This window comes from Orcinus orca, chromosome 13, assembly GCF_937001465.1.
Source record: "Orcinus orca chromosome 13, mOrcOrc1.1, whole genome shotgun sequence".
Lineage (NCBI taxonomy): Eukaryota > Metazoa > Chordata > Mammalia > Artiodactyla > Delphinidae > Orcinus > Orcinus orca.
In genome coordinates this window covers 8,882,946-9,001,867 of record NC_064571.1, presented here as the reverse complement: position 1 = coordinate 9,001,867, position 118,922 = coordinate 8,882,946, and the positions used below count along the sequence as shown (strand labels likewise).

The 118,922-nt window shown below is 52.2% G+C and overlaps 2 protein-coding genes and 1 long non-coding RNA gene across 14 annotated transcripts; 2 read left to right on the top strand and 1 right to left on the bottom strand.

The window, feature by feature from the left end:
• Positions 1–500: 500 nt before the first annotated feature.
• FAM178B (family with sequence similarity 178 member B) lies at positions 501–73,064 on the bottom strand. 8 transcript variants are annotated; one of them, XM_049696264.1, is made up of 11 exons: positions 73,041–73,064; positions 66,656–66,761; positions 63,035–63,119; positions 39,941–40,034; positions 39,492–39,668; positions 39,145–39,242; positions 24,158–24,245; positions 16,317–16,442; positions 2,702–2,779; positions 2,243–2,395; positions 501–894 (listed from the first exon to the last, which is right to left on the bottom strand). In XM_049696264.1, exons 3-11 carry the CDS (start codon positions 63,109–63,111, stop codon positions 862–864), a joined length of 924 nt encoding a protein of 307 aa, XP_049552221.1. In that variant the 5' UTR covers positions 63,112–63,119; positions 66,656–66,761; positions 73,041–73,064; the 3' UTR covers positions 501–861. The 8 variants fall into 8 exon arrangements, with proteins under 8 accessions (XP_049552221.1, XP_049552220.1, XP_049552224.1 ...); XM_049696263.1 differs by lacking the exons at positions 66,656–66,761; positions 73,041–73,064 and having other exon boundaries at positions 63,035–63,156; XM_049696267.1 differs by lacking the exons at positions 24,158–24,245; positions 39,145–39,242; positions 39,492–39,668; ... (2 more) ...; positions 66,656–66,761; positions 73,041–73,064 and adding exons at positions 17,122–17,222; positions 17,354–17,532.
• LOC125960889 (uncharacterized) lies at positions 21,356–26,763 on the top strand. 5 transcript variants are annotated; one of them, XR_007471009.1, is made up of 4 exons: positions 21,360–22,035; positions 22,660–22,928; positions 23,017–24,889; positions 25,388–26,763. It is a non-coding gene; the product is annotated as an uncharacterized LOC125960889 (long non-coding RNA). The 5 variants fall into 5 exon arrangements; XR_007471007.1 differs by having other exon boundaries at positions 21,361–22,035; positions 25,391–26,763; XR_007471010.1 differs by having other exon boundaries at positions 21,362–22,035; positions 23,017–24,247; positions 24,555–26,763.
• A 35,682-nt stretch (positions 73,065–108,746) lies between the features above and the next one.
• On the top strand, positions 108,747–110,607 carry LOC101287413 (cytochrome c oxidase subunit 5B, mitochondrial). Its single transcript, XM_004277775.4, has 4 exons — positions 108,747–108,933; positions 109,503–109,576; positions 109,745–109,844; positions 110,413–110,607. Exons 1-4 carry the CDS (start codon positions 108,831–108,833, stop codon positions 110,523–110,525), a joined length of 390 nt encoding a protein of 129 aa, XP_004277823.1. The 5' UTR covers positions 108,747–108,830; the 3' UTR covers positions 110,526–110,607.
• Positions 110,608–118,922: the final 8,315 nt, after the last annotated feature.

The window sequence follows — 118,922 nt, the reverse complement described above, 5'->3', positions numbered from 1 at the left end:
CGCTCACTTCTCAAGGGGAGCAGGTCAAAGACGTCCAGCACCCGTTTAGGGATCAGGGCCCACAAAACTGATCTTGGGTAAGGCAGAGGGGAAACAAAAGGTCTTGGGAACGATCTTTCGGCACTGCCCCCCATGCCCAACTCCTAAGTCTGGGAGTGGATTTCAGAGCTCAACAACAAGCTGAATTAAGTGCAATTACAGCCCTGAGCTACCATCTCACTCCGGATCTTCCCCAGTGGCAGCGGGGAGTGGGGAGTCCCGGTCCCAGACCGGTCCAAACAAACGTTCCCCATCCTTGCTCCCTGGGTGTCTGACAGCTCTCAGCCCACAGCCAGAACGGCTCCTCCCTGAAGGTTTGCAAACAGCCCTCAGCTGCAGGGGGTGGGGCGGGGCACATGACTCCCTGGGGTGAGAATTCTGCAAAGTATAAGCGAGAAGTCAGGGAACTGGGCGCTGAGCACGGGCCCTCAGTAAGGGACTGAAGGAACTCTTGTAACCAATGATGCTGAAATGAGACTTTAGCGTGCACAGGGAACCCTCACATTAGGGACACACAGAGATGGGAAGGAGGGTGGGGAGGATGGTGGCCGGAGGACCCAGGAAGCCCAGGAAAACCAGAGCTTTGGAGACAAAGGTCTCGGGGAGAGGAGACGGTGGGGAAGGGAAGGAGAGCTGAGAGGTGAGCCAGGCAGCGAGAGGCAGGATCCTCGCCCGGAGGGGGCTCAGGGCAGCGGGGGAGGCAGGTGCTTGGTTCAGCTGGCTGGTCCTCCTCTGGTCTCCATTCTTCATGCCTCCAGTTAGCTGGGCCATGTTCACTTCCTGCCAGGGCCAGGAGCACTGGGCCACCCCTGCCCTGCTCCATTAGATGTCTTCCCAGGGGCTGAAGTACTGGGTCTGTGGCAAAGAGAAAGCAGGGTGTGACGGTCTGGGCCCAGGTAGGGCCTACCGATGTGACGCTCCCTGGCGCTCCAGCATCCCTTGAATTTCCACTAAGGCCTCCTCCGTGCCAGATGCTGAGCCACAAGGCTCCTGGGGCTGCCAGTCCAGGTGAGGACATGGCAGGTCAACGGGCCACTCGACCACAGCTCTGCCTCCGCTCTCTCTACTCCCTGTTCACAGGCGCAGGGTGCTGTGAGAGGAAGGTGGGACCTGCCCCCTGGCTCGGCCAGGCCACGGATCACTTTTCCCTCTTTTCATGACAAACACCCTGCTTCTCACCAGAGACCAGTGTGATCTAGTTCCTTAGGGGTTGAGGATGAGGTCTGCTCTCCAGTTTTCTCAGAGACTTGTGAAATCTGAGACCCAAGCCACAGCCTGTGGCTGATGTGTCAGTCCCAGGTCAGAGGTTACGGGGGAAGGACAAGCGGAGGGGAGTCAGAGGAAAGGCAAGTTGGGAGCCCGGGAGCATTGGGAGGGGGGTTGGAGAAAGAGTTTTTACGAGACCCGGCTCATCTGCATCCAGGGCTGGGGGCGAAGGGGTGGGAGGGCTGCCTGCTGGAGGAAGGGACAGAGGCCAGAAGGGAGGTTGCCAGAGCGGGGGCTGCACTGTGCTAAGTGTGCAGGCTCGCGAGTCAGGCTGGTTCTGTGCCCTGGTTCTGATATTTGCACGACCCGGCCTGCATGATGGGGCAAGCTGTTTAACCTCTCAGTGACTCTGGCTAGCTTGTTCATCTGTGAAATGGGATCATAACAATACCTGCCTCATGGAGATTACGTGGATTCACGTAGAAGAGGATCTTTATTCAATAAACATTAGCTATGAGTATTTATTACCCAGGGAGTCTGAGGGAGTCAGGAGCGTGAGTGCTGCTGCTACAAAAACTGGAGGGACCAGGGCAGCCTGGGCGCATCCCCCCAGCAGAGTGGGAGGCCAGCCTCAGGCCCACAGGACAACTGGGCAGAGGGTGGACAGCTGGTGCCTCTGCTGCCCCTTCCTGGCACAGCTCACGACAGACCGGCCCTGTGGCCCAGGCTCTTCCCTCTCCGGGGTGAAGCTTTTCTTTGCCTTCACCCTGGAGTCGCCTGCGCTGTGCCTCCCTCCCCGCACTCCCACACGGGGCCTCTGACTCTCGATAAGAATGGCGATGGCCCACCGAGGACATGTCTCCCCGCACTGCCCTCTGCCCCCATCTTCCAGCCAGGAACCCGGCAGCTGCAGAGGGGGCGGACACACTGAGGGCTCCGGTCAGCCGCCTGACCACATCCCTCCCTTCCCAAGCCTGGGGGCTGGTGTGGGCACCACCTGGGGCTGGCAGTGGACCAGCAGCTCCTGCCAGCGGATGTAGGTCTGGGCAGCCAGGTCCTTGAGTGTGGTCCAGTGCATGGCCTGGGGGCTCTCCCGGATGTGGGTGCTGATGCAGCGGTCCAACTGCATGCACAGCAGCTGCAGCTCTCCCTGCAGAGGCCGTGGGGGGCGGGGCACAGCCCGGCAGCCACAGTCGGGGAGGGGAGCACAAAATTGGAGAAAGAGGAGGATGGGTCTGAGCGACTGCCCAAAAGTCAGGCAGGAAAGGGAGGGGAGGCACGGGTAACCGGGGGCACGGGTCAGTATCCCTTGGGAAGGCCTGGTGGGTCGCTGGGAGGAGGACGAGGCCGGCTCCCCTAGGCCTGCTTCTTTTTCAGCCTCCCACTCTTCCCAGTTCCTGGCAGCGGGCTGGGCTCCTCCCCCAGGGGCCCCAGCCCAGCCTCCTGGGAGACTCACCCATTGGTCTGGAGTAATGTCCTGGCCGCTGACCACCAGCCCAGCCAGCGTCAGGAGGCTGTGACACAGGTAGCAGACCTGGGGAGAGACAGGCTTCCCTGAGTGCAGCTCCGGCCCAGCCCTGGGCTTCTGCGACAGTGTCTGGGGAGGGGTCTTCAAGGAGGGCCCCGCTCACTCAGAGCTCTGCCCCTGAGGAATGACCGTGCTCCCCCGCCTCAGAAAAAGAAGAAATCTCTGCCTTCCAGAAACCCACACTGTCACCCAGCCCCATCCTGGGGCTCCAGAGGACAAAGCCCGTGGGCGAGAGGGGCCTGTCCACTCTGAGCTCCGCCTGGTGTCTGTGGTCCCCGAGGCCTCTGCTCTGCTCCCTGTGGCACCCACGCCTGTGAGCACTGTGACCAGATGCCACTGTCCACTATATGCGTACACGGGTCCCCCATGGGTGCCCAGCTCAGCCCGGGGGGACACCCCTGCACAGACAGATGTGCAGCTCAGTCCAGACACTCCCACCGTGCTGACCGGAGGAGGCTGGCGAGGGGAGGGGGGCAAAGGGCAGGAGGTCTGGTTGAGCATTCGCCCACCTTACCCACCTACTCATACCCTCGCTCTTGCCCCCTGGACACCAAGGGGTGAAAACAGGACGAAGGCCGATTCTATGTGATCAGAGGCTACGTTAGATCCCGGGGTGCCCTTGGACTCTGCTGGTGCCCATTCATTTATGAGACATTCACCTGCTGTGCAGAGAAAACGAAGTACGGGGAGCACCCACCCCAAAGGCAGGCGAGGCCCCTTCTGTGAAGACAGCCTGCTCCTGGCACTCAGTGGGCATACCCCTCCCCCACTCGGAGGTGCCTGCTGCTCTGTCCCCTTCAGACTCCTCCTAAGATAGGAAGGGTGGCAGGAAGCACCCCACCACCATGCCTGTGGCAGATAACCAGCCCTGAGGCTGAGCTGGGAGGGGAGAGGCAGGCTCTAGAGATGGCCAGCAGGGCTCCAGCTTGGTGATAATGGGGTTGGAGCTCAGAGCCAGCCAAGGCTCCCCTGTCCCCCCACTTCCCCTGCCCTTATCATCCTCCCCCTTTAGAGCACCTGGTGGTGCCCCAGAAACGGTCACAGCCTCTTTGCACAGACCCAGCAGCCTCCTTAGGGCAGAAGCTAGAACTGTTTTTGAGGGCATCAGACACTGGAGTGTAGTCTTCTCCAGCTCAAACGCCACGTGCAAAATCCTGAGGCCACAGGCCACCGGCCCCCCTCCTCCAGCAGCACCTGCCCTGCCCAGGACCCAGCCTGTCCTTCAGCACAGCAGCTGAGGCCCACAGGTGGCTGATACCACAGGCTGGCCGGGTTGGGTGGCATGCCACCTGGCAGTGGGGAAAAGCAGGGGGCCCACTGGGTGTGCCTCCAGGCGGCGCTGCCCCGGGCTGGGGAAGATCCAGCCTCCGTGAGCAGGGTCCACCTGCTGGGTCCCCCTTCGCCAGCCTGGCCTTGCCCTCGGGAGGCTCACGGCATTCGGAACTCCTGAACTCTGCAGTCGTGGCAAACGGCTCTTTCCCGCCGTCCCAACCCCCTAAAGCAGGCTCAAGCCTGTGCGCTAGACAGTGTACCTTGACTAAGACTCAGCCACACACACTCAGACGTCAGACGGGAAAAGATGCTTCAGGAAGGCGATCATTTGGTTACTGACACTGAATACTGAGCCCCAGCGTTCCCGTGGACCAGGAGGACAAAGGGTCCTTCTGGCTTTTCTGGGGAGGGCGGGGGAGCGGTGGTGGTGTGCAGCTGAGAGGGCTTCAGGGAGGAAGTGACTAAACCAGGTCTCAAAGGAGCCGTAGGATTTGAGGTGAAGGTGGCCCTGTGCGGGTGGGGCACAGCCAAGATTACACCACCAGACAGATCCCGAGCTGATGCAAGAAGCAGACGCAGGACTCGCCGGGGGACTGACCGCCGCTGGGGCATGAGCCGGGCTGGAGCGGGGAGAGAGGGGTGCCCTGGGGACCGGGCTGGCAGCAGAGGGACCAGACAGTGGACAGTGGAGGCCACTCCACGCTGCTCTGGAGCAGGGAGCCTGGGTTGTGGAGGACAGACTGGGGGCACTTGGGGGAAGCAGGGGATGGAATCCGTTGGGATGGAATCCACCGAAGTGAAAATGCGGCTCTCAGAAGGATTACACTTCCTCCTTCGTCTTTTTTTTTTTTTTCTCTTTAAGATAATTTCTTTACAATGTGTGTGCTTTACTCATATAATCAGACTATAATGACAAAATTTTAAATTAATTTTAAACCAGACAATGCCAATGATAAATGACTGAGCCCAGGTGGGTCTGGGGTAGGTGCGGGGCAGGGGAGAGGGACGTGACCTTGGGAAGCACCCTCTTCGAGAGAGGGGCATTGAGCAAGCTGATGGTGAGAGGTGGTGGAAGCCAAAGAAAATATCCCAGGGCGATGGAGCCGTCGGTTGGCGGCCTGAAGGGGGGGCCTGTCTGCGGGGTGGGTGCGAAAGCCCGGGAGGGCTGTGGCAGAGGGGAGAGAAGGACCTTTCACCTGTAAACATTCCCCCAACCGAAGGGGGCGTGGAGGCGCTGGGCCGCGGGCTCAGGTGGAGGCCCTGGCCAGGCCCCCAGCCCCCTGATCTCCCCTCCCCTGCAGAATGTATCTTCCTGGGAGGGGGGCGTGGTGAGGGTGGGCCTGGGATCTGAGGAGTGCCCTGGAGGAAAGCCTGTGCAGCAGGGATTTACGGAGAGCAAAGAGCGGCTACGTGTGTACGGGTTTCACAACTTCATTCTTAATGCCGATTCCCATAACTGAATCTGGAGGGAAAATCCCAGGGAAACTATTCTGAATACGTTTGTTTTTTTTGGGGGTGCTGGGGTGGGGACGAGAATAGCAAGAAGGAGGAGGTAGTTCTGAAGAAGAGCCCTGTTAACCACACTGTACAAGCCGATCGTCCAAAGGGCGGGTGAGGGTGCATGGGAACCGTGCCCACTACCTGGAAGGAGGGCTGGGAGCATTCTCCCCTCTTTGGGGAATAGGGCTTCGCTATCAGCAGAGTCGCCCAGACCATTCCTCCCCGTGGTCTCTGCACTGAGAGGAGAGGTGAGAGAGGGTCCTTCCGCTCTCATCCAGACAAAGGGACAGACCGCGGCGCCGGGGAAACGCCAGGCTTCTCGTGCACCTCAACCCTCCCCTCCCAGGCCCTGTTTCTGTGAAGGTCAGAGAAGCAAACCATGAGCAGAAACTGGGGCTCTAGCAGGCTGGGGGAGGCTGAACCTGGGTCTCCGTCCTCTGGAAACTTCCTCCGGTGGGGAGGGCAGGGGCTGGCCCAGGAGCCCGGCAGGGCCGGGCGGGAGACAGGGTAGGACGCTCAGTCAACAGCCAGGTGTGAGAGCTGCGTTTCCTGCTCCAGTTGTGCTGTGACCAGTTCCTGAACTCAGCAAGCCCGCTCCTGTCCTGCCGGCACCACAGAAACGTGGGGCTCTGTCTTCTCTTTCAAGATACTGGAAAGGGAGGCTGGGCAGAGGCCAGGCATTGGCGGGGCCAGTGCAAGGTGGCCCCTCCTCCTGTCTGAGGCCCCTTCCAAGTCCCTATGGGCGGGTGGGGGTATGTATGGGTGTAGGGGAGGGTGCCGGGTGGCTTCAGGGTTAGTGAGCAGTGCAGGGGCACACCTTGAGCGGGGGCTATATCCATCTAAGCTTGGGCATCTCGTCTGTAGAACGGGTGCTCCCCAGCTCAGGCCACCCACCCAGCACCTCCCGACTGGGGCGTGAGTGGAGGCTGGGAAGCCCCCAAGGGAAATGGGGCCAGGAAACCTCAGTCCACGACTTGGGGAGAGGCAGAGTCTGAGGCATGGGACGTGCCCGAACCCAATGCCGACAGGAAAGGACGGTCCCCTCCCGCTGCTGCCAGCGGGGCCTGCAGCTCCACCTTCCGGGTCTCTCCCTGGAGTCTGGCAGACAGACTTTTCTGAGAAGTTCTGTGCAGGATGCCTCCCTCCTGGCTCTAGAGCCTGGAGACGGGGCCCCGTCCTCTCCCTGGGGAAGGATGACACGGCAGAGAGATAAGGGACAGCCCACTGGGCTTGTCACCCGCGAAGGGGCCAGGGGAGGGGAAGGCCAGTGTCTCCTTTTCTGGTCCAGCTAGTTCTGACCCGGGAACCGCCAGCCAAGTCTTGGTGTACAGAGCCTTCGTCATGAGACGAAAGGGAAAAAGGGTGGACGGTTCCCAGGAACTTCATCCTTTAGAAAAATTCCCCTCTAGCTAATGCCAAGGGAGCTGGCGGTGGGTTATTTATGCTAAGAAACGGCAGAGAGGGGGAGGGAGAGGATCTCCCAGGAAGCCACTCGCTCTGGCCAGAACGTAATAGTTTCTCCCACCGCAGTTCCGACCAAGAGCGCAGGCTCACCCGAGGCAACCCTTCGAACCCAGCCCCCTCCCTGGAGGCTGCCAGCCCGGTGGGGGGCAGAGGGGGTGCAAGGAAGGCGGGGGATGGTGGGTCTTGCTCTTGGCTGGAGGGTCCTGGGGGAGCAGGTCCAGCCAGGCTCTGGGGCAGCTGCTGTGGGGCATGGGGGTGGTGGTGGGGGGAGAACTAAGGCTGACCCAGGAACACCTGCTGGGGAGGACACACTGACTCAGAGGACACAGCCTTCCAGCCAGGCTGCTGGGGCCCAGGGGCTCACACTGCAGATGTCGCCGGCTCCCGCTCGGCAAGCTGGCCCTCAAGGCCAGCTGCTGTCCGGTTCCTTGCCCGGGATGCCAGGACCCCAGGGCAGCCTCCCTTGGTCTCACCTCTCCAGGCTCACAGGCTCTGGGGTTGGGAGGGGTCCTGTCCTGGGAGACCTGCATTCAGCCGCAGCCTGGCTGGGCTGCTCTCGGCCCCGTTTGGAAGGCCTGGAGGTCCAGGAGGAGAATTCTGCCATAGGTCCTGTCATTGCCACGTGTGGGTCTTCTCAGGGGTTCTGTTCCCTCAGAGACACTTCGCTGCAAACACACGTGCTGAAGGTCAGTTCTAGAACCAATGAAGCCTGGGAAAGAGTGAAGCCGTGCTGGTCCGCCTTGGGCCATTTCAAACCCAAGGCTAGAGCTGGGCCCTGATGAATTCTTTTCCTTCCTTCCTTCCTTCCTTTCTTTCTCCTTTTATCAAATTGAACCCTACAGCAGTACTGCGCAGTGCCCTGACCCAGCGGGTTCTCACAGAGGTCCTGCTGACCTTCACTTTCAGTAGATGTGGAAGCTGAGCCTGGAGAGGTCCCCTGACTGCATGACCATCTCCACTAAGTGTTAGGCCCGATGCAAATGTCTGTACGTGCTCCCTTAAGGTGAACAAGCTGTGCGTGCGTGTGTGCGCGTGTGTGTGTGTGTATGTGTGTGTGTGCGTGCGTGCGTGTGTGTGTGTGTGTGCGCTTGCACGCGCGCTCATGCTCCCTAAAGGGGATTTAACCCTGGAGAGAGATCAAGGCCCTTCTGCATTGCACAGCCAGGGCCCCAGGGCCTGCTAGAGGCAGGACAGGGAGAGGCTGAGGCTCCCCCCTGGGGAGGAGAGTCGGGGCAGCAGGCCTGAGCCCCAGGGCATGGTCTAGGTACTCCATCACACACCGGCTGGGCAAATAACAACAGAAATAGTCAGTCATGAGTAATCCTGAGGTAGGGCTACTTGCAGGCCCCAGGCCAAAAGTCTCAGACTGGGGACAGACTGAAGCTCATCTGGCTAGTGTGTCCACCAGGGCTCAGGGGGAGAGGGGACGCGTTTTTTAGGGGAACCCCGTCTGGACCTGTCCTGGAGCGTGACACCTGCCACCATCTCTAGGTGCTATTTCTTCCTAACTTCTTCCGCCCCACAAGTTAAGTGCAAGATTTATCCCCCTTGCCCAGGCCGTTCCTGCTCCAAGCTACACTCTCTGATCTTGGCTTGGGCAAGCACCAAAGCAGCAAGCAGAGGGTTGTGCCCACAGGAAAGCTGAGTATGGAAGTGGCTCTGACCAGGACAGGTCATCCGTCATAAGTCCTAGAGAGGAGGAAGTGACAAGGACGCATGACCCACATCCCTAGGAAATGACATGGTGACACGGCCCCTCTTCCTAGCCCAGGTCCCTGGAAGCACAGGGCACAGAGGCCAGAGAACAGACATCGCAGGCAGGACTTGCCAGACTCACCCCGGGGGCTTGCAAGGCCAGACACTCAGTTCTGTAAATGAAAGTGCCTGTTTAGGCGTGGGGGTGCGTGGAGCCCTAAACATGGAGCAGGCTGATGGGAGACGGGCTGGCAGCATCTGGACAGGACCAGCGCTTCCGGCTTAGCTTTTGGGAATGGCCACTGCCTAGAAAGTTTGTCTCAAGGGCCCAGCGGGGTGGAGAGATGGGATGTCTCTGCTGAGGCTGCTAGAGGACCTCGGGGCCCCGCATGGGTCCCCCTCCACAGGTAGCTCAGAAGATGAGCCCCTCACCTGCTCTTCTAGCTGCCCAGAGGAGGTGGGTTCAGAGACCTGAGACCCTGAACTCACCTGAAAGGGACAGAGATATTCTTTTTTTAAGCTCTATCCTGAACTTGGAGTTGGACCCTGAGCAGCCCGGGCCCCTGCTCTTGGTAGTGAGGAGGGGAGGGAACTAGGAGGCCGTGGCACAGCGGGGCCAGGTGGGGAAGAGATGCAGTTCAGACAAAAGCAGGAAGGCCGAGGGCTTTTTGTTCCTGTGGACCTGCTGCAGGGGGTTATCTCAGCGCATCTGCCCCCCTCCTATGTCTGCGGTGGGAGGAACCGAGGGGCTGCAGGCAAACCCCTGCTGGAGCGCTCTCACCCAGCCCACCCTTCCTTTCTGGCTTCCTGCTGGCCATGGCGGGGGTGGGGGGGGGATTTGACAGGCGGGGGGATTGGCTGGCCCTTCCTGCTCCTCCAGCTGGGACTAGAGACCCTGACCCCAGGGGGATCTGGAACGGAAACCCAGCTCTGCCTGCCGCCCAGAGAGGGGCAACATTCTCGGTGCCTGTGTTTGAGAATCTACGCCTGGGTGTGCACGTGTACATCAGTACGCGGATTCCAGAGCCGGAGGGAGCCCCTGAAACCAGCCAGGGTGTTGGCGGGGGCTGGAGGGGCCCCATGGAGCGGTGGCTTCCTCAAAAGCCATTTCCTCAAAAGCAATGGCTTCCTCCCTTCTCTTTCTTATCTTTCTCACTCTCTGTATTGTCTCCTGGCGCGTTGGCATGGCCAGTGCCCAGGGAAGCACTGCCCTCCTAATACGTCCCATGGGTGTTAGAGAACAAGGCCTCTGCCCACGGCTGAAGACCAGAGGGATGCCACGGACACTAAGGCTTCCTGGTGCCCAGGGTCCTGCCCCCTCCTTTGTCGAGTCCCAGCCTCCCGTCCCCTACACCCAAGCCAAGGTGCCGCACAGTGGGGACTTCAGCCCGGATTCCAGGGAAAGATGTGTGACCTGGGCTGGCCACTCACTTCACACCCGGCTATGTGATTAGCTTAGAGGTGAGCACATGACCCAAGCCAGGCCAACGAGACTCAACTTTGGGACTCTGTTAGATCCAGGACAGAAGCTCTTTCTTTCCCCCTGGCTAGGGTTGCAGAGGGAAGGAAATAAGCCCGGGGTGTCTGAGAAGCAGCGGGAAAGCTGCCTGCGAACGCACCAAAAGGCAGAGCCTAGACATGCAGACAGCGACACTGCAGTTTCACGACACTGCTCAGCCCTGGTCCAGCTGAGCCTGATGAGCCGTCCCAGGACCTCTTGGGACGTGTGTTTGTGTTTCTGTCACTACAGGGTCCTGGCAAAGACGGGGTGAGAAGGGACAGGACTGGCGGTGAGCAGAAGAGCAGTTGAGGGGGCCATGGTCTGTCTGGCAACTGCCCCTCCAGGCTGAGGACAGCTAGTGAGGGGGCCTCACACACCCTTCCCGCTCCCCGCTCAGGTGTGTGACAGTGGGAGCTGAGCCCAAGCTGCTTACACAGGGCTCCTAGAAGGCACTGCTGAACTCCCTGGTGGTCCAGTGGTTGGGACTCGGCCCTCTTACTGCTGGGGCCTGGGTTCGATCCCTGGTCGGGAAACTAAGACCCCGCAAGCGGGCACTGCTCCCCCAACCCACACTCCCGAGGCTGCTGGGCGGGGCTGGGTGCAGCTCTGGGGCAGGGGGAGAAGGTCCCTCACCAGACTGTATCTGCTCAGGGCAGGCATTTTAATGGAAGCATGTGGTTGAGATAGACCCTGGACCCAACCCTCAAAGGCGACTCTGTTCAGGTGTGTGAAGCAACGTGTGGCCAAGCCACTGGCTGAGTGAACAGACTGTAATGACCACCGTAATCCAAGGACAGGAGAGACAGGCCTGGCATCGCCAGGAAGGAGGACCAGCAGGGCAAAGACACGGGCCTGAGAATGGAGGGTTTCTGGGAAAGACACCCCCCGCTTGGAATCAAATGCAGTGGTTTGATGCACAGGAGAAAAACCGCACGGATGAAGCAGGGCCAGCTGACACAGGCCTTGGATGGGGGGGTTTGAATATGATGTGACAGGCACTCAGGTTCGCTTATTCCTACGAAAGAATGGGAGAAAGACGATCGCAGAGTTGTCCAGGGGGACCTGAAGGATGGAGAGACAGAGGCAGGGGGGTCCTGGGGCAGAAGCAGGTGAGTCACCCGCACGGGGTAAGGACGGTGTCTACGGGAGGGACCCTTGAAGGGTCCTTAGGAGGACTGAGCCTGGGGTGGGGCAGGCCAGAGGGCAGGCCAGAGCTGCCGAGGACTCGGGCTGGCTGGGCTTCAACAACAGCCGCCTGCAGAATCTAAGCCTCCCCTCCCCAGCTCAGCAACATCACCGTAAGCCCTGCTCGTACACCTGCAAAGAAGCCAGAATTCCTGGGCGTCAATCAAAGCTGGCCTGGGCCCCCGGCCCCACGCGCCTGCAGACGCTCAGAGGTACCCACTGTGGAGGGGCTCAGCGGCCACTCAGGTGGCTGTAATGTGTATCTGGGGCACGGATCTCCCTTTAGCGTCAGCTACCCAGAGGTCACCTCCCCAGGGGTCACCTCTTCGAAGTTTATTTCCAAAGGTGTCAGCTGTTCCTCATTTTGGAGGAAGTGAGGAGGAACCCGACGCAGCCTAGCCAGAGGAGGAACTCAGGGGTCCTCAATAGCCACTGTCCATTCTTCAAAACCAGTTCCCCTAATCTTGGCCTGACCAAGGCCCCCAGCCCTGTGGGCGTGGCTCTCCCTAAGGTGTGGGGCAAGGGGCAGGCAGCTCAGGGGAGAAGGCAGAGAGTGGAGGGAGAGGGAGGGCTTCCTGCTCCACCTGTCCTGCTGGGTGCCACGAGGGCCAGGAGCCTGTGCCCCAGACAAGCCTGAGGGAGTCCACGTCCCCCTGCTGGTGTCGAGTGGCAGCGGGAGAGTGCAGGGCGCAGAGAGCCGGAGGGCAGCCCCCAACTCCCCAACCACACCCAGTCACGTAAGGCAGCTCTCGGCAGGGTCACCCGACACAGGGACAGGCCAGCGCAGGAGTAAAAGCAGTAAAACTTGTTTGTCAACTCTGTTAACACACGGGCACACCATAAAGATACACAACATACAACACGCACGCACAGGACACGTGCACACACACACATGCGCGGCAGTCCCGTGCCCTCTGCAGATGTGCAGAGACGCCAGGCGTGAGTTCAGAGGAATCTGTGAGGCAGGGCGGGGTTCACCCGAGCTTCAGCCAAGCCCAGAGCACAGCCCGCCCCTCCCCTGTTCACACACGCACTTCTCCTATAAACAAGCCTCACGAGCACGGAGACGCGAGCACAGGCCACGTGCGTGGGGAGGCGTGCGCAGGGTGAGGAAGCCGATGGGAGCCCCTTGCAGCTGCCAGGCTCAGTCTGGGTGGGGTGGCCTCTTGCGGCTGGGCCCTGGGGGGGCAGGGCCCATCACAGAGGCAGAACCCTCCGTGGGTCCCCGGCTGTCTGTCCCGTGAGGGCACTGTCGGGCTCTGAGGAGAGCGTGCCCAAGGGGCAGAGGAGACAGAACCGGCGGGTGCCTCTGTGCAGCCCCAATGCTGGGACATCCCCCTCCGTGGCCTTAGTTTTCTTTCCACACAATGGAAAGAGAGATGGTTAACTTCCTCAAACTTCTCAAATTTAACCAAACTGGGGGAAAAGTTCCACCCTACCATAAAGATCCTGGTTCTACAGACCTTCCAAATCCCTAGGGGTAATACAGAGCCCCAAATTCCTTCCCTGTAGCATCCATGTGGCAGAAGGCCAGGGAGAAGTCAGGAAGGGTAGGGAAGTGTGGTCAACAGGAACGTCACACGCGACGGAGGTTTAACAAGACAGTCATCTCGATAAAAATGAGTTAAGTCTGGGCAAATATGGTTGAGGCAAGACAGCTAAAAGAAAACAGAAAGTCCCCAGGAAACCCCTGGTTCTGGGCTGTACGGCAGAGCTCATCGCTTTGAGGAGACAGTGAAATACAGAGTCCAGTTACAAGATGTTTGCACAGAGGCGGAAAGGACAGCCTCACACACACACGGAGGCCTGGGAAGGAGCTGGCCTCTTGCAGAATTGGTACCCATGGGCCAGAGGGAAGCATCTGGAGGCCAACTCTCAGAGTACAAGCCTGCATTAAGACATCCTCGCCCACCTCTCTCAAACATGCGGGGCGCAAACTCCTCGCAGGGCAGCCCCAGACCCCCCGGCGTCACTCTCACCTCGATGCTCCTTCTCCTCGGGGAGAACCCCTCTCAAACCAGGCAAGCACAGGGCTGCCGAAAATCACCCAGGGGCTGAGCAACTTCTTTAGCCAAAAGCACTTTAAAATGCTCAAAGTACTCTCATCACCCCGTTCAGAAGCAGGATTCCTATTTTCCACACAAGCTCTGCCCTGATTTGCTAGGACACTTTGTGACTCTTGAGCTAGGACAGAACCCGCCCCCCCCAGCTCCCTCCCGCCTCCCATCCCACCCCTGCAGTGTTGCAGAAGGAGCAAGTTGCTTCTTTTGTTGAACTTGGTGGTTAGCTTTCTCAGGCAGGAATCTCACTAGCTTATAATTACAAACAATGGCTGTGACTGGTTCTCTCATAAGCAGGTGACACTTCCGAAGTCAAGGGCCTCCAACAGGAGAAGCCCAGGCCATCAACCCTTGTAGCCTTAATGAAATAAGGACATCAAGAGACAAGGGGGCCTATACACAGAGGCTGGTCTGAGGGTGGAGGGCGTGCAGAGGGAGGGTGCTTTCCAGCAGAGGGGTGGGAGGGCCAGAATGGGGTGGAAGGAGAGAGTTCAGAGCGGGAGAATTACAACTGCATTCATTCATTTGTGCCCTCATTCAACCATCTAGCGCCCAACACAGCACGCGATGCTGAGACACCAGCTGTGCCCACAGTCTAGCTGGGGAGACAGACAAGTCAAGGGACAACTGCAAAGCCACGGGATCAGTGAGGAGAGTCACACCCCGGGCAGGGAGCACCCAGCCTCCGGGGAAGGCAGGACCAGGAGAAGAAGGCTGGGAGCTTCCTGGGGGCGGGAGGAGCCTGGGCCAAGGCCCCAGGCAGAGACAGGAGGGGGGGCGGGGAGCGGAGGCTGGCAGAAGTGTTTATCTGCAGAGCTGGAGGAGGGCTGCGACCCAGCAGTCTTGGCAGGAAATCTCCCAGACAGGAGTGAGGGGCCTGGGGGCGGGGCCCAGCAGGGCTGCCCCAAACGCTGGGAAGGGCCTGTCCCCATTTCCTCCAGGCTGGGTTGCCTCAGGCCAACCTCACTCCGGCCTTAATTTCCCCGCTGCACCCCAAGCAGAAAGAAGGCAAAGACTTCGAGCTCTAGGGATAAAAGGCTTGGCCAGCCCAGACCACCACTCCCTGTAAAGCAGGGCAGATGACGCCCCCGCTCTTTTTGGCCAGTGAGTAGCCCGATCATCTTTGAAGATGAAACACGCCTGGGCCCTAACGAGGAGTCCGTGGGCTCAGCGGGGAGTGGGGCTGGGCTGCGGAAGTCCAGTCGTCTGCCCCACCCGGCCCTCCCGGTCTGGAGAGTACCTGGCCCAGGGGGACAGGATGCTCCGCGTCGCTGTGCAGACTGCTGCCCTGTGCCCGCACCAGCCCCACCCCTCCACATCCCTTCTCTGCTCTTGGCTACCTCGGAGCAGGATCAATCCCAGCGGGCTCGAGCTGCAGCAAAGGCATCCAAGAGCTGCCCGGGCCTCACTTGCCTCTTTTGCTGCCCTGGACCAGCACCCGGCCAAGACACGCCGGCCCCTCGTGTTTCCAGGCCAAATGGGTCATTTCCAATATGCAGCCGACCGGGGTTGACACTTCACAGCCTCCTTTACATGCACGAGAACAGTCCTCAAATATAAAAGGATACCCTCAGCCCGCTTACTCCCCTCTCTTCCCAGGCTGTTGAAGGCACATCTGCTACCAGACTGTGAGGCGAGGTCCAGAGGCGGCCCCAGGGGCCTGGAGGGCAGCTTTTCCTTGGTCAGACCAGACACAAGCCTCCTCTTCTCTCTCGCCCCTCCCCTTCTCTCTTTTTCCCTTTCCCCAGCCCAGACCTGGGGCCTGCACACCTGTGTCCTGCTCAGACGGACCACCCCGAGGGGCTGACCCCACCTCTGTTGCAGAGCCCCCGGAACACCCAGACTTAGCCTCCGTAACGAGCTCCAGTTTCACGGGAAACAGCCGGCAAAGGGGAACAGGGCCCGGGGACAGCTCACGTAAGCTCACCGACATTAGGCACAACTGAGAGATAACCTTTCCTGCGAGTTCCAGGAGAGCAGCGTACACCTGGGGGTTGTCATATCTTCTTAACAGTTCATTTGTATTCATTGTAATTAATTCACTTATATCTGATTTGCAGAATGATGCCCAAAGGCTGGCCTTCTGGATGTCAACATCCAACCCCCGGGTGAGCTTTCTGGAACTACCGCCTTCCTAAATTAGCAAGATGCCTACCTGCATCCTTCATCCCTGAGTCCCCAGGGATGGGGGAGCTCACTGAGCTCTATCCCCCAACTCCCCAGGGAGCCAGGCTTGGGACTCCCAGGCTGAAGCCCCTACACCATCCCCCCGCTTGACATTCACCCCCGGCGGCCACAGGCCTGACCACTCCAAGCCCCACAACCGGCAGGCTCTGGGGTACCTTGTCGCCCCTGACTGCCGCCGAAGCATGGCTTTCAGGAAAGCTGGGCGACGTCTGGAAAGTCAATTAGGAAGAACTGGGGGAAGGCCAAGGACTCAGCCTCAGTGAGGACCACAGGAAATAGGAACAGGGAGCTGCACCCAGCTCCACTCGCAGGAAACATGGGGCCTCGTGCATCTGAACATTCCCTGGGCTTCTCCTTTAGGGCACTCCCTTCCCACCCCACTCCCCTCGTCAGCGCTTCAGCTCCTGCGTCCTCTCTAACGCGGCTGGCAAAGCCACACCAGGCCGCAAAGGCCACAGCGAAACTCACAAGCCTGCACGCCTGTGCCCACTGCGCCTCCGTGAGGGGCACAGGCTCTGGGGAGATGGGCGGGAGTAGCTGGCTGGGCCCTGCCCCGCGGCCCCGGGCTTTCGGGACGGGCAGACTTCAGGCCCCCAGGCTGTGCCTTGTGGACAGCCCAGCCTTCCCTGCGACCCTGGGGTGGTGCCTTGGCAGAGGCGGGCAGGGGCTGGGTGCTCACCTTGTGGTCTAGCTGGGCACTGGCCTTTGGCTGCTTCTCCTGGCCGGGCGGCATGGTCTCAGGGCCCAGGTACTGCCCCAGGGTTGATGGCCTCATGAGGCTCAGGAGATGCCTGAGCAAGGACAGCTGGGGAGAGAAGGGCGGCCATAACTCACGAGTGCTTGGGGCACTTCGGGGACGCATGGCCGGGACACGCCGGCTGGCAGGCATGGGTCAGAGCCTAGGCTCTGGAGCCAGACCATTGGCTCCACGACCTGGGGGCACCTTTTCCCTTGGGAGCCATGTGGCCTCTCAGAGCCTGTCCCCATCTGTGAAATGGAGACAAGCACACCCCTTCTTCCCGGGAGAAGAGGCTCTCATGCTCGCAGGGCATGCGTCCTTTAGACAAGTGAATGAGGAGGACTTAACCCACATCCCGGGACTGAGCAGACACTCAGGGCTTAGAAGAACCAAGACCAGAAGAGGGTCTCCTCTGCCACAGGACAAGACCTTCCCACCCTGAGCTGCTGCTCAGGCCTGCTGGCCCTCTATTGTCATTTAACTTCTCATCACGGGCGTTTTCAACACTCCTGAAAGAAGAGAGGTTGAGAACTACCTCCCTACTCATCTCTGTGAACGTGAACGATGACTGCACTCATCGCCCCCAGCCCCCCTCCACCTTTTTCCTTCCAGAGAATTTCAAAGCAAATCCGAACACCGTATCATTTTACCCACAAAGAGCTTCAAACAGAAAAGGATAAGGATTTTTTTCCCCAACATAATCACATCATTCTCTTGCCCAACAAAATTACCAAGAATTCCTTACACGATCAAACACCTGTGTTCAGTTTTCTCTGACTGTCTCAAAAATGTCCTTAGGCAGTTGCTTTGTTGGAATGGGATTCCCCGCGAGGTGCACACACTGCCCTTTGGTTAATGTATTATATCACCCAATCTGCTAGCTGCCCTACCCCCCATCTCTGAACAAATGGGGGCACGTGGCCTGCATAAGTCCAGGTGTCTGCATCCAGCCACTCCTTCCCACCCAGCCCCTGCACCTGGTTTGGGCAGCCTCGGGTGGGCCCCAGCAAGGACCACCAGCTGCCCCAGAGCTAACTCACGGCCGGGGTTTCAGGAGGCAGGCAGTCTCTGAGCCCTGGGCCCCTCTGAGGCCACCTGTAACCCTGGGGAGGGAGGATGCAGAAGGAAAGAGCTGGGCTAGGGGAGTTCACAGAGGCACCGTGTCTTTAGATGTAGCAGGTGGAGGCTGGCCCAAAGGGCGAGGGTTAAGCCTCTGGGCCAGCTCCCTGCCTGAGCCCAGCCCTGCCTGGCACACCTGGCTTCTTCCCCCTGACTCACCCGCAGACACCTGCTCAGCACCTCGGCCAGCCACGGGCTTAGAAAGCCCACAAGAGCAGCTGGGCTGAGTGAGGGCGAGGAGTCAGGCCCCGGGCCTCGGCTCCTGGAAGGGGGCCAGGGCTTCTTGGCCTAGCGTCTGATCCCTTCAGAGACGGAGGGCAGGAGGCAGGGAGAGAGAGAGGGGGAAGGTTCTGGGCGAAGAGAGGCACCATCTAGAGCTCCACCGACACCAGAGCTGTGCCGCCTTGCTCAGGCCTTCTAAGTCTGGCGATAGTTTCCAAAACAGCCCTGCCTGCTCCGGGCTCACAGCTGTGCAAGCACAGGAGCGGGCTCTGCAGCCCACGCCCCCAGAAGCAGCCCTTCGGCAGGCAGCCCCGCCCCAGCTGGGACCCTCCCTGCTAGGAGCCCTGGGCGGGCCAGGCTGGGCCGGGGAGCACACAGCAGTGGCTGGCTGCTCCCACGGTTTTCCTCTCACTCTGTGAAAACAGCTTCACTCTGCTCAGCACGGCAAGCTGCTGCCTTCTGATTGCTTATTCTCCTTTGTTCCCAGCTCTGGCAGCCGCAGTCATCCCCTCCCTGGGAGACACACCCTTCTCCGCGCGGTCAGGACTTATTTGGGCTGCGTGGGTCCCAGCAGGGCCAGGCTCTGACCAGCACGCCTCCCCACTTTACCCCCACCGCTGGGAGCTGTCTCTGCAAACACTCAGCCTGTTAGGACAGACGTCCCCAGGCAAGAAGCAAATGATCACCCAAAAAGGCAGGCCTCCGCTGGCCTTGTAGGTTTGTCCGGCAAGAGGCGGCAGACAGTTCCGGCGAGGCAACTGTCCACAAGGCAGTCCCTCCTGTGCTCAGACTCCAGCAGCTGCTTCTATCGGCCCAGCGGAGAAGGCCAGCATCTTAAATGTCTGCGAGGCCCCGGGTGGCCCCTGTTGTTCCCTGGAGCCTGTGCCCTGCCTGGGCCTTCTGACCGGACACTGCACGGCTGCCCCCTCCGCCTTCCAGCCTTCCTCCGGGCCCACCTTCCCAGTGAGCCCCCTCCCCCACACACCTGCCCGCCCATCTACCCGGCAGCAAGCACCCCTTCTGACATGCTATGTAATTTTCTTGTTTGTTATGTTTATTATTACTTGTCGCCTGCCCCTCACTAGAACGTAAGCTCTGTGAGGACAGTTTTGGGTCACTGCAGTGTCCCCAGAGCCTTGCACAGCACCTGGCACATGGCACAGTTGTTCCGCCTTATCCGAAGTTTCACTTTCTACGGTTTCAGATACCCGTGGTCAACTGAGATCCGAAAATATGAAATGGAAAATTCCAGAAATAAACAGTTTCTAAGTTTTCAATCGCGCGCGCCCTTCTGAGTAGCGTGATGAAATCTCGCGCAGTCCTGCTCCGTTCCTCCCTGGATGTGAACGTCCCTGTGCCCAGCGGATCCTACCCCGTTAGTCACTGGGTGGTCGTCTCACTTATCAGATCCACTGTCGCAGTACTGCAGTGCTTGTGTTCTTGCGCTCAAGTAACCCTTATTTTACTTAATAACGGTCCCAACGCACAAGGGTAGTGATGCTGGCAATTCAGATATGTCAAAGAGAAGCCGTAAAGTGCTTCCTTTAAGTGACAAGGTGAAAGTTCTGGACTTTAGAAGGAAGGGAAAAAAATCACATGCTGAGGTTGCTAAGATCTACAGTAAGAACAAATCTCCGATCCGTGAAATTGCGAAGAAGGAAAAAGAAACCCATGGCTGGTTTTGCTACTGCATCTCAAAATGTAAAAGTTATGGCCACAGTGCACGATAAGGGCTTAGTTATGATGAAAAAGGCATCCAGTTTATACAATAAGATATTTTGATGGGCAGAGACCACACTCACGTAGCTTTTATTGCAGTATATTGTTATAATTGTTCTGTTTCATTATTAGTTATTGTTATTAATCTTTTACTGTGCCTAATTTATAAATTAAACTTTATCATTGGTAGGTATGTATAGGAAAAAAACATAGCATGTATAGGTTTCAGTACTATCCATCATTTCAGGCACTCACTAGACATCTTGGACTGTATCCCCCGCGGATAGCAGGGACTATTATATATGCTTAATAAGCATTTGTTAAATGAGCAAATGAACGAATAGCAGGTCAGGTCTGCAGCTGGCCTTTCCATAGTAGATGCAGAACTCTGTCTCTCTTGATTTTGGCCATTCGAAGCCTGTGTTTTCCAATCTCCAAACTGGAAGGCGTGGCTTGACAAAGCAGGCTTGCTGTGTTGTAAGAGGTGGCCTGGAATAAGAAACGAACTCCCGATTTCTCTCCAAACCTGTTCCACCTGTGTCTTGCCTGTCTCGGTAAAGGGCTTCTCCATTCTGCCAGCTGCATAGGTCTTGGAGGCCTCCTCGCCTCCTTTCTCTCCCATTCCACATCCCGCTGGCTGTACTTGGGAAATACACCTAGAATCTCACCACTGCTCGCCACCTGCATGCGCCGCCATCTCCCCAGGCCAAACCACCATCAGCTGTTGCCAGGATTACTGCAATTGTCTCCTTCCACCCGCAACAGTCTAGTCTCAACACAGCAGCCAGTGTAATTGTAAAAAATTTTATAAATCAGATTATGTCCCTCCTCTTAATCAAAACCTTCCAGTGGCTCTCCACTTTGGCATGAAAGTCAAGCCCCCACCTGAGTCCCCACTTACCTCTGACCTCAGCTCCTCCTACCCACCCTCAGCCCTCTGCTCCAGCCACACCAGCCTCTCCTTTTGCCTCCAACCTGAGAGGCCTTTGCCTGCCCCAGTGCCTTTGCACCGGCTGTTCCCTCTGCCCGGAATGCTTTTCCCCAAGAAACCTGCGTGGCTCCTTTAGGTCGGTGCTCAAATGTCCCCTTCTCTGTTCACCCCTATAAAACAGCATCCCCCCAACACTCCCCCTCCTCTTTATCTGGCATTATTTTTCTCCATAGCACTTATCACCATCTGGAATGCCAAAGATTTACTTCTCTCTTGGTGCCTGTGTCTGTCTCCGCTGAGTTTCATGAGGGGAGGAGACTGAATGAACGCTGTTCAGGGTTGTATCTTCAGTGCCCTGAGCCGTGTCTGGAGCACACTAGTGCCTTGGGGCCAAAACCCTGCTGTTTCTGGGATATTCCCATGATCTGCAGGAACAACACGAAGGAAGCAGTTTGAACCTGAGGCTCTCCTGGAAGATGCAAGCCTTGGGGCTGCTGCATCCCAACCACCTACAGAAGTCCTGTCCCTCAAATTCAGTTCTTCAGCACCTGCTCCTGGGGCCTCCGGCCGCAGTCTGAGATGGAGAACCAAGCGATCCAGGCATCAGGGACTCCTCCTGCCCAGCGGTGCCCTGAGAACCCGCTACCTGGGCACTCACCCCAGATCCTCTCCTTCGACGAGCCAATTCTCAACCACTGAAGTCCCCTTCACGGTAAATCAATTGCTAATGTTTACCAAGCACTTATGCATGGATGAAGGAAGGGCCGGCCCTTGTCCTCCTATCTGCCAGCCAGGACCAAAGCTCAAGGGACCAGCCGGGCACCTCAGCTGAAGCAGCAGGTGTGGTCCAGGCCGTCACCACAACAGGATCCAAGGAAGGGGCTGGAGAAGCAGAGACGGCACACTGCAAGGGTCCCAGGCACCTGGGTTTGCATCCTGGCTCCACGGCTTTCCCACTATGTGACCCTGAGAAGTCTCCCAACCATGCCTGCCTCCATTTCCCCATCTGTCCCGCACCGGGGCTCAGTCATGCTCTGCAGCACGTTAGAGCCACCACTTCGGGTGGGATGTAACGGGTGGAAAGGAAAAAGTGCTCCAGGCACAGAGCCACGTGCAGAGGGTGGCTGGGCTGGCCCGCGAGGAGGGCCCAGGCAGCCACGTGGTCGAGGAGGTGTGGGGAAAGCGGGGCGTGGGGCCTTGACGTGGGCGGCTGCAGGGCCAAGGTGGCCCTCTGAAGGCGTGTCTCATAAGGAGCCGCCCGGCAGGCCTGACTGGAAAGGGGAGCGCCTGCGGCCCAGAGACCTGGCAGGAGGCCGTGCAGCGGCCGCGGGCTTGCAGTGGGGACGGGGAAGCACATCAGGAGGACAGCGGGCAGGCTCGAGCTGCCCGTCTGCCTCTCCAGCTGCCGCGGGTCTGGCGCAGCTTTGCCTGGCCCGCCTGCCGCCTCTCTCCTTCCTGCGGCACGAGCACTGACGCGCCCTTCGAGACCTGGCTCGGGACGGCTCTGGAAGCCACTTCGCTGCCCTCGGGCAGAGTCAGTCACGGGGCCCTCGGCCTGCCTCTCTCACGCTCACACCCTCTCCTCCGAGGTCGTCTCCCGGTGCAGAGCCTGGCACACAGGAGGCGCTAGGCTGGGGTCTCACGAACGCACGGCAGGCACGAGGGCAGGTGGGTGACAGGTGTGGTGGGACGGCCCTGGAGCTGGGACCCACAAGGGCAGGGCTGGACTCCGCGCCAGACGGGCTGGGAGCTCCCAGGCCAGCTCTCCCTGGGGGAGGCATCCTCCCGCCCCGCCCCCACCAGCCCCGCTCACTCGCCTCCCCTCCAGGTCCCCGGCAGGCCAGACCACCCAGCTCTTCCCCAGCACCACTCCCCTCGCCACTCTCTGGCCCTCATCACGCTCCCCGCACTCTCCCCTGCGTAGGCTCTGGCTAATAAAAAACAAATCAAAACAAAACCCCAAGCCTTGAACTGACCCTCATGCTCGAGCCAGCCTGTGTTTTCCTGATCACTGACAAGCGCTGCCGGATGGACAGCGGCTACCCCCACCCACCACGTGCAGCCAGTCCTGCCTTTCCTGATCTCGACACTCTGGCCTCTCACCTCCTCTCTGCTGACATGTGTTGGGTTCTCCGAGGAGCTCGGTGGCCGCACTTGGGTCAACACCAAAGCCTGTCTACCAGGCTGCCCCCACCCCGGGAGCCTCCTGGGATCACTCTGTCTTGTCCTCGCTGGTGCATCTCTGCCTGCCCCGCCCCTAACCGTTTGGCCCCTCTGTTCTCTTTCTCGCAGAGATGTTCTGTCATCAGGCTCTCACCTTTGTGAAGTGACCCCTGAGCAGGCCACCCTCCCCTCCTGCCCTCCCGAGGTCTCTGCCTGGGGAACCTTCCTTTGCACACTCGGGAACTCAACCTTGGGTTCCTTCAGCCCATAGGTGTGCTGAGGTCCTGTGTGTGTCAGGTACTGTGCTAGGAGCTGACGGGCAGTAGTGAGCAGAAACCATTTGGTCCCTGCACTCAAGGAGCTGCTGATGCTGTGTGTGTGTGTGTGTGTGTGTGTGTGTGCATGTGCGTGTGTGTGTGTGTGTGTACACAGACCCTGAACAAATAAAAATATATCAGGAGGTGAGCACCACGAATACTTCCACAGTGTGCTGGTGCCAGGGCACTTTTTGGATTGGGTGGTCAGCAAAGCCCTCCTGTGGAAGGTGACACTTCAGCTGGAACTGGGGTGAGAAGACACTCACGCCGTCCTAAGTCTTGGGGAAAGCATGGAAGGCCGAGGGGGCAGCCGGGGCAAAGCCAGGCCGGGCCTGCTTAGATGAGCCAACCCAAGCGGTCACCTTTCTGAGCTCCCGCCCTGCGATCGTGGCCTCTCAGACTCAGCCCACCAGCCCCAGGAGCGCCCAGAACATCCTCTCAGCGCTCTGGCCGCGGGCCTGCCCCGTGTACCTCCAGTGACTAGAGATGCAGCCTTTCGCCGGGACTGCCTTGCCTGTCTCGTGCTGTAGAACTAGACGGCTCAGCTGCACCCAGCAGCTCCTCTGGGGTTCCAGGGAGACCCTTGGGGTGGGGGGAGGCCGGTGAGAGCATTCTCAAGCCCCCTGCCACCCGCCCTTGGGCTGGCTGTGACCCATGCTGCCCCCAGGGCCCCTGAACTACTGCTCTCTGAGCTGCAAGGAGGTTGCAGTCGGAGCTTTTTGGAGAGCAGAGGGTGGAGGAAAGAAGGTACTTCCTCCCCTGCTGCCCCAAGAATGCCTGACGTGGGGCAGAAGGGTCACTGGGGGCGAGCAGTGTTAATTTAGTAGTGTTCGTTTTCACCTTTGTTGTTTTTCCACCTATAAAAAATTATATAAGCAGGGGCTGGGGAGGAGGGAATGGGAGTTGTGTTCAGCGGATTCAGACTTTCTGTCCGGGAGGATGAAAAAGTTCTGGAGGTGGATGGTGGCAGTGGTTGCACAAGACTGTGGAACTGCACACTTCAAAACGGTTAGAACTCTGCCCTCAGAATTGTTAAGATGGTAAAAAAAAAAAAAGTTAAAATGGTAAATTTTATGTTATGTATATTTTACCGCAATATTTTGAAAAAGTAATACCTGCTCCCAGCTGACTGCTCTATCCTCAGGGCCGAGCACAGAGTAGGCGTGCAAAAGGTAACCGTCGAATGCAAGGATGTGAGCAGAAAATGCAGACCCACCTGGGCTCCGCCGGCCTGAGGCTCCCAACCTTCGGGAAGAGAAGCGGGAGGAGCCGGCCGGGCTTCCCCAGCGGATGCTGAGGCAGAGACTCACCTGGGCCTTCTCTTGCCAGAGAGGGAGCGTCCCTTGCTGGTCCAGCAGCCGGGCAATGATCACGAGGCTGAGCTGGCGTCGAAGCTGCCTGTGAGAGAAGGGGCGAGAGAGACTGAGCGGGTGTACCACCCTGGGGGGGGGATTGAAGTCCCCAGGGTGGGTGCAAGGAGGGGCAGGACACACACCGAGACGTGAACAGGGGAGAGCCACGTAGGGAACTTTGGCTTTCTCCTTTGGTTTATAATTTATTTTAGAAGTAATAAAACATGCAAGCTGGGAAAGTTTAAAAATAAGCAAAAAGAAAAAAGTTATTTTGTAAAAGAAGCGGTAACTTCAGAGGCTCGCATAGTGGTATTTACCGGCTTAGTGTTTTCCTCTATGTATTTGTGCTACACAGAGATCGGGACCGTTCAGCCTCCTTCGCACAGACCGTCGCCTTTCCTTTCCCTTGCAGCATCATGAGCTTTCAGCCCATGCAGGGTGGTGGAAGGGGGGTGACCGGGGCTTGGTGAGGTCAGGTTTTGTTCTTGTGTTTCTCAGCCAGCATCCAGTGACTTTCTTTTGGAGAAACCCTCACCCACCACACCCGGCCCAAATCCCAGCTCCCAGGGTGGGCACGTGAGCCAGGCCTGGCCCATCAGTCCCTGTGTTTGAGCCACTGAGAGGTGGCCTCGGGGTCTTGGCTGGAGCTACCAGTAGAGCGTGTGCCTTTCCAGCAGGACCACTGATCAGGTGGGAGGTGACCCCGCTGTCGCTGGTGGCCATCCTGCCTCTTTGTGGGGCAGTCTGGAGAATGCAACAAGCAGAGATAGAGCCCTGACAACACCCAGAGCCTGCCCTGCCTGAAGCCTCCGGCCCCCGGACCCGTGCGGTCAGTGGGTTGGTTGGCTCAGCTGATGAAGTCCCTTTGGCTTCTTCAGTCAGTCTGAGCTGGGCTCCTAAGTCTAGCGCCAAACAGTCCTAACTGATTCACTCAGGATGGAGCTGGTGTCTCCACTCTTCAGGAGTAAAGACCTCTAATGGGGATTTTAGACGCTAACGTTTGTGGCTCTGATTTTCATGGGTCCTTGAGGGCTGGAGCGAGTAAAAAGAAGAGAGGAGGGAAGTAGAGACTAGAGGACAGGGCTAGGGGTGGCAGTGGCCAGGAGAGGCTGGAGAGGGGCGATGGGAGAAGGGGTGGAGGGTTACATCCTCCTCGAGGCTTCACACACTTGTTGCCCCCATGGACAGCAGAAGGCAGCCCCTGGCACGGACTCTGATGTGGCCCACAGTCGCTGATTCCCGCGGAAAGCCACCACCAGGGGAAGCAAAGGAGAGGTTCTGAAGCCGGCGGAAACTGAAGGAACACGAAGGACACCAGGTGGGCTGGAAGCGGCTCCGTAGAGGAGAAATGCTCTCTGGTAACAACACTGCTGGAGGGTCCCCATGGGCGCCCCTACCCCCATCCTTGGGACGACCCCACGGGGAAACGAAGGACAGGACATCGGGGACAGGCAGCCCTCGGAAATGATGTTTCCCTAAGGAAGTACCTGGGGGAAGCAGGACTGAGCCCCGCCTGAGCGGTGCTGAAGGCGCCCCTGCAACTTCCCCAGGGCCTGTGGCTGCCATGGCCTCACGTGGGTGCAGGAGGGGCTCCCAGTTGGTGGGGAACGGAGGTGGGAATGGCCTTCTCCAAGCCAGGAGGGTAGGTGGTACCTGAAGCAGGGGCCTTGTTGATCTTATTCAAGAAAATCAGAGAAATCAACAAGGCAAGAGGCTCTTGATTAAAAAAAAAAAGGGAAAAACGCAGCATCAGACAGCAGCATCACATACTAGAAGGGTAAACACGAGAAAGAGGGGAGACGCTCCCACACAGCCGGCAGGGACACGGATGCATACACCTACCTCGGCCAACTGCCTGGCGAGACCTACTAAAGATAAAGATGTTCGTGTGCCCGCCCCACGGCCCGGCAGTCCTAATCCCGGGCACACACGTACGGTGTACGAGAAAAGAGAGGGGCACGAGCAGCACCAATCCGCCACTAGAATGGAGAGAGGGACTGGGCTCCACTCACGCATCTCAAGCCCACGCGGAACGATTACGGATGAGCCACGACTCCATCCGGCAGCACGGGGGAGCCTCACAGGGCTGTGTGAGAGAAGCCAGTTCCAACAGAACACACGTGTATGATTTCACTTACACTAAGTACAGAAACGGGGATACGTGGCAGGGGTGGGGTGGCGGGCAGGCTCTGCTCACGTCTCATTTCTTCTTCTTCTTTTTCTTTTCATTCGGCCGCACCATGTGGCTCGTGGGAACCTTAGTTCCCCAACCAGGGACTGAACCTGGGCCCTGGCAGTGGAAGCGCCGCGTCCTAACCACTGGGCCGCCAGGGAATTCCCTCATTTCTTGATCTGGGTGCTGGTTTTACATGTGTTCGACTTGTGGAAACCCACTGAGCACACACTTACGGTCTGTGTTCTGTTTGTATGTTGCAGTCCAATAAAACTATTACTTAAAGAAGAAGTTCAGCTGGGGGGTGGTAAGGACTGCCTGACTTAGCCAATAAAAATACAGGATGCCAGTTAAATTTGAACTTCCTATAGATAAAGAACAATTTTTTTTAGCCTGAGTTTCTCCCATGTGATCTTTGTATTTTATCTGGCCACCCTGGGAGGGGCCGGCCATCCCCTTCCATTCTGGACCGGTGACCTCGGTTCCCTTTCTGCAGAGCGCCCCAGCTTTCCCACCCACCCTCCGAGTCCTGGGGAGAGGCAGCCCCATCTGGACTGCGTCACGGGACAGAACACGGGAGCCCTCATCCGGCGCCCCACCCGCGTATCTCCCTGGGCTCCCACCGCCAGAACCTGCTCTCCAGCTGTTCCCCGGGAGCCCCAGCAGCAGCTGGGCCAGGAGCAAGGGGAGGGGGCGGGCGGGGGGAGGTAGACGGCCCCTCCAAGCCGAGCTGCTGCTCCAACGCGAGAACTTGCAGCCAGAGTCCCCAGTCCAGCATCTGGGCTTCATTAATCCAAACCCGGGCCTTGGGGAGCGCTGTTACCCGCAGCGGGTGCGGAGTGGCCGACCCGGGGGTGGGGTGCTGGCAGGCCGGCAAAGCAGAGCCGGGGGTGGTTCCAGAAGGGAAGAGGTGGGCCGGGTGGGTCAGGACAGAGCTGCTGTCCAGAAAGAAATAGAAGACAAGCATCAGAAGGAGCGCCGAGGGGGCGAATGGATGAAAAGAAACCACATCTGAGGGCGGCGCGCTCCCCGCCTGCCCATTGCCTTTCATCCTGACCGCCCTCCCTGCCTTCTACACACAGTCCCCTGCCCTCTCAGCTCCCACTGGGACACAGGGAGAGGCAACAGGACCACTTTTTCATTCCACACTGAGAACTTACTCTACAGAGGGGAAGGAGCAAAGACTCACCCCAAACACCACCCACACTGTGCAGGGGGCAAGCAGGGGGGCCCGTGGCCCGGCTGAGGTTGGCCCCGGGCCGTCCTCCCCCAGAAGCTGCCCAAGCCCACCCGGCGAGGCCCCCCCGGAACTCAAACCAGGCGAACACAGGAGGATGCAGAAGCCACTGGAGCCATGCCAGCCAGTGTCATATAAGGCAACAGGCTCCAGCCCTCTGAAATCACACCAGGCCAGGCCTCTGCCTCAGTCCTGCCCCGCCACCCTGACGGGCCGCTGTAAGACCAGGACACCGGATCAGCTCTCAGAGGGCCTCAGGCGCTGGGAAATGGGGAAATGACTTTTCCAAACCAACAGCAGAGCCGGGAAGTGGAGCGCAGGCGCTCTGCTCCCCAGCCTCCAGCCTCCAGCTCCTGCAAGGGGCAGCCTGTGGGTGCTCTGAGGACCGCAAAGGCACCTGCCAGCTCCGGCCATCAGGGTGTCAGGACAACCACACAGGTCACCGCAGTCCCTCTGGAGGGGAACTGGGCTCTGCTGAGGTTGAACTACTCTAAGAGGCCACCAGGCATCTGGCCAAAGGCGTGAACGGCCTTTTCCATGTCTCTAGGGCAGCTCAGGAAGCAACGGCAGCGGCCTGTTCCGCCATGGAAATGCCGCCCAACACCCTGCCCCAGGGCGTCTGCCCGGCTTGCCGCTCCCGGGCTGTCCACGCCGCCTCTCAGGCATCACGACCGCCTCTCATGCCACCCGCCCCTCAGTCCTTCCCTGGAGTCTCCTATCTTGCACGTGAGCATGTGCCACCTGGGCAGGAAGAACAAGGAGCTGGGCTCAGAGGTCAGGGTAAACTCTCCGGCCGTCTGCCCAGTCATCCCCACACCCGCTGGGACACTCACAAGTGTGGGCACACACAGTGCAGACAGGAAGAGACGGTGGGATTCAGACAGCCTCAGATCCACACGGTGGGGTCCCACCAGGCAACGTGAAGGAGCCATCTACCGGTCCCACCGGTACCCATGTTCAAAGCCCGGCACAACACACCTACGGGACAGAAGTTGGGGAAGCGGTTTTCTTTGCAGAGGGAATGCCTGGGAGGGGCCCAGGGTCCTTCTGGGGAGCAGGTGACATTCTGGCCTGTGATACAGTGGTGGTTGCACAGACGCCTGGCAAAGTGTACAGTGTCCACCTCTAATGTGTCCTCTCCTGCATGCATAGTATAACCAAATAAAAAGGTTACTACTGCTCAGTAAATAAAGTTCATGTAGACAATCACAACCCAACTTCCCTCCTCCCATCTCCCTTCCTCCCTCCCTCTCTCTCTCTCTGGTATTATGAGGAAACCCACAGACCACTACGCTTAAGATACCTTAAACGTCACCCTGTCTCATGTCCTGGAACCCACATATCCGTCCGTTTAATTAGGGCCTTCGTGTACTTGAAGGAAGTCGCCGAACTTCCCATGGCTACCCCTCCCCCAGTGCAACAGCTACTCTTTTCTATCTTTTGGAATCTTTTTGCCATTCTGGTTGGTTCTTATGAAGTTCCTCAGGGTTGCTGACATACCCGTCAAGTGACGCGCTCAGAGCTGAGGCTGACACTCATTTTAGGGGCAGCCTCGAGATGCTACGCCGTTGACAGATTGGGCCCAAAGTTAGTTCACACGTCTGGCCGTCAAATCCCATTTCCCAGATCCTGTTCTTAATTGTGCAGCTGGGCCTCTCTTTCCCACTCAGCCCATCATTATGGTCTGCTGAGATGTTCCGGCATCTTCAATTTGCTGTCAGTTACATTTATGTTATGTGTGAACTTGACCATTGTTCTATTAATGGCCTCGTCCAAGACCCAGGGTCTGCGCTGGCCAACCTGTCAGCGAAGACGGAACTCTGGGTGGCCGCCTGGGCCTGCCCTCCAGGCCAATTCTGATGGCTAGCAGCACTTCTGGGTGACGAGCCCATCTAAGTTGACATCGCTCAGCCCACGTTTCTTTATGTTGTCACAAGATACGACGATCGTTTCCATCAAAGGCCCTACAAAACCCAGACAGCCCTCTCCAGAGTACCCTTCTGGTTAGCCTGTCAAAAACGAAATGAGGCTAGTCTGGTATGATTTATTCTTAGGAATCCTAGAAAGCAGCGTTTCCTTTTCTATGTATGTGCTCACAAGCTATCCCCTGGGGAGTTCTGTTGAGGGACACATCAAGCCCGGAGCACTGAGTGAAGAAAGCACCTTCTGCACCCTCCCTCCCCATGCCCCGGGAGCTCCCGCACCCCACCCACCCCCCCCCCCCCCCCCCCGCAGGTCTCTGCAGAGTGAGGGCACTCCACCTGCACGTCGCCCAGGACAGACTTGAGACATCCTTTTGCGGGAGGGGACCTCAACTCATTTCACACAGCTGGATGCTGTCCTACTGTCTCCCCCCCCATATCTTAGGTTGCAATCCCCTTTGATCAATATTTGAGTCCAGATGAAAAATTATGCTCCTCGACAAGGAAGACAGAAGCAAAACAGGAATTACGTAGTGTTGTTCTCTCTTCATCAGTGTTAACGTTTCCCCACCAGCCCAGAACAGCACTCCTCACTTCAAAAATAACTACACAGGGGACTTCCCTGGCAGTCCAGTGGTTAGGACTCCGCGCTTCCACTGCAGGGAACATAGGTTCCACCCCTGGTCGGGGAACTAAGATCCCACATACCTCGTGGTGTGGCCAAAAGAAAAAAAAAAAAAAAAAAGGAAAAATTACACAGAAGCCCCTTCTACGGGCCTTAGCTTTTCCCACCAATACTGTCACTGGTCTGTGCTATTTCTCCATTTGCCTTGCTCATGTCCCTTTCTTTCCCTCTTCCATATCTTTCAAGATCAGAGATCATGCATGAGCTCTGAGTGCAGCCCCTGCACCTCTAGATACTTCCTGCATTTTTCCTCATTGGGTCCATTTGCAAACCACATTCAAAGTTTTATTGCAGGATCTCTCTAGCCCCCCCTGAGCCATTTTTCTTTTTGGAATCTGCTACTAAAAAGCTCTCTCTCTCTCTACTCTTTTTGAAATCTGCCCTCCAGAAGCAAGCACTCCACAAGCATGCTCTCCAAGCCCCTCCTCCGTGCCAGGGTCCAAGGACCCAGCGAGCAAAGTCACAGCTCTTGTCCTCACGGCGCTCATAGCCCAAGGGGTCAGCAAGGGGCAACAACAACCAGGGCTCTGCATCTGGAGGTCTCTCCGAAGAGGAGATGCCTCATCTGAGCCTAGTCTTGGGGGTGAGGAAATGTCAACCAGGCAAAGAGGAGGAAGAAGATAGGGGAAGAGGCTTCTCTAGGAAGAGGGAACAGACGTTGAAAAGTTCAAGACAAATGCTCATCACGGGTTTGGGTAGCCGCACAGTTTCGGGATATGGCTGGAGTGCGGAAGCCTGTGCGGGGACGTGGCGGGGAGAAGGCAGGCTTGGGAAAGTAGGCACGAAAGCCCTCCTACACCAGGCTGTGCTGTTTGAATTTCATCCTGAGCATAGAAGCCTGAAGGATTTTAAACAGAGGAGTGACAGGGCCAGATGTGCATTAGAAGGAAGAGGCCACCGCTGGACACAGTGGGGATGGGTCACACGGGAGAGAGCCTGGAAGGAGCCAGCTCCGGCTCCCTGGCAGACGTCCAGGGGTGCTGTCCTGAGAGCCTGAGCCGCCGTGGCACCGGAGGGTGATGTGGAGAGGTAACTGTCGTGGGAGATGGGGACGCCTGAAGGGACAGAAGATGCCCACAGACCACCCCAACCCCAGGCTTCAGGCCATGGGCAGATGCCATCACAGGGCCATGGAAGACAGGAGGAGGTGGTCCCCCTTGGAAGACAGTGACTTCTGTTTCACATGTGCTGAATTTGAAATACTTCCCACTCGGATCTGGTGCTGAGCAGAAAAGTCTGGCCAGAGGTATTGACTCGGGAGCCCCTGGCGAAGTTGGGGTTGAAGCCATGGAAGTGGCTGAGATGGGGTCCTGGGTGGAGTCCCAAGGAGCTGGACTCTGAAACGGAGATGAGTGTGCACGGAATTTATGGCAGGAGTGGGGTATAAGGGTGCTCTTGGCATCACTCCTATCAGGGGCGTGGAGGAAGTAGGTCTGGGCCGGGGGCAAGCCAGGCTGCGATGCAGTCACCGCAAAGACCTCAGCCGACCCCGCAAGGGGCTCTGGAGCCGGCAGGGTCCCCGTCTCTCAGAGACATGCAGGGTTGAGGCAGCGGCAGCCCTTTGTACCCCCAGCCCTGGGCTGCTCCCAAGGAAGGGGCCCAGCCAACCTCCCGCAGAGGCAAGCTCGAAGCTCCCAGCAGCTGGGGAGAGGCACCCGAGTCCTGCAAGGGGGCAGTGTGGACAGAGCCCCGCCCAGAAAGCCCCCCGAGGCTGTGCCAAGGGACCAGAGAGGAGGGGCTGGGGCAGGACCCTGAGGCCAACCAAAGCTCGGGGAGAAGCGGCGGGGCCACCGAGGGTGGCGTCTGAGGGGGAGGGGCCTGAGGAGGGGAGGGTACCAGGAAAACCACACCGTGCAGCCAGCCAAGGCGAAAATGGGAAGCTTGCGCACGAGGACAGGCCATTAGGTCACTGGTGACAGAGCGCTTTAGGAGGACTGGGCTGGCGCCTCTACTCCCACAGCCCCCGCCCCCCACAGCCACTCATAAAGGGAGCGAGCGTCTGCTCAGCCACCAGCCCGGTCACGAGGGAGGAGCAGGGGGACCCTCGGCCGTCCTCCCAGCTCGAGCCGTGGTCCCTTGACCCCTGGACATGACTTTCGTCTTGCCTCTTGTTCCTCCAGATTTGGAACCCTTCTGAAATCTTGAGGGTCTGGGGCCTTGGTGGACACCTTCTAGAATGTTCTGGACTTGTCTGTCTCCAGAGGCCCGATTGTCTCTTTTCTCAGGTGAGAACTCCCTCTGAGACACTCTGAGCTCTGAAGAACCCCTGTGTCCAGGGTGGGCAGGGTTTGGACAAGGAGAAGGAGAGAGCTGGGGGTGGAGAGCCTGGACAGCAGCAGGAGCTGCAGGAAGGGGTGGGTGGAGATGGAACTGCCGTTTGAAAGTAGGAGACACACAGAGCACATTTCTTTGCTGACAGAAAGAGCCAGTAGAGAATAAAAAGCTGAAGGTATAAGGACGAGCAAGGATGATGCAGAAGGAAGGTTCTGGAAGAGGCAGGACTGTTGAGATCCTGAATGTGGAGGAGGGATCAGGAGGAAAGGCGGGGGTGAGAGCTGTGGGTCCACGGGGCGTGTGTGCGGGGGCAGCAGTCATCCTGTGGAGAGAGAAGGGGCCCCGCTCTTTCCTGGGAGGGCAGAAGTGTCTCCAGCAGGAAGCCTGGTGGAGCCTGGAATCTGCTGAGGGCCCCCAGGAGGCTGGCTGGCAACTCAGGGCGGCTCCTGGGCAGCCTGAAGGGGTCAGGGGCCGAGAGGGGGGAACCAGGGAATGTGGTAGCACCACGCCACGTGGCCATGCAGTTTTCAGGGTGGGCAGATCTGAAGAACACGCAGGAAGGGAGGTAACAGTGGAGCGAGGGACCCAGGAAACGAAGCCGGAAGAGGCTGATGGGCTGGGAGAAGATGAACCGGTCCGGGGCCTTGCACGGACCCTCTGCCCACCCAGGGCGGCAGCGTGGAACCCAGAGGGAAGCGAGGAGGGCTCCGGGGAGCTCTGGTGTGCCCGCACCTGTCACTACTCTCATCCCTCGGGCAAACACCTGGTGACTTTGAAGGCTGCTTTCTCCCAGGGCTGCCTGCTCCTCCCTCGTGACCAGGAATCCGCTTAAGCTGGTGTCACTTCCCCTCTACTTCCAGGGCCACGGTGAGGCAGCACCCGTGGGACATTTAATAAACTTTCGCAGGCGGTGAAGGAGGGTCCCGAGCCTGGGAACATCAGCTTTCAGTGGCAGCTCCCTCCCGAAAGGGCCCGTGGGAGCTGCCGCAGGGGCTTGCGCGGACATGCGCTCTCCCCAGCAGCTCCTGGAGCCACCCCAGAGGGGCAGAGTCCCAAGACAGACTTTCCTCCAAGAGCCTCCTCTTCCCATTGGCCCCATGTCAGGTGCTTTGCTCTAGTCTGTACTTTGATTTTTCACGGTTACGCTCAACTTCGCCTTACAGTGCATCCCTTGAAGTCTTGGTCAACCAGGTGGGGAGGGGGGCGGGCATCACACCCGTGTTGGCGGGGGTTCTCGCTCTGTGCTTAACCAGTCGGCAGGCAGGCAGACGAAGAAAGTGGCGGCCCATCGTACAACAACACGCCCTCCTTCCTGGGGTCAGTCCGGGCACTGAGCCCAGTGGGGCAGCCACCAGCAAGGGGAGAACAAGGCCACCACCACGGGGACGCTGTGGAGGGGGCGGCTAACTAAAGAGCACAGTGAATACAGTGCAGCTGTGAAAAAGCATTAGAAGCTCTTTCCGGTCCAGTTTGGAACAGCTGCCAAAGCCTACGCTGAAGTGGAAAGACGGGCGGCGAGGACAAGCCAGAAGCACAGATGAGAACTGGGGACAAGGCTAGACAAGCCATAAGCACAGATGGGAACTGGGGACAAGGCTAGGTGGTACGGGCACGGGGGAGGGGGAGGGGCGGGGGTTCAAGAGGTGCCGCTTGGTGCCTTTTGAATTTTGTTCTGAGGGCTTTATCTCTTTAGAAAAAGAAATGAAATTTCTAAGTAAATGAATGCACACCCTCCATCCCTACGACGAGCCCTCCCTCCCAGCAACGGGTCTCGGCCGGAGGTCTTACCCTAGTTGGTGTGTCTGTTGGAAAGCAGGTGAGGCCGGTCCCTTATATTCACTATGAGCATTTAAGGAGCATCTGCCGGGGGCCCTCGAGCTATAAGAAAGATACCCTCGGAAAGACACTGATTCCTGATATCACAGTTTGGCTAACAGATGAACGATGTCATAAATTTAGGATATGACACAGGTAGTTTCAAATCTGTTGGGGAATGATGGATTACTAAGACAGAAGAAAATTGGTGTTGGGTCACTGGCTCTTTGGGGGTGGAAAAAATCAAGTTAGATCTCTGTCTCATACCTAGAAAAAGAGATTCCAGATGGGATTAAGAGCCAAGAGAAACAAAGTTATGTAAGTACTGAAAGAAATGAGAACACAATATTTTTATGCTCTTGGGGGTGGGGAAGGCCTTCCTTTTCAAGATAGAAAGATTCAATTACAATCAACTCTCTGTACTATCCATGTACCTTTTCTGTGAATCTAAATCTATTCTGAAATTAAAAGTTTATTGAAGGGACTTCCCTGGTGGCTCAGTGGTTAAGAATCCTCCTGCCAATGCAGGGGACACGGGTTCGAGCCCTGGTCCGGGAAGATCACACATGCCGCAGAGCAACTGATCTCGTGCGCCACAACTACTGAGCCTGCACTCTAGAGCCCGCAAGCCACAACTACTGAGCCCGCATGCCACAACTACTGAAGCCCACGTGCCTGAAGCCTGTGCTCCACAACAAAAGAAGCCACCGCAATGTGAAGCCCGTGCACTGCAACGAAGAGTGGCTCCCGCTCGCCGCAACTAGAGAAAGCCTGCATGCAGCAACAAAGACCCAACAGAGCCAAAAATAAATTAAAAAAAAAAAAGTTTATTGAAAAAGGGAAAAAAAATCAGTTCACGGAAGGATATACACAAAGTTTTAAAAAGGACAATTTACAGACTTAGGAGAAAACATGGTGTCCAAAATGTAATAAGTTGCTTATAAATCAATATAATTAAGAAGAAGATAAATTACCTGATAGAAAAATGGGCGAGATATCAAGAGGTAATTTACACCAAGAGAAACACAAAAGGCCAATAAACATAGGAAAAGATTCTCAATTTCACTGGCAATCAGGGAAATGAAAATTAGAACCACAGGAAGAGATTTTTCACTTACCAGATTAATTAAAACTTAAGAACAAAATTGAGACTACACGGTGTTAATGAGAATGTGGAGAAACAGGCATTTTCATGTCTGTTATTGATTAGTGCAGCTTCTTTTGTGGAGGCCAAATTTTATATATACATACTTTAGGACTGCAATTTCTTTTTTTTTTTTTTTTTGTGGTACGCGGGCCTCTCACTGTTGGGGCCTCTCCTGCTGCGGAGCACAGGCTCCGGACGCGCAGGCTCAGCGGCCATGGCTCACGGGCCCACCCGCTCCGCGGCATGTGGGATCCTCCCAGACCGGGGCACAAACTGTGTCCCCTGCATCGGCAGGCGGACTCTCAACCACTGCACCACCAGGGAAGCCCAGGACTGCAATTTCAAAGAACTTATCTTATAGAAATATTTGGATAGATGCACAAAGCTTGTATATTGGACAAATCTCCAGAACAGGGGACTGGTTGCATGCACACTAGGGAATACTATGCAGCTATGGAAAAGAATGAGGCTCATCTCACACACACACACACATATGTGCAGGCACGCCTCGGAGATATTACAAGTTTGGTTCCAGACCACCACAATAAAGCAAGTATTACAATAAAGCAAGTCACATGAATTTTTTGATTTCCCAGTGCATGTAAAAGTTGCGTTTAAACCTACAGACTGGGAGAAAATATTTGCAAGCGATGCGACTGACAAGGGCCTAATTTCCAAAATATACAAACGGCTCCTACCGTTTAGCAGTAACAAAAAAAACAAACAACCCAATCGAAAAACGGGCAGAAGACCTAAACAGAGATTTCTCCAAAGAATCTCCAAAGGAGACATACAGATGGCCAAGAGGCACATGCAAAGATGCCCATCGTCGCTAATTACTAGAGAAATGAAAATCAGAACTACAACGGGGTACCCCCTCACACTGGTCAGAACGGCCATCGTTAAAAAGTCTACAAATAATAAATGCTGGAGAGGGTGTGGAGAAAAGGGAACCCTCCTGCATGGGTGGTGGGAATGTAAGTTGCTGCAGCCACTATGGAAAAGGGTATGGAGGTTCCTCAAAAAACTAAAAATAGAACTACCATGTAACCTAGCAATCCCACTCCTGGGCATATACCCAGACAAAACTATAATTCGAAAAGATACATGCACCCCTATGTTCACAGCAGCACTATTTACAATAGCCAAGACATAGAAACAATATAAATGTCCATCGACAGAGGAATCGGTAAAGAAGATGTGGTACATATATACAATGGAATATTACTCAGCCATTAAAAAAATAATAAAATCATGCCATTTGCAGTAACATGGATGGACCTAAAGATTATCATACTAAGTGAAGTAGGTCAGAAAGAGAAAAACAAATACCATATGATATCACTTACATGTGAAATCTGAAATACGTATCTATAAAACATATCTACAAAATAAACATATCCACAAAAAAACCTGACTCACACACAGAGAACAGACTTGTGGTTGACAAAGGGGAGGGGTGGGAAAGGGAAGGATTGGGAGCTTGGGATTAGCAGATGTAAACTATTATATATAGAATGGATAAACAACAAGGTACTACTACACAGGAACTATATTCAATATCCTGTGATAAACCATAATAGAAAAGATTATGAAAAAGAAAATATATGTGTATAACTGAATCACTTTGCTGTACAGCAGAAATTAACCACAACATTGTAAATAAACTATACTTCAATAAAAAATTTTTAAAAGTTATGTTTACACTATACTGTAGTCTATTAAGTATGCAATAGCATTACGTCTGAAATAACAGTGTATATACCTTAATTAAAAAACACCTCGTTAAAAAATGCTAACCATCGTCTGAGCCTTCGGTGAGTCCTAATCTTTTCACAATAGTAACATCAAAGATCACGGATCACAGACCACCATCACAAACCTAATAACGAAAAAGTTTGCAATATTCTGAGAATTACTGAAATGTGACACAGAGACACGAAGTGAGCAAATGCTGCTGGAAAAATGGCACTGACAGACTTGCTCGACGCAGGGCTGCCACAAAGCTTCATTTGTAAAAAAACCCACAATATTTGTGCAGTGCAATAAAGCGAAGAAGCACAGTGAAATGCGGTCTGCCTGTATTTATAAACATTTACATACATGTAAATATATATACATATAAAAGTACGTAGAACAAATACAAATCACATGGCCTGGTTGGACCAAATGGGAAACTGGGGCTGGACCACATGGGGCCTTGGAGACCAAACTAAGGTGTTTGCACTTGGCCGTGCAGGCGACAGCAAGCAAGGCAAAGCAGAGAGGGGATAATCACATGTACCTGCAGAGCAAACAGCCTTTGAAGGAGGAGCCAGGGACAGAATGCCACTGCCACCATCCAGGTGAGAGATGGTGAGATGAAAGCAGGAGGGGGCGGGAAGGAGGTAGCTGATTTAAAGTGACCCAGACGAGGTCCCTGCTTTTGTGGAGCTGACACAGGCAACTAGAAGCCAAGATTTAGGATGTGGAAGGCAGAACGGACACGATTTCGGGATGAACAGGGATAATGAGGTGGGGACGGGAAAGCCCTCTAGGACTGCCATTTCGGACGCATGCATCACCTAAAGGTCTTAGACAGAGCTTCGAGAAGCCCAGTTCTTTCAAATACACAGCAAAAGCTTTCCTTTCAGGACTGTGGAAAGGCCTCCTCTCTTCCAGCCAGATGCATAGGAAAGAGATCGAGCTTCCCATCTTGGGCTTGAAGTTGAGCTCAGGATGTTTGCTGCGGACAGGAGTCTGAGCAGAACCCCAAGCCTGCTCCCAGAAGCTTCCCCTGGGGAGGGAGTTGCAGGAGGGTGGCCCCAGTGGAGAGTGACTGTGTGGGTACCTGTGAAGGGTCTTCCTGGAGGGGGTCCAGGACAGGTCTGGTTGGAAGGGTGGGAAGGGGTGTCATTCTAGGTGGGACGAGCTGCAGACGGAGGGCTGGAGAGGACAGGAGGGGACCTGGGGAGAGGTCTGCACAGGGAAGGGCAAGGGACTCCTTGCGGCTGTGGCCTCAAGTGGGAGAAGGAAGGAGGGGAGAGGGGAGAGACTGGGGCAGGTCCAGCAGCGAATGGGTCTTATCTCCCTGTGGGCTGAGTTTGTTTGTTCACCTCGTTCGTTCATTTGAAAAGAATTTACGAAGTGCCAACAGCATGCCAGGCACTGTTCTGGACGTGGGGTGATGTGGCAGTGACCCCATTAAGAGATCTGCTCTCCTGGAAGCGACAAGGAGGAGAGGCAGCCATGAACAAGGAACAAATAGTAAGATAACTTCTGGCAGAGATCAATACTGTCCAGAAAATAAAACAGCATGATGAATGGAGAGTTTGAGAGGGGGGTGGGAGCGGGGAGTGATCAAGAGACAACACACAGCTGAGGTCTGAATGACAGAAGGAACCCTCCCTCCACTGAGGACTGGGGAGGAGTCACAAAGAAGGGCAGGTGGGGATGCTGCAGGTCTGAGGCTAACTGTACGAGGTGACGGTTTTGCTAAGAAGACCGCGTTAAGAAAATGAGGCTTTTTTCCCTTTGTAATGAACTCATTCGTGAGCTGTATTTTTAGTTCTTTCTCCTGGGTTTTTGACATTGGGCGGGAGGGGGAGGTCTGTGGGGACTGATGGGGCAAACCGTGGATCGCTCACAGGGGTTGAGCACAGGCGCGGGGATAAGCCTCAGGTCAGGGGAGACAGAGGTGGAGAAGCACCCACCTGCTCCGGGGCGTCACGTCCAGGAAGAGCTGCACAAGCGCCAGCAGGTTGTGGTGGTGATCAGATGCCCGGCTCAGGGCACAGCACAGCTGCCGGAGCTGTGGGGACAGTGGGCATCAAGGCGGGCTGGGGGGGCGTGGCCCGCCTTCCACCCTGACCTCCCTACCAGCCCACTGCGGGGGGTGGGGGTAGGGGTGGGGGGGATATCTGGAGAGTAAGAGGGTGGGTCGTGGAGGCCAGGTAAGGGAGGGAGCAGCGCTGTCTCCACCTGGGGCGCTCTAGGGGCCGTGAGAGAGCATTCGCGGTGAGGCTGGGGGCTTGGGCTCGGGCTCAGGGGTCCGCCATACCTTCCCCGGCCACTCCTGGATGCTGTCCAGGAGCAGAAGCAGGAGCTGCTGGAGGTCGGTCTTGGGCAGCAGGCGGAGCCCCACGTCCAAGCCGGCTCGGCACAGCAGCTCAATCAGGCCCAAGAGGCTCCCATCGGTGTAGGCCCCTGGCTGGGCCAGCACGCACAGCATCAGGAACTGGAGAGCAGAGAGAGCGCTAGGGCAGGGGTGCCTCCCTGGCACTGTGAGCCCTGGGCCCCGCTGGGAAGGAACTGAGAAAAATGGTGAGGTCTGGAGTCGAGGCCCCTGGGGTCGTCAGGGGCAGGCGCAGGCGCAGGCGTGGTGGGCGCGGGCTTCTGTGGCATCCCTCCTGGCCGTCGGCACGGTGCCTGCGATGGTGCTCAGCAGTGTTCACTGAACCGGATGCTGAATAGGTGTGGACTGCGAGCAGAGGGACGGGTGGGGCTCACCTTACAGATGTGGCTCAAGCTGCTGTCCAAGGCCGTCTCCTGGGGGGTGTCCTGCTGCTCAGTCCGGCTCAGGCTAGCCTCACTTTTAAGCTCGCTGAGGTGAGACAAAAACAAAGGAAAGGAAACTGGAGGAGATGGGCGCAAGGGGAGAAGTGAGGCAGAGAGGGAGGCCGCGCTTGCTGAAGAACAACAGAGAGCCTGTGGACGATCCATTCGGCCTGGGACCCTGATGCCCTGTGTGTGCTGGTCACCCACTGCTGCGTAACAAATGACCCCCAAATGCAGAGGCTTAAAAACAACAGATATGTATTATTCTGTGCAGTTTCTGAGGGTCAAGAATCCAGAGGCAGCATGGAGGGGCGGGGAGGGGGGGCGCGTCTGGCTCTGGGTCTCTTGGGAGACTGCCCCCAAGACGTTGGTGGGGGCACTGCTGTCAGCTTAGGCTTGACTGGGCGGGAGGAGCTGCTTCCCAGCTCACTCAGGGGTCACTGGCCTCAGTCCTTGCCATGCAGGCCTCGCCACAGGGCTCTGCAACTTGCCCCGGCTTCCCCTGAAGCAAGTGACGTGAGAGAGAGGAGATGCCCGTCTGAGACGGAGGTTGCAGCCTTTCATAACCTAACCTTGGAGGTGACATCGCTTCTGCTGATTTCTCCAGGCCACACGGGCCAGCCTGACCTGGGGTGACAGAGAGCTGCACAAGGGGATGAATGCCAGGAGGTGCGGGGTCACCGGGGCCTCTTGGGGGCTGGCTCCCCAACGCTGCCGCTCCAGGAAGGCCTCCAGCTTTAGTTTTCTGGGACTTGGAAAACAGAAAATCATTCTCCACTGACCCCCAAAAGTCTTCCTTAAAAGCACTCTGTGTCCACACAGTTATGGTGAGTCCGCTCAGGCACTGAAAAGGCCACTATTTTGTAGCTCACGTCAGGTTAGACTCCAAAGTATCTGCAAGTAAGGTGAAATCAGAGTATAAGTGGTCCTCGAGAACCCCTCCAAAGATGTCCCACTACCATGCTGTCCATGGACAAGCCCGGCATGGCCAGTTTTCCCCTAGAGAGGAAACAGCCTGGATGAAGTTAGAGGCCAGGGTCGTATTGAAAACACCCTCTTTAAAGACCAGAGTCACACTCAGGGTGGCGAGAGTCCTACAGGGAGAGAGGCACTAGCCGACAGCAGAGCCACACCACCCTCTGCACAAGCGTCCCAGGCACATGCTCCCTGGAGGAGACACTGATCGGGGGCCCCCTCACTAAATGATGCTCTTTCTCTGGGCAAGTGTATATTGTTGGTTTCAAATAAGTGAGGTGACTGTATGACAACGCTCCCTTTGCTGTCTCTTCCACTCCTCCACTCTTCCTAACTGGCCTGCAGTTCCTGATAACAGCGGACTCTCTATAAGTGAAGACGCCGATGATGCCAACAACACCGTCAACAATAACAGCCTCCCGCGTAGCCCCCCCGCCCCCGGCCACAGTTCCCAAAGGCTCTGCTCTTCTTTACTTCTTGGTGCTGCTTCTCAGAGGGGGAAAAAAGAAACCCACCTCTAGACACCCGGGAAATTGGTGTCAACAAACCAAAGTTGGGAGGGGGTGCGGGACAGGATTGGGATCAGACATTCTTCCAGGTCTTAGCATTTATTAGGGCCAGAGTACGAATGGGTAAGGCTGGCGCTCACGCATCTGGGCGCACGCTGGGCCTGCGTCAGTGTGTGCAGGGGAGTTCTGGTTTGTACCAGCCCGTGAGCACGCACGGGGCCATGCAAGCATGGGTGGGAATGTTTTCAGATCTCCCGAAGGGTGGGGGCAGCCTCAGAGCCGACTTTGTGACTCTGCCCAAGAGGAGCGGGCTTTCAGACAAGTTTGGTGCTGCCAGTGGGAGGAGGAGTGTAGAAAATGTGCGCTGGTGATGCGTCTTCTCAGAGCTGGGCAGGGGAAGTGTGGCTATGACGAGAGGCCTCTCCTTGCTGGGAAGGAAGGCCAGCCTTCCCAAGTGGACAGGGGAACAGCCTCCCCTGTGCCACCTCTGCTGGGAACAGCAGGAAACAAATCTGGGTCCTCGTCCCCGGCCTGCCTTTCTGAGGCTCGACTGGGACGTCGGCATCGTGACTGCTGTTCTGGGACGCGGCATCAGCTCATCCCCAGGCCTCCACCTCGGAGAAAAGGAATTCACAGCCTAATAAGCTCACTCCTCTCCCAGAGGACTCAGCAGGTGAAGGGCAAGTTGAGGGTCCCAACACCAGACTCCACCTGCAAAGCAGCTTCATCCCACCCCTGCCTCCCAGCCTCAACACAGGCTTGGCCAACAGCCAGGAGCTGGAGTTTGGGCTGCAATGACATTGTTCTACACTCTTAAGAAAAGTATGTCAGCTTCTCTATTTGTTTTCCCCTATTACTGTTCGAAAAAAATAATAAAGTGACCCTCTGCACCTTCTCTGAGGGAAGACTGTAAGGGAAGCTACAAGCACTGCCGCCACCATAACCGAGAGCCCAGCAGTGTGTCAGGTGCCCCACCACGGGGGCTGCAGGCCGGGTGCTCTCCTCAGGCCTGCACTGCCAAACCAAACCAGACCTGTCATCTGGGCTCTGCGAGACCGAGGTCAATGCAATGAAGAGGAATAGATGTTGAGCATCTAATAGATGCTGTCCACTTGGCAGACATCAGACGATGTGCATATGGTCCAGCAGCAGCAGGGCTGTTCCCTTCTGGAAGGAAATCCTGAAGCATTCAATGAGACAGTGATGAGTTTTAAGGAAATCTGAGATTAGGAACAACTGGTGAAAGACCTGTCTTTCTCACAGCAACGAGCAAGCCAGCCAAGCGAAGCCGTGCGCCCACGTGTGCCCTCATTTCCAGTCTTGGCCACTGCAAGGCTTGTGGGTGCCCCAGAGGAGCCCCAGGGCACCTGTTCGGCCAGCGGAGCCTTAGATGGTGACATCCCGAGAGGTCAACAGAGAAGCACCCGACGTGGAACCAACTGACACGGGACGAGCCTCCGAGGAGGACGATAGAGAGAAGACTGCCTGCCCTGAAGACTCTCTTGTGGCCCATGTAACCGTGAAGGACGCCACACCCTTGGTGGAAGAGATACCAGAATGTTCTTGGTGTTCCCTGAATAGTCTAGAGCAGGGGTCCCCAAGCCCCGGGCCGGTACAGGTCCGAGGCCTGTTAGGAACCGGGCTGCACAGCAGGGGGTGAGCGGCAGGCCAGCGCGCAAAGCTTCATCTCCCGCTCCCTGTCGCCCACGGCAGGCTGGCACACGGCAGGGTATTTGCAGCACAGCAAGTGTGGTTTGGTCTGGTTTGCTTTGGCAGACAATTACCAAACACAGTCGTGGAACAGGTTCTTGAGAAAGCTTTGGCCTTCCCTAGAGAAACATCCGCCCACCACGGCGCCCTGAGGGCCTGTCGGCAGGCGCAGCCTGTCTGGGGTTCTCAAACCAGCTGCTCAAAGAACTCTCAGCAGAGAGTTTGGATGTGCCGTAACTGACACCTTTACAACCCATTCACCCAACAGAGTCGTCTATGTATCGTCCGGCTCTGTCCCTAGAGGGTGGGGACAAATTAGCATCGCTGCCCAGGGCACAAAGGGGGCACCCATGACACAAAGTGGAACACTGTGGAAATTACATGTAAAATTGTGCCTTGCTGGCCATGAGCTGATATTAGGTAATGTGCCAGGAGGGGCTTGGAGACAGACCAAAGAGATTGGGACACGTCTTAGGAGAGGAGGGGCGGCGAGAGCTGAGTCAGGAAGGGGCGGGAACAAATGCCAGTCAGAGCAGCAAGACTCAGCCGTGCCTGGCTTGGCTCGTCCCTGCCTCGAGGCTGCGTCACACGCCGTTCATTCGTGGTGCGCAACCGTACTCAGGGGTACCTGTGTGCTGGGATTCCTCAGACTCTGTGCTTCGCCGTTTGGGCTAGAGCCTGAGCTTGGTAACTTCTTATTTTTAACCTCAAAAAATGCACATAATTTGGGAGTTCCCTGGTGGCCTAGTGGTTAGGACTCCGGGCTTTCACTGCTGTGGCCCGGGTTCAATCCCTGGTCGGGGAACTGAGATCCCACAAGCCGCACAGCATGGCCAAAAAAAAAGCACATAATTTAAAATAATCATCAGAGGAAATCTTTCCTTTCTCTAACTTGTAAAATGCTTACTGAGCCAAGGCTGGATACCACCAACAATAATGAAAATGGAGCTCTGTAATGAACGGCCAGGCGTATTACATCTACAGAAAAGGAAATACTTTAGTGTTTCCTAGCATGGATATATGTTTAGAAGAGTCTATTTGTGGGGTAATATTTTGTTTTGTTTTGTTTTTTACATTTTTCCTGAGGTGTCATTGGTACTACACATATTTAATGTACACGATTTGATGGGTTTGAACTGCTTTCAGTGGCTGTGGACCACATGAGGAAGGACACCGAGGTGGGGGAGGTACTCACCTCCCATCGTGCTGGAGGGGCCCTGGGGGCTGCAAAGCAGGGCTGTGGGTACCCAGGCTGTGGAACGCGGCCGTGACCTCTTGCAGCGAGGGGCACCACAAGCTCGTGTCCGCATCTGTCAGGCCAAGGAAGGGCAGGGGGTTAGGGAGGGCACAGCAGGACAGGCCGCACTGCGCCCACAAGCGGGGCTGGTAGCCCCATCCTCGGGCAGCACGGGTGTTATCTGGAGCTGTGAAGACACCAGTGGTTTCAGATACTTGCTGGCGCTTTGGGAACCTGGACATTCATTCTCCCGTCTTCAAGCTATGGCCATCTTGACGTGCAAGGGACCGGGGAGGACGGCACACTGACCATCTCCACCAGGCAGCCGTTGGGGCACTGAGCTTCCCCGAGCTGAGCCAGATGCCAAGTCCTGAACCAGAGGCCTCCAGACAGCAAGACTCAGGAGACACCAGGCTCCGCGGCCCTGGGCTCTCTGCCACCAAGGGCTGAGGCCAGCTCTGCACCTACTGCGGACTCAGCAGCGCCTTGGCGGCAACGTCTGGGCACTCCCAGGTCCACCGTCCCTGCCAGGGCCCCTCCTTGCAGCCCAGGACGCATCTTCTCAGCAAGCTCGAGCTTCGAGGACATTCTCTCTTAACAAGACGTGAACGATACTCTGACCACATCAGCAAAGGGGAAAAACCTTACAGACTGAGGGCCTTTTCTCCTGTCAGGCTATTTAAGGATATTTTCTGAACCGGGAGAACAGAGAAATAACAGGCAACGCAGTGGAGCGTATTTCCCAGAGACGGCTGCACCTCCGCAGCCCGCTCCACGCGCTCTCCTGCACTGCGGCGTCCACAGCCTCATCGAGGGGCAGCGCCCATGTCTCCACCCTCTCACCCCTCCACATCATCTTACGTACTGACTTGACTGCTTCTTGTTTGTCGTTCCCCATTAGAATGTAAATTCCACAAGGACAGGGACTACGTCCGTGCTGTTCACCCCTGCACACCCAGAGCCTAGACGAGTGGCCAGTGTGTGGAGGGAGCTGATGGATGGATGGATGGATGACGAATGAATGATGAATGAATGAACACATGAATGGAGAGCATCCTACACAAACCTGACCAAGCAGTACATGACTAAGAGGGAAACTGGAAAAACGTCACAAGCTGGCAGTGCTGAGAAAGCAAATGAGAGATCTGACAGCGGGTGAGTTGTGGGAATCAAGAGTGTGGAAGCTGGGCCAGGAGCGCATGAGCAGCTCGGGCTTGAACCTTCCCACCTGAGGGCCCCCCTCGATGGACCCCCACCATGTCACCAAAGACAAAAAGGTGACCCAGTAGAACCCCTGACCTCAGGGAGCTCAAGTCTAGGAGGGAGAGGAGCCAGGCAGATAAACAAATACAAGAGAGTGTGTTCCCGCAAAAATCGAAGCCGGGGAAAGGTAGGGAGCCTACTCGGGGAAGGGGAAATTAACTGGGGGCTGGGGGAGGCGGAACGGCAGGTGGGAAGCACGCACCCGGCAAAGGGACAGAAATGACAAAGAGCATGAAAGAGCCTGGCACATCCAGCGACCCAAGGCAAGAAACAGGGCATCCTCAACGAGCTGAGGTGTCTCGGCAACGGTCCTGCGTGGCTGCAGAGCCAGCAGACGGTGGAACGGCCGGCGGAGGGTCTGAGTCCCGTCCAGGGACGAGCCTTGGGCCGGGCGGCATCGAGTGTCTCTCTCTGGAAACGTATACGGGTCGAGGCTCACCCAAGTAGTAATGAGACTCTGGGAGGAGGAAAAACCTTCTTGTTTATTTTTTTCCTCTTGGGCAGCTTAACAAGTCCGAGAAAGGTAATGCTACCCCTTGCCCGCTACACAAACTAGCTGGGAAGAATGAAGGCTGCAAAACACAATGAGAGAGGACTGTTTCCCTGAGCCTGAGCCATGGGGGACAGTGTGGGCAGCCGGTGACCTTGCCAGGGAGGGGAAGCCGGTGTGGCAAGAGAATCAACCCAGCGGGGCAGCGACACCCTGCCCGCAGCCCTGGACCCGGCTCCCCGCGGCAGCCCCCGCAGGTGCCTCTGAAGCCCCGTGACAGCAGCAGTGCAGACCCCACCGGCCAGAGGCCCAGCCTGGCCTCGGCTCCTCTCCCTGCGCCTCCCCGGTGATTACTCCACACGCCCGCTCCACCCGGAGTTAAGGTGTCAGGAGCGGTCAGAGAAAGGGGCCTGGGTCACCTCGGGGTCAATCAGTCCCCATCCGACAGCCCGGGCAGTTGGTTAAGTGAGGACAGGCACCGAGAGCCCGTAATTAACGCTGCCCGTAAGTAGGCCATGTGCTCAGCTCTTCCCGAGCACGGTTTGCCCCGAAGGAGGGTTTTCTGGAGCTGACATAGAAGAAAAGTCTCGCGAACTCAGCTCCTCTACGCCCACAGCACGGTCATCTGAGGTGATCCCCCGGGGGAGCACCAGGGCCCTGGGCCGTGTCCAATGCCAGCGCCAACAGCCCCGCGCATCTGGGCTCAGTTTATTAACTGTGAATCTGAAAGCTCTCCTGGGATGGAACTGAGGCTTCGGGGGAAGTCAGGGGAAGAAAGGCATCAGGTCTGAAATAAAAGCGACTTTTCCATCTGCGACTCCGAAGCAGCTTTACGTCACGTAACCCACTCTCCTGGCACCATTTCCACTGAATGGGACAACCATGCCCATCCGGAGAACCCTCCTCAGCGCTGGCCGTGCCAGCCCCCCTGCCCGGGCCTGCTCACCCCTTCTTCACACCCACCAGGTCCCATCCTGGGCCTCAGGGGAGCGGAGTGTTCAGACATCTGTCCTTGTCCTCCCCCTCCCCGCCCCCAAATCGAGTTGCTAAGGCGCATTCTGGGTGTTGCAGGCGCCATCTGACTGGGTCCTGATTCTCTGACACCGTCTGAGACCCCTCAGTGCCACAGCAGGCGGAGTCCCCGTCAGCTGTAACGGGGGTGCTGGTTCCCAAAGGAACGCATCACACACCCGAGCGTGGGTGGGGCTCACAACATCTAGGGGAGGCTTAAAACCGTATGGTTTCTTAACCTCCCAACTCTGATTACTTAACTCCCCTCAGCACTCTTGTATTTAAATTGAAACTTGTTCTACATCACGGGCTTTAGTCAATCAGCTCTAGCCCTAGTCATTTAAAATTGTTATTCAGTCAACAGACAGCAAGTGAACAGCAGGCGATTAAAAGTTCTGGTGTCATGGAGCTGAAGGTTTCGTGGGGAAACAGACAACGCTCACGAAAAATAAACATACCGTGCCCGGGTGTGTAAGTGGCGGGGAAGGAAAGGGGTCAGGGTGACACAGGGCGATGCTACGGGTGGGCGGAAGAGCCCTGCAGAGACCTGGGTCCAGCCAGGAGCCCGGCGTGTTGGAGCTGGTGCCAGGCCCAGGGGTGGGGGATGGCGGGAGGGGACGGGGACAGGGCCAGAGAGGCCTGGGAGAGGAGGGGAGGGGCCCGGCACCCAGCCCACAGACCCACCCCTCTGCGGGGCTGGGACGAAGGGCGAAGGAGACGTTATCAGAGGGATGATCCGAGTGTGCGGTAGAAACACAAAATCCTACCCAGCCCACATTTCAAGAACACGCACATTTCACTGCCCCAACTACAGCATGAGCACGGGACAGAGCCTCTCACGGCTTCCCCACAGAGCACCGCCCCGGCGGTGGGACCCTGATGCGCCCCGACCCAGACCCGCTCGCTGCTGCTCCGGCCTCTCACGCCCCCTGGCTCCCCCCCAGACCTGCGCTGCCCGCTTTCTTCCTAATCTTCTTGTTCCTTCTCTGCTGGGCAACCCACCCTGCTGGCCCCTTGTTTTCCCTTTTCTTGCCATTCCCCCGGAGCTCAGGCCCTCCCCACGGGGCCCTAGAGCCTCCCTGCCTACCTCGCTGTATGTAACGCAGCGGGCGCCCACCCCTCCACACACACCCCTCACCACACACCACGCTACTCACACACACCCCCACACACGTACCGACACGCCCCACCACACAGACGCGTGCACACACACCACCCATTCACACACACGTACACACACACAGAGGCTCTGTCAGCCCCTGGTCTGCTGATCCACGAGCTGAGGGTGTGTGCAGGGCAGGTGACGCCGTCCCCAGGCCACCTCTCCTCTCCGCTGCCCTCCGTAACTCACACCACTGCCCTGTGCCACCTAACACCGTTGAGCATTCCAGGCTCTGTGTGTAGGACAGACCTGCATTGAGCCAAACCACTGAACCCATGGTATCTGCTAGAATTAGATTCAGCTGCAAATAACAAAAAGCCCCGCCCCCCCAACAAAACAAAAAACCCACCTGGGCTTAATAAGCTAGAGTTTTATTTCTCTCTGATGAAAAAGAAGCCTGGAGTGGGCGGCCACACAGTGGGGACCTGACTGTCCTGTGGGACCCTGGGTGACGTTGCTGCTCCACCGTTCTCAGCAGGTGCCTCTCCTTCTCAAGACCACCTGGCAGCCCAGGGTGGCTGCTAGAGGCCCAGCTATTATGTCTCACCTCCAGGCAGCTACTTCCTCACTTTGCTACTTTAGTACACATTCTTGAGTTGTTTTTAAGGATGCAAGGCCCCTTCAGTGTGACTCAGGAAGGCAGCAGCCAACTACCCTCTCAAGTTTCAAAAGCAAGAATTTGAGACTGATTCAGACTCAACCAAAGACGTCCCGGTAACGTCCCTGAATGCATGGCCCACCGGTTCTCTCTCACTTTGGATTTCTGAACCTGCAGTTTTGGGAATGGTCCTGACCTCTGGAATAAAATGAAACAGAAGACACCAGGGACTTCCCTGGTGGTGCAGTGGTTAAGAATCCTCCTGCCAACGCAGGCGACACGGGTTCAAGCCCTGGTCCGGGAAGATCCCACATGCCGTGGAGCAATTAAGCCTGTGCACCACAGCTACTGAGCCTGCACTCTAGAGCCTGCGAGCCACAACTACTGAAGCCCGCGTGCCACAACTACTGAGCCCGCGCGCCTAGAGCCTGTACTCTGCAACAAGAGAAGCCACCACAATGAGAAGCTCATGCACCACAACGAACGGCAGCCCCTGCTCACCACAACTAGAGAAAGCCCACGCACAGCAACGAAGACCCAATGCAGCCAAAAAAAAAAAAACCCCAAACCCCAAAAAACAACAACAACAACAGAAGAAAAGGTATCCGCACACAGCACCTTGGGCAGCAGACAGTCTAAGGGAAGGTGGTGTCTGCTGTATGTTCTGCATCGGTGGCCCAGCTAAGTACCTAAGGCAGTGGTTCTCAGACTTGTCTGCACAGTTTGGAATCACTTAGGGAGCAGCTTCAAATATTGCTGCCACCTGTGTCCACCCCAGTGACTGTGGTTTAATTAGGGTGGGTGTGGCTTGGGTTCTGGAATTTTTAAGAAGTCCCAAGTGATTCTAATACCAGCCAAGTTCGGAAACCCCTGCGCTAAGGAAAGCCGTGGCCCTCACACCAGAGCGGCACCCTGGGGCCCATCCTCACTTGCTCTGGCTGATAATGCGGGCGGGGGAGAGGGAGGAATGAAAGGAAGGCAGCCCCAGGCCCGCATCGCTCCCAGGGCTCCCAGCCTGGCTCCCAGCCTTTCTCAGCCTGGCCGCACGTCACGACCACCTGGGAGTTGAAAAAAAAATCCTGTGCCAGTACTATTCTACGTGTGTTCTGGGAGATCAAAGCTACCTGAGCCCAGCAGCTCATGGAGCGGCACCCTGTGACCCGGCTGTACAGGTGGTGGGTCAGAGTCAAAGGTCCAGGGAGCAGGGAGATGCCCGCTGAGCTGGGGTAAAGCACGCGTGCTGGTCCCCACGGGGCCCGCGGACCCCGTGTCCTGACCTTGGAGGAGCAGACAGGCAGCTCCCCAGCTGACTGACCGCGGGGTTTCAGAGGGCCAGGTGGGGAGAGAGGCTGACGTCTGCTGTGGGCAGCACGCACGGTCCCGGAGACGTGACCACTCATTCAACGGATATAGTCCGCGCCCTGCCGTGCACTCGGCTCGCGGAGCTGCCAGGGACGCGGGTGAAGGCCAAACAAACACGAGCAAAGACACGGCCCCTGGGCTCTGGGGCTCACAGCCCATCGGGAGAGACAGTATGGATCAAAGAATCCACCCATCAGCTATAACCAGAGCCACGAAGAGTGGGAAAGGGATAGTGGGAGTAGAGGAAGTGGGGGCTGGATGGGGGGTGGGAGAGGGGGGCAGTGCAGACCTGCCTCGGGAGGCAATGCTAGAGAGGCCGTGTGAGCCCAAGGAAGAGGTGGAGTGAAGAAGGCAAAAGCCAGGGAGTTGCTGGGAGGAGGGAAGAGAGATCCTGGGTGGAGAAACCGGCACATGCAAAGGCCCTGCAGCAGGAGGACAGATGGGGGTGGGGGAAAGAAGGTCAGTGAGGCCGGAGCACAGAGAGCAAGACAGAGAAAAAGATAAAATGAGCTGGACTGGGGGGTCAGGCTGACCACACAGAGAGTATGAAGCTCAGGCTTTCCAGCCCCCTAATTATCTGTAAAAATGGGAAAATAATAGTATCTACTTGTTGGACGGTTGTGGTGACTGAATGAGACTGGCCAAGCCCTGGGCTCAGTGCCTGGCACGAGCGCTCTAGAAATGTTAGCTATTATTCTTAATGAAACTACTTTTATCATCACCACAGACAATAACATGTTTCAAAAATGAGGATCAATCATGAAGCTGAATTACTGTTATTGTCGTGTTCCTGTTGAGGGCTCTGGAGGGGCCGTGCTGAGCCAACGACAGTTCCCAGTTCCGAGGGAGCTGGTGCCGGGTGGGGATCTCCCGGGTGGTCCTCAACGTGTCTTCCTGCCCATGTGGGTCCACACATGCCGCGTGCTGGGGCGGCAGACCTGGATCCCGGCCTGTCTCTTGGGGCCTGGGGACAGAGGCACCTGCCCTGTGATGTTCGGAAGTGAAGGGCACCCACACATGAGCGCAGAGTGGGCCCTGGGCCTGGCACGTAAGTGCTCCTTGCACGTGTGTGATCCACGAATAACAAGGCCATGTGGAGCCCTGAGGGGCCACTGTCCACAGGCTGGGCCTCCAGTCCGGGAGGCTCCAGGGGCTCTGGATGGATTGCTTCCTGCCACTCCAGCTGGACACTGCCCCGCCCACCATGGGAGACAGATCAGGTGAAGGGAGGACAACTCCTCCTAAGACTGCGAAGAGTAGAGAGCGTCAACCGGATCTTATAGAACTAGGGGGTTTCTGACTGCTTGAAGACCATGCGAGGAAACAAAAAGAAAAACAAAAACCAACCAGCTGAGAACAGGCTGAGAGATAAACGGCCAAAACAGAACTACAAAAATGAAGAAGAGGTACAGACAGTATTTAGAACATTTGTGCTGCTTAGTTCCTTCAGTTTCTCTAATGATCTCCGATTTATAAAGAAGTACATTTTTGTTCTGATAACAGCTATCATTTTGAGTGTCCCCTGTACACCAGGTGTTTCACATACACAATTGCTGCTAACTGAAAACAATCCTTGGTGCTCAGTGCTGGCCCCTCAGGTGAGAACTGGGCGTCTGACTGCCCAGTTCCACCTGTGTCCTGATGCCACTCCAATGCTGCTGCAGGGTTTTGCCAAGGGAGTGACTGTCGGACACCCTGACTCCACTCCATCCACCCCATCCTACACGCCAACACCAGTCATGCAGCCCTGTGTTCCCATGATATGTGGCTGCTCAAAATTTCCAATAATGAGTCTGCCCAGAGCTCCAATCGAAGAATGCTTTTGCTGGTCTCCAAACTTTTTTTTTTTTTAACTGGAGTATAGTTGCTTTACAATATTGTGTCAGTTTATACTGTATAGCAAAGGGAATCAGCTCTACAAATACATATATCCCCTCTTTTTTGGATTTCCTTCTCATTTAGGTCTGCTGGTCTTCAAACTTTTTTGATGGTACATATCTGTCATTAAAATTTTTTAAGTTATACCTCCAACAAATACACATTTATAAGCTATGTAATTGCACAGTGATACTAATATGTTATGTATGTGATATAACATATTAAAAAGAGAACTTAACATGAGCTACGGTGATCTAAGTTTCCAACTTAAGAAACTGGGTGGGGGGGAGCGATGGGGAGGGAAGCAAATCAAACCCAAAACAAGCAGAAGAAAGGAAATAAAGGTAAGAGCAGAAATCAGTGAAATAGAAACAAAAAACTAAGGAAAATAAATGAAACCAAAAGCTAGTTCTTTGAGAAGATCAATAAAGTTGATAAACCTGTGACCTGACTGATCAGGAAGTAGAGAGAAACACAAATTACCAATATCAGAATGAGAAAGAGACCATCATCATTGATTCAACAGACATTAAAAGGATAATAAGGACTTCCCTGGTGGCTCAGTGGTTAAGAATCTGTCTGCCAGTGCAGGGGACACGGGTTCAAGCCCTGGTTGGGGAAGATTCCACGTCTCGGAGCAACTAAGCCCACGTGCCACAACTACTGAGCCTGCGCTCTAGAGCCCACGAGCCACAACTACTGAAGTCCACGCACCTAATACAGCCAAAAATAAAATATAAATAAATTTTTAAAAAGGATAATAAGAGAATATTATGAAAAAGTCTATATCAATAAATTTGACAAGATGAATGGACACAAACTAACAAAGCTTACTTAAGAAGCAGATATCATAAATAAACATATATATATTTTTAAAAATCAGATTTGTAGTTTGAAATCTTCCCACATGAAACAAAGCTCAGATGGCTTCACTGGCTAATTTTACCAAACATTTAAGGAAGAAATAATACCAGTTCTACACAAACTCTTCCAGAAAATTGAGGAGGAGGGAATACTTCTTAACATATTCTATGAAACCAGCAGTACTCTGATACCAGAACCAGAAAGAGAAAAGTACAGACAAATATCCTTCATGCACATAAATGTAAGAGTTCTCAGCAAAAATTTACCAAGCTGAATCCAACAATACATAAAAAATTAATATATTATAACCAAATAGGATTTATTCCAGAATGCAAGGATGAAGGAATAAACATTCGAAAATCAGTCAGCGTAATTCCCCATATTAAGAGACTAAAGAAGAAAAACCATATAACCATCTCAAAATCCAATACACATTCCTGATAAAAATTATCAGCAAAGCACGAGGTTATTAAGATTGTAGGACGCAAGGCCAATCTGCAAAAATCAAGTGTGTATCAGTCACTAGAAATTACTAATTTGAAAATGAAATTAAGAAAACAATCCCATTTACAATAGCATCAAAAAATACAATATTTATGGGCTTCCCTGGTGGCGCAGTGGCTGGGAGTCCGCCTGCCGGTGCAGGGGAGGCGGGTTCGTGCCCCGGTCCGGGAGGATCCCACGTGCCGCGGAGCGGCTGAGCCTGTGCACCACAACTGCTGAGCCTGCGCTCTAGAGCCTGCGCGCCACAGCTACCGAAGCCCGCGCGCCTATGAGCCCGTGCCCCGCAACAAGAGAAGCCACTGCAATGAGAAGCCCGCGCACCGCAGCAAAGAGTAGCCCCCACTAGCTGCAACTAAAGCCCACGCGCAGCAACAAAGACCCAGGGCAGCCAAAAATAAATAAATAAATAAAATAAATTTATTTTTTTAAAAAAAAGATATACAGATGGCAAATAAGCCTATGCAAAGATCATCAGGTTTTAGGGCAATGCAAATTAAAACAATGAGCTACCGCCACATACTTCTTAAAAAGGCTGACTATACCAAGTGGTAGGGAAGATGTGGAGCAACTGGAACTCCCCCTCACTGCTGGTGGAGATGGTATGACCACTTAGAGAAAAATAGTTTGGCAATGTCTTAACAACCTAAACACACATTTATCGTATGACCCAGCCTATCCACTTGTAGATGTTTACCCTAAGGGACCTCCCCACAAGGACTTGCATAACAATGTTTATAGCAGCTTTATTTTGATAGCCCCCAAACTGAAAACAACCGAAATGTCCACCAAGCCTTGACTTGGATGAACAAACTGTGGTACTGCCCCGCAACAGAATACCACCCGGCTATTGAAAGGGATAAACTATGGATACACACAGTAGCACGTGTGAATTTCAAAGTAATTGAAAGAAGCCAGACCAGAAAAAAAAAAAAAAGAGCACCTACTGCATGGTTCCATTTATATAAAATTACAGAAAATGCAAACTAATCCGGAGTGACAAGAAGTAGATGGGTGGTTTCTTAGAGACAAAAGGGGAGAGAGATGAATTAATTACAAAGAGGCACAAGAAAACTTGGAGGGCAGGGGACAACGGATATAATTTTTTGATGTGGTGACAGTTTTATGGGTATATACCTGTGTTTCGTGTATAAGTTGTACACGTTAAATGTGTATAGGTTAATGTATGTCAATTATGCCTCAACAAAACTGTTTTTAAAAAGATGAGTTAAAATGTTAATGTTTTCTTTTCACACCCTGGGGGTTCATCTACCTCCAGGACCCCTCGACTCTGGAGAAAACCCTGTCCAACTTGTGCTGTGTGGGCTGTGGCCTCTCCTGACACCCAGGGAGAGAGCTGGGAAACTCTTAGAAGAGAAACTCTCCACTGGAGGCAATTTCAGATGAATACCGAAATGACGGAAGAAAGATGGTATAAATACAACCTGTAAATATCAAAACATATATTATGTGGATTGTGCATTAATTCTGTTCCTGGAAATCATCACGAGAAACTGTTAATAAGGAGCACTTGGGGAGAGGAAGGGGCCGTGGGGAGTGGGCAGGGAGGGAGGCATTCGCTTTTCACTTTGCACCTTTCTCTTGTATTTGAATTTTCAGCACTTGGTACGTAGGGCACTTTTGAAAAAATAAAACCAGGTTCCATTGGCTAGTGAGTTTATTGGTCATCTTTTGGTTTGTGTCATTCTTTTTACAAGAAGCTACCTTATAGATATTATCTGGGAGGGAGGAAGGAAGGAAGGTTGAGAAGAGGGAGGAGAGAGGATACAAGCAAGCAATGACAGAAAGGAAAGCCACCCGCAAAACGGGGCTCGCCCAAGAGAAATTACGACCCTGGAGCTCTGGGGACAAAGGGAAAAGCATGGTGACCAAGTGAGGAAGGACAAAGCGTCCAAAGACACTGCTCATGAAAACAAAACGAATTTGTTCTGAGAGCTAAATTTCTCGCCCACTTAAAAAACATCCGAAGAATGTACTGGCCAGGGTCTTTTATTCTGTTATATTCTCCCCTTCCCACACAACTATCATAGAAGCTGGCAGGGAATGGAATGAGTAGGTCAGAAGGAACATTGTCTTGGAAACTAGCGGGAAAGGAGCTACACCTGTTTTACTTCTCTTCCAAAGTATTTCCATCTCACTGATGGAGCCGCTCTTCTCCAGGCACTGCTGCCTAGTCAGTATGTTTGGCACTGAGTTACTGGCCAGTCCTACACCAGCACAGCCAAAACATGTTTGTTAGAGAAACATGAGGTCATTTCTCGCAAGCAATTAGTTGCACAAGAATATGTTTGCTTTCAAAACCAAACTCTGCCATAAAAAAAAAACAAAACAAAAACTATTAGAGCTAATAAACGAGTTCAGCAAGGTTGCAGGATACAAGGTCAATACACAAAAATCTGTTGTATGCCTACACACTAGCAAGGAATGATCTGAAAAGAAAACGAAGAAAAGAATTCCACTTAAGACAGTATCAAAAAGAATAAAATAATTAGGAATAAATTTAACAAAAGAAGTGTAAGACTTGTACACTGAAAACCACAAAACATTCTTGAAAGAAATTAAAGAAGATCTAAATAAACGGACAGATATCTCCTGCTCATGGATTAGAAGACTCAGTATTATTAAGATGGCAGTAACACTCAAAGTCACTTACAGATTCAACACAATCACTATTGAAAGCCCAGCTGTCATTTTTGAAGAGACTAGTAAGCCAATCCTAAAATTAATATGGAAATACAAGAGACCCAGGATAGCCAAAACAATTTTGAAAAGAGCAAAGTTGGAGAACTCACACTTCCCAATTTCAAAACTTACTACAAGCTACCATAATCAAGAATTTGCAGTACTGGCATAAGGACAAATATGTGTGTGTGTATATACACACACACACACACACACACACACGCACACACATATATATCAATGGAATAGAACTGAGAGTCCAGAAATAAACTCGTACATCCATGGTCAACTGATTTTCCACAAGGGTGCCAAGATAACTCACTGTGGGAAAGAATAGTCTTTCAACAAATGGTCCTGGGACAAGTGGATATCCACATGCAAAAGACTGAAGCTGTACCCCTATCTCGCACCATATACAAAAATCAACTCAAAATGGATCAAAGACCTAAATGGAAACGTTAAAACTATAGAATTCTCAGAATAAAACATAAGGGAGGGACTTCCCTGGTGGTGCAATGGTTAAGAATCTGCCTGCCAATGCAGGGGACACGGGTTTAAGCCCTGGTCCGGGAAGATCCCACATGCCACGGAGCAACTAAGCCCGTGCGCCGCAACTACTGAGCCTTCACCCTAGAGCCCGTGAGCCACAACTACTGAAGCCCGCACACCTAGAGCCCGTGCTCCGCAGCAAGAGAAGCCACCGCAATGAGAAGCATGCGCACCGCAAAGAAGAGTAGCCCCCGCTCGCCGCAACTAGAGAAAGCCCGCGCGCAGCAACAAACACCCAATGTAGCCCAAAATAAATAAATGAATAAACTAAATAAAAAATAAACAAACAAACATAAGGGAACATCTTCATGACCTTGGACTAGGCAGTGGTGTCTTGCTTGACATCAAAGTATGGGCAACAATAGAAAACAACAGCTAAATTAGACTTTATCAAAATTAAAAACTTCTGTGTATCAAAGGCCACCGTCAAGAGAATGGAAAGATAACCCACAAAATGGGAGAAAACATTTGCAAATCACACATCTGGTAAGGGTCTAATATCCAGAGTATATAAAAGAACTGCAGCTCAACAAAAAAATACAAACAATCCAATCACAAAATGAGCACAGCATTTGAACAGATACTTCCTCAAAGAAGATATACAAATGGCCAACAAGCACAGGAACAGGTGCTCAACATGCTTAGTCATTAGAGAAATGCAAACCCAAACCCACAAGGAGATATCACTTCACACCCACTAGTATGACTATTATCAAGAGATGGACAATAACAGATGTTGGCAAGGATGTGGAGAAATTGGAACCCTCAGACATGGCTGGTGGGAATGTAACATGACGCAGCCACTTCAGGAAATAGTTTGGCAGTCTTTCAAAAGGCTAAACATAGAGCCACCGTATTACCCAGCAATTCCACTCCTAAGCATATACCAGTGAGAACTAAAAACGTATGTCCCCGTGAACACTTGTGTGCCAATGTTCACAGTAGTGTTACTCACAAGGGCCAAAAAGTGGAAACGACCCAAGTGCCCATCAACTGACGAATGGATATAATGTGGTACAGCCATAAAATGCAATATTATTCGGCCGTAAAAAGGAATGCTACGATATGCATGAACCTTGAAAACATTATGCTAAGCAAAAGAAGCAAACACAAAAGGTCACATATTGTCTCATTTCATTTACATGAAATGTCCAGAATAAGCAAGTCCACTGAGACAGAAGGTAGATTAGAGGTTGCCAGGGGGCTGGGAGGAGTGGGGAGTGGGCAGTGACTGCTGAGGTCTGAGGTTTCTTTTTGCGGGTGATGAAAATGTTTCAGAATTAGACAGTGGTTGAACAGCTCTGTGAATCATACTGAATCATACACTTTAAAAGGGTGAATTATATGGTACATGAATTATATCTAAATAACAACGACAACAACAATCTGTCCTGGTCTTGCCAAATATTAATGAAGCTTCACTACACCTGTAATGGCCCCCACTGTCCTCCAAGATCTGGCCCGAAATGTCCAGTCTTATCTCCTACTCAGCCCCTTAAAGGAAGCCCCACTCTCGCTGCTCCTGGCTTCCCCCCAATCTCTCCACAGCCAGGGCTATGCCCAGGGCTGCAAACCAGTAGAACTACATTCTATTCTATCTACAGTCAAATAGTCTGCAGATGGGTTCACAGTGGGGCGTTTTTGGGTTTTGTTTCCTAACAGAATTAGTTACCAACAGGAGATTTCACATAAACATCCGTATTCTGGCTACAACAGACTCTGCTGGCTGCCTATCCAAGAGCCATGCTCCCCCTCCTCCCTAGGAAGGGAACGCTCGTTTCATCCTGGTGTCTGCTCGGGGCAAGTGGGTCCACCCCAGTGGAGGAAGCACATCAGCCCATGGTGGAGAGCCACAGCAACAGAAACAGGCTCTGGCTGTTTGAGCAGAAAACAGTTTTATTAAATGTCAAAAACCGATTGACCTTAAAGGTCCTGAAGCTTGAACGCCAGGACACCTCACCTGCACAGTCCTGCGAGTGTTCTAGGTTAGGTAGGGAAGCCAGGCCGCAAGCAGCAGGCGATTCTCCATGAACAGTTCTGGAAAATATCCGAGAGATCTAGGACAAAGAGCCCTGGTATTTACTTGGTATGATTTCTTGACTCATTTCTCAATGTTCCCTTTCATACTTAATTTTCCATGTAGTGAATTAGATGCTCCAGATGTTAGAATGACAAAGATTTAAAGCAGCTATTATGACTGTGCTCAAGATGGCAAATGAGAATATGCTCACGTTGAATATGAACAAATAAGAAATCCCAATAGAGAAACAGAAACTATGAAAAAACAATAAAGGACTCGATGGAAATTCCAAAACTAAAAATTCAAATATTTGAAAGGAGGCTGGAAAAAAAAGAGTCTCCTGGATTCTACCCTGGAGGTATAGGATTCCTGAGGCTGCAAAATTCTTCAGACAAAGCCACGGTATTCAAAGGGTACCGGCAGTTAGAAGGGGTCTTCTAGAGCCTGTGATCCAGTTCTGTCTAATGAAACAAAATGGAAAGAATGTCCTCATAAAAAGAGAGAAAAATCTGTAAGAAGCAATGATCTCTTATCCCTCACCCTTATTTATCCTTCCTGCCTTGAACACTGCTGTCTTGTGAGAACATGATGATGCCTGGAGCTACAGAAGCCATTCTGCAGCCTTCAGGGGGAGTAGTGGGAAGGCAGACACAAGCTGAGCCAGAGCCCTGGTGATGCAAATCTGTTGAACATACCATGGAACAACCTGCTTCTGGATTTCTTGTCATGTGAGATGATAAACTGTTCTTAATTGGACATCTGTTACTTACGAGTCCAAGTACATCCCAACTAAAACATAGCGTCTCTTGAAAATGGACAGATCTGGCAAAACGGAACCAGCCAGCCTCTTTAGACAGGCCGGGAGCTCTCCAGTCACCGATCTCACTAGGTCCCCACTGCAACCGCGTTTGCAATCCCTGCCCTACACGTCTTTTGAGAGATGAATCAACCGCTCCCTCTTCTACAAAGCACTTCCCGATTCCTGCCTCCCCCATCTAACTAGAAGTAGTTTCCCGAAGTTCTGCCTCTGCCTCCTCTCTATCTCCTATTGTAATTGGACACTTAATCCCCTCCCACCTATCAGGCCCCTGAGGGCAGGAACCATCTTCTTAAACCAGGAAAACAATTCCCACTTTACTCCAATCCTCCAGCAAACGCTGGGCTCTCAGCCCTTAGCCCCAGTCGCCCGGAGCACACCCATGACGGTCAACTCTGAAGCCTGGATCCCAGGCCCTGCCAGAGACCCGGCCTCACCCGGGTTCTCCCCTTACTCAGGAAGCAGGCTGTGATGAAGGCGATTGTGTAAGACCTTTCCCGGGATAATCTGGGAAGAACCTCTGGTCAGCTACATATTCCAGAAAAAGATGGAAATTTACACACCTGCAAGTCTCCCCCATTTTACAAAAGAGAAAGGCCAGGCAACTTGAAAACTCACATACCAATCACAGATCCAAAGCCCCACAGTTCTGCCCCAGAGGGCAGTGCCCCACAGAGCACCTCAAGTCGTTGACAAATCTGAGAAACATGACTTCCTTTTGCATCAATCCTGGATCTAATTTAACCATACAAATGCTCCCTGAACTAGCAGTTGATTTCCAGTTCCAGCTTTTGGTAGATTCTCTCCTGGCACCTGGCTCTTGACTCTGGGCTTGGCCTTTACTTTTTAAAACTTATGTAAAAAACACATAACGTAGAAGTTGCCATCTTAACCATTTTTTTTCATCTTAACCATTTTTAAGTGTACAGTTCAGCAGTGTTAAGTACATTCACATTGTTCACCATCACCACTACCCATTTCCAGAACTGTTTCATCATCCCAAACTGAAACGCTGTACCCATGAACAACTAACCTCCCATTCCCCCTCCCCTAGCCCCTGGCAACCACCATTCTACTTTCTGTCTCTATGCATTTGACTACTCTAGGTACTTCATATAAGAGAGACCCTACAGTATTTGTCTTTTATGTCTGGCTTATATCACTTAGCATAATGTCCTCAAGGTTCATCCACGTTGTAGCATGTGACAGAATTTCCTTCCCTTTTTTTTTCAAAGATTTTTTGAATGTGGATCATTTTTAAATGTTTCATTTAATTTGTTACAATGTTGCTTCTGTTTTATGTTTTGGTTTTTTGTCTGCCAAGCGTGTGGGATCCTGGTTCCCTGACCAGGAATGGAACCCACACCCACTGCATTGGAAGGTGAAGCCTTAACCACTGGGCCACCAGGGAAGTCCCAGAATTACCTTTCTTTTTAAGGCTGAATAATACTCCACTGCATGTATAGACCACATTTTGCTTATCCATTCAGGCGTCAGTGGACCATTGGGATTTGGGTCCCTTCCGCCATTTGGGTGTCGTGAGTGATGCTGCTGTGAACACGGGGGTACAAATAGTCCCCGCTTTCCCTTCTTTTGCGAACCAGGCCTTTGCCTTTGCCCAAACCAATCAAGATCCTGACCTTGGGCACAGCATTCTGTGGCCCAGTCTCTATTCCAACGGGAGGGAAAGAGACATCCTCCCCACCCCCCGCCCCCACCTTAATGCCGGGAGAACCGCTCTGCAGTGGAATGAGCCACCAGAGCTGAACTCAAGGGCCCGTTCCCGGGTCCACCCCATCCCAGTGGAGGGCGAATCAGGGACAATGTGGCAAGAAGCAAAGAAGAGTGGGACGTCCCCTCTGCCTCAGCGGGAGGAGACACAGACCACCTCGCGCAGGAGAAGAGTGGGACAAGGGAGGCCTCTGTTCCCCAAAGGGCAGGCCTGCCACAGAGGCGCGAAAGGGCAGCCCAGGCTGCAGGGGCAGAGGTTATGCAAAGGGAGAGGAGGCCGAGACTGGCGCTATTCAGAGGACCTCAGTTAGAGGGTCCCAGGCGTAGGGGCAGGGGCGGGGGAGGGGGGAGTGGGAGGAGTCTGGAATGCTCTAATGTGACAGATGGCCCCCAGCTCAGCCAACGCCTGGAGGGGAGGCACAAAAGCAGAAATTCAAAGGGCTGCTTGCTGGTGGTGGTGGTGGGGGGTTAATGGTGCATCATGGGTCTATAACCTTGGCCTTCAGAGCTACGTGCTTCCATGTTTTAGCGGGAGGGTGGGCAGACTGCAGCTGGTGGGCAAGGGCGCGGTCTGGAAACCTGTGGACCCCTCTCGCTGTCTGCCCTAAGCACCTTTCAATCGGTTACATGATATTTTTTGGTGCCAAAGTGTCTAGGTTCAGGCACCAAATGATGACAGCCCGGTAAGGGTGCAGCCACAGAAGGGGAAACTAATTGCTTCTGTGGAACTCTGAACATCTGAAAGGGTAAACATGACTCAGGTACTTCCCTGGTGGCGCAGTGGTTAAGAATCCGCCTGCCAATGCAGGGGACAGGGGTTCGAGCTCTGGTCTGGGAAGATCCCACATGCCTCCGAGCAACTAAGCCAGTGCGCCACAACTACTGAGCCTGCGCTCTAGAGCCCACGTGCCACTACTGAAGCCCTCGCACCTAGAGCCCGTGCTCCGCAACAAGAGAAGCCACCGCAATGAGAAGCCCGCGCATCGCAACGAAGAGTAGCCCCCGCTCGCCGCAACTAGAGAAAGCCCGTGTGCAGCAACGAAGACCCAACGCAGCCAAAAATAAGTAAATAAACTAAAAAAAAAAAAAACAAATAAAAATAACTTAAGTGTATCCCTTACATGTCAGGACCAAGGTACAGACTCAAAGCTCTCACTCCAGCCCAGTCCAAACTTAGGGGCTCTGCTGATGCCCTAGGAGCTGAGGAGGGCTGCGGGTAGGGGCACAGCTTCAGGGCCCTCCCCCTTGGTGACTCCAACCCAAAGAGCTTCCCTGATTTGATGCAGATGTTCCTGGAACCCACCCAAGCAAACTGGGGCTCTCAGGAAGAAGCTGGAGGCAAGCTGTCCTCGTAAATCCAGAGAACCCAGCTCCCAGACTGTTCCAGGATCCTAAGTCTGTGAAGTCAGCCTGGACTTGGCCCTGGTGACATGGAGCTGAGGCCAGAGAAGGTGCTGGGGAGCCTGTTGGCTCAGCTTTTTACTAACGCAGGAGCCAGAGCCAAAGATGGCCTGATGTCTCCGTGTCCCGGTGATGCAACACCCCCACTAGCACCTCTCCCACACACTGGGCTGGGGCGGTGCGGGGCTGAGAGCTGAGTACTATGTAGGCTCTCGAGCTTGGGTACCCAGCATGCCAGCTGCTGCCCTGCACCCGAGGTACTGACCAGACGGACGGAAGAGCCCATCCACGCTGAGGTCCCACAGGAGACCAAAGGCTCCCAAAGAAGTTTCTGGAGGCCATGTCAGCAGCTAGGAGGAGAAGAAAAAAACAGGTTAGCTGGGTCATTCCTATGGAGTAATAGCAGAAACCTTTATTACGCCATATTAAATACGTCCCATTTAATCCTCACGAATCCACACGGTAGAAGGATATTGTCATTATTGCTGCTTTACAGATGAAGAAACCAAGCTCAGAGAGGTCAAGCAACTTCCCCAGGGTCACAGAGCAACGAAGCAGAAAAGCCAGGATTCAATCCCAGGTCTATGTGACTTGAAATCTCCTACTCTGTCCACCTCCCTGTGTGGGAGTCTTGGTCCTTCTGCCCCTCACTCCCTGTGGTCACAGCCACGCCCCTCCAGGGCAGGAACCAGTGTAGGGAAGAGAAAGAGCTCAGCGGCACTGACTACCGTCAGCTGTACAAGATAAAGTGCGGCCCCTCTTCGAGGCCCTCACATCACTTCCAGGCCAGGGCCTTCACTCCGAACATCTGAGCCTCGGGAGCCCACCGGCTCTGGGAGGTCCTAGGTACTGAGTGCGGATCCTCAACAAGCTGGTGGGGGAGGGTGGGCAGGGCACCCACCTGACTCAAACGCACTGGGATTCTTATTCGAACACTCCTTGAGTCTGCGGCCGCAGCTGGGGATTTGGAACGTGAACAGAGTGTGACATGGAGACATGCACCCTCCCCACCAGCGCCATCCAGTCCGGGGACACACAGGTGAGGCCAGGCCACGCCGTGCAGCACACCATCCTCCCTCTGGAGAGTGCCGAGGAAAGCCCGCTGCAGTGGGCGCTCGGTTCAGGACCAAGGCTCCCACCCCCACGGGCTGGGCATTGCTGCTGGCTGATTGACCTCGGACAGAGGGAGTCCCTCACCCAAGGTCACACCCCCCTCTCCAAGTGCAGCCTTCGTCTGATAACTAGCCGATGCTGGGGTCCAAAGGCCAGGACCCCTTGCCTCAAATGGGACAACTCTAAAGGGTAATCCCAGTTCCAGAGCACCCCAGGACTGGCCGTGGCCTGGCATGCAGTTGCTTTACTACTCGGCTTCTCCTTCTGCCCCGGCCCTGCTGCCCTCCCTCCCTCACAGGGGCGGCTTCCTGCTTCCCAGGGATCTGACCTAAGACACGAGAACCCTGCCTCCCTCTTCCTTTCCTAACTTTTTTATAGTCGAACACGTGATCGTTCCCCAACAAGAATACAAATTCACTGACAGCATAAGCTTCCTGCTTTTGTCTGCCCTCCCCAGCAAGGCTCACCTGGGAAGCATACACTAGGGCTCCAGTGACGAGCTCACACAATTCACGAGCACTAAGGCTGAAGCCTACTCACCCAGCGCCCACTGTTCACCCCACTGAAGCCCCCGGCTTCAGGGAGGGTGGCGGACAGCAGGAACTAGTCTCCATGGGGACACAGGATGGCCTTTCCAGAGAGTTGAAGGAGCAGGGTTGGAGCGGTCTGCCCAACTCCCCCACCCCCTAGCTCTCAGAATCAACCCCGGGTATGCATGTGGGACCCCAGCAGCCCTGTGAGCCTGCTCCCCTAGCTGCCTTTGATTGGGGGTGGTCACTGAACCCCTCTTAGGCCAATCAGACTCTCTTTCCTGAGAATTTACTTAGCCATGGAGCCTGGGGTACAGAGAGAAGCCGAAAGCTTGTCCTAGGATCCCAACCCTTGTCCAACCTGGTTCCAGCTCACCCTGAGGCCCAGCTGTATCCCTGCCCTTGGATCCCACGAACCGCCCCTGCACCTTCATCGGAGCGCCACCCGCCCCAGCAGCTTCAGGCAGCCCCCGTGGATCTGTGCCTCTCACTAACAGCGCGCGGTTCTGAAGTATGCGGAACCCCATGGCCACGTTCTACGCATCTACCTGGGACACCATTTCCAGGACCTTTCTGTCCCTAGAGCTCAGCATGTAGCCTGTCCTGAACCAAGGTCTGCAAAGGAACCAATGCTACTGTTGCTGTGGGAAAATAAGTTCCAAGTGACAAGAAAACCAAAACCTCGGAAGTGAAACATCAGAGCCCATCCTAAAGCCTGTAGTGTGATCACGTGAGTGGCAGACAGCAGCTGCCCTGGTCCTCCTTCCCCTCCGGAGACAAAGATGTTGGGCAGGGTCTCCCCCAGAAGAGGCCCCCAAGGCCAAGCGCACCCCTTTCACTGATCTGACTTTAGCCGTGGGCAGGGAGAGGAGCTGCTTTGTTTCTCCTTGCTGGAGATGGAGAACCTGACCTCCGTGCTAACTTCATTTCTTCCAGATGATGCCCAGACCCTGGGCAGAACCTCGGGGGGCTATAAGGACAAGGCAGCTCACAGGATTTCCTCACTCAGCCTTCGCGTGGGACTACCGACCCCAGTTTACAGAGTGGAAACTGAGGCACGGAGCTGATGTTAAATAACTCCCCAAGTCGCACAGTAGTATGTGGAGGAGCAGGGCTCGGTCCTCTGCTCTCGGGGACCCCCCAGGTGACAGACGTGGGGGGAGAGACAAGGCGGGGCTCGCTCACGCCTCCACGCCGTGTCAGGGTCACACAAGGACCCTCTGTGGGCGACATCTCAGACCGGCTCTTTGTGCCTCCGATGCCCGACTTTGCGTCTGTCGTGCGCTGAGCAAGGAAAAAGAAGCCTGCACTGAGTGTGGACGGAGAATAATGGCCGCTCTGTTCCCTGTGTGGCCTGGGCCCGGGGGAGGGGCAGGGCAGGGCCGATGGGAAGGAGCCCAGAGGGAAGGAGAGAGAGCCAGAGGGCTCCTTCTGGAAGGCAGCCAGCCTGCCGAGGCCGAGGAGTTCCGAGGACAATCCGCCCCGCAGGGTGGCTCTAATTCACGGCTGGGGTCCAGGCTCCAACTGGCAGGAATGGGACCAGCTGGAACTTGGGACCTGCCGGTCCCCGGGCAAGGGAAGGTCCTGGGTGGGGGCCAAGGCTGCATCCCCGTGCCCCGCGTTCAGATCCCAGCAGCTGGTTCCCGGGCCTTCCCTGCTGGCTTCTCACTGTCTTTCTCAGCGCAAAGGTTCTGAGCCCCGGGCAGAATGCATGTGCCCCTGGCAGCAACCGGAACGGAAGGGAGGGGAAGACAGAGCAGCTGTTCTAGGCTTTTCCAGCCGACCTACAACTCCACGGCGGGAGGCAAACACCCGAGCACCCCAGCTCAGCATTCACCAGGGCCCTCACACCTGCAAGGCTGCCGCAGGGCTGTGCTCCCACTGCCCATGGGACGAGGGCCGGGACCTGTGACTTGGAGATGAGCCTGGACACAAGGCGAGCAGGTGCTCACACCTGCTGAGCGGCCCTGCCGGAATCACACAGAGGGCCTCTGGGGGCAAAGCAACACCCTGTGAGGCACACGCTCTGGGGGGACCGGAGTGAAGACAACAGACCGGTCCCTGCACCTCCCTGTCTCTGTCATCACAAGCCCCCCTCCCTCCTCCAGCCTCAGCTGGGACAAACCCAGCAGCACCCAAGGCCAGAAGAAGAGGGTGGGTGCCCAGCCCCCCCTGCCAGCGGCCCTGCCCAGACTGTTGTGCCGGCACGCTCCCGCCCCCTGGCGGCAGGCCGCGGTGCTCACCTGGAACAGCCACCGGAGCAGGGGCACGGGGCGGAGGCCCGAGGGCAGGTAGAGGCTGCTCAGGAGGCCGCTGCGCAGGAAGGAGAGCTGCTGGGCCGGCGGGGAGCTGTGGGAGCAAAGGGACAGAGGAGCGAGGTCAGGGAGGGAGCCTCCTCAACATGCCTGTCTTGGCGAGGCTGGGTTCAGGGGGATGGTTCAGATTTCCGCTTCACCGGGATGCTAGAAGCGCGTCAGTCCCTGCTCTGGACAAAACTGCTGGTGGAGCCCTGGTGCGAGCACCCGCTGGAAGGTAAAACAACCCGTGGCACCATCAGAATCATCTGCTGTCCACGAACACATGTCACAGTAGGGTTTTTTGTTTGGTTGGTTTTGGTTTTTCTTTGGCCACGCCGTGCGGCATGCGGGATCTTAGTTCCCCGACCAGGGACCGAACCCGGGCCATGGCAGTGAAAGTACTAAGTCCCAACCACTGGACTGCCAGGGAACTCCCTTCACGGTGTTTTAAACACACGACTGAGGAATACAGTTTGTCCTTCCCATTTGACGGGGGTGGGAGGAAACTGAGGTATTTACCAGGGTTGTGAAAAGGACCTGCGTTGCAATGAGGAGAGGGGCCTGGGAGTCGCACCTTTTAGCTGAGGGCTCCGGGCTGCAGCGGGCGGACAGAATTACCCATGGGGCCCACGTGGAGCCAGCATCCGGGGTCTGGTTACACAGAGCGTGTCTGCCCCGTCTTGTGTTTTTCCGAAACAAAGGGGACACCTGAGAAGATGGGAAAGTAACAGAAAGGGGCCCAAGACAGGGAAGTTTTGGGAAGGAAATAACAACCAAGGGTGCCACGTGGGATCCTCTGGAAACCACGTGAGCAGCGACGGTCCCAGGGCCAAGGGGGAAGGGCGCTCAGACTCCATACTCCTGGGGCCCTAACCTGCGATTCCATTCCCGACTGGATCCGGCGGGGCCTTTCCCTCCCGCCAGGAGCTGCTGGCGTGGAGAGGAGCCCTGCTTTGAGTACACTGTTGCCCCGATAGATCATCTGGACCCACAGGATCCCAGGTCCCTGTACAACGAGGAGTTGATATATTTTGTGCGGTTTTAGGGCCTCTGGTAGAAGGTGCTTCGTTTCAGAGGGGCTGGCTGGACTGCATCACCCTCTTGTACTCCTGGACGTCCCGTGGAGGCTGGGTGTGGGGTAGGATTCTCCCGCTCCGTCCGTGTTTGGTGAATGCCTCTTCGCTCTCTTTCTAGATAACGTCCTAAAGGCAATTAATAAGGATTCCAGAAAATGAAAAAATAACTTCGTGTTTGTTCTTCTTTTTTAATGGCCAAATCCCGGCAAAGAGCATTTCAGACAGCATTTAAAGTCATGACTCGAGAGAGAAAGTTCCTCGGTCAGCCCAACCTCCTCCTCTCCTTTTTAAAAAGGACATCATACTTTAATCTGCCAGGAACAGAATGCTCCAAAACAAAGATTCTCCTCGGAGCCAAGCTGCTGTCTGCTTGAGTATATCCAGGCAATTTACAAATTGTATATGTCTTTTTCTTTTTTTTAAATCATTTAGGTTCAGAGAAAGCAGCTTTGTTCCTGTGCTTGTGAAGCTGGCCGTTCTAAAACAGTCCTTTATTTGCACATACAAACACGTGTGCACCCCAGGGCTGCTGGCACACACCACTCTGATCCCCGTGCTCAGTCACACAGACACTTTCATGGACTGACTCCCGCGATGCATGCGTGGTTCAAGCACAGCACCCCGAACACTAGACGATACCCAAGCACACCGTGTCTGGAGGGCCTCACAAATTGGCAGGACCTGGCCAGGGGCCATGTGGTAAGGAGGCTGGGGCTCCGGGGACTCTAGGAGACTCTGGCTCTGGCATTCTGCTCGGGGGGCACCCGCCAGCTTCTCAGTAGGGGAATTGATTGTACAAGCCCCTGTAGGCTCAGATAAACACATTTCCGACTGCTGCTCAGAGGGAGAGATACCCCTTGGGTGAGAATGTCTCCCTTCTGCTACACCATTCTGCAGTGCAGTTTCTGCCAGAGAAATGCTCAGTCCGCCTTGGGTTCACTGCTGCTGAGTTAGGCTTAGTCTGCAAGACCAGGAGCTGGAGGTACGCCGAGAGGGCACGGTCCGGCTGTGCCTCGAAGCGAACGGCTTTCAAGGAATTCTGTGCCGACAGCCTGATGAGATGCGAGCACTCTCCTCCATGTGTGCTCGGTGTGAGGGAGGCAGTGCTGCCTTGCCGGCTGCACCACGAGTCCCATCACCACTCAGTGGAAGGACAGGCCGGCGGCAGAAGTAACTTCCCGCTTGGGGGAAGGGTGGGGATGGGCCTGGCGTGCAGACACTGCCCTGATCTGAGGCAGGAGGAGAGTCTGCACAGCAGCACGTGGGGAGGCCTGGAGGAGAAGGGAAGCGTGTGGCAGGTGTGTGCGCTGCAAACTCAAACACCGCAGGTTACGGAATCAACTGCTGTCAGATTTACACAAACCCACGGCGTGTCCACAAGCCAAGAATGCTGACCCCGGGTCCAGGTGGGTGCCTGTGCTTGTGGCAAAGCCAAGGCCAAGGTCAGAAGTTATCCTGAGAATGTCAGAATGTCTCGGAGCAAGAAGGGGAGGAGCAGAGCCTCCTGCTGGGCAGCAGATGCCAGGCAGGCCCAGCTGGGCGCGAAGCCCCAGCTGCCAACCCTGAGGATCCCGGGGAGGGGGGCGGGGGGGAGGTCCCCACCCAGACAGGGAGCTGCCAGAATGCACTAACGCCCTGCCACCGCGGCAAGGACACGGGGCCACGGGAACAGAAGGAAGGAAGGTTGCGGGGGGCGGGGGGATCAGCCCCAAAGGGGAATCACACAGAACAAAGGCCCCAGCCTGGGTCAGCAGGCTGGGCTCCTGGCGGAGCTCCGACCTTCTGCTTGGACTGTGGGTTCCTGATAAGGCCCGCGTCAGGACCCCTCCAGCCCCCATCTCTCGTCTGTTTTACGGGCGGCCGTCCCAGAGGGCGAAGTCTCTAAATGCCTCGGGAATCCCAAGTGATGGCAGAGGGATAAACAGCGAGCGCCGTTATTTATACAGTGTCAGTTTCCGCGCCTTTGCCAGGCTACTCAAATGTTAGCTTAAGTGAAATGCCGAGGAAAAAACAGCAACAGACGGCGGTCCAAGCGCTCATCCCTGCTCCTCTTCGTTTTCCTCCCTTTGTTTAAACATCAGTGAGCGCCACGCTGGTTAGCAGCCCAGGGATCCCAGCAACAACCCGGCTGGCCACTGCTGCTGGCTCTGGAGTTTGGGGGCAGGCGCAGCCAGTTGGGCGGCTCAGCCCCGTCCACACTCTGTAACTGCCGGATTTATTTCACCCGGGCTTGCCCCTGGCAAAACAGGAGCTGGGGCCTGGGCCTCGGGGTGGGCGGGGGGGGGGGGTCCGGTGCATGTGCATCGTTCACACCGTGAAGCTCCGACCCACCCCCTCCCCTGCCCACTGAAGCCGTCGCGGAGGGAGGTCCCCGTCGGCGTATCAGGTACCCCGAGAACACACTGCAAACACCTCACGGGGAGAGCGGCCGGTGCACCCAGAGGACAGACATGGGTCCTGACGCTCCCGCACACACTGCGGGGGCCCAGGGTACTTCAGCGGGCAATCTCCACGCCCCCACCCCCCACCCCACCCCCATGGCACTGGCTCCTGCCTTGGAGCTGCCTGTGGGCACAGGTCCTACAGCTTTTCCACTCGGGGCTGGGGGGGGGGATTAGAGGCGGAGGAAAAAGTTCAGCCCCTGGTACCAGCGTCTGTCATAGCATGTGACTTTGGTCCCAGGGAACCGACCTGAGGTCACACGTCCAGCCGGGTGACAAACGAGAGAGGATGGCCCGGGCCACCTCCAGCCCCACAGCTGTGGGTTCTGGGAGGAGATTTCTTGCATGTAAACCTGTGTAGGTCCGAGCCGGGAGCACCAGGCCCGGCGCCCGCCCTCGCTCCGCAATCTGAGACAAACTGCTGGCTTAACCTGTGCCAAGATTTCCCACTTTGTGCAGTGGAAAGAAAGACAATATCCCTCTTCACCGAACAGCAAGAAGAAGCAAATCTACTTCAAGAAGTGATTTCTTTAAATCTCCTTCACTTTCCCCCCCAAACCTCTAATGATAAAAACGATACGTGTTTATCACAGAAAGTGTGGAAAATACAGAGGAGTCTAATGAGGAGAAGAAAAGTCACCTGCCATCTCACAAAGTGTTCACTTTTTCTCCGGTGAGAAACTGAACCATACTGTTCTCTGAGCGATCAAGTAACATTTCCTTCTTCCTCCATCTTCGTGCTTCCGGCTGCGCACAACGGGATAATTATTGAACGGCTAGCAAGTAACCCTCACGCTTGTGTCTGGGCTTGAAGTCCTTGGCACAAACAGGAAATAAAGGATGACCCCCCCCCCCCAGGCTAAAGGGTGACCTTCAGGAAGTGGCCCTTCCCCGGTGCATGGCAGGCGCCCCCTGACCTGGCCGCGGGCAGGGCGCGGGCATTCCTCCAGGAAGCCCCGCGAGCCAGGCCCTGCAGCCCCATCTCTGCCCTGCTTCGTGAGCAAACCTGAGGGCGCAGGGTCTGGATTCCCCGCTCCAGGGAAGCTGGCTGGCCACCTGGCCCCATTTGGCACGGCCGCTCGGATCCCAGGCCACCGCACCACGGGCCATCTCATCTGTCAAACACTTCCTGCCGGCCATCCAGCCTGGGACAGAAAACCTGCTGTTGGCACAGAGCCCGAGGAGAAGCAGCTCAGGAAGCCGCCTGCCTTTCCCCTCTTATCTCCTCCCCTGCCCAGCCACGCTCTGTCCCTCTCCTTCCTCCAGCTCCACTATCTTACTTCTTTCTCTTCATTCCTTTTTCCCGCCTTTTCATCATCTCTTTATCAGAAATATTTTCAATTTGGCAATGGGAACTTTTACCAATATGCATACCCTCAGACCCAATCACCTCACGTCATATGCAGGGATCTACTCCAGAACTGCAGACAAAATATTTCTGTATAAGGATACTCTCTACCACATTGTTTACAGTGGGGGGAAAAGTTGGAAACAACCTGCATGTTGAGAAAAATGAGGAAAATGGTTAAATATGTTGGGGCATCAATGCCACGGGATACAGTTTCACCATTAACATTTCTTTGTCTAATTGCAACATTTGGGCCTTGTTTGGATTCTGATTTCAACAACATATTAAAAAACACTTAAAAGACAACCAAGGAAATCTGAATGCTGACTGATATTAATGCTATTAAGAAATTCTGATATTTTTTAGGTGTAATAATATACTGAAGTTTTGTCTAAAGACAGAGTCTTTTAGAGACACAGACTGAAGTGCTTACCAAATTAAATTGTATGTGTCTGGGATTTGCTTAAAAATAATCCTGAGGGGACAACGTTAGTGGGCAGGGGTAGAGATGAACCAAGATTGGCTTTGAGTTGGTAACTGACGTTGAGCGACGGGTACATGGAGGTACACTCTACTTTTATGTATGTTTGAAACTTCCCATGATAAAGAGTTTTAAAGGAAACACATCAAAACATTGTTATCTTTCTATTATAAAATAAGATGGACTAGCCGGAAAAGAGAACAAGATTCCTGCATTCAAGTGCTAATGTGGCCCCAACCTCCACGTGCCTTACAGGCTGGGGCAGGGGTTGGTGGGGGCTGGTGGCCTCTCCTCCATCCCCTCGGCCCGCCAAGGCCCAGCAGGGCACCAGCCCCCTGGAGGGCCGCTGCACTGCATCCTGTGCGCTTTCTCTCTCTCTTATTCTTAGACATGTGAACTCACAGTTGCAAGCGTTGCGTGGTATTGTGGTAAAGTTTTCAAAAATCCCCTAAAAAATCAACATAGTCAGGGGTTATGTGATAATGACCATGAACACCTTCTAACGAGAGGAGGACCAGGGTGGCTGTCCTAACGTTATACAGAGCGTACCTGGGGCTGGGGACAAACTTTTCAGGGTCAGCATCACACACAGACCCAAGGAGGAGGAGGAAGTGGCCATGACAGGCTCTGGAGAACTGCTGGATGGCCGGGAAAGTGGCTCCAGTGTTGATGGAGACATAACCCGAAAGGCATGTATGATGGGTGTGACCAGAGCCGTTCCATGAAACTGGGGCATGGGGGAGGGAGAGGCAACACAATTACAGAACAGATGCCTAATATCTGCTGTAATGTAAGATTTTTTAAAGTGTGTACATCTAAATTGGTAAATGAAATATTATAAGTTGACGTGTGCTATTTCATCTGTTTCCCTAAACGCTGACATATCCAAATTGGCAAAACACAGCTTTGGATTGCCTCATGTGGGGTGGTCCTTACCACTGGGTTCCCTGAGGGAGGGGCCTGGTAATGCCGCGCCAATGTTTACCTGAGGAACAGCTCTTCCAGGCGGCTCTGTGGCTTCAGGTGTGAACAGTCCAGGATGCAGGGCAGAGGGTGATGCCGGGGTAGAAACACAGTCTCGCCTGGATGTACTGCTGGGATGACCTGCAGTGACACGGAGAACCTCTCCACCAGCTTCCTGGCAAAGCAAGAGGCAGGAGAGCCGGGCGTCAGCAGGCACACCTGGTCTGCAGCCTGGAGGGAGGCCAGGGGGAACCAGATGGCTGCCCCCGCCCTGCAGCCCCCGCCTGGTTGGGACCAGCCCAGGGACACGGCGCCACCTGCTGACGGAGGGGGAGCCCGAGAGATACAGACTGAGGAGCCCTTCCCCCTCCCACTCTCGGTCAGACCCCAACCCCTCCCTCAGGGCCTTGGTCCAGGAGCCAGAATCCTGGTCCCAGATCCTGCCCCACCCATGGGCTGCGTTCAAACTTTCACTGAGTGCCCACGACTGCGAGTGCCAGGCGTGGGTTGCCCTTGCACGGACAGGAAAAGCGTAACGGGATCACGGCAATGCCCTCCAGCAAGGGGACCAGCCTCAGAGCTGCTACACGGTGCCTCGAGGGGAGGACTCTCCCCCGCGTGGACTGCTTGGACTCTCCCTCTGAGCAGCGTCCTCAAGCTCCTCTGAGCAGAAGGACTCTCCAGGGAGCCTGCTAAATGCAGACACCCCGGCCCACGCTGCCCTGGGAGTCTCATTCAGTGGATCAGGGATGGGCCGCACGGACAGGGAAGAAACAGGGAGATACATTCCGACTCTATGGGCACGTGGCCCGCACGGACAGGGAAGAAACAGGGAGATACATTCCGACTCTATGGGCACGCATCTAAGGGAGGCGGTGAAGAGGATTCCTAAGAATGAGGCAGATCTCTGCACCACGCAGGATGGAATGATCCCCTGAGCACAGCACGCAGTGGGTGAAAATAGCAAGTTGCAGAATAGGAGGTGCGTGTGCGCGCGCGCAGGTCAACACACAGACATGCACACGCACGTTCTTAGACACAGGCAACACCCCCCCACACAACTGATGCGCCCAACCAAGGTCTGGGGTCGTCCCTAGGGAACGGTATGGGGGAGGGGAAGGAAGAAGAGACATTTCCCGTTTATTATAAGCAACTGTGTTCGGCTTGATTTTGCGGTAACATAACATACACTTAACAATAAAAATAACAAAATAAAACGAGCCACCCCCTCCTCTCACCAGAGGAAGGCCCATACCCAGGTTCTCAGCCAGGCCCTGAGGCAGTGAACTTGGAGGGGACACTGCCAGGGACTCCCGTGAGGATTTGGGACCGAGTGGCCAGCACTGGAAGTGGAGGTGCAGAGCTGGTGGTCCACCAGCTGGCCAGAGGAAACCTGTCACGCTCTGGCCAAGTGACCTAAGGTAAGGAGGGTCATCCTAAGGATGAAATGGCACAATGAATGGGAATGACGTCGGAAAATTGGGGAGATTCTTATCCCGCAGCCTTTGGAAGTAGCCTTGGCAAACCACCCCACAAACAGTGAAACAATTTTCTGTTCTGTTAATTTCTTTGCTCTTTGAGTTTCTGGCTATCTACAGTTCCCTATGTTGTTTTTATAATTTGAAGAAAGGTACTAATTATTAGAAGTTTGTAAGAACTAGGCTCATCTGTAAAAAGTTCTCAGCTCCTGTCCCCCAAACCATCGTTCAAAGGGACTTTTGTGATATTAAATATAATGCATGTGCATTATTAAGAACTCTGAGATGACTCTCTCGCATCTAATTGAGGATTTCCTGTGCAGCCCAGAACTGAGGATAAAAGATGATGCTGTGGTATAAATATCCTCCCCTCCCCTGCCCCAGCACACACATAAGGTCTTTTAACTTTAAGAACAGAGAATATAGGACACTGTCTATTCAAGACGCAAGCAATCCTTGGAGCGGGAGCAGATGATCTGCTCAGGATGACTGGGGGCCTTTCTATGATGCGTAATTGTGGCGGTCACGTGACTCCCAGTCACAGGCGGCCTGCCCGCCAGATGGTCGCCAGCCCCCAGCCTCGGCCTCACCCCTTCCAGACCCACACCCCTGCTTGGCACCCCCCATCCCACCCCCGGCCCCATTCAGGGATGGAAGAGGCTGCTGGCTTTGTACATCAGTAATTTTCTTTGAAGCAGAGAACTGAACTGTCCCATCAAAATGATCCCACATCAAAACAACCACCTCCGTGGCTGCTGTCAAAAAAGGCTTTCTCAAAGTACTACTTGAAAGTGTCACGTGCCCAGAAAATTATCAGCAATTTCATAGCCTGGCACACCGTATGCCCAGATAACTCCCTTTCTGTGGGGAATTTTCAAAACATCCAGGCCATGACTTCCAGAATCCTGGATGCACTCAGGAGAAAGGCAAACAGATAGAAAGATGATTCTGGCTACAGAGATGTCTCAAAATGTTTACTTCCAAGGCTATCCATCCAGGGAGTGGGGAACCTGGAAAGCAAATCCATGGCTCCCGACATAGAAAACTGCTTCATCACTCATGATGCCACCAAGGCCTTCGGCCCAAACCCGCAGATTCCATTCAGTCCTCATGCTCTACAGGGAGCCATCGTGAGACCACGAGGCACCCTTTGCCTGCCCCTGGGCAGTGTGTGGAAACAGGGACCAGTTAGGAGACAGGCGTCCCCTAATCCGGGCCAGGGGCCAGCAATTGCACACAGGCTGTGGCCTCCTCTCGCCCGCCTGTTTCTGTAAACGAGGTCTCAGTGCGACACAGGCAGGCTCGCCGGTTACGATGGCCGACATGGTTGACGGGTGCTTTCCCGCCACGGCAGCACAGCCACGTAGCCGCCGACAGGCTGTATGGTCCTCAAAGCCTGAAATGTTTACTATTCACAGAAAGTCTGCTGATCCCCGATCAAGTCCAAAGACAATTAGCAGAAAGACTTGAGACAAAAAGCACACGGGCAGCCAAGGTGCTGCTTGGGCTCCTCTCTGGGCATCAGTGATGGTGAGAATCATTTGGGGGTCCTGAGAGTGGGGGCCCCCAGGTGTCTGTGTGTCATCGCTCACGCCCCTCGGTGAGTGGATGCAGAATGCTGACTCAGCGTGAGCACCCAAACCAGACCATCACGGCTGGGACCTGAATAACGTCACCCGGACGCATAGAGAAAGCAAGGCCCGGACAGGCAGGCAATCCAGGGTGTGTGGACCAGCCTGGCCTCAGTCACATGGGGGCACATGGGGCCTGAGGGAGGGAAGGGAGAAAGGAAAGGAAGGCAGACAGACAGACAGATCTGTCCCGGCTCCACTTTCCCCCTCTGCTGCTGCCCAGTCTCCTCTTTTGCCGTCTCCTCTCATTCTCCTCTGAACCTACTCCAGGCAGGCTCGCCCCAGGCGCCCCCCCAGGGCTGCTCCTGTCAACGTCACCGTGACCTCTACGTTGTGCCCCCCCTGCTCTTCTCTCTGTGCCGGCTCCCGGCTGATCTCATCTGGTTTTGCAGCTCTAAATGTCACCTATACATGGTGATTCCCAAGCTGGCCTCTCTAGACAAGGGGGTCCTTGTCTTGGTCTCACCCCGGGGGTCCCCCAAGTGAACTCTTGTGCCCGTGCCTGCCACCCCCCAGCGTGCGTCACTCAGCCCTCCTCCATTAAATAAAGACAACTCCGACCTTCTGGCTGCTCAGGCCAGAATCCCCGGGGTCCCTCTGATTCCTCTCTTTCTCCCAGAGCCTCCATCCAGCTCGTCAGCAAACCCCGTCGGTTCTACCCTGAAGACGTACCCAGAGTTTGCCTCCTCCTCAGCACCCGGCCCTGTCTCCGGGATTACTACCGTGGCGCCCTCCGCCCCCACCTCCCCTGCGCCCCGCCCCCCGAGTCTACCCCCCACCCAGTTCAGATGAGCGGCAGCCAGCTTCCTGCAGCCTCCCTAACCTCCTCTCTCCTGCCTGCTGCCGCCGCAAGGCCCTCCCAGGGCCGCCTCTCACCATCTTCAGGGCTCTGCTGAAAAGTCAGCCACTCACAGAGGCCTTCCCTGACCCCTCCTCCGAAACTTCCAGTCCTCCCGGCACTGCTGACACCCCCTCCCCACTCTCTCCTTTCTCATGAGCACCTGTCACACAACTTCCTTCATTCACCGTGTGCATTGGTGGTCTCCCCGCCCTGACTGCGGGCAACACGGGGGCAGAGACCTCTGTCTGGTTCTCTTCCTGCTGTACCCCCAGAGTCTGCACAGAGCCTAGCACAAAGTTGGCACGTAACAGATGTTTAACGGATGGGTGGACAGACGGATGGACAGACGGACGGACAAATGGATGAATGGATAACAGGGTACCCTGAAGATGAATTCAACTGTGGTCCTCAGGTATCTCCCAGACTCCATGGTACAGATGACTCCAGCCCTCCCTCCAGCCAATGGGCCAGCAGACTCCGGCCCAGACGACAGCTCTGACAGAAGCCGCCTTCCTTCCCCACACAGGGGAAGACAGAAAATGTCACGTGGCTGTATTTTCCCGTGTAAAGTCAATGTTCATTCAGACTGTAGTTTGAGACCTGGTTCCACACGTTTGGGCAGACAACTGGGGAAGAGCAGGCCGTATTTTATACCTCTGTGTCTTCAAAGGCCCACACTAGACCCTGACACACAGTAGGTGAATAAATGCTTCTCGAATCAATGAACAGATGTGGGATTAAGAGAAAGATGCAGCTTGAGAACTCATCAACAGCACACAAACCGCGGTTGAAACCGTCCAGAACCAAGGGCAGGTGAGCACTTAAACCCTCTGCCTGGAGAGGCGGGTGCGGGGACTTGGCCCTGAGTGGGCACACGCCTCCCCTCCCACCTGTGCCCACTCCCCGCACCTGTGCTCTGGTGTGAGCGGCACGTTATCAGGATCCGAGGAGTTGAGGTCAAGACAGTCCTGCAGAAGCAGCTTCTCTCGCTCTTGCTCCAGGGCCTGTTGCCTGCCGGAAGGTGAGAGGTGAAAATAGGGTCAGTGCAGTGCCTGCTCATCCGGCCCGTCACTGGGCTGCAGGGGCCTCCCAGGGCACAGCAAGGCCTAGGCACGGGGACCAGGGAGCTGGGAGCCCTGTCTCCCTGCACACAGCTCTCAGACTTAGATTCCTGGGGCGGGGGAGGGACTGCACTGCATCAGCTGTGCTGCCTGAAAGAAGACAATTTACGCTACACAACGTCAAACGCACCTTTATTTGTGTACTTTGCTCTGGCATCTGCTCGCTCTTTAACACACCAGGGGCAGGGCCTAGCCCTTCTGCTCCTCCCGCGTCCAGCCCTGTGCCCATGGCTCCCCCGGGCCTGCCTCTCCAGCCCCAAGTGGCAGCCCCCCAGGGCCTGCTCCTTCCCTACTGCACCTGCCCTGCCCCGCCCCTGAGTTCATTTTCTCCCTCCAGGCCTGAGCGCCTCACTTCCCTTTTCTTTTTTTTTTGCGGTATGCGGGCCTCTCACTGCTGTGGCCTCTCCCGTTGCGGAGCACAGGCTCCGGACGCACAGGCTCAGCTGCCATGGCTCACGGGCCCAGCCGCTCCGCGGCATGTGGGATCTTCCCGGACCGGGGCACGAACCCGTGTCCCCTGCACCGGCAGGCGGACTCTCAATCACTGCGCCACCAGGGAAGCCCTCACTTCCCTTTTCAATCGGCCCCACCAGAGGCCCTGTGTGCCGACCATCATCTTGCCGGAGCCCGGCTCCCTCACCTCCTGCCCTGAGCACACGCAAACCCCAAAAGGGGGCACCAGTCCCCGCCTGGCCTTCTGCGTCCTTGCTCCCTCCAGCTGTCCAGGGTGCTCACCCTGGCTTTGCCCACTGGTCCTCGGTTCTCAAAGGCTTCGCCTCCAGCCCAGCCTGTGTTGGGTTCAGATCCTTTGAGCCAGCCACTAGATGGATGATTTCCAGCCAAATGTTGCCGGTCCTCCCGACATCGTGCACCTAATTCTCAATTCCTCTTCCCTACACAGGCCCCAGCCACCCAGGGCAGCAGGTCCCACGGGAGCTCCCCGAGGCCCCGTCTCATCACCATTCACCCTGTTCCCCCCTCATGCTTCCCATCCATTCTCCATAACGCAGCCTGAGCGCACTCTCTTAAACACATGGCAAAACGCATCAGGACCTGCTTAAACTTTGCCCATGACTCGACCTGTGCTCACGAGGGTCCCGTTCACATCTCGGCTGCATCTCCTGCTCTGTCCACTCCCCACACTCTGCCACCGAGAATTCCAGTCCTAGCCAGCCAGGAGAGGCACGGTCTGTCCTTCCTGCCTTTACATGTGTGGTCACTCCTGCTGCCCTCCCAACTCTTGTCCTCCAAGGTCCAAGGCCAAGGATCCCCCCTGGGGAGCCTGTCCTGATTCCCAGGCTAAGTTAGATGCCACTATTCCAGGCCTCCCCATAGCAGCTTTACAGTACAGGAAATACTAGAACCATTGCATTCAATTCCAGGTGAGTAGGGCTCACCATCATATCCGTATATCCAGTGCCTGGCACAGGGCGCAGGGCAGAGCAGGAACCTTCCCATGCAAGGCACTGAGGAGCGGGTAGTTCCCCGCGCGTGTTCACTTTCCTGCTGACACTTCTGAGTATCTAATATATTTACAGCTGGATACCGTGCAAACGTACAGACACGGCCCCTTCCCTAACTTACCCTCTGGTTAGGAAAAAATATACTCAGGTAAAGGAGTTAAACAACAAAAGTCATGGGCTATTAAGAGCCCAGAGGAGAAAGATGACTCTGGGGTGGGGTCAGGAGTAGACACAGGAGAGAAAACAATCATTCATCCCACACGTGTATTTAACCCCCTCTTGCGGGCAAGAACATGGGCTGGGAATTGGGAAAAACAGAGACCAGTGAGATGTCACTCCGACAAGAACCCAAGCATCAGACAACAGCACCGCCTCTTAACTTCCGCAAAGTGAGTGTGCACACACTGAGCAAAAACAACACCGGAGAAGGGATGAGAACACCAGAAGAATAAGCCTGCGGGCAACGTGCTCCCGTGCATCAAAGCGCAAGCCCAGGGGTGAAGTCCACTGCGTCCCAGCCGCCCCAGTCCTCGCGGCCAATGGAGGAGCAGGATTCTAGTGTCTTCACCACCAAATGGGCCCTCAGGGCAAGCCAACCATAGCACTTGCTTTCCAGTAAAGAAAGAGCACCGGGGTTGGTTTCCATCCCCACCTCCGCCTCCCTAAGGGATTTCCAGTTCTGATGGGATGTGACTTTTGCCTTTAGAAACCAACTTCCACGTGAGACATGCTCACCATAATCCCAGGGGGAGGGCAGGTGAACTAGACCAAGCGCTACGGAATAACGACCAAAGCGTGTTCGGGTGGCGGCGCGGGGCAGGGCGCAGGAAAAGCTGGCACCTTACCCCCCGCCCCTCCCACTCCACCTCCGTCACCGTGGAGTCGATCGTCAGGCTGTGCGCCTCGGTATCAAAGCAGTGTGCTTCTTCCGCTTCGCTCGGTGGGAGCTGAGCAAGCCCTAAACCAGCATGAACTGGGCAAAATAGCGCCGAGGTGGGGACAGAACCGGAACGAGGGCTCTGTGCGTGGTGAGGGTCTGGGGCTCCCTGCCTCAGAGGTGCTGCCCTTTGAGCCGCTACTGTTCTGCACACTCGTTATTCACCAGGGCACACAGGGCACTCAGGAGGCATGCTGATGGCGGGGGTAGGCTGCTTTATCCTGAGAGGAATTTGCTCTGAGTCTCTGAGGACAAACCCATGAAATTACTGCCAACCCCACAGAAATGAAGACCCCCATGATGGACCCTCCCCACTCACCTCTTCTCCTGCAGTAAGTAATCCAAGCTGTTGACGTAGCACTCGGAGTCCCCAGAGGCAATCTGGAGAAGCCACATGGGAATGGGCAAGAAAGAGGAAGACAGAGACAGGGAAAAAGAATAAAACTGAAGCTCCATGAAGCCCGTTACTTATTTTGTTTACTTTTCTGAACAGGCAATACATTCAATCACTCACCTCCATCCCCAGCCGCCCAGGTCCCTCCCCATAGGTGACCACAGGTGTTTACTGCTGGCTGTGCTGAGATACTGTACACACAGACAAGCAAACAGTAAAACATCATAGACTCTCTCCTTCAACACAGGTGGTAGCACGCTACACCCCCTATTCTGCACTTTGCTGATTTTCAGTTAACAATATGTCTTCAGGGTCATTCCATATCAATACTAAAGGGATAGTTTTTTTGTTTGTTTGTTTGTTTGTTTTAAAAAAAACCAGTTCCATGGTACTCTGATTTATGATTAGAACATAATTTATTAGTTCCCTAGTGATTGGCATTTTGGTTATTGGCAATCTTGAGCTATTACAAATAAATCCTATTCTTAGAATAAATTTCCTGGATCTATGGGCACTCAAATGTCCCCACAATCTTCCCAGCAACCACAGTTTATTCCCGGCTTAAAGTTCATCACTGAAGTTTCCACTTCGGAATCCCAGGTCGCTGGACCACAGTTAGCCTGAGGCTTTGTGCCTGACCTCGCCCAGACCCATGAGCCCAACCACAGCTGCAAAAGCCTTGATGGGACCCACACAGGGGCGGCATCAAATACGGTACCACCCCAGGCATTTTTATTAGCAGGAGTTAGGAGCAGAAATAAAGGGAGAGGTGCAGCCCAGCCTTGGGGGCCCAAGCTCCCAGGCACGAGGGCCCAGGGGCTGGGGAGAGGTGGCGGGGTGTGTGTGACCAAGGAGGGACAGTCAAGGCGAGGTGGCCGAAGGAGGGCAGTTGGGGCGTGGCTGAGGAGGATGGCCAAAAAGGGGTGGCTTGGGGGTGACTAAGGAGAGGTGGATGAAGAAGGGCGGCAAGGAGAGGAGGCCAAGGGGCAGTTCCTGGCTTACCGAGGTGTGGGCGTCCACCCATGGCGCTGCAGCCTTTGGGCTGGTGCCTGCCATGCTCCAGAACGGCTCCTCCAGTGAGGCCAGACCCCCCACGGGGTCTGGGTCCTGGGACTCCTGCTTTGACTCCTTGGGCAGCTGGTGGGCCAGTCTTCTCAGGCCCCGAGGCCCCGCCGTGCCTGCCTGCCTCTGGGCTGGGGCCCCGCTGTCAGTCAGCGGGGCCCTTGGCTTCAGGAACTCCACGGGCGGTGGGCTCCAGTCGCTGGGGAACATGTCACCATCGGCCTGCATCTTGGGCTTCTTCGGCGACTTGGGAGCTGGAGCAGAGGAGGGGCTGCAAAGGCGCCGTGTGGGGTGCAGGAGCCCCTGGTGCAGGGGGTGGTCGAGGCAGCTGCTCTTCAGGTCGGGCAAGAGGATGGGCCTGGCGGCGGCTGCCTGAACCCCTGTGGACGGGACAGAGCCCTGCAGTGTCCCCACCTGCCTGCCACCATCCCAGCCACAGCACCACACTGGCTGAGGAGAGGGGTGGCTTGGGATTGCTGTGGGCAGCATGCAAGGGGAGTCCCTCAACTGTGCGTTTCCCACTCCCTCGTGGCCCCAAACGTCAGAAAGGCTCTACCTGCACAGGGGAGCGACACCCACCTTCTCTCCAAGGACTGGCTAGCACAGCCTTCTCGGGCCTGGCCATCTGCACACCACTGGGCGTTTTATCCTGGAAGGAAGCACCTGTCAGGTGAGGCGAGCCTCCAGAAGAGAGCTAAGTGCTCTAGAGGAGGTCCTGGGCCCCTGGGTGCCCAGGAAGGAACTCCCCCTCCAGCTCCACCCCAAGGACTCAGCACACGTACCACAAAGATCAAGTTGCTGAGGTGAAGGAGGCTTGATCTGACCTCTCATTTCAAGGACATGATGGGCAAGTGTAAAGACATCAACAGTTTTTAAACCTGTATGAAATATTGCATAAAACAATATTATACAAACCTATCGTAGTAATCATTTCATGATGTACATAAGTCAAATCGTTATGCTGTACACTTTAGACTTATAAAATGGTATATGTCAATTATATCTTAATACAATTGTAAAAAAAGAAAAACACTTAAAAAAGAAAAAAGAAATGTCATACACATATGTTAAGAAACACACAATGTTTAAAGATATAATTTGTGCCAATAAAAACATAAAGAGGAGGGATGGAGTTGTATAGGAGCAGAGTTTTTGTATACTATTGAAGCTAGGTTGGTACTAATTCAAACAGGTCTGTAATAAACTTAAGATATAAATTATAATCTCCAGTGTCACTACTAACAAAATAACTTCAAAATATATAGAAAAGGAAATAAGGAGGGAATCAAAATCACACACTACAAAGAAAATCAGTTAAACACAAAAGAAGTCAGTAATGGATGAACTGAGAAACAAAAAAAGACGTAAGATGTATAAGAAACAAACAGTAAAGTGGCAGAAATTCTTCCTTATCAGTAATTAGTTTAAACATAAATGGAGTAAATTCTCAAATCAAAAGGCAGATACTGGCAAAATGGACTAAAAAAACATGATCCAACTATATGCTATCTACAAGAGATTCACTTTACATCTAATGATACAAATAGATTGAAAGTGAAAGGACGGAAAAGATACTCCATGTAAATAGAAACCCAAAGAGACCTGGGGTGGCTATATTAGCATCAGAAAAAATAGATGTTAAGTCAAAAATTGCTAGGAGACAAAGCAAGCCATTATCCATGGATATAAGGGTCAGTCATCAATAACATATAACAATTATAAACATATATGCACCTAAAAACAGAGCTCCAAACTATGTGATGCAAAATGACAGAGCCGAAGGGAGAAATAATTATAAAATAATCACTGAAGGCTTCAATATCCTACTTTCAACAATGAAATTATATGGAAGATCAAACGAAAACAGAGGACTTGAGCAACACTATAAACCAACTAAACATAACCAGACGGACACAGAACCCTTCACCCTGCAACAGCACAATGTGCATTCTTTGCAAATACACGTAGAATTTCTTCAGGATAAATTATCCGTTAGGCCAGAAAACAAGTCTCAATACATTTTAAAATACTGAATTCATATAAAGTATCTTTCCCTCTCACAATAGAAACTAGAAATAAATGACAGAAGAAATTTCACAAATACACAGAAGTAAAACAAACTCTTTAACTATACGTATATATATATACACCAAAGGAGTAAAACTGAGTTCCAGAAATAAACACATACATCTATGGTCAACTGATTTTCAATAAAGATGCCAAGAACATTCAATGGAGAAAGAAGAGTCTTTTCAACAAATGGTGCTAGGCAACTGGACATCCACATTCAAAAGAATGACACTGGACCCTTGTCTCACCGGACACTGTACACAATAATTAATTCAAAATAGATGAACAACCTAAACAGAAGCACTAAAACCATATGACTCAGAGGAAAACATAGGGGTAAGTCTTCATGGCTTCAGATTTGGCAATGGTTTCTTAAGATAAGACATCAACAGCATAGGCAACAAAAGAAAAACTACATAAATAGGATTTCATCAAAATTTAAAATTTTACACTTCAAAGGATATTGTCAAGAAAATAAAAGGACAACCTACAGAATGTGACAAAATATTTGCAAACCATTTATTTGATTAGGGTCTAGGATCCAGAATATATAAAGAACTCTTACAACTTAGCAACAAAAAGGTAAAAAATCCAATGAAAAAATAAGCAAGACTTGAATAGGCATTTTCAAAAGAGGATACACAGAGGGCCAACCAGCACATGAGAAGATGCTCAATGCTGACAGTCACTTTATTAGGGAAGTGTGCATCAAAAACACAATGAAATGCTACTTCACACCCACCAGGATGTCTATCACCAAAAACAAAAACAAAAAATAACTAGTGTTGGTGAGGACTGGAGAAATTGGAACCCTCATACATTGCTGTTGTGAATGTAAAAAATGGTACAGCCACTGTGGAAGACAGGTTGGCAGTTCCTCAGTTAGTTAACGATAGAATTACCATATGAATTACCAAATGACGCAGGAATTCCACTCCTAAGTATATACCCAAAAGAAGTGAAAACAGGTTCTCAGACAAATCCTTGCACGTGAATGTTCCCAGTAGCACTCTTCACATAGCCGAAAGGTGGAAATAATGCAAATGCCTATCAACTACTGAACGGATAAAATGTGGTATATCCACACAATGGAATATTATTGAGCCACAACAAGGAATGAAGCACTGATACACGCTATAACAATGGATAAACCTCAAAAACGTTATGCTAAGTGAAAGAAGACAGACACAAAAGCATCATACATATGATTCTCTATATATGAAATGCCCAGAGTAAGCAAATCCACAGAGACAGAAAGTAGACTAGTGGTTGCCAGGTGCTGTGGGAGGTGGGGGGGAGGGGAGGAGGAATGAGGAGTGACTACTTAACGCGTAAGCTTTCCTCTCTGGATCATGAAAATGCTCTAGAACTAGACAGCGCTAACACTTGCACAACACCGTGAATGTACCAAATGCCACTGGATTATACACTTTAAAATGGTTACAATGGTAAGTCTTATGTATATTTTACCACAATAAAAGATAAATAAATATATAAATTATACATGGGGGAAAAGTGTATGCAAAATAATGTCAAGTAAGTAGAGGTCAACACAATTTGGTAGAAATCATGAATTAAAAAGAAAAAAAACAGAACTTCCCCGGTGGCGCAGTGGTTAAGAATCCCCCTGCCAATGCAGGGGACACGGGTTTGAGCCCTGGTCTGGGAAGATCGCACATGCCACAGAGTGACCAAGCCCATGCGCCACAACTACTGAGCCTGCGCTCTAGAGCCCGCGAGCCACAAATACTGAGCCCACGTGCCACAACTACTGAAGCCCGTAAGCCTAGAGCCCGTGCTCTGCAACAAGAGAAGCCACTGCAATGAGAAGCCTGCACACCGCAAAGAAGAGTAGCCCCCACTCGCTGCAACTAGAGAAAGCCAGCATGCAGCAATGAAGACCCAATGCAGCTAAAAATAAATTTTAAAAAAAACTTAAAAAAAAAGAAAAAAATTACAGAAATATGAAATAACCATATTAAGTGAAGGAGTTATGGCTGTAATTTTTTGCAAAATTGTTTAAATAATAAAATGTTCTAAATTTGTGCCTATCTAAGCACTGGAGGGCAGCATCAGAAGCCTTTAGGGGACCAGTGAGATAAGGATGGCACTAAAAATCATCCTGTCCTGGTTCTGACATCCTGCCCTCCTTTGGGCCTTCAGGAGGTGTTGCCCAGGATTGCCCATCCTCCCACTTGCCAGTGGGATTTTTTTTCTAGTTTTTCTGCCTTAAAAAATAATCACTCTTCCTCCCAGTCCTTCTTGAAAATTGCTTCTGATTCAACCTTCCTAAGCATCAACTCAATCGTGTAACCTCCTCTGCTCAGAAGCCATTGCTGGGCAAAGGTTCACACATGAGGCATCTTTAGAAGGTGATGAAAATATTCTCTATCGTGACTGTGGTGGTGGTTCCTCAAAAACTACATACGATTGTCAAAGCTCATGGACCTGCACATCTAGAAAGGGTAAATTTTACTGGATGTAAGTTATACCTCCATAAACCTAACTTAACAAATAACACCAGCTTCCACTTAGCAAATATTGAGACTTTTCAACATATAAAATTATTTCCACATTAGAAATCATCTGGAGGAAAACACAACATACAAATTCTGTTAAATGAAATGAAAATGCTTCTGGGATAATCTAAGCCATCTCTGTATATACGGTGTCCACTGTTGGCCTTCCCAGTTCTGCCCTCAATGGGGACCCTGGCAAGTGCTAAGAAATCACTGAACTTCCCCTTGTAAAGGAGAAGTGGGAGCAGCGGGGGTTCAAGTCTTGATAGGAGCCCCCCGGTGGCATATTTTCCTCCTGCTGTGGGGTGATACTTGGGCCATGGTGTGCCTTCTACCTAGGAGGCCCCTTTGGCCCTGGGGAAACAAGAAGGACGAGGGTGGGGCCTAGTGGAAAGGGAGCCAGAATGGAGGCTTCAGGATGAGCCAAGCAGAGGATACGGTCTGGGAAATAGGAGAGCAGTTGTCCATCGGGCCTGTAGGACAAGAGAGCAGGCAGGGTGTCAGGGTGAAGGAGCATCAAGGTGCATGTATTAGTCAGCTTGGGCTGCTGTAACAAGTAGCACAGACTGGGCGGCTCAAACAACAGACATTTATTTCACAATTCTGTGAGGCTAGATGTCAAAGATCAAGGTGTCTGCAGGGTTGGTTTCTTCTGAACCCGTCTCCTTGGCTTGCACATGGCTCTCTCCTCCCTGTGTCATCCACATGGTTTCTCCTCTGTATGCCTGTGTCCTAAGCTCCTCTTCTTCTAAGGACCCCAGTCATATTGGATTAGGGCCCACTCTCAATGACCTCATTTAACCTTAATGACCTCTTTAAAGACCTTATCTCCAAATACAGTCACATTGTGAGGTGCTGGGGGTTAGGACTTCAACATATGAATTTTAGGGGATCACAATTTACGTGCCTTTGGCAGCACATTATTACGTGCCTTTGAGCTCTGTGCAAGGTGGAGGCTGGGAGTAGAGGCCTCTAAAAATGCTGACAATTCTTGATGTGTATCAGAAAGGATGATACTGAAAGTCCCAGGTCTTTCCCATGTTCTTGATTCAGACATCATTTTACTGCCAATATGGCCATGACATCAGCATGATCACAGTGGACAGCCCAGACGTCAGCTCAGGCAAACAAAAACTGTGAGCAATCTTCTATCTGAACTCTCAGTGGTTTAATATGTGAGATGACGGGTAAACACCAGCAAAAAAAAAAAAAAAATTGCTCTTATAGCCAGAATATCTGAAAAGCTGTTTGGTCCATAAGTAACAATGCATCTAGTGGAAAATGTCTCCATTCCTGAGAAAACTGGGGACTAAGACCTGGATCCTCCCAGCAGTGCTCACAGAGGATGAGACATATGTGGGGCGAAGGTCTAAGCATGCTGATGACACCTCCAGCTTTTTCATGGAAGCATTTTATTTATTTATTTATTTATTTTTATTATTATTTTGCAGTACACGGGCCTCTCACTGTTGTGGCCTCTCCCGTTGCAGAGCACAGGCTCCGGATGCACAGGCTCAGCGGCCATGGCTCACGGTCCCAGCCGCTCCGCGGCATGTGGGATCTTCCCGGACCGGGGCACGAACCCGTGTCCCCTGCATCGGCAGGTGGACTCTCAACCACTGCGCCACCAGGGAAGCCCCCATGGAAGCATTTTAACAGACAAACTGCAAAGTTGGTCAGGAGTAAAATTTCAAAATTCTGCAGAAGTCAAAGAGCAATAAAATATTCCCTTTGCTTACTGATAATACACAGAAAAGGGCTTTGGAAAAGAGCCTGGAAGTTCCTCAAATGATTAAACACAGAGGTACCACATGACCCAACAAAAGCATCCCTAGGTATGTACACGAGAGAAATGAAAACATTTGTCCACACAACATCTTGCACACGGATGTCCACAGCAGCATCATTCACAACAGCCAAAAAGTGGAAACAACTGAAATGCCCATCAGTCATTGAGTGGATCAACAAAATGTGCTATGTCCATATCATGGATATTGTTGGCCATGAAAAGGAATGAAGTACTGAGACGCGCTATGACGTGGATGGACCTCAAAAACACCACAGCAAGCAAAGAAGCCAGACTCATAGGAGCACATGTTGTGGGTTCCATTTATACGAAGTGTCCAGAATAGGCAAGTCATAGAGACACAAAGCAGATTCCTAGTTGCTTAGGGCTGGGAGAGAGGAGGTAAGGTGGGGTGAGAGCTCAGGGATGCTGGGTTTCTTCTGGGGTGACGAAAACGTCTAAGATTGACTTTGGCGATGGTTGCACAGCTCTATGAACTATACTCTTTAAATGGGTGAGTTGTGTGGTATGTGAATTTTATCTCAGTAAAACTGTTTTTAAAAGAAAGTAAGTACAAGCAGAGTAAAACTAAAGGTCACCGCTGTCGATGAAGTTGAAGATTCTGAGAGGGCAGAGGACTTCAGTAACAGGAAGCTGGGAAACACGGTCAAAGCTGTTCACATTGTAGATGCTGATCAAGAAGCAAGAAGGAAAAGAAAACCAAAGAATAAAATGTATCACTAAAATCTTCCAGAAATATTCTATGTGAATGATAATGCCTTCTGGGAATTTTGGGGGCAATTACAGCTACTCTTTTTTTTTTTTTTGCGGTACGCAGGCCTCTCACTGTTGTGGCCTCTCCCGTTGCGGAGCACAGGCTCCGGACGCGCAGGCTCAGCGGCCACGGCTCACGGGCCCAGCCACTCCGCGGCATGTGGGATCGTCCCGGACCGGGGCACGAACCCATGTCCCCTGCACCGACAGGCGGACTTTCAACCACTGCGCCACCAGGGAAGCCCGCTACTCTTTTTAAAAACACTTTTATTTGAGGTTCTTAGTGCAAAGCTGAGTCTAGAACATTTGCCTAAACCAAGCAAATGCTTTGGTGAGCAGAAGTCCATGGAGATGATAAAACATAAAAAGAATCAGAAACCGCTGATATAATGAGACCAAATCCATGCAGAAAAAGCTGCGTGCAACGGGGGTGGGAGGGGTGAGGGGGTGGGAGGAGAGGCTATGTTCTCCTTTTTAAATCGGTTTCTTTTCTGAGCACAAGTGCTTTCTGTGTCTTCTGAACAATGCGGAGCCCACTACGTTTAGGAAAAACAGCACAGCCTTTGTTCCAGTCCAGAGTCGATGGCTTTTGCTGTTCCAATTTCAAGATCATGACAAGCAGCACACTCTGGTCCATGACAGCTCAGCAGTTCCGGGCTCAGATGGAGCGCCGGGCGCAGGGCGGGAGCATGGTGAGGTGGGCTAGGTGGGTGGCTGTCCTTGCTGAGTGAGGAAGCGGCACGGTCTCTCAGCCCCTCCTCTGCACCCTCATCACCACACTGGGGAGTCCCAGCTCTTCCTGAGTCACCTGAGTGCACAGACGGAGTCTCATCTCCCTACCCCAGCGCCTAGCCCAGGGCCCAGCCCAGAAGGAAGCTCAGAAAACTAGTCGATGCTATCGTACGCTTATATGTCGGCTTGGGCCGCCTTAACAAAATACCATAGGCTGGGGGGTGCTTAAACCACAGATTTATTTCTCACAGCTCTGAAGGCTGGCAGAGCCAGACCCAGGTGCTGGATGGTAGGTTATATTCTGAGGCCTTTTCTTGTGCCTCACGGGAGGCTGCCATCTCTCTCGATCTTTCTTTTGTGCACTCACAGGATGGGAGCCGGTAGAAAGCGAGCCTGTGTGTGCACTGTGGTCTCTTTCTCTTCTAAGGATGTTAATCCCGGCATGGGCCCCACCCTCATGACCTAACCTAACCCTAATTACCTCCCAAGGCCCCATCTCCAAATACCATCACATTGAGGGTAAGGGCTGCAACGCAAGAATCTGCGGGGGAGACACAGTTCAGCCCATTGTGACATGCAATATACCAAACATCACTACACCAGGGACAAATCAAATTAACCAACTTTAAAGGACAATATACATGCAGAAAAGGGAACCAGGGTAAGAATACAGCTTGATGAATTTTCACCAAGTGAACACACCCAGGCAACCATGACCTAAGTCCAAAAAATAGCATATACCAGCACCCCAGGGTCCTCCTCACGCTGCTTCCCAGTCAGGACCCCTCCCCTCTGCTCAAAAGGTAGGACTTCCATAGATTCGTCTCGCCTGTTTTTTGAATAATGCATAAATGAATCGCACAGCATGGATTCTTCTGTGTCTGGCTTCTTTTGGTCAGTGTTATGTTTGTGCACGTTTGTCTTCATTGCTCTGTAGTGTTCTGTTGTATGAATACAGGCTCAACTCTTCTACTATTGATGGATATCTTTGTTGTTTCCAGTTTCTGACTATGAATAATGCTTCCATGAACGTTGTTATACTCGCCTTTTGTACACACAGAGCCACATACCCACACACCCAGTCACATGCATTTCTGTTGGGAACGCACCTAGGTGTCGAACTGGTGGGTCACGAAATAGTTATGTCCATTTGTGGTAGCAAAGGCCAAATGGTTTCAAAGTGGTAGGATGAATTTACCCTCCTATCAGCCATTTATCAGTTCCCCTCATTCTACCCTTGCCAACACTTGAGAACGTCAGTCTTTTCAATGTTTACCATCCTAGGAGGTGTGTACTAGTTTCTCATTGCATTGTTCAATTTGTACTTCCCCAATTATAATGAGATGGAGCAAATTTTCCTATTGCATTGTCCTCCTGGATATCTTCTTTTATAAAGTGCCTGTTGCCCATTTTCCTATTGAGTTGTCCTTTTCAAAATTTCTTCATCTGGAGGCATTCTTCATATATTCTCAAGGCGAACCCTCTGTCAGTTACATGTGCTGCAAATATTTTCTCCCACTAGATGGCTTGTCTTTTCACTCTCTTAATGGTGTGTTTAAAAGAAGTTTGTAAGTTTACTGTAGACTAATTTATCAACAGTGTCTTCTATATTTAGCACATTCTGCATCCTGTTTAAGAAATTTTCCTCTATCTCAAAGTCACAAACATATCCTCATATGTCAACTTTTAGAATTTCTGTTATTTACAATTCATACTTGGATCTATAATCCACACAAGATACATTTAAATTGTTATTGGTGTATAACTTAGATAAGGTGCACAAATCTTAACTACTGAGCTTGATGATTTTATATACATATATGTAACTACCACCCAGATCAAAACATTGAACATTTCTCACACCCTAGGATCTCTCATACCTCCTTCAGTCAATAACCCCAAAGATAACAATACGTTGCCTCTATCACCATCAATTATTTTGCCTGTTTTGGAACTTTAGATACACAGAATCATACATTTGGTACTCTTCTGGGTCTGATTACATTTTGCTCAGCGTTGATTAACATTGAGATTCATCCATGTTGTTGCACGTTGCTGCTGTCCATTCATCTTCGTTATTGTATAGTACTCCATATAAATACATCACAACTTCTTTTTTTAATATTTATTTATTTATTATTTATCTTGGCTGCACCGGGTCTTAGTTGCAGCACATGGGATCTTCGTTGTGGCATGTGGGCTTCTTAGTTACGGCACGCACACTGTTAGTTGCGGCATGCATGCGGGATCTAGTTCCCCGACCAGGGATCAAACCTGTGCCCCCCTGCATTGGGAGTGCAGAGTCTTACCCACTGGACCATCAGGGAAGTCCCCATCACAACTTCTTTACCCACTCTCCTTTTGATAGACGATTAGGTTGTTTCTTATTTCAAGGTATTATGAATAATAAGGTTGCTATGAATATTCTCGTACATGCTTTTGAAGGACATAAACACTCTTTTATGTCAGATATCTACCAGGATACACAAAACTTTGATGCTACCACACTATGAAAAACATTTAGATTTGTCAAGCTCTCCCTGCCAAAAACACATAGCATATTTTATCTATAATACATCTATAGTTCCCACATCTATAATTCTTTTTGGAAAGAACTGTGAGAACCAGTCTTCTCTGTTTTTTATTTTGAAATAATTTCAGACTTACAAAACATTACAAAAATAACACAAAGAATTCCACATGCCCTTCATCCAACTTTCTCAAATGTTAACACTGCATTATACTTGCTTTATCATTACCTCTCTCTAACGTATGTGCATGTGTGTGTGTGTGTGTGTGTGTGTGTAAATATGTGATCTTGACACTGTTGGAAGAGTACTGGCTAGTTACTTGGTAGATTCTGTACACTTGGGTTTGTGTGATGTTTCCTCACAACTGGGTTCAGGTTATATGTTTGGGGCAGGAACACACAGATGTGACGCTGAGTCCTTCTCAGAGCCTCGTATTCGAAGGCACAGATGTCAATTTGTCCCATTACTGACGTTGCTAACTTTCATCACTTGGCGAAGGTGGTATCTGCCAGGTTTCTCCACCATAATATTACAATTTTCCCTTTGTAATTAACTAACATCTTATGGGAAGATGCTTTGAGACTATGTAAACATCCTGTTTCTCATCATACTTTCATTTCCTAGTTTTAGCATCCATTGATTCTTGCCTGAAACAATTTTTATGGGAATGGTTGAAAACTAGTTTTTGTTTGCTTTTAATAACTTCAAATTTTGCAAAAATCTTACAGTAATAACCAGTACTTCTCACAAATCAAATGGAAGCCTGGAAGATCACTAGACTTTTACCACAGAAACATCCCCAGAGTCACCTTCAAAGATTAAAAGAATAAAACTGGCAAACTGGTGGTGGCACCGGCAGTGGCTACATTCTCAGGCCAAGTGTAACCCTCCCCTGAAGGCCTGAGAGGCAGCCAAAGAAGAGAGAGAACAACTCTCCTAAAAGTCTCCGATTCTGTACAAACCACCCGCAGACAATCTTGATGCAGGCCGAGAAAAGACGTTTTGCATGCTCAAAGCATCTCATTCTAGAAGGAGCATATAAGGTCAGCCAGGGCAGGGATGGGAGGCAGGCGTCAAGGCTGGCAGATCCTGAGGTCCCCAGGGTCCAGCTCATGTCTTCTCTGGAGACAAAGCAGAAGGCGAACTACAGACTGTGTTTCTAGGAGATTCTCACCTCTGTAGCTCTCCCCAGGCTGAGACCTGCTCACCTGTTTAAACACCAAACCCAGCACAGACAACCTGCTGCACCAGCTGGGATCCCGCTATGTTGCAGCTTAACCAGTCAGGCTCCCTGGGAGCAATGTCACCAAGAGAGCTGACATAGAAACAGGTTCTAATTTATAAGAGGACTAGGTCCCAAAAGCTCATTCTGAAAGCCAAGAGTTAGAAATAAGAGAGATGGGGGCTGGAGAGAAAGACAGTGTCCAGGTTAGCTCACAAAACCAGTAACTCACGAAGCAGCTGCAGGGAGGATTGAGGGCTGTGAAACGGAACCTTGACCCAGAACATGATTCCTACGAGATGAAGACTGACCTAGGCACCAGAAAGACAACTTGCCCCAACTTGTCCAGTAGAGTTCTGCTCAGCAAAACCCAACTTAGCATCTCTGATGTGTCAGGTCTTGTGCTGAGCCCTGGGATACCAAGGAAGGGGAAGATAGGGCCTCTGCCCTTGAACTTGCAGCACTGGGAGGTGTCTGCTAAGAGACAGACCCGGGGTCACCAAGACCCCAGTGGATGATGGAGCCTGGGCCCCACTGTCCCAAAAGGTGTGTTCAGATTGGCTGGTCATGAGCAGGCTTATGGGCTAGGGCTGCCTGCTCAGCGGGCAGCTAAGGCTGGTTGCCGTAAAGCACGTGCCCCTCAAAGGTATTGCTCTGCCAGTGGTTATACAGCAGTCCAATTTTCCCCGCAAAGAAGACACATCCACCAGCTGTTTCTTCCCTCTCCAACCCACAAAGTAATACACTTTTTTTACTTGTACCTATTGTTCTTGGCTTTGACCAACCCCCTCCCTTGAGTTCCTTGAAAACATTAGCATTTTCAAAGAAGAAGAAATGAGCCACAGTAGAGAAACACAGTCTGATAACAGGTCATCTTTTCTGCCTGAGGCTCCAACTCTGAAACCTGCAATTCATCAGAGCTAACATTTTAAGAGCACTGTGACCTTCTGTGCAACTAAGAAAGACAAAAAGCTGCCAGATGAACGACGGCACAGAGGAAGACACCATCCACTGTGGGACCCAGCTCAACATCGAGCTGTTAAAACGTGAGCAAAGATGCATCCTAGAACCAATTAAAAACGATAATTCTGGTTAGTCTGACCGGCTCCGAGCGCTGTGTGCTAGGTGTCGAGATGGGAACACTGGAGGGGACAAAAGCAATGATGTGAAGGCCCTGCTCCAGTCCAATGGGGAGACACACTTATCGTCTAAACTTTACTTCTTCTTCCGCTGTCTCCCCTGCAAGCCCGCAACACCCAACCATCCAAGGCCTATTCCTCCTCAATCTCGCTCAATTCTTTCCACATTAAGGAGCCCATCTTAGAGCACGGCTCCCTGGTTCGGCCATGTTCCCACCTCCCCAGTGCAGCCCAGGGACTGGGGCTCTGTCTGTCAAACGTACCCCACTGCAGGACCCCAAGTCCTGCAAACCCAAGTCCAAAGCCTTTATCAGCCTCCGTCCCCAGCCTCTCCCATTCTTCATCATGGTCTCACATTTGATTTCAACACATCACCTCACTTTTTTGTTCTTTTACTTTCCAGGCTACAAGAAAAATAAAGTAATCTGTCTTAAAGTGTGACCACCAGGGCAAATAATTACGGACTCCATAGTGCTTTGAGCCTTGATACATTAAGATCCAAGATTAACTCAGAATATTACAACTATTGTGCTTTTATGAAGACCATTTCTTCAAGATGCCTTATTCCTAACACCATGCTTTATGTCTGTCCCTTTAAACAAATATTTAATAGCTCAGGAATGTCAGTGAGGGCAGAGGCTCTGGTCAGCAAGGACTCAGCTCACTATTTGAAAGATGAAACAAGATGAGTTTTATCCACAAAGAAAAGCCAAACAGTCTCCAGTATCATAAACCACACATCCGTCAGACTGGGCAGGGGAGGGAACAGACAGCCTTTCTGGAAAGAAAAAACGACAGCGACCCTTTGTGCCCTGGGGAACATGAAAAACAAATGCGCAAACAACAACAAACACCAAATCAATCAAAACACAAACCAATTCCAAATTGGCCTGAAGACATCTCCACTGCAACAAAGCGAACCATGCCTTGGTGACGGTGCCACCCGGGGAGAGGAGGGCCTGGCCTGTCTTCATCCGGGCCATCCCTGTGCTCAGATCAGAGTCAAACGCAAATGCACACGTGGAACAAAGAAATCCATGAAAGTACAAGCCGGGAGGACAGCTGACCGACACGGGGCTTGGGACCGACCAGAGTCCCAGCGGGGAAGTTACTGTGTGGCCACCATGCGCCTCTCGAGGACCTTCAGCCTCAGTTTCCTCACCTGTAAAACGGAGCTGGCCGGCCTACTCCCTGAGTTGCGGGAGGAAGTCGGCACAGGGAGCCCTCGTCACGAAGGGCACGGCTCAGGAGGCCCGGGAGGGTGGCAGGGGACAGGGCCGGCTAGCGGGGAAAGGGAGCGGGCACAGGACTCCAAGATGGTGGGGGTGGAGGACGCAGGACCGGCGGGCCGGCCGGGGACAGGCGCGGGTCCCTACCTCCTGGACTGCGGGGGCCTCCCAGCACCTCAAGGTCGGCCTCAGCAAGCCACTAACCTCTAGTAACAGCTTCCGGGACCGCTGCTCCCTGCGCGCCCAGCCTCCGGGCCGCGTGCGCAACTCCCTCCACGTGCGCACCACGTGCGCGCCCCCCAGAGGTTGCAGGCGGCCTCGCAGGCGCGCTCCCGGCACCAGCCCTGGCTCCCGCCAGCAACGGCTTGCCTCCCCACGCTGACCCTTAGTAAATTCAGTAAATCGCTGAATCCTTATCTGGGCACGATGGTGTCCGTTTTACAGATGAGGACACCAAGGCCCCGGGGGAAAGGGCCACTTGCCAAAGGCACACGGACAGAAGGGGGCGGTGTCAAGATTCGATTCCAGACCTGGTCGTCCTAGCACTTCGGTTCTTTTTAAAGTTGAGACGCTACAGGCCTTGTGTGTTGGGAGCACTGCGCTCGTAACCACCATCCATGGTTATGATTCGCCACGTTTTGCTTTGCGAATGGATCTGTCCCTGATTGTGTGTGAACGTCTGTGTGCACGCGCATTGGAGGGCCTTGGCCCTCAGACTCACACTCAACAAATACCGGTTGAGCCCCTACCCCATGCCTGGCATTGATTTGGGCCATTTACACATTATTCCTCTTTGTCCTCCGCCAGTCCTGCCATCAGTTAAAACCCACATCCTACTCTTCTGGAGAACTGATTTTTTTTTTTTTTTGGAGAACTGATTTTTAATTAGGCATCATGAGTAACTAATCATCCTCTTGTGTGGTTTTTCAGGCAGGATGGTGGAGAGCTGCTGCTGGAACTCTGGCTAAGCCCATACCGTGAGCAAGCCCCCTCTTCTGGGGCCAGGATGTGATGGCTGGGAAGGCAGCAGTCCTGCTGTGCTGGGAGGCCTTCCCAGCAACATTGCTGCTTTGACTTCCTTTGATCATCACCTCTAGGAGTTCAGGCCCATTAATTCATCTGACTTCCAGTTGTCAAAAGGGATAATGGAGAAGTTGAACAGATCCCATCTGAACTCCTTACTGTTGTTTGGAGAACTCTTGCCGTTTTAAACATATATAGGTTAGATCCATTTTAATGAGCATCATTTCAAAGTTTAAGATAAAGAGACAGGCAAAATTGAAAATAACCTACACAAGAATAATCCTTTTCAGTGTATAAATGCTTCCTCCAATTTTACCTCTTCACAGCAGGCTGGAGGGCATTACTGCTACCCTCATTCTTCAGATGAAGAAACTGAGGCTTGGAGGCCACCTGCCTGGCCCAGGGCCATACACGGGGTTATGAGAGCCAGCATTTAACCCCAGGGCTCTCCTTGCTACTGACCTGTCTTTCCCCACATCTCTTAGGGTTTTGCCTTCACTTTGGAGACCTGTTGTCCTACTTCTTTGCTTGTGTTCAGGGTCTGTGTCCTTGAGGCCCTCTGTATTCTTCCCAGAGGACCCTGGAGAGAGAAAAAGAGGTTTGGCCAACAGGGTTGCTTCGGGTGGCTCAGGGACTACAGGAGAGACCCCTGCAGGGCCTGGCCATGGGCAGCTGAGGACCTGCCCCGTTGTCCTCTCCCTCCCCCTCCTCCTACTCCTCCAGCTCCTCTTCCTGGGATCTCTGTTCCCTCAGGCCCTGCTCCAGGGGACCCCCTGCTATGCATGCCCACTCCTAGTGACTTGATCTCTTAGCCCAGTTAAAGAACTGTGTTCCTAAGAGTCCTTTGAACACACCCTAGTGATGGGACTGATTCAGGGGAGCTGGCCTTGCTCCTTCCCAAGTCATGCCACGTGAGTAGCTGCTTATTTTTCCAAAAGCCAGCCTGGAGTGACACTTCCAATTATTTTATTCATCCATAACTTCTACTTCATGTAATTATCATTTATTGATCACCTAGTAGGTGCTGCATACGCAATATGAGTTGTAATTTAACCCTTTTAAACAGCCCTACAAAAGGGAAATTGGAGGTTCAGAGAGGTTAAGAAAGTTGCCCAAGTTGCACAGCTGCTAGTTACTGAGACCATCTAAATCCATGTTTCTCTGACTCCATAGTCTATACCTCTTCCTCCACACTACACTGATTTCAAGATTTATTAGAGAAAAGATAAAAAATCAAAACCACAATGAGGGAGGAGACCCAAATTTTGGCCAACAGGGCTAATGTGATTATGTGAATGAATATTAAATCTGTCTCTGAGCTTCTTGGAAGCAAGAAAAAGAGGGGGGAAACATGAAGGGCTACATGCTTCTCTATATAATATAGAGTCTCTGAGGTAGGAGGAAATAAAATTTTTCCCTTATTTTCCATTCCAGAAGTCATTTCTCATGTGGGATTTTATACAAGGATATTATGTAACAAAATGAACAAAGTTTTCAACAACCAGGTACAGCAAAAGACAGCTCAACAATTGTCCTGTGTAAAGCGTTAGTCCATTCAGTAATCATTCAACAAACCCTGAGCACCTACCATGCCTTAGCCGCCTAGATGCAAACCACATGCAAAAAGATAATTACCCTGCAATGTAATCAACCCCATAATGGAGGTGTGCCTGATGCTTCTGGAGCACACAGGAGTGGGATGAGACCCTGCCGGTGAGGGGTGGGGGGAGTCTGATGACCTCACAGACAACGTAGCCCCACAGTCTTGAAGTTTGAGTTGGAAATGACAACTTATTTTCAAAAGGAGGAAAAAGCATGCGAGGAATGTGCCAAGACATGAATGCAAATGGTACATTTGAGGACTGGAATGTCACCTATCAGTGGGGCAGTACAGGACTCATAGGCGACAGCCAGCTTGATGAGGACTTCAAGGGCCAGGCTAAGGGGTTTCCTCAGCAGGATCCAATTCAGTACTGAAGGAACAGAGGCCAAACAGAGATGGGAGGAGCTGGGAACAGGGAGTCCCAAAAACGGTAGTAACAAGCCTACACGTGGGAGTCGGTGGCTAGGCCCCAAGAGGGGCCACCCAGGCGACTATTGCTGAGGAAGAACCACACACTGACAGGAGGGGAACCCCAGTGTGTCAGCCCAGAGGACAGATTCCAAGAACTGGATGAGGGGACCCAAAGTGAGCTCAGTTGGAAACCAGGTCGATTTTAAGAGTCTACAGAGAATTCAGGAGGTGAGGTCTAATACAAAGTTATTCCTGTAGATGAAGCATGTAATATCAAAACAAAAACCAGTGAGGGTGATTCCGTGCAAGACTCCACTGACAGGCCCAGAGCCTTTTTGGGATTAAAACACTCCTTCCTGGGACAGAACTGAGATTCAAGGATGAGGACTGAATAAAGGGTATATACCATGGGCTATCCTTGGCATGTCACTTTTCTGTGTTTTTTTTTTTTTTTTTAATTCTTTAGACCTGTATTTATTTATTTATTTTTATTTATTTATTTTTGCGGTACGTGAGCCTCTCACTGTTGTGGCCTCTCCCGCTGCGGAGCACAGGCTCCGGACGCGCAGGCTCAGCGGCCATGGCTCTTCCCGGACCGGGGCACGAACCCGTGTCCCCTGCATCGGCAGGCGGACTCTCAACAACTGTGCCACCAGGGAAGCCCTCTAGACCTGTATTTAGAGGATGATTTGAGCTCAGGCTCTCTGATGTCATTCTGGGAGGAGAACGTTTTGGAAGCTCCTTCTTTGAACCTTCTGCTTACTCTGAGCTGAACAAGTGTCCAGTTCAGATGAATTGCCCCAATAACCCTGTGGATTCATGAACTCATTTTTTGAATGTATTCACATGCATGTGTGCTTACCTATAACGTGTTCCCATCGGCTTACAAAAGCAGTGTACCAAAAAAAAAAAAAAAAAACACGTGGGGACTTCCCTGGCAGTCCAGCGGTTAAGACTCCGTGCTTCCACTGCAGGGGGAGCGGTTCAGTTCCTGGTCAGGGCACTAAGATCCCGCATGCACACACCACAGCACCCCCCCAAAATAAATAAATAAATAAAATTAAAAAATAAAAAAAACAAAAGCAGTATAGCTGACTTTTATGGAGACAACTGGGATTTGTTGAATACTTACTGCATGCTGGACTCCATGCTAGGTACTTGGATAAAGAGAGGAACAAGATGAATGTGGTCCAGCAGGTCCTGCCCAGGGGGAGCTCATACTCTAGTGGGAGAGAAAGGTGGATACACAGCCACTCTCTCAGCATCAAAGGCAACACAGCCATTTCCCATATGCTGCCTCATTTGACCCTCACAACCACCCTGTGAAGTGGACCTTTCTTTCTTTTTTGGGGGGGCTTGATTTCTAAAAGTTGAGATATAATTCATATACCATAAGTCATCCTTTTAAAGTGGTTTCTAGTATATGCACTAGGTTTGGCAATCATTATCACTAATTCCAGAACATCCTCAAAAGAAAAATCAGAACCCATTAGCAATCACTCCCATTCCCCTTTTCCCCCAGCTCCTGGCAATCACTGATCTACTTTCTGTCTCTACGAATTTGCCTGTTCTGGACATTTCCTATTTGTGGAAAAAACTATTCTTTCCCCCATTGTCTTTGCACCCTTGTTGAAAATCAATTGACCATTAATGTGTAGGGTTATTTCTGGACTGAGGTTACAGGTTACCATTTTATAGAGATTCAGAGAGATTAAGCTACTTGGCCAAGGTCACAGAGCTAATAAAGAAGACACTGGATTCAAACCCAGTTGCTTAGATTTGTCTAAAGTGCTATGAGAAAACACAATGGGGGAACAACTCTCCACCCTGGGAGGCAGGTGTCAGAACTGGTCCTAAAATCCCTAAAGGGAAAAAGCAGAGAGGCCTTTGGTAAAACAGCAAAGAATAAGTCGTGGTTGGAAAGCCAAGGGCGAGGGCAGCAGAGGCAGGATTTAAAGACTTGTCGGGGTAGTCGGCCTTCATTCTCTAGGAGAGGGGGAGTCCCTGGAGGTTTGTAAGCAGGGAAGAGGTGGACAGGGAGGGAGAGGTAGAGGACGCTTGGAGGGGAAAGATGGTGAGTTTGGATAACTTGATTCTGCAGTCCCTGAAGAACCACGAGGTGCCGATGGGGGTGGCCAGCTTAGTTGGAGAGAGTGGGCTGGGAGCGGGAAGAGGGCTCTGGTGGGGCTTGAGTCAAGGAAGTGGCAGCTGAGATCCAGCCTCCAGCAGAAGGAGAAAAGCCAAGAAGAGAGGCTGAAAGGCAGCCTTGAAGTTTAGTTTTGGGGAGGCAAGGAGGAGGCGGGTCACATTGGGAAGGTATCTAAGAAAATGAGGTTGTAAAGGAGTCTGGGGGTTGGCAAATAGGAGGACAGAATTTCAGGGCACAGTGTGGTCAGAAGGACGGCTGGGTGAGACCACGTGTAAGTGGTTGCTGAAGATGTAGACTCAGGGAGGGAGCAACTCTTGCAAGAAGTCTGGAACGAGAAGACAGATTGAGGACAGAGAGGCGCTGTGTGGAGGAAAGACTCGTGTCTCAGCACGCTTGAAGGCCAAGAGAAGGTGCCTGATGCAGGGACAGGAGGAAGAGCCCGGCAGGCGAAGGAGCAGCCCTGGGGAGGGGAGACCCAGTTCCTCCAAGACCAGAGAGAAGGAAGGAAGGGAGGGGAAGAGGAGGGTCAAAGAGGAAGAGGAGGGAAGGGAGGCTGAGTAAAATACAGGTGGGTAGGGCTAGGGCTTAGGAACAGTGCTCAAGGGCTTCCCTGGTGGCGCAGTGGTTAAGAATCCGCCTGCCAATGCAGGGGACACACGTTCGAGCCCCGGTCTGGGAAGATCCCACATGCCGCAGAGCAACTAAACCTGTGCACCACAACTACTGAGCCTGCGCTCTAGAGCCTGTGAGCCACAACTACTGAGCACACGTGCCACAACTACTGAAGCCCGTGTGCCTTGAGCACCGTGCTCCACGACAAAAGAAGCCACGGCAATGAGAAGCCCGCGCGCTGGAACTAGAGAAAGCCCGCGCGCAGCAGCAAAGACCCAACACAGCCAAAAATAAATCAATAAAAAGAAAGAAAGAAAGAACAGTGAGCAAAAGAACTGCCAAGCGGCCTTCCCTGGTAGCGCACTGGTTTAGAGTCTGCCTGCCGATGCAGGGGACACGGGTTCGTGCCCCGGTCCGGGAAGATCCCACATGCCGTGGAGCGGCTGGGCCCATGAGCCATGGCCACTGAGCCTGCACGTCCGGAGCCTGTGCTCTGCAACGGGAGAGGCCACGACAGTGAGAGTCCTGCGTACTGCAAAAAAAAAAAAAAAAAAAAAAAAGAACTGCCAAGCTCCCAATAACAATGGCTCAGCCAAGGGCAACAGTCACGAGCCTGTCATAGTGTGTGACGTTCTCCAGCAGTGCTAGCCACCTTGGAAGCAGGAAAGCAGAAAAAACACGGTTGCGTAAATTTAGTGTTGAGATCAGTGGGCAAGGGAGCAAGGAGCTGAAAACGTCGGTGACAGTGTGGTTGAGCCACCTGAGCAGGGATTGTCCCAGCTGGAGAATTATGCTGGTCACTCCCTGCCTGGTCCCCCAGGTCCACGCTCCACCCCTCTCCCTGCTCTCTCTGCTTGGGGGGCACTAACCTCCATGGCCCACATCCAGGGACTCCCTTGTCCTCTGGTGGCCAGCCAGGCAGCGAGGAGGGTGGGAGGAGAGCGAGGCTGGGGAAGCAGGGGCCCTTCCCGCCCCCGCCAGGCTCTGGCCCGGGCACAGCGCCCCCTGCTGCTACAGTGGTCACCACGTGCCAACACTGCCTGGCCCAGGTGGTCAGAGCATCCCACCATGGCCGTCCCTGGTCTTCACCATCCCTTGGGGTTCCCTAAACCCTGTGCACCCTCTGCAAACAGTCCTCTTCTAACCTCTTCCATGCAGTGCAGTGGGGCCCCAACTGACTTGGGAACAACAGATCTTGGCCCAGAGGGAGGGGGAAGGAAGAGGTGGATGTAGAGGAAGAGAGGAATACTAGGACTTCCCAGGTGGGGTTCAGGTTCCTCCTTGAAAGAATAAACAGAACTCTACAGGGCTGGGCAGGGGGATCAGTGGGTGAGAGAAGAGTCCTGGGAGGAGGAGGAAGGGCGGCAATTCACCTTTCTCCTGCGTGAGGTGTCCTGTACTGCCCCGTGGTTCACCAGACTGCTTTCATTTCACACACACACACACACACACACACACACACACACACACAGTAAATAAGAAGCTCCCTCGGATCCCTCTGAGCCTCAGCCCGGCCAGGCCCCGTGCTGACACGGCGCCAGGTGACCCATTTTGGGTTTGCAGCATCTGCACAAAAACATTCAGTTTGTTCTGACCTGGCTTTTCCACCAGAAGGGTCCTGGCCCCCAGCAGCCTGCCAGAGGTTCAGCCCCTGGGTCACATGATCCTCAGCTCCCACTAGGAGGCGCCGGGGCTCCGAGCTGTCCCTGAATGCTGCAGGATGGGGCCAGGCCTCACGCGGCAACTGTCTCCCTCACGCCTTGTTATAATTAAAAACTGGTCCTGCATCTGCTTTTGTAAGAGGTGGGGCCTCTGTGATCCAGTCAGAGCTGCTCTTTCTGGCAACAGAATTGCAGATTAAGTCCTTTTTTTTGACCCCATTCCTTCAAGCTTGTGTGAACTTGGCCCAAGTGAAGATCAACCTCCCCCCTTCCAATTCCTCCTGATAGATTCAAGGCAGAAGCCACATTTGACTCACTCTTGAATAGTGACCAGCCTTGGCCCATGGAAAGGAATTGATATAACTTCCCTAACATTGAGTCTCTGCAAATCAATTAAACAATCTCCCAAAATAATATGAATAGCCAATTTTAAAAATGTTTATTTCATTTCTGAACAGATGATACATTCACACAGTTAAAACAAGACCCCCAAATGGTATAAGAGGCCTGCAGGGAACAGTCTCACTCCACCCCGTCCTCAAGGGCCCAATTCCCTCCCCCACCCAACATGGACACAGAGGTAACTACTTGTACTGGTTTCCTGTGTATCCTTCCAGAGTTCCTTTAGGTAAATACAAGCAACTATGAATGTACTGAATAGACAGTTTTTAAAAAAATACTCATTAATGATTTAATTTTTTTTATTGAAGTATAGTTGCTGTACAATATTTTATAAATTACAGGTGTACAATATAGTGATTCACAATTTTTAAAGGTTATACTCCATTTATAGTTATTATAAAATATTGGCTATAGTCCCCATGTTGTACAATATATCCTTACATGTTATTATATAAAAACATAATAGTTTGTACCTCTTAATCCCCTGCCCCTATCTTGCCCCTCCCTCCTTCCCCCCTCCCCACTGGTAAGCACTAGCTTGCTCTCTATATCTGTGAGTCTGCTTCTTTTCTGTTATATTCACTAGTTCTTTAGATTCCACATGGAAGTGATATCATACAGTCTGCCTGACTTGTTTCACTTAGCATAACGCCCTCCAAGTCCATGCATGTTGCTGCAAGTGGCAAAATTTCATTCTTTTTTATGGCTGAGTCATATTCCGTTGTATGTTATGTGTGTGTGTATCTATCTATGTATCTATGTATCTATGTATCTATCTATCTATCTATATATATATCACGTCTTCTCTATCCATTCATCTGTTGATGGACACTTAGGCTGCTTCCATATTTTGGCAATTATAAATAATGCTGCTATGAACATTGCGGTGCATGTATCTTTTCAAGCTAGTGTTTTGGTTTTTTTCTGATATATACCCAGGAGTGGAACTGCTGGGTCATATGGTAGTTTTGAATAGACAGTTTTTAAGCCAGCATTAACTGAGCGCTTACAATGTGTTAGGCATGGTTCTGAGCACTTTGTGTTAACTCGTTTAGTCCTCAAAACAGCTCCAGAGGTAGGTGGTATGCCCGTCTGAAAGAAAATGAAACTGAGCCCAGCAGTTCACAGCCGAGGAAATGCAAATAATCAATAAACTTATGAAATGAAGGTCAGTTGCCTTAGAGTTCAGGGAACTTAAATACGAACTCCAACAGCATCTTTTTTTTTAAATTAATTTATTTTATTTTTGGCTGCGTTGGGTTTTCGTTGCTGCACGCGGGCTTTCTCTAGTTGCGGCGAGCGGGGGCTACTCTTCCTTGTGGTGGCTTCTCTTGTTGTGGAGCACGGGCTCTAGGCACGTGGGCTTCAGTAGTTGTGGTACATGGGCTCAGTAGTCGTCGCTCGCTGGCTCTAGAGCGCAGGCTTAGTAGTTGTGGCGCACAGGCTCAGTTGCTCTGCGGCATGTGGGATCTTCCCGGACCAGGGCTCGAACCCATGTCGCCTCGCATTGGCAGGCAGATTCTTAACCACTGTGCCACCAGGGAAGGCCCTCCAACAGCATCTTATTTTCCATCCATCAGTGGGAAGACTTGGCAAAATGTGGGTAACCCTCACATGTGGAGGTGGGAACCGGCACTCACGTGCCCTGCTGGTGGGAGCATGAACTGCTTCAAACTTTTGAGAAAACAGTCTGGCAGAATTTTTTTTTTTTAATGACGTAGATTTTAAAATTATTAATATTTTGCCGTATTTTCTGCAGAGCTTTCTTTAAAAACAAAAAAAGCTTTACAGACACTATCAAAACTCTCTTGACTCTTGGGGACTTACCTGGCTGTCCAGTGGTTAAGACTCCGCCCTTCCATTGCAGGGGGCGCACGACATACCACACGGTGTGGCCACGAAAAAAAAAAAGCTCTCTTGACCTGGTTGGAAGGTGCATAGATTTGTTCTTACCCTGTATAGAAATTTTTGCACTATTTTTTATATTATATATTGCAATAACATTTTTTTTTGTTTTTTTGGGCAGAATTTATTTTTATATTTGATGTACACATCCTTTGACCCTATTCCTCATAAATGAAGACTCCAGAATATAAGGCTATATATACTGCAGATGTGCATCCCAGCATTGACAGGCAAAAAACTAGAAACCATCTGCATATTCATCAAGAGGAAAATGGTTGGGTAAATTCATAGGTAGTACTTTCACAGTAGGGAATATTATGCAGCAACTACATAAAATGAGTCAGAGCTCTATGTATCGATTTGTGATGCCCACAAAATATTTCTAAGTGAAAAAAGAAATTTACTCATAATTTGTATAATAGTGATATATTTTTCTATTTTCTATTCATTTATATTTCTGTATATTTTTAAGAAACATCGCAATATGTGTATTTGTTGAATATGACTGTAGGAGAATGGAGTCGTGATTCTCAATCGGGCAATTTTGCCCTCCAGGGGACATATGGTAATGACTGAAGACGTTTTTGGTTGTCACCACTGGGGAGTGCTAATGGCACAGACGCTGAACATCCTGCAATGCACACGGGAAAGCACCTCCCCCCACAACACCCTGAAAGTAATTTTCCAGCCCCAAATGTCAATAGCACTAAACTTGAGAAACCCGAGCAGAGAAAAAGGAAGAAAAAGGATAAACATGAAACTGTCAACAATCAACTTTTTCCTTAAACATATGTGTTGTTTGACTTATTACAATGAGCGTTTATTTTGACCACTATAGGAATTTTCCTATAAAAGTAAAAAATAATACTCAATAAAAGTTTATTATTTTGGCAAAGACAACGGAGTAGGAAGGAGTGGTAGGCCGTTCCCCAAGCCAATCTGTTTCTCAAGGAGACATTTGAGGGCAGGGTTGTAAGCGGAGGGTGGTGAGAGCTCGAGGAAGCCAGGGGCGGGAACTGTGGGGATGCCCTGGAGCCTGGTCCCGACTTTGGAGCTCACCAGCTTAGACTGAATAATCTTAGGGCTTTTGTGAGCTAAACAAAGACCTGCAAAAAACATCCTATGATTAGGCAAGCCTACTGTGAGAGGGAGAAACAAGCCTCAACTCTATTTCCATTTTATAGCCTGGAATAAACTATCTTATGGTCAGGCAGGAGGGAACCATAACACATCAGAACAGAATTTCTCCCTGGTCCGCTGAGAGTTGGGTTAGCAGGTGTTTCTTGGCAAACAGTGCTCAATTATGATGGGAAAATTAAACAGCATTCTCTGTTGCAGTCCTCATCAGTCTTTAACATGCTAGTGTCTTCATCTCCAAAAGGGTGGTTATCAAATGCAGAACTTTCCTATCTTGACCGAGTCCTTTTTACTGAGAGCATATCCGGAGACCAGGAGTCCATGGGATATACTTTGGGAAATACTAATCTGTCTAATCATAATTTTACTGATGAGGAAATGGTGGCCAAAACAAAAAGTGACTTGCTGAGTTGGCTGGTGGGGTTCCATCCCAGAACACCTATTTTCCAGACCAATGCTTTTTTCTCCCTCCAGCATTAAACATCTAACCATAAGTACACATCAACTATAGATTCTTGGGGAACATTCCTAGGACTTAAGGGAATTTTTTCCCAATTTAATTTGGAAGGGGTGCAGTGGAGGTAAGGAAGAAGGGATTAACAGCAGAAGCCATTAAAAGCAAAACACATCTTTAAAGAGGATCCAGACATCTTTGGCCTTAGGGATGATTTTTTTTTTTTCTTGATAGAGGGTCACCCACGAAGACCAGCTGTGCTCACGTGAAGAAATGCTCCATCAGGTCCTTTTGAAAATATAACCCCCACGGGACAGGTGGGAACACCTGGGACTTCAACCCTCCCCAATTCAACCCTCCTCAAATTGACCTCATTGGGCCAGGAGAAGCCCTACAAAACTGATTCCGTATATTCTCTCCAAAAAATAAATTTACTAAAATTTACTTGATCCTATTATATGCCGGGCCTCTGCAAGGCAGTGAGAATTCAAAGGTGAATAGTGCATAATTCCTGCTCTGAAGGGGTTTTCTATCCGGTAGGGAAACCGATACTGCATGCAGCCAGACTGTGACAGGGCTATAATGACAATGGGAACTAGGGCCTAGGAGCCCATGGCAGGCAGTGTTTACAAAGCCCACCCTAAGAAACTTGCACATCTTAGCTTGTGGGCAATGGGGGAGCTACGGAAGATGTTTTCAGTTTTAAACGCAGAACTCCCGTCCCAGTACGTTCTGGGACTCCATTCTCCATTATCAACTCTGCTTCCTGCTTCCCCTCCCTTAACCTCTTCTGAGTTAACAGCCTCCCAGTAGCCACCCCTTCACCCTACATCACCAAGGTCTTTGGTCCTGGGAGGGGCCCACAGTCTGGCCCTACCTTCCTCCCCCTCCCCAGCCTCGCCTGAGGCCTGGACCAGGAAACTGATGCTTGGACTGCGGGCAGGTCCTGCCCAAGTTCTTGTAGGCTGGGCCACAAGTTTGCAGTGGCTCACACACTGCCAAGAGAACCAGCATCACAATTAGCATGCATCACAACTAACACAGTGGCCTCTGGGAGTCCACTCGTAAATCTGGACAGTTCGGTGTGCAGCAAGTATCCTGACAGGCACTGGCTTCACGTCTTCCATCAGCTGCCTCCACGCTGCTTGAGCACCACTATCATGCAAGAAGCACAGGAACTCCAGTGTGGTTGACCCGTTCCACGGACGAAGACCCTGAGGCCCACAGACGCAAAACGAGTTGCACCTAATCCCAGCGTTAGTAAACAGCAGGGTCGCCAGAAGCCTACAACTGACACCCTGACGGCCTCCACGCCTGCCCGGCTGCACGGCGGACGCAACGAAGCAGAGCTACGCATGCGCAGCCTTTCCCGCGGCCCCGCCCCCCGGCCGAGTCAGGTGAGTGGGGCGGGCTCCAGGCCGGAAGGAAGCGGAAGGTGGACACGGAGGGGAAAGAAGCCCTCCCCCGGAAGTGCTTTCTGCCTCCGGAGCCTGCTCCCGGAAGTGCTGGTGTTTGTAGCTGGCGTGATGGCTTCAAGGTTACTCCGCGCAGCTGGAGCGCTGGCCGCGCAGGCCCTGAGGGCCCGCGGTCCCAGTGGAGTCTCCGTGGTGCGCTCTATGGCGTCTGGAGGTACTTGGCCTGCCGGGAGCGCCGGGGACCCGCGCCGTTGCCCTCCCGGGGTGGTGTTAAGGCAGCAAGGAGCGGGGGGGGGGGTTTGAGGCCGTTCAGCTCCTCCGGGCCCCAGTGACCGCCCCAACGGACTCGAGAACCTCAGACTCCGCGGGCGTCTCCCCGTTGTTCTCGGCCGCCGCTGCTACTGACCACCATACTGACCCTTCTGCGAAAAAATCCTAAACGGAGACGCCGGCTGACCTTGGTGGGCAGGGGTTGCATCCGGGACGTGGGGGGGCTAAGCCGCCCTTCAGGCCCGCGCCCGCCTCAAGGTCGATGCACTCCGCTAGGACTCTGGTTGACCTGGTTTTAGAAAAAATGTGCCGAAAAATGGGCTTCCATGGTCGAAGGAAGAAAGGATCACCCCGTGTACCACTTTTGGGTATCGTGACTCTGGTCCTTAGGGGTCAGTGGGTATGGGTAACCTCTAGGAGCCTGTGGACCCACTAAAAGTATGCAGAGATGTCCATATGTGCATTTTCTTTGATCATTTCAGGCGACATCATAATTCACGTATTTTCCTTTAGGTGGTGTTCCTACTGATGATGAGCAGGCCACTGGGCTGGAGAGGGAGGTCATGCTGGCTGCACGCAAGGGACTGGTGAGGAGAACCTTGTGTCTTCTCGGGAGCTCATGGCCTTGGATGGAGTCAGAGCGGCCTCCTCTCTGGGAGCCTTCCATCCAGGAAACCTGGCTTGTGGCAACAGTACTGCTATCCCCTAGAGGGTAGGGGTCATTTGGCATAATGGGTCCTTCATTTGTTTTTCAGGACCCGTACAATATACTTGCCCCAAAGGCAGCCTCAGGTACCAAGGAAGACCCTAATTTAGTCCCCTCCATCACCAATAAGCGGATAGTGGGCTGCATCTGTAAGTACCTCACCACTGTTTTCTTATCCATTTGTTTAATATTTGTTTAATATACAGGATGTCTATCAGCTGCTTCACATCTGTTGTTGTGTGTGAGTGTAGGTGTATAAAGAAGATGTGTGTGTAAATAAGTTGTTCTAAGGGTCTTGGCCCTCAGGCCTCTCTGCCCGAGTAGGTCATCCTTAATGGTAAAGAGGCCTGGAACATCAATAATACTGGCTCATTGGAGAGGCAGCGTGAAGGAGTATTCATCTACAAAATATTTATTGTACTTTCTCTTTGCCACACACCATGTTAGGCACTAGGGGTACATACCAGGATGGACCCAGCTTTGGGGTTCTACATAGGCAGGGAACTGTGAGAACCTGTGGTGACTCTGATAAGAGATCAGCTTACTCACAGGTAAACTTGGCTTCAGTTTCTTCATCTGAAAAATGGGGAGAGAGCTTGAACTGATAAGGTGTCGGCCATAACTCTGTGTCTCAGAGGTGTCTGAGGAAGAGAGGTTAACGTTGAAAAAGTCCCCTCTTCTAGGCTGGATGGCCTTCAGCCACCTTTTTTCTTTCAGGTGAAGAAGACAACAGTGCTGTCATCTGGTTCTGGCTGCATAAGGGCGAGGCCCAGCGATGCCCTAGCTGTGGAACCCATTACAAGCTGGTGCCCCACCAGCTGGCCCACTGAGCCCCTGCACTAACTCACTCAAAATGTGATGTAAAGTTTCTTCTTTCCAGTAAAGACTAGCCATTACATTGGCTTCTCCTTCCATAGTTGGCTGGTCTTATTTCTTTCCTGTGTTTTTTGGGAAGGAATGGATGATTATGTTGGGAATAGCTATCTGTTAATAGTAGCTTGCCATCCACTTGCTTTTGAACACCGAGATTGCCAGTTCCCTAATGCAGTGGTAGCTACCACCTGGCATGGGGAAAATGGGCTGTGGAGTCAGGCCGACTGGACTTGTAATACTGGCTCCATCATCTAGCTTTGTCACTGGGGGCCTGCTCTCTGAGGGTGGGTTACATCTTAATATAAATAAATAAATAAATACCTTGTGAGGTGTTAAGAATAATATATATAAAAAGAGCCTGGCAGATAGTAGGTCCTCACATTATTGTAAAGACAGAGTGGCCTTGTGGGGAGAGTTTTGGCTTTGAAGTCTTAAGGGACCCAGGTTCAAAGCATAGTTCATGGGGATGCCATCAGCAAAATCTAGAATATGGGACAATTCCAGAAAACAGCAGCCAGTTTCTTCAAATAAATTGCAAGCAGAAAAAAAACAGGTATGAGTACTTATCAAGTGAAACATGAGGAAGATACCAACCAAGAGCAGTGCGTGGACCTTGTTTGGATCTTGATGTGAGAAAATCAACTGTAAAGAAAAATATCAAATACGATATTTGGTATTTAGGGACTTATTAAATTTTAGACATGTTAAAGGAATTAGTTTTTTTTTTTATGCTTTAGTAATATATACTGAGGTACTTAGGGGTGAAATATGTCTGAGATTAACTTTAAAACAGAAGAAGGAAGAGAGTAGTTTGGGATATGACTGATCCATTGTAGCCAGGTACAAGAGGGGTTGTTGTGGGCTTCCCTGGTGGCGCAGTGGTTGGGAGTCCGCCTGCCGATGCAGGGGACATGGGTTCGTGCCCCGGGCCGGGAAGATCCCATATGCCACGGAGCGGCTGGGCCCATGAGCCATGGCCGCTGAGCCTGTGCGTCCAGAGCCTGTGCTCCGCAACGGGAGAGGCCACAACAATGAGAGGCCCGCGTACTGCAAAAAAAAAAAAAAAAAAAAAAAAAAAAAAAAAAAGAGGGGTTGTCGTTTTTCTACTTTTGTGTATGTTTGAACTTTATCATAATAATAAACCAAAAAAAAAGTTGAGAGAAACAAAAGCCCGATTCAGTCCCTTTATACCTGTGACACCTTGGACAATTAATTTCTCAAAAGCTGTTTTATCTGTAAAATGGAAATAGTACATATTTTGTTTTCGGATTTGCCATAGAGGTGGCTTTGGTTACTATTGCCACAAAATTGATGCAAACTAGATCTGTAAGTTGAATTGATAATGGGAGAGAAAAGCCCTTTCCTTCATCTTTTTTTCTTAATTTAAATTTATTTATTTACTTTTGGCTGCATTGGGTCTTCGTTACTGTGCATGGGCTTTCTCTAGTTGTGGCGAGCGGGGGCTACTCTGTTGCGGTGCGTGGGCTACTCTGTTGCGGTGCGTGGGCTTCTCACTGTGGTGACTTCTCTTGTAGAACATGGGCTCTAGGTGCGCAGGCTCAGTAGTGTGGCTCGCGGTCTCTAGAGTGCAGGCTCAGTAGTGGCGCACGGGCTTAGTTGCTCCGCGGCATGTGGGATCTTCCTGGACCAGGGCTCAAACCTATGTCCCCTGTATTGGCAGGTGGATTTTCAACCACTGTGCCACCAGGGAAGCCTCTTGCCTTCATCTTGCCTTACCTCCTCTTAAAGGTACAAAGCTACTGCATCCTTTCCTGGCTGTCATCTCATTTCCAGGAAATGTCCAAGCATTTATCTGCCATTCAGGGCCATTCTCTGGGAAGGGGACACCTAAATAGCCACCTACCACTCCCACCTTAAATGCTGTTATAAACAAGAGTTTCCCAGTCAGGAAGACTGGTTTAGTGCTACCCTCAAGCCCTCTTGTCTGGCCCATCTCCTGCATCCTCTTTCCTTTTTCACCGTCTCCCTTTCCAGTGAAAACTCTGCTTAGAGTGGACTTTTTGACTCTTCACATCATTATTTATTCTGTCTGCTTCCTCCCTCATCTCCAAGCCCACCTTGCATCTTTATTATTTTTTAACTTTTAAAATGGAAATATATTACAATATTATGTTTCAGTTGTACTACATTATGAAATGATCACCATGATAAGTCTAGTAACCATCTGTCCCCATACAAAGTTATTAAACTATTATTGACTATATTCTTTATGCTATAAATTACATCCCCATGGCTTATTTATTTTACAACTGGAGGTTTGTACCTCTTAATTCCCTTCACCTATTTTGCTCCTACCCACCTCCCCTGTTCTCTGTTTCTGTGAGTCTATTTTCATTTTGTTTTTTAGATTCCACATGTAAGTGAGATCTTACAGTTTTTGTCTTTCTCTGTTTGACCTATTTCACTGAGCATAATACCCTCTAGGTCCACCGATGTTGTCACGAATGGCAATATTTCATTCTTTTTTATGGTGGAGTAATATTCCATTGCATATATGTATATATTCATCTATTGTTGGACACTTAGGTTGCTTCTATATCTTAGCTATTATAAATAATGCTGAAATGAACATTGGTATGCACATATCTTCTTGAATTTTTTTCTTTGGGTAAATACCCAGAAGTGAAATTGCTGGATCATATGGCAGTTCTATTTTTAATTTTTTGAGAAAATTCCATAGTGGCTGCACCAATATACATTCTCACCAATAGTGCACAAGGGTTTCCTTTTCTCCACATCCTTGCCAAATTAGTTATTGCCTTTTTGCTGATAGCCATTCTGATAGGTGTGAGATGTTATCTCATTGTGGTTTTGATTTGCACTTCCCTGATGATTAGTGATGTTGAGCATCTTTTCATGAGTCTGTTGGCCATCTACATGTGTTTGGGAAAATATCTATTCAGGTCCTCTGCCCATTTTTTAATTAAGTTGTTTGTTTTTTTGATGTTGAGTTGTATGAGTTCTTCATCTATTTTGGATATTAACCCTTATTGGATATATTATTTGTAAATATCTTCTCCCATTCAGTAGGCAGACTTTTTGTTTTTTTGATACAAATCTGTTTCATTGACGTATGTGTCTGTTTTTGTGCCAGTGCCATACTGTATTGATTGCTGTAGCTTTGAAGTATAGATTAAAATCAGGGAGTATGACACATCCATCTTCGTTCTTCTTTCTCAAGATTGCTTTGGCTATCAGGGTCTTTTGTAGTTCCATACAAACTCTGGAATTATTTCTTCTAGTTCTGTGAAAAATGCCACTGGTATTTTGATAGGGATTTCATTGAATCTGTAGATTGCCTTAGATACCCCCTTGCTTTTCTCTTTTAAAAATTTTAACCAGTTTTCCCCTAAGAAAGAAAAATCTCCATATATTTCCAGACTGTGGTGGCAGAATAATGGTCCCCCAAAGATGTCCATGTCCTAATCCCAGAACCTGTGAATACGTTAGGTCGAACAGTAAAAGGTTGTTAAGATTGCAGACAGAATTAAGGTTGCTAATCAGCTGACCTTAAAATAGGGAGAGTAACCTGGATTATCCAGGTGGGCCCAGTAATCACAAGGGCGGCAGAAGAATGAGAGTCAGGAGGATGTGACTGTGGAAGAATCGTCAGAGGGATGCAATGTTACTGGTTTAAAGATGGAAAAAGGGGATCACAGGCTAAGGAATGCAGTTAACCTCTAGAAGCTGGGAAAAGCAAGGAAATGATTCTCCCCCAGTCTCCACAAAGAAACACAGCCCTGCTGCCACATTGATTTCAGTGCAGTGAGACCCATGACAGACTTCTATAGAACTGTAATGCTTTAATGGCATCAATAGATCAGTGAATTCAAGTCCTGTCTCCTGAGTTAGTGGGTCTCAAATTTCGCTGCACATTAGAATCACCTGGGTATATTTTTGTTCCCCATACCCGGCTCACACCCGGACCACTGAAGCAGAGTCTCTGGGGGTGAGACCCAGGCATTATTACTTTATAAAGTTCCCCAGGTGCTTTCAACATGCCGCCAAGGCAGAGAACCTCTACCTCAGGCTAACCACAAAAGCACAAAAGCATGAAGAGCTCTTTTTCTTGCCTGTTGGTAACTGGGAGCCCTAGGGGCAAAGAGGAAATGTAACACCCTAAACTAGGAGCGCCAGACCTTTGCCTGTGGGTAGAAATGGGCTCCATCCAGCCATTTAGCAGCTTAGAAATTGGATCCTGTCTCTCCTCACTAGGCAAGAATACAGGTATCTCTCTAATGGTATTTATTAAACAACCTGAAAGTACAAAGATCTTTTTTTCTGGAACCACTTGAGTAAGTTGCTATCTGATGCCCCATCACAGGTTAGTGTGCATTTCCTACAAAGACATTCTCTCCTATACCTGCAATGTGACTATCAAAATCAGGAAATTACAACTTGTACATTTCTACCATTTAATCCTCAGACCCTGTTCAAGTTTTGCTAAATGTTCCAATAACGTCCTTTATAGCAAAGAATCCAGTTCCTGTTACCTTTAGTTGTTATGTCCCTTTAGCCTTCTCCATTCTGGAACAGTTCTTCAGTCTTTCCTTGATTCCTGTGACACTGACAGCTTTGAAAATTACACCAAGAACTTAGGTTTGTCTGAGGTTTCCTCATGATTGGATTCAGGTTATGCATCTTGGGCAGGAGTAACACAGAGGTGATGCTGGACGCTTCTCAGTGGGCACATGACGTCGATTTGTCCAGTTGCTGATGAGGTGTTCACTTTGGTCACTTGCTTAATGTCTGCCAGGTTTCTTCACTGTATAGTTGCTCCTCAAATATTATTATTTTAAATTTAATTTTAGTTTTTTGGCCATGCTATGTGACTTGCGGGATCTTAATTCCCTGACCAGGGATTGAACCCTTGCCCTCAGCAGTGAAAGCGCAGGACCACCAGGGAATTCCCACCCCTTAATTTTTTTTTTTAATTTTTATTTATTTATTTATTTTTGTCTGTTTGGGTCTTCGGTGCTGCGCACAGGCTTTCTCTAGTTGTGGTGAGTGGGGGCTACTCTTTGTTGCGGTGTGTGGGCTTCTGGTTGCGGTGGCTTCTCTTGTTGGGAGGACGGGCTCTAGGCGTGAGGGCTCAGTAGCTATGGCACATGGGCTTAGTTGCTTTGCGGCATGTGGGGTCTCCCTGGACCAGGGCTCGAGCCCATGTCCCCTGCATTGGCAGGCGGATTCTTAACCACTGCGCCATCAGGGAAGTCCCCACCACCCCTTAATTATTAATAAGTATCTTACAGGGCAAATACTTTGAGATATCAATACCCTGTACCTCATCGAACTTTCAATTTATTAATTTATATCAGTATAGACTTATGCTTTCACATTGTATTCAATGAATTATAATTCATAACTGTCATTATTTTTTGATGTTTAATTTGTTCCAAATTTGACCAGTGGAAGCTTCTTCAAGCGGGCTCCTGTGGCCTTTTGACATGCCCCTATCATTCTTGTAGCACTTCTTTTATTCTCTGGCACAAAATGTTGCAGGCTGTTAAACCCGTGAGGTAGGTGCTATTATTATCACCCCCATATTAGAGATGCGGGAACCTAGGAACAGCTCCAGATTACACAGCTAGTTAGTTGTGGTGGCAGGATTGTGAATCCAGACCATTTAGCTCAAGCCTGAGCTTTTCCCCTCTAAGTTTTTATTTTGAAATAATTTTAGACCTATAGAAAAGTTGCAAAAATAGTATAGAGTTCCTGTTTACCTTTCACCAGTTTCTGCTAACATTAACCTATGACATTAACACATAGTACAGTGACTGAAACCAGGAAATTCACATTGATACAGTACTATTAACTGATTTTGCCGGCTTTTTCAGTAAGGTCCTTTTCTGATCAGAATCTCATGTTGCATTTCACTGTCATACCTCCTTGGTCTCCTCAAACCTGTGACAGTTCCTCAGTCTTTGTCTTTATAATCTGTCACTTTTGAACAAGATCGCTGGTCCACTGATTTATAGAATGCCCTCAGTTTGGGTTCGCCTGCTGTTTGCTCCTGGTTAGGTGGAGGTTATCCAAGAATACACAGGTAACATTGCCGTCTCTTAATGCATCACGTCAAGATAGTGATTACCGGGGATGTAAACTTTGATCATTTGGTTAAGGTGATACCTACTAGGTTTCTCCACTGTAAGGTTACTATTTTTCCTTTTTTTTTTTTTTTTTTTTTTTTTTTTTTTTTGCGGTATGCGGGCCTCTCACTGTTGTGGCCTCTCCCGTTGCGGAGTACAGGCTCCGGATGCACAGGCCCAGCGGCCATGGCTCACAGGCCCAGCCGCTCCGCGGTATGTGGGATCTTCCCGGACCAGGGCACGAACCCGTGTCCCCTGCATCGGCAGGCGGACTCTCAACCACTGCGCCACCAGGGAAGCCTATTTTTCCTTTTTTAATTAGTAAGTACTTCATGGGGAGATACTTTGAGACAGCGCACATGTCCTTATTTTTTGCTTACTAGTTTTTGCATCCATTTTTGCCTGCAGCAATGATAACTGTGATGTTTGCCTAACAGTGATTTTCTGTTATTCCTTCTACATTCATTAATTGGAATTCTACAAGTAAGAACTGTCCCTTCTCCCCCATGATTGATCTCAGACTGGACTCATGACTATTTTATTCTATGACTTATAATCCAGTATAATACAAATATAACCCAGTATAATACAAATATAATCCAGTATAATACAAATATAATCCAGCATAATACAAATATAATCCAGTATAGTACAAATATATCCAGTATAATACAAATCTGACCACTGGGTGCTCCTGCCAGTTGTTTCCCGAGTCCTTTAGAGAGGCCATCTTCTTTTTTGAGCACTTCCTTCCTTTACAGTACCACAGGATATTCTAGGCTAGGCTCATTTTATACTTTCTCTGCCCCAGGTCTGCAATTTCTCCAAGGACCTCTGGTTCCTTTTATTGAAGAATTGTATTTAGAAACCAAGATCTGGATACTATATGTGCTTATTGCCACTGGGGTGTCATTGTCTCTAGGCCCTCTGAGCAGACAGTGCTAAGAAATATACACACATATATTCTAACCCATTTACTTCAGTATCTTTCTGTATGTATGATAAAAGCCATGAGCTCATACTACCTCCAATCCCCATCCAACACCACAGGGTTCATTCTAGCCTTATCACCGTCTCATTTGTAGCTTTTTTCCAACAGTGAGAAACCCAGCAGGGCTAGAGCTCTGTAACCACACCATCCCTGCAGGAGAGGGAGTAGGGAGAGTGTTGCTCGGCCTTAAAGGATGGGATTTTGACAGACATTAGGGAAAGTCATTCCCAGCAGACAGAAGACCATGAGTAGAGGCTGGCAGGCAAATCAGGGCATGACAATGCCTAAGCCTAACACAGGGAAGGAACAAGACTCCAAAGGGCCACAATTAAACGCAACAATGCATAGCTCACGAGGGCAATTTCACCAGCAGTTTTGCATCAATTCAGTTTTATTTCACCAAGCAGTGGAGAACCGCCTGACATTTTGGATTAGGAAGTGGCAGAGCCAAGGCTATCTGGGCTTTAGATCCAAGGGCAAATGGATTGGGTGGGGAGGATGGAGCTGTGGTCATGAGCTAGGGTGGTGGCGGTGGCTACTGTGGAAAAGAAACCAGGTGGGAAAGGCACTACAGAACCAACAGAACCTGGCAACTGACAGAACGTGGGGAAGGTAAGAGGAGGGAGAAGGCAAAGTGACAAGGCTCTAAGCCTGTGTGCTTGGGAGAAAGTGGTACCATAAACAGAACCCCAAACAAAGGTCTCTCTGTAAATTCTGTTTCCCCTTGGGGACAGGCACGCTGTGACCACAAAGCCTCACAAAATGTTCTCTGAAGACAGGCCTGACTCAGTGACGTCTCCTCTCCTGCCTGATCTCTTGAGTTCCGGGCCCTCCCTCAGCCCCACCAAGTCCATCGCCTTCAACACACAGCTATAATAACCATGCGCCCCTGACTGCCCGTCACTCAGGACACAGCTAAAAACCCTCCCGAGGCCCCCTGCATGCTGGCCCCAACTTACCCCTCTGGTTTACCTCACATTATAGCCAGAGGCCACTCACGCTGCCCTGCGCCTTAGCCCCGCTTGGGCCCATGTCCTTTTTTCTAGCCCCACTGGTCCCAGGCGTCTCCTTGAACTCTTACCTCTCCCAGGAACACCCCCTCTTTACCTGGCTAACCCCTCCTACACCCATGCAAGTCCGCCTGCCCCACCTGCTGGCTTAGATGCCCCTCCTCTTGACCCCCAGCTCTGTACTGAAATGCCCTGTGTATCTTTCTCCCCTGATCTGTGTTTTTAGGGGCAAAGATATGTCTT

Excerpts from the sequence above, each read along its gene's own strand:
- FAM178B (XM_049696263.1), bottom strand. The coding sequence starts at position 63,156 with ATGACCCAGCTAACCTGTTTTTTTCTTCTCCTCCTAGCTGCTGACATG. Across the intron at positions 16,443-24,157 it reads TCTGGCAAGAGAAGGCCCAG|CTGTCCTTGCTCAGGCATCT; the intron begins GTGAGTCTCTGC and ends TTCTCTCCCCAG. Across the intron at positions 895-2,242 it reads TGGTCCACTGCCAGCCCCAG|ACCCAGTACTTCAGCCCCTG; the intron begins GTGGTGCCCACA and ends TCTTTGCCACAG.
- LOC101287413 (XM_004277775.4), top strand. The coding sequence starts at position 108,831 with ATGGCTTCAAGGTTACTCCGCGCAGCTGGAGCGCTGGCCGCGCAGGCC. Across the intron at positions 108,934-109,502 it reads GCGCTCTATGGCGTCTGGAG|GTGGTGTTCCTACTGATGAT; the intron begins GTACTTGGCCTG and ends ATTTTCCTTTAG. Across the intron at positions 109,845-110,412 it reads GCGGATAGTGGGCTGCATCT|GTGAAGAAGACAACAGTGCT; the intron begins GTAAGTACCTCA and ends TTTTTCTTTCAG.